This window comes from Saccoglossus kowalevskii, chromosome 7 (genome assembly GCF_978046115.1).
Source record: "Saccoglossus kowalevskii chromosome 7, keSacKowa6.1, whole genome shotgun sequence".
In the NCBI taxonomy this organism is placed as follows: Eukaryota; Metazoa; Hemichordata; class Enteropneusta; family Harrimaniidae; genus Saccoglossus; species Saccoglossus kowalevskii.
The window spans coordinates 36,162,888-36,307,066 of record NC_140647.1 but is presented as its reverse complement, the minus strand read 5'-3'; the positions used below and the strand labels follow the sequence as shown (position 1 = coordinate 36,307,066).

At 36.8% G+C, this 144,179-nt stretch overlaps 4 protein-coding genes and 1 long non-coding RNA gene across 8 annotated transcripts in view; 3 read left to right on the top strand and 2 right to left on the bottom strand.

Moving 5' to 3' along the window:
• Positions 1-2,254, bottom strand: part of LOC102805895 (progestin and adipoQ receptor family member 4-like) — a 3,518-nt gene extending 1,264 nt beyond the window's left edge. The window contains exons 1-2 of one of the 2 annotated variants that reach the window (XM_085501756.1): positions 1,935-2,254; positions 818-918 (exon numbers count right to left, since the gene is read on the bottom strand). In XM_085501756.1, the coding sequence (XP_085357882.1) occupies positions 818-899 (82 nt within the window). In that variant the 5' untranslated portion in view covers positions 900-918; positions 1,935-2,254. Of the gene's footprint in view, positions 1-817; positions 1,024-1,934 lie in introns of those variants that run through there. The other variant, XM_006817064.3, reaches the window with a different exon arrangement.
• A 25,560-nt stretch (positions 2,255-27,814) lies between these two features.
• On the top strand, positions 27,815-83,149 carry LOC144352788 (peroxisomal carnitine O-octanoyltransferase-like). 3 transcript variants are annotated; one of them, XM_085501529.1, is made up of 16 exons: positions 27,815-27,891; positions 31,515-31,656; positions 33,240-33,364; positions 35,403-35,581; positions 46,805-46,935; positions 57,863-57,974; positions 59,397-59,490; positions 59,705-59,818; positions 62,116-62,217; positions 67,719-67,802; positions 70,882-70,989; positions 71,926-72,053; positions 72,629-72,752; positions 74,263-74,435; positions 76,942-77,061; positions 80,238-83,149. In XM_085501529.1, the coding sequence occupies exons 2-16, from the start codon at positions 31,548-31,550 to the stop codon at positions 80,356-80,358; spliced, it is 1,824 nt and encodes a 607-aa protein (XP_085357655.1). In that variant the 5' UTR covers positions 27,815-27,891; positions 31,515-31,547; the 3' UTR covers positions 80,359-83,149. The 3 variants fall into 3 exon arrangements, with proteins under 3 accessions (XP_085357655.1, XP_085357656.1, XP_085357657.1); XM_085501530.1 differs by lacking the exon at positions 27,815-27,891 and adding an exon at positions 28,226-28,298; XM_085501531.1 differs by lacking the exon at positions 27,815-27,891 and adding an exon at positions 30,796-30,828.
• Positions 41,577-43,941, top strand: LOC144352790 (uncharacterized). Its single transcript, XR_013420670.2, has 2 exons — positions 41,577-41,935; positions 43,847-43,941. It is a non-coding gene; the product is annotated as an uncharacterized LOC144352790 (long non-coding RNA).
• Positions 83,150-89,724: 6,575 nt separating the features above from the next.
• On the top strand, positions 89,725-102,477 carry LOC100366306 (ADP-ribosylation factor-like protein 5B). Its single transcript, XM_002735226.4, has 6 exons — positions 89,725-89,958; positions 92,389-92,449; positions 93,369-93,516; positions 98,846-98,929; positions 101,032-101,183; positions 101,870-102,477. The coding sequence occupies exons 1-6, from the start codon at positions 89,913-89,915 to the stop codon at positions 101,913-101,915; spliced, it is 537 nt and encodes a 178-aa protein (XP_002735272.3). The 5' UTR covers positions 89,725-89,912; the 3' UTR covers positions 101,916-102,477.
• A 5,664-nt stretch (positions 102,478-108,141) lies between these two features.
• Positions 108,142-112,838, bottom strand: LOC102805766 (dickkopf-related protein 3-like). The gene is made up of 5 exons (XM_085501926.1): positions 112,650-112,838; positions 111,219-111,221; positions 110,368-110,539; positions 109,333-109,531; positions 108,142-108,915 (listed from the first exon to the last, which is right to left on the bottom strand). Exons 1-5 carry the CDS (start codon positions 112,836-112,838, stop codon positions 108,855-108,857), a joined length of 624 nt encoding a protein of 207 aa, XP_085358052.1. The 3' UTR covers positions 108,142-108,854.
• Between the last annotated feature and the right edge of the window lie 31,341 nt (positions 112,839-144,179).

The window sequence follows — 144,179 nt, the reverse complement described above, 5'->3', positions numbered from 1 at the left end:
GCGCCAGTTTGTGTGTGACTTTATTAAAATGGTTTGGATAACCAGACGAAGCGATCCCCGTATCCTGCTTCCCATAACCAAGGAAAGTTCCCTAGTGACAACAGAAGGGAGTTTGGTAGACTGGCCCAGCCGTAGCAAATCATTATCATATAAAACAATACAACTGTTTGAGTCAGTGTGTTTCGATGTATCTGTAAAATTGTGTTGGATTTCTAAGTGCATAGATGTGTTCACTGTCACGTTTGCGATCGCCATTATTATTGAATATTGTGATTATTTTGGCTAGAAAACCCTGCGGTATTTTCCGAACGAAAGTGTACACAAATTTGATGCGCCAGTCATGCTAAAAAGGACAGAATTGAAATTTTAGTGTAGTGGTATTTAAGTTGGCTTTGGTGCTGTTCAAGTTCTGCACCACCCCCATCCCCGTTGATGTAGGTTCCAGGAGTCAATGTACTTTATATGTAAACGTTAAACGTATTTATTTGTGCAGATAATATTCATTGTGTCACAAGAGTTGCTAACCTCGAAAGAAATAACCCGATTCGTGTACAAGAATCCATGCCCCCGAAACAAATAAAGTAAACAACTTGAAAACATCTACCCCATTCACATGTTATTTCCAATAAAGAAACCGTGACACACAGACGTGTTGCTAGAAAGTTGCCAAATGTGTGATTTGTTGTATGCTAACTGCATGATTCGTAAAGGTATATGATTCCCTAAGAGTGAGTGACAGCTTGTAATCCATTGAAAATTCCAGATGTCAGCAAGCCTAGCCGTGTGGATAGGTGTGATATATATATACTAATCTTACCGAATGTATTCGCTGTCCAACTTCCGCACATGTCCAACCGTAATAGTTTCTTGTAAACAACAGCGCCACCAGCATGGCTCATAAACAAATGATAAATAACACTGCCAAACAAAAGTGATAATAATGATAAATAGTGCATAATTACAAGTGACGTCACATTCATCACATTCCATTGTAGCCTAATTGTGGGAAATATCAGGAAATACAGCAAAGGCAAACCTGCAATATAAAAATAGAAGCTTTCAAATTTGTGGTTTCGCCCCAGTGCAGGTTCGTTCCAGTCAATATTTGGAAATAACACCGTGGCAGACAGGTTCATACTATTATTTCCTTGGGATCACGTGTTAGTTTGTATACCAATGAATTCATATATGTCTTATGCATATTATTTGAATTTTCTGTGAGATAGGGTGTTATTGTGAACGAAACAGCAATCCGGCCAGCATTATTTGAATATAGTGACTCACTGTTTTATAAATAAAATAACAGTAATGTAACAGTTTGTTATGCTAAGTAGATATCCATATTGTCAGTGAGGTATATTGTAATACTACTGGTTGGGTTGTCTTTTCACTCTATTTGCCAGTGAATTTCCTTGTAAATTAATTTAATAAAACGATTTTATTTATCTTTGCCAAACAATATTCACAGATTTTACTTTGTCAGGGTAAAATGTTCCACACAAAGTAGTTCTCATTGGATGAAGACATTTCATTCTCGATTCAGACTTTTCGTAAAATCATTGTCTGTCTCGCAGTTTTAAGAGCAGCTCCCATCTATGAAATAGGAAACGAATAGTACATGCAACCGTGATACAATCGATGAACTGGGGCGAAACAGCTTTGGGACAAAACGGTACTGGAACGAAAGGGTGATGGTACGAAATAACTGAGGCAAAACGGGTTCAGACGAAACGTCGGGCACTCTCCCTAATATTACATACCACACTGTACGCACGGGTAAATGTTGCTTACGACTCATCGACCAGCACTACTATATTTATGTATAAATAGATGACATCACACGTTGACTACACATAAATAACACTAATCTACGTACAGATAGGTCAGAACAGGTCATATAAGGTGCGTACCAAGCAAACACATTGAATACTCACCATGTGTATATACATTAACCAATTCATTGTGAAGGTAACGCAACCAATAATGTTCGTTAACGGCCTGTATCCAGTCAATATAAAACGGTCGTATAAACGTACACGTTGACACATTATCTATGTATTCTAACGTTTATCCCGATATTCTGCTGAATTATAGAAGCACGGAGGTAAACATGTGTTACTTTGATGGTTTAAGATAGTTGTAGCAGTTGTGTTTGTGATGGTGATGACGGTCAGTCAGCTTCGAGACGCCAGTAGTTATTCGTCAACGAGCGCAGATCACACCTGTAAACACCTTGGCAGGGCGTTTTTGTTTTTTGGTTACGAGTTTAGACATGCGCCGAACGTTAAAAACGAGGTGCACTATTATATACGTCGCTGATGGCGGCATTGTCACTTTGGCGGTTCGTTCACGGTCTTGTTATAGTGCTAAGTATACCCAGCTTTAGGATATCCAATGAGTGAAGTATAACAATACAGATACTAGTAGTTGATTTTCACGAATATGTGTGGATAAACCAAAACTATTTGCTGCTACGTATAAAACAAATTCGTCCACCGCGTCCTACTCGTGTTTTAATTCATTTAGAGGGCGGTGGTCATGTAATATCATGTCAACAAACAATGTAGTAGTATTTTACACGAGTTGTATACGTCGCTGTGAGTCCCATATAGAACAGGACGCGACACGACGACCACCTCCCTTTAACAGCGTTTTATAGCTGTGCTTATATCTCTTTCCGCGCACCGTAGTGGTGTTTCAAAGTTTTCAGGCAAGAAGGCAGTGGTTTTATAGGTTCTGAATGAATTTTTCATTTAACCTCTTCAGAGGGGATGCAAGGGGTATTTTCGTAAGCTGTAATCAATTGTTTTTATTTTCATAATAATGTAATTTAAATAAATAAAAAAACGCAAATCCGTAGACATGGGCAAGGTGTTAAATGTAATCAGCTTGTTTATTCGTCCGTAATTTTTACAAAGATATTATTTTTTTAAGCGTGTAAAGCATTTCTCAAATTAAATGTAGTAATTTGTACGCAATTTCAAATTTTGATTCTTAAACTCAAATTATCAAAAATATTATAAAAATGTAATTATTATCTGTAAAGTGTAAAAAAAAAATACTTTTTACTGTAAATGGTGTAATCATTTTATTTACGTAAAATGCCGTTTTTATTACCTGTAACCTGTACCAGCTACCCCCTTGCCCCCTCTCTTCAGTGTATACCCAAACTTGTGCTTCTTATACCTTGTTTTCCGTTTGAGCATGGAGGTAACAACTTGTCTGGTCCCCTCCCCCAATTTCAACGCTGAGGGCGGTAAGAAAATATTTTCTTAACCGCCCTCAGCGTTGAAATTGGCTGGTTCCCGCCTCAAGTGTCATGGCGTACCAAGCCACAAGAATGATATATAGAAGATAATATTTGGTAATCGTAGTCCTAAGTAACTATTAAAAATAGCTAGACGTTTCGAGCAATGGCTCTTTATCGATAGCATAGAAGAAAATGTTAAAAGGTACAGGTAGAACATAGGAACGTAAGAACGCGCATGAACCATAAATTAGAATCACAAAAAAATCCACAATAGAACAAATAACGCGCCTTAGGTAGTGAGCTCAACAAATGAGTTGAACTGTTTGTTAATACCATGGGGTTCTTTAGTTGCAAGGCGGATTATAGTTTCCTCCTCGACACGCCTGAGCTGATTTTCGTTACCATTGACAACACATACACCAGAAATAGACATATCTGTAATATTATGTCCACTAGAATTAAAATGAAGTGAAACTGGATAATAACGATTTTTCTGTCTAGTTTGCCGTAGATGTTCAGCAAACCGATCACCCAATCGACGAACTGTAGAACCAATATAAAGTTTCCCGCATTTAATACATGAAATGCAATATACAACATTCATGGTGATACAACTGAACGGATATTTGACCTCAACATCTCCCTTGGGACCAAATATACGATTAGAGTCTGTAATAAAAGGACAAGTATTACACCTAGGACGATTACACGGGACAGAACCATATTTCTCAGGGTCTCCCCTTTCACCCGTATGCACCAATAACCTCCTTAAATTTGTGTCACGGCGCCAGGCAGTAGTAGGCATTAGTGGAAACGTAGAACTTGTCTCCTCGCTGGTCTGTAAAATGTGAAAATGTTTGTACATTATGTTTTTAATCCTGACATTTAAAGGATGATACGTAAGTGCCAAAAGTACACGATCCTGATTGCCACGGGAAACCGTAGATCCAATACAATCCGTTCTTGACATTGACATAACCTTGGCCAATGCTTTCCCAGTGACATTACGAGGATAACCCCGTTTTTTGAAATAGTCACATAAATTCCTCGCCTGGTTACGAAAATCAGTATCATCGCTGCAAATACGACGTACCCAGAGTAACTATGAGTAAGGTATGGAGTCCTTCATTCTAGTAGGATGTGATGATTCATACTGTAAATAACAATGTGAATCAGTAGGTTTTGTGTAAATTGATGTAGAAATCCGATCACCATCTACCTTAGTAGAAATATCGAGAAATGGTAGTGTTATTTCTGATATCTCATATGTGTATTGTATGGCGGGATTAAAGTTGTTAACAAAGTCAATGAACTTTAATAACTCATCCCGACTGCTTGACACGGCACCAAAGCCATCATCAATGTACCTGACATAAAATTCAGGTTTAGTGCCTTGAAAGGACGAAAAAATCAACTCCTCTTGATATGACATGAATAAACATGCATAGCTCGGACCAAAACAACTGCCCATAGCTACACTTCGTTTCTGTATATAATGTTTACTATTAAAAGAAAAACAATTCCCGTTAAAAACCAATTCCGCTAGGCGCACCAACACAAACGTAGGAGGATCCTTAACTGCCCTTTTATTCAGAAAATGCTGTAAAGCCAGCAGTCCATCAGTGTGCGGGATAGATGTATAAAGTGATTTTACATCCATAGAAAATAAAAATCTGGGTTTATCCGGCGTGCATTATTAGTATCCTGAACATACGTAGGCTGTGACGCAACAATTATTTATAAGCCACAAGAAGGCGGGAACTAGTAACGAATCCGGCATTCCAATTGGTCCATCACTTTCTCGTTGCTTGTTCTATTCCCCTTGGTTACCTGACGTCAGCGCTTACGCTCGTGGCCGTTCAGAGGTTTCTTTTTACTTTTGAAAGTTGGGCGAATAAAAAACTGTTTCTTTTGTTATAAATTTGCACAAAAACAGCGAGGAATGTCTCAAATATGTATGTCTAAGCAGGCAGTATGTACGACCATGGCTTTATTGCATTGTTATAGACACGCTACGCAGCGAACTCCGCACAGTTCGATACGCGTTACTTATCATCACTGCTAGAACTCATTTGCATATTCGAATATGTTCGAACTACAAGACCCTGTCGGTTAACGAAGTTATGCGTATGTCACTTGGTTACTTTAATCACGCCCCGACTCCGAATAAAATGTTCAGTTAATAGATTAAAATATACATGACTTGCGTTAGAATAGTACAATCCTTTCCTACATGTCAAAGCATTAGTTTCACAATAAATGGCTAACTTTATAAACTTACTAAAACATGTGTGTTCATGGCTGTTAGACGCGCAAAATCGAACCCGTTCAAGCCAGAAATAGTATTGAAATATTCACCAGAATACAAGATAAACGGAAATGTTAGGAAACCCCTTTAAGTGAAATTAGTCTTTAATATTTCTTTCCCAACTATATTCGTTAACAGGATGTTTTTTCTCCCCAGTTTTAGTGTATCACGTGCGCCATTTCACTACAGTAACATTACCTTGCAAAACATAGTCCGCGATAAAATGGTTCGTATTTACATTTTTACTTAAGTCTGACATTAATAAATAGTTCGGATGTCACGTACGTTTTTTTCCCCCACTTTTTGTAGTACGTTTTCAGATGTAACAGCTACAGGAAAATGGCCGTGCGTAGTGAGGTGATTGACTACAAAATTGAAGGCTGCCTGTGGCAGAGGCACTATTGCGTAAAGCGCAAAGGCCTCTGGGAAGGAGATTGGGGTCTGTGCTGTTAAACTCAAAACGGGGCAATGTCCATTTTGCCATTGGATTTCGATCACTGATTGTTTGGGCAATCGACAATACAATTAGGCATATTAGTATCCCTAACTAAAGGTTTATCTATGAAAAAATTTAAAAGAAGCTAATTTCAACTGATTTTGGTAGGTATGGGTATGCACAACTACCAAAAAAAAAGAAGGAGAGATAAGGGTTGGGGAAACTTTTTTATCGGAGGTCAAAGTTCATTGACCTTTGCCCAAATAGCTATGATTCTTGTATGAGTCATATTTCATCACCAGAATGTGGTATATAGATAAAATTGGTGTTAAAATGTGCAGAATTAAAAAAAGGAAGAAGACTTAAAATAGAAGTCAACTTTTTGGATCAAATCTTAACCTCTAAAAATTAGGTCAAAGGTCAAAAAAGTTAATTTTTCCATATAAAATGGCATATAATTGATATTTCAACTACATAATGTGGTATATAGATGATATTGATGTTAAAATGTGCAGAATTAAAAAGGGAATACAATAATAAATAAAAATAAAATAAAAAGAATAAAAACAAACAACTTTGGACTAAGTCTTGACCTTAGAAAATGAGGTCAAAGGTCAAAAATACTCATTCTATCGTGCACATGCTATATTCGTAATTTTTTTTTGATTTTTTTATAAATGACCAACAATCCTCAAAATATTTAAGATGTTAATTTTGACTTATTGAGGCGGTAAGGGGTTATTATTTATCACAATGGTAGGACCTAAGTTACAACATGTTGTAAATTGATGATCATACATGGTGTCAAAACGCACAGAATCAACGGGTCAAACTAAATTTGACAATGACTTTTATACCAAGTCTTGACCACCAAATACAAGGTCAAAATGATGCTGATAATAACTTGAAACTTACAGTAACTATCGCCAACACAAAATAAATGAATGATTATAGTGCTTCCTCTTCATCGCTGTCAATTAGTTCTTCTGCATCTGTGCTATCTGTTCCATTGTTGCAATGTCCACAGCACACTCCACATGCAGATACACATGACATGCCAGCTTTCATGCAGCTGCATCTCATGGTTTGACATTGCCTTTCGCCTTCCTTGCAGCTGCAGCAGATTCCTTTGAGAAGGTTGTCTGGCTCAATACCACCAGAGATCATCTTTGGTTTGAGTTTTCTGTTGGAATCTAATTCCCATCCTCTTCCTTTGGGTTCAAGAATAGAGGTGTTCAGATGCTTCCATATCACAACTTGAAGATGAACACGCAGGGAACGTTGAGCGGTTGCACTTTCCGTTGGTGGTAGATGGTCAGGATCGATTTTTCCCTTGGCTGCTTGCTTCTTGAACTTAAGATAGCGATACTTTTCGAGAGGAGTTTCCCCACAGCCATATGTGATCTGCATTGCTTTTAATCCGGTTGTTCGAATTTTGGAGACGGGTGAAGTGTTACTTGTGAATGTTGTGATGACACTGGCAGGAAATTTGCATTTGTAGAGAGCACATTTGGTATGTCCATGAATGCATGAAACTGTGTCGTTTCCGGACCAGCCATACTTGAAGAAGAACTCCTCATGGTCACCGATGTCTATGGTAGAGATGTTGTAAAGACCACCAAAGTCTGCTTGAAGATACAAGTTAGTACAGTCGATAGGTCTATGATAGCAGAGCAAAATCAAAATATCAGTGTCGTGGGCGACAACAACAATTGGGGAATTAACACCTACGACCAAATCCATTGCAGATCTAACAATCAGTGTGTCACCATCATCCTTTGCTTGGCGTACAGTGATATGCTGTCTTGCCATCTCTGTAGATATCATCGTGATTAAGGCTCCTTTGTTCTTCTCATTTGCCAGGAATACTTCTCTATCACATGACACAGTCCGGAGAAACCTTCTTTCCAGCCATCTGGGGTATATGCTCATGGTCTTTTGTTGATGATTCCTCCCCATAGCCATCAAACACGACAGTAGCATTCTTGAATTTGTTGTCAACATACCTGACATAAGAATGAACTATAGCCTTGATAGTTGCTCCGCTGGCCAATTTTACGTGATGAAGAAGCCATCCTCTATCAACCACATGCTCCTTGCTGTTTACGTTGAGTTTTGTAGCTTTCTCTTTTAGCATCTTGCCAAATTCATGTTTTTTTGGTTTCCTCATCATGCGGTCCATTGTGAAGAGAGATGTTGGGACAGGGGTCAACTCAAATTTGAATATGTCTTCTATACCTTCATTCCTCTCTGCCATGATGATCAATCTATTGAAGAGTAGTGTCTTCTCGATGTAGATTTTCTTGTCCCCTACCTTTACTTTCTTCTGGAGGTCAGCTAGATTTTTGCATTTCTTCGATGTCTTCATGATTGTAACAGGTGACTCATCATCAAGATCCTTCTGCATTTCATATCCTATTCTCACTGCATCATCACAATTGACAACTGACTTGTTGATGGTTATTATCCCATTAGACAGTGAAGCAATGGTGTTGACATCATTTACCTGAAATGAAAAATCACTTTAGATGATAAGAAAATATTTCAAAAATTGTTACTCAAATGTGGACTGTGGAATGTTTTATCTGACACTATAAGTAGATAATACAGATCTATACTAACCTCTATGAATGAGTTGTGAGCTGAAAACCACACAGATATCATCTTGACGCACTGGCTGTCTTTTTCTATACGCTTTGCTCCAATGTCTTTGTGAGTCCTCTTACTCCATTTACCACCAATCAGATCTTCCATCAGGTCGCTTAGAAGCTTTAGATGTGAAAATGTTCCAGCCCATATTTTCACAGAGTTTTCGTTACGCATTCTTCCGCGTGTCAAACTTCCATTTGACTTGGCTTTCCTCGTAAGTGTTTCTTCAATTGTCTGGTCAGAAAATTGTCCTGAAAATTGTTCATTGCTGTAAGGTGTTGTATGATTACCCTCCATGAATGATTCATACACCTGCAAATAACACAAATAGATCTTTAGAATGATAACAAGCAACAATCAATGAAAAAAGACGGATAATGATTTTACTTGTAAAAAGATTGATTGAAGTTTGTTTATGCTAACCTCAGGATAATCTCCTGGAAGTCTGAGCACCTCTTGTAGGTACATGCGTCCAAATTTGGCGTACTGACCATGTCCAGCGGTGGCAAATATACCAATCATCTTAGAAACAGCATTTAGATGTCCGTGCCAATCGTGGAGTCTTTCTGCTAAGATGAAATCTTGTGCTGTTCTTACAAGTTTGTGGTACAAACCCATAGCTTTGCCATTCTTGATGTTTTGTGCAAGTCTTTGAGTGTCTCATCAAGACTTTCTTTGTCACTTCCACCCATCATGTGTTTGACCAGCGCTGCATCTGTCAAGAAGTGTGCTCTCAGTGCCTTTGAGTATGCTGCACCTTTCAGGATGTACTTGACAGTGGTAGGTCCATAGATGACTTCCATGGCTTCTGCCAAACCACTGCCATCCACGATGTAGCCGATGCAGCCAAGGTAACTCTTAAGGAAATGAAATCCTCCCAGCCTCACAACAACTGCCAACTTTTGCTCCTTAACAATTTGAGATGCCTTAATGAATAGAGGAAAATCAAATGTTATTATTGCTGGAGATTTGTACGTTCCCTTGATAGCTCTCATGATGGTGGTGTATACTGTCTTCATGTCATTAAGATTCGCATTGATGATTGGCAGAAACTCGATTGAGGATTTCAGTGCTAGTCCATTGTAGGTCCATTGCATGAAACCCATGAAGTTGGGATGAACGGTTCTTCCCTCTATCCATCCATTGTACCATGGCGTGAAAACCCAGATGGCCACCCAATGTGATAAGATCGTGATCCATGTTGTCGCCAATGTGTTGTTCGACCTGCTTCTCAAGGACTGCCATTGTTGCTGCATTTGTAGTATTAGTATAGTCAATATACGTGTACTTGTACTCCACTGTCTCTTTTTGACTTTCACAAATGCCAAGCCTGAGCATGACATCAATCAGCTTATCTGAACCAAACTTGTGATCAAGGTACAAACTCATGCCAAGCTGGAAAGGCATCTTAGACGATCTTGGGCGCTGTGAAGATATAATATTCTGCCCCGCAACATTTCGCCTAACAGATGAATGAGGCATTAAGGATGTCAACATCAGTTCAAGAGGTTCTGGTAGTTCATACAATGATGTCATTTCTTTAAGCGATGGGAAGTCTTCTTTGCTGAAATTGAGACACTTGATGTCATTGATAATGAGTGAAGCTGCAGTTTTGATGATGGCTCTTTTCTTCGCCTTTTCATCATCAGTTTGCATTTCATGGTAGTCGCGGATGATGCATGCTGTACAGCTTCTAAAGCAGACAACATTCTTCCTGCACTTTTGGTTAGTTATGAATATACTATCACTATAGTATCTCTCAAGTGCTTCTTTCAAGTATCTCTCATGGTACACTGGAGTGTCATCGCCTGCTATCATCTTCATCTGGTCATATAATTGGCTTACTGTATACACTCCACTCTCCATTTCACTGTCAAGCCATCCGCACAGCTGGTAGAAGGCATTTTCCTTGCAAGCATCTACAGGTATGCCTGGTTTCTAAAGAATAAACAAAATGTTCAAGTGTTTTGTTTATTTGTCGTGAATTTTTAGGAATCAACAATCTGCATAATTATTCAATACTTTAAATAAAAGATGAATTTAATAGAGAAGGAAAAGAGAGACGTTATTTATAAATAATAAGCCTTGACAAAATGGTTAAATGCATCTTTGTAAATATGAAGATTTGAATAAATTTCATACACTGTGACATACTTTACAATTCAAACGGATCTTTAAAAGCATATGTCTACTGTATAAATATAAACTTACATTACAGCGACCTGGAACGTTGTTAAGGGTGCAGTAGCATTTATTATGATAAACAGCTTCTTCTGCTATAAGATCTGCCATGCCTTCCAAGCGTCCTTTCACAGCCATTCCCAGACTATCATTTCTTTCAATTGCGATTCTCAAAAGGGATTGCTTTAGTGTGATAGTTGATGCTCGATGTATGGTCCGCTGTCTATCAGGATGTCTTTCATCAAAATGGATGTCCTCGTTGCATATGAAACATCTTTCACTGTACGGAAATCGAGTTGAACCCTGGCCTGGAAAATATTATTAGGACAAAGTTAGCCGCCATCACACGTAAATGACCCTATGCCCTACTAGTACTAACATTCAAAATTGAAATAAAATAGTTTTAAAATTAATTTGGCTTCGGGTCTTAATTAAATTTATATGAATCAAGTACAAAGAATAAATATATATATAACTTACCATGATCTCTGCCATCATTTACAGATTGTGAAACTTTTTGTCGTTTATTTCGTGGTGCATGCTCTTGCTCCTCAACATCTGGCTCCTTTTGAATGAAAAGTGTTCGGCATCTATGATGGACTTTCATAGGAATGTTCCTGGTCCATTTTGTTGTCAATCGCTTTAACAATGAAGGGTCATCAATACGTCTACACTGTTTAATGAGGTTCTCATATCCCTTTGTGTACAACCGTTGTAGCTTTCCTGCTTCTGAAGAGTCCTCACTACATATTTCACAAATTTCCATGTTGGTAATTTGTTATACAGGGTTTTTCGTTTTACTTGTTAATTAGAGACAACATCACTTTCTCTAACATAGATTCATACATGTCCGAGAATTCCTACAAAGTGCGTCAAACTATAGAATAACTCCTGCCTAGTATGGGCCACTGTAAGAATCACCATATAAATATTTTAAATGTGTTCTACTTTCAATGTAATGTTGTGGATTTTGATATCAAGTCAAAACAATGCTTAACATACACTGTATGTTGTTCCTGAGATGGACATGGTTGAAGACATTTGATCCCTTAGTGACTATGAGATCTATTCACTCTCCTTCCAGTTCAAATAATAATGTTCATTTTTATACCAAGACCATACTAGGTCATACACATACCATGTGTGTTGATGAGGTATGATTAATAAGTATGGCCTAGTGTTTTAGACTGGGTCAATAACATAAGACCTCCCCTACAAATGGAAATTTAGAAACCCTTTTCCTTTTTGTATGCTATATTGACACCAAATTTAAAATCTCATTTTCATGCATAATTCCACGCATTCTGACAACTAAAGCTAAACTAAAATATGATTAATATGCCATTTTATGTGATAAAAATGACAATTTTTGACCTTTGATCTCATTTTTGGAGGTCGCAATTTGATGCAAAGAGTTAATTTTTATTTAAGTCTTCTTCCTTTTTTAATTCTGCGCATTTTGACACCAATTTTACCTATATACCATATTCTGTGATAAAATATGATTCATACAAAAATCATAGCTATTTTGGCAAAAGTCAATGACCTTTGACCTCCGATAAAAAAAATTCCCCAGCCCCTATCTCCCCTTCTTTTTTTTGGTAGTTGTCCGGACCCATACCTTATAAAATCATTTGAAATTAGCTTCTTTTAAATTTTTTCACAGATTGGCTCAATATATGGCTAATTTAGGGTTTTCCTAAGAAACCAATATTCAAAAGAATATGGCATTTTAACTCTTTTGTGATTTTTCTGGCTGGGCTGATTTGGCTCAAACTTGGCAGAAAAGTCACACTTTCACTCTAGTTAGGTTGAAAACAAATTTTGTTCCATCGTTTCCAAAATAACAAAAAAATATTGTTTTTTTCTCAAATTTCTCAGCAATAGAGGAAAGCAGATATTCATTTCCTAAGAAACCAATAAACAAAAGAATATGCAATAACTGTGACACAAATTCAATTGAAGAACATTTTCTATTGAATTGTAGTCTAGGCTTTGAGGCCGGAAATTTAGACTCATGCTCTACCCATTGTAATAGCAAATGGAAACCACTTTTTCTTGTGTAAAATCTTATGAACTTTTCAGATTTGGAAATCTCCAGATCCGATTTTGCCCTGAAAGTGGTCAAATTGCACGGTTTCCATGACAACCTTATATTTCCTAATAAATATCAGATATCCACATAGATAGTAATATAAAGAGTCATTTTTTCATCCAAAACTACTTTGTTATATATCAAATTAAAGGTATTTACATGTACAATACAGATAGTGAATCAAAATTGACATTGATGCTGTTGGTTTTTAAATATTTTGAATGTAACGATTAAAATATGAATTTGTAATGTGTGTTTTTTTTAAACATTATGTTTCTGAGCCCGGAAAACAATATACAAATATAATAAACCACTACATTGTGTATCATATATCAAAAAAGAACCTTATATGCTCTAGATTGTAAATGTAAATCAAATTCAGAGTTAATAATATGAAAATTTTAATCATAAAACACGACTCTTCTTTAATGACGGTAACAACCAAATAGGGCTTTCGCCTATATTAAAATCGTAGGCATCACTAAAGTGGGAAATAAAGCAGCTTGCCTATGTAACATTAAAATACTATTACTCAAATTCAATTTTCAAATTACGTCAGCAAAAATATTGAAATATTGAATAGTAATAATTGTGATAAACACAATTTTGGTATCACAATACAACATCCTTGCTTGTGGTGAAACTAAACACCAAAAATTACACATTTTTAGTTTAAGTTAACTGTATAATAAACACTGATAAACATGGCATCTGTTTATGGTACGTTTTACTCGTCAAACTCTGCATCATCTTCTTCATCTGAATCGACCTGAATCTTCAGAATTTTCACAAACACTGGTATCACAACCACACATCCTTGGTTTTTGCACTGGCATCGCCTAATGTTACATTTCTTACACGTCTTGCAGTTTACAAACTCAAGAATGGCTTTAGGGGCTGGTTCTTTAGTCATCCAAACAACTTCAAGTATGCCATCTTTTATCCTCCAACCATGGTCATCCGGGTTAGGCGGGTCAAAAAATGTAGCATCTAGTGCATTCTTCCATAGGTGTGCTTAATAATTGGCTCTTTTGATGTGAAGAATCATCGCATCTCTTGTTGGAGGAATGCACCTTTGGTCAACATTTCATATCTGACTTTATTGAGAGCTTACTATCAGAGAGCTGGTATCCATACAAACGACAAATTGCAGACTCACAGGCTGTGTTTACTTCATCATTAACCATAAGTGAATCACCTAACCTCTTCATGGCATCTCTGAAACATTAATTGGTTTCCAGTAATTTGAAGAAGGATTTTTTGCCTTTGCCAGTAAACCCGCTTGTGCTGTCACATCCAGAGAAAAGCATGACAAAGCATCACACATTTCAGAGCCTAAGTGGCGTTGTATTGTCAAAATATCAACAAACTTCCATTGCTTCTTGTTTGTCTGCCGTTGAACCAAGATGGGTGAGTTTATCTCTTTCTGAAAGTAGATAGCCAGAACCATTACATCAGTGTCCAAGGATCTTATGATAACTGAAGAACATGTTGAAACACTGGCAGCCTCCTCTGCTTTACAGAACAAACTTGGAACAAGCCTGTGACATCTTGCACCATGGCGCATGAATATAGTTGTGTCCCGTAGTAAATGAGCATATTTTCCACTTTTGTCAGCAGACCATTCCCTCAGCAAAAATTCAGGCAGGTCCTGTTTGTTTGAGCTGGTAGACAGGAAGTTTTTCCAGTCCAGTGGAGTCTTCTGTGTCCCACTGGTGACTTTAACCCTGCGTCCTGGTAATTTAGACCTGCTCTGTCTCCCTGTGTCTTTGATGGATATATCTGGATAATTATCTATAACAGAGTCGATTCTGGCAGGTTGAGGAAATACAATTCTGCATATGCTAGACATGATCGACTCTGCTACATCACTGAATGTCTTTGGCTTCCATTTAGTTGCTTCTGTGTGTGGCAGATTTGTTGCTGGAAAAGGTTAGAGAATTTGAATGTTTGCAAAGACATCAACAATTAGAACTGCATCAGCAGGGTCATGCTGAATTGATTGAACATTCTTTTCTAATTCAGGCAAAAGCTTGGCCTTGTCTGTTTTGAATAGAGTCCCATATGGTGTGGCAATGGCCCATGGAATAGGTCCTAGCTCATGTGAGTATACTTCATACAAATCAAGGTTCCGACCCTGGGCAATCGCAACCAGCTTGCAGAAGAATGTTCTGTCTGCCTTTACAATTAAATCTCGACCGCCAATTTCACAGATGTCTTTGTTGTCTCACTTGAGAATGTTTTTAACTTGAGTTCGGTGATAGGATCAAAGAATGGCACATCATTGGTCATAATTCGTTTTTGTATGAATTCTCTCCATATGAAAGTGCAAAAAATAAGTCATTAACTGTGTTTGCAGTAGGCTTAAGCCCAGTGGATATAGATGTCAATTCTTGTGATTGCATAAAGGTGTCAAACATGTTTTCAACTGTACTCTGAACACTATTTATATCACTCTCATCTTCTTTGACTCTTTGAGTTCTACTTTCCTTGTGTGTCCAAGATGATTCATCACATCCGATATCAGCGAGTTTTCTTATGTTCTCAGTTATTTGTGATCTGTCCACTGTTGTATCAATCCACTGGCTAACAGCTTCAGGGTTTGTGCTCTTCCCAACAATACCCCCTGGAATTTTACTTCTTTTGTTGATAGTCTCTTCAATACTTTGATCCTCGGGGATTTTACCAAATGGATTCATCTTAGACATCTCCACGGCAAAGTGTCCATTCAGGAGTTGTGCATGGATTCGTGGATGAGTTTGTTCAAGTACTTATTACTGCAGTAGTAATATGCGCCATATCTAGCATAATTGGTCTGGTTATAGGCGAAGAACCTGGGCAATTCACTGAAGCAATTCAGATGAAGTTCCCAATCACCTTCTCTGCATGCATGAATGAATGTCAGCAGAAGTTCCACCATCTCTAGAAAGCTTGTCCACAGTTTAAACATTGGCCCTCTGTCTGACACCCTGAAATCTTGAAAGATTTTGAATAGTTTATTCACTCATTACCATTGAAATTCTCCCTCATAAGCAGTACATTCTCATAGATGAATTCAATATCTATATCAAGGTGTTGCATCGTGTCCAGATGTTCACCAAACTGTTTCCATTGTAATCGTGCCATTGCCTCGTATACAAGTTTCAATGTACGTACTGCTTTATTATAATGATGGCCAGTTGCAACACTATTGAGGGATCCAGATGCAATGATGTTTGTCACAATATCAACTAACCCAGCATCACCAAAGCGCTTGAATATAACACTTACTAGAACTGAAATAGTATGAAAAGTGCCCAATCTACAAGACAGGTTTATGAACTCATCTGGGGAGGCCCACTTTATCTGACATGCCTTTGCATAACATGCTTGGTCAAAAACAGTGTCAACTTCAGAGAGACCAAGAGTGTAGGCAAAGTACTGAGATCGCTTGAGTGCAGTGTATAGTGCAGGGAGCTGAGTTGAATTCTCATTCACAGGTTGTAGGTAACCTATCATGGTAATGGCAGGAACTGTGCGCTTTAATGATGCGTTGAATGCACTCCACCCTGAAACAGTAAATAAATGGAACATTAGGATACACAGAAAATTGTGTAAGTTTATGTTACCCAATAAAATAAAATTTATAGTGTAGAAAAAAGACATACCTGGGATAACGTGAGTTGCTCTTTTGTCTACTTTGAATAGATTTTCTGTTGGTTGTTGTCGTAGCATCATCCATAGTAAGTCTGTCATGCCTGGATGTTTGAAATGTGATGATGATGTCTCTATGAAGTACGCAATCTCTCCTAAAATAGGTGCTGGTCCAACCTTTCCAGCTGACAAATGATATTGTAGAACCACATTCTCCATTCTAGTAATCATTTCTGGTTCTTGATCCTAATTCTACTTGCTGATGCCTGGAGGTTTTAGAGAACATAATTTAAAACTAATCCAACTCTAGTACAGTAATGTTTCACTATCTTCTCTTTCAGCTTATGCATTTGAAGGGTGGAATGATCAAGGTTTTCATTTTCTAGACATTTAATGCATTTATCCCGTAGATATGACATGTTTATTGTTTCTTTTTGCTGCAGGACGTTTTTGTCAATTATACTTGACACATATCTAAATGCCTCATTGTGTACTTGATCAGACTTGATCACTTTGTTCACCTCGTTTCTTCTCAACTATGTCCAGCTGGGTCTTGTTTGTGTAGTTGGCATAACAGAACTTGTGATACATGATTTCAATAGCTTTTAAATCTTTGCCTTGAATATCTAGCGTCACTCTACTATCATTTCTAATCTTGGCTGCTTCTTTGATATTTTTCTCAACATGGTCATGTTCACAGATTAACAATTTTTCTCTGTTCTTGTGGTCTGGTTTCCACTTGTCTTTCTTTCTACATATAACGCAAATTTCTTCTTTCCTCTTGATACCTACACCTGATTGAGAACGTCTGAGCATTTTTGGTGGTGTATCATCTTGAGACTGTTCCATTTGCTGATATGTTCGCTTCCTTGGATTTCTCAACCTACTCAAATGGTCTTTGTTTTTGTATCTTGCATAACACTCTGGGTGATATGTACCAACTGGAGTGGATTTCTCAAGCAATGATGCATATTTAGAGTAAATGTGACCCTGTCCTACTTGAGCAGCTTGTCTTAGGGTAGCCCATGATTTCTCACTAAATGCTCTTGGTTTACTTTTACAGCCTGTAACTATGTGGCATAAACACATGGATCGTGGTGATTTCGTAGCCATTCTCAATATATATTATCTGATTCACTAACACATCTATTCCATGTAATAATAACCTTACAATCAAGAAAATAAAGTAACATATAAATATCATCTTGTTACACCACATTGTATCAACCCTAAAACATACATAACAGGTAATCAACTCGCGTGAATAAATATTAACCCAGTCAGTGTTTGGCATGAAGATTCACCAACAAAATAATTGTAATATTTCGAAGATATTCTGGCTAAGTTGCATTAAAAGTACGATTTATCGATTTGGCACAAAATTGTCATAAACTGAAAGAATCGGAGCATATAGTATTTACCATAGATGTTATTCACCAACTGAGTGAGTTGAAATCTGAGAATCAACAGTCCTAGCAAGGTAATACTCTGTAGAAGTCAAATTGATGTATCCTTGTTTACAGTGACCAAACAATCAAACTGCACAAGTGCAGATGGAACTTTTTTTCCGGAGTTCCACGATGTCTGGTTATTATGGCACGATATTCACCAGCGAATACACATTTCTGTTTGGATGCCAGTGTTATAGTGTATAAAAATATCAAACACACTAGAGATAGATGTTGTGACTACAATTTGCAATTTACATGTTACAATATGTCAATTTATAATTCTACTTTCTCATTAAATTAAAATATATGCATGATATATTGAATTACTTGACATAATTTCTACACAAGCATAAGATTTTCATTCACTCTTGAAATATTCATTTTTACATTGTATCAAATTCATTAAAGCCAATGTAAATATGAAAGATTATTCTATTACGCAATGTTGTGATTCGATTATGCAAATTAAGGGGCAGGGCAGTGTCAAATTGTCAATAAATATATTATTAATATTGTTTATAACAACACACAATGAAAATTATCTCTGTTGCGAAAGAGCTATTTAAGGAGTACATAACAAGTCTCTCCATCATACATTCCATAGAGTATCATTTGTCAGTGTGTGAAGATTGATTTAAGTATTCATTTATTCCTTAAAATTTAAAATTTAAAATCTGATTTTCATAATCTCATTTCATTTTCGCAATCTGGACCATATTATTCCTTTTTGATACATGATAGTAGTTTATTAAATGTTTATATTGATTTCAGGGACCAGAAACATAATGATTTTAAACAATCATTAAAACTTTTGATTTTAACCGTCAAATTCAAAATATTTGAAAACCAACAGCACCAATGTCATTTTGGACTTGCTATTTGTATTCTACATGTAAATATCTTTAATTTGATATATAACGAAGTAGTTTTGAGTAAACTTATATTTGTTATATTAATATATATGAAGACAAATGGTACTAAATAGGAAATATTAGGTTGCCAAAGAAACTGGGCATTTTGACGACTTTTTGGGCATAATCCGCTCTGGAGACTTCCAAATCTGAAAAGTTCATAAAATTTTTCTCCAGAAAAAGTGGTTTCCATTCATTACAATGGGTAGAGCATACATCTATTTTTAAGCCCCTTTTGGAGATCATAGAGTAGACTAATATTAACAGAAGGAAGGATTTCCTTCTCATAGTGCAATAGATGGTAATACTAGTAGTGCATTATATCACAATACGCCATAATCGTGATATCGTCACCCCAGTTCTTGCTTTACTTTAATTCTCGTTTACGATGGCTTTCGCCGCCGTTCCAGTTTATTTTTTATGCTGTCGTGTATACATTCTAGATAAAATAAACAGAATTAATGATTTTTACCGACTGCGAACTACAACAAAACTAATTCATGATATTTAAATATGCAAATTAGTTACTTATTATGCACACATGTACATGTTATTATTGTACAAAGTGATTTGCTTAACGATTAGATCCAATAATTTTATTTCAATCAAATTTTCAAAGTTCAATATGAAAACCAGGCATCGTTCTGTGACCAATAAATCGGACAGCATTCTCATTATTCAAGGCAAATTTGGAGTAAGATATTTCTATTTTTAATCGACTCTTTCCTTATATATGTCAACTTTCTATTTCCACCAGTGCATTTCAGGTTTAACCAGAAGGTGCCATGAAGACAAGTTCGATATTTTGAGTATAGGTGTCTCACATTCCTCATCTCGGCTGGCATCAAACTACAGTTAAATAACGGAATATGGTTTGTTATACCGTGAACAGTAGTCTGGATTAACACATTCATGTGGTACAGCGTCGTGGTGATTGGTGTATTCCGATACATAACATGTTTGTTGTTTTGATTTATTTATTTTTGTGTAATTATTAACAACTACTTTGTCATTGACATTGATGTTTTAAACTGATCATAACAAATATTCATTTACGGACAATAAACTAAGGACAAGTCTTATTAAAATCCCGTGTACGTTAATGTCGGTGGTTTTTTCATCATTCCGGCAACGATGTATACCCGTAATACAAACGACTAAAACATCAACCTACGTATATATACCTCATATTTCAGACAGATTGCTACGATATAAAATAAACCCCACTCATCTCAATGTGATTCGTTTCTCAGCTAGGTTGAATGCATAAAACAAGTAACAATTTTAATACCATGAAATCGATCACATGACGTCCAAACGTCCCAGTTTTTTTTTTTTTATTAAGAGTACATACCATGATCATGATCTACTATATCGTAAAAAACTCATTCACATTTGTACAAATTCTGTCACGGTGATAGAAAAGTGTACTATACTTTAAAACTACACGATTTAAGTACGATATTCCCGACGTTATTCACGGCACAACTGGGCACATACTCTTGTCGACTTTTTAAAATTACAGGTACATTAATCGCATCGACACTTTAAATAATGTAATAATACTATTTCATTTCAAATTTACATAATTTATACATCTGAAATTGTTTTAATAAGCCTCACATTTCACAATAGAATGGCCATTTAGTAGACATAAAATAAACATTTACTCAAATAACGTATTGATTTCGCGGTTCCTGTATTCGTCGGTTCACTGCATAGGGGATTGTGATTGACAACGAATTCGCGAAACCGTGCGTTTTGGACGATGTTCGGATAAATGTGTATCACATGCATGCAACACGATGCAATGGTGAACTTTATGTCACCCATTGAGAGACTTTTAATACTGGACTGACCTTATGTGTTACCATTGGCAACCCGTGCATTTGAACTTGCCAATATGGACCGTATATTGTGTACGCCTATCTTATCTGTTAACCTTCAAGTTCGTGACCTTGTGAACTTCACACATCGATTTCACCCCAAAGCGTTGTATCACCTTTTTTAACTCCTCTTAAACTGGCACCATCATGCATAGAATCGTGACAGAAAAGCCTCCGGTAAGTCTCTGTTCGTCGTTGACTACAGAAATATACACTAGAATCTTTTATACCGTTTTTTTAAATTCTGCCTCCGAGACCTGTCCTGTGACTGTGAACTCACATACCGTCATAGGCTTGGCTAGAATATAAAAAATAGAATTTATTGACAATAATAATAATGGTTATTTTATGTTAATTTGGCAACAACTGCCGCAGCAGAATAGCTCAAAAATGTTTTTCCTTTCTTTTTTTTCTTCAAAATATTATATATCAATTTTGTAGTTAATTATTGGTATACACCTATTTTACATATCACCTTTGACACTCTAATCGTAAACCCACAGCTTCGTTAGTACACCTAGACAATTTAGCTACTTTGTGAACCAATTATAGTTGTTAAAGCATTTTATATTAGGGACGGATCAGTTATTATAGCCGGGCTGGGCCGGCAAATTCGGGGGGGGCTCGTTATTTCTGAAGTATCAAGAGGGGGTCAGTTTTTTTCAGACAGCATTTGAGGGGGTCTTTTTATTTATAAAATATTGCAAATTATAAGTTACAACATGCCATACTTTCTTCACAGAATTTTGCAAGTATAAACTGTTACTTTCTTTCCAGGCTGGTATTTTGTACATTGTATTTCTATAGCATTTCGAAATTATTACACTAGCAAATATTGGTATTTTAATTATAATTTATTGCGGTGCATCACAGAAACAATTTATGGCGTATGACAGCAAATGATATAACAACTTGTGAAATGGAATATTAACAATATTGCAACAATTAATGCCAACACATTAAATGTGAAAATAGCACATCACGCTCTGTTGCTGTAAGTCTGGAATGTGATTTGTAAAATAAACTAGTTATTATTTGCAATAGTGTCAATGTAAATGTTGACAAATACAGTACATGACAACACCCCTGTAAAGTATGGACGGTTATATGTCAAATAATTTATATTGACTACAGAACAATAAATTAAATAAAACAAGCCATGCATGGCACCGTGACAGTGGCCGTTAGTCATCGAATTTAAGACATATAGTTTTGTTTATAGTAATATAGCTGGAATATAACCATGTCAGGAATATGATTATGATGATTGTTTAACATTAAAATGATTGACATTTGTATCTGATCATGAAACGAGTACTTGTCCACATTGACAGATATTGCTCCGGAACTGCATTAATTAAAACAAAATCAGCCATTTTGAATACATGTATATATATGATGTACATTGTATAATAAATATATATAATTTGAACATAATCAGTCAAAGCATGTCGGAGATGGTTCTAGAAGCCCATTCATTAGAACAAAATGGCCGCCAGTCAGCCATTTTGAATCCAATCTGAAAATTAAATGACGTGCACCAGGAACTCGTAATGTCTAATGTATGTTATAAGTTTGAACGAAATCCATCTATAAATGCCAGAAATGCTTGATATTTGATGATTTTTTTAGCACAAAAATGGCCACCATTCGGCCACTTTGAATAGTATCGTCAAACCAATATATCTGTATATCTATGACATGATGTATAATAAATATTTAAAATTTGAACATAATCAGTCAAAGCAAGTTAGAGATATGGAACTAGAACCACCAGTCGGCCATTTTGAATCTTATCCGAAAAACAAAATGACGTGCATCAAGGTCCTATAATGTCCAATGTACTAGTATATACCAAGTTTGAGCAAAATCCATCTGTAAACAGCCGAGAAGTGCTTAATTTTGATGATTTTTCAGTACAAAAATGGCTGCCATTCGGCCATCTTACATAAGACCGTGGAACAAATTGATGTGCATATGTATAATGTCATGTATGATGCATATGTAAAGTTTGACTGTGATTGGTCCAGGCATTTCTAAGATACAGGTTCGGACGCACGCACGCACGGACACACGGAGGTCAAAACATAAGTCCCTATTTTCGGACTGCGTCCGGACGGGGACTAAATATAAAAAGTGCTTTGTGTAAATGTGTAAATTATACCACAATAAATAAATATTAGTGAATGGAAATAAATAGGTTGACAGATTTTAAGCTATTAATTATATGCAGTTTGCAATCACTGTCACATGACTAAAAGTATGGAGATTTACAGGAAACACAATAAAGTATGATATAAAAAAATTAGTAATATAGAATATATATATATATATAAAATAATATAAAATATAACACTCGTTGGTTTATCTTATTCTTTATTTATATTCCTATATTCCCCAGCTACTCCCTTTTTCCTCTTCGTTCATTAATCTGTATCCTATTCTAAAACATCATTTTCTTCTTTCTCACTTTGCTCTCCTTCTACTTCTCTATCCTCCTCTTCCTCTTCCTCTTCCTCCTCCTTCTCCTCCTCTTCCTCCTCCCCCTCCTCCTCCTCTTCCTCCTCCCCTCCTCTTCCTCTTCCTCCTCCCCCTTCCTTCTCCTCCTCCTCCTCCAACTCCTGCTCATCCTCCTGTATGCAGTATTGCAGTTTGAGTTCTTCACAAATGTTTACAACTTTCTGTCTGGTCAGTGAAGAGGAGGATCACAGTAAAGTGTGGTATACAGAGACAAGATCTGGGAGGCAAGCAGGCACTTGGAGACATGCACTGTTTCGCTGATTTGTTGAAACATTTATTTTTCACTCAATGACTATAGTATGCAGATAATCTACACCAACTAACTATAACTAAACGAATTAATTAACGATAGAAATGTTTTAAAAAGAATTGAAAATGGGGGGGGGTCACATTACTTTTAGTCTTTGTCCAGGGACGGTTCACCATAATTTTCATTGTGGATACGGGAGGGTTGATTTTGTTTCTACAATTACAAAAAATTGCCGGCCCAGCCCCGGCCATAAGAACTGATCGGTCCTTTAAGACAGTTTTAAATAGTTGTAAATCTGTATCGCTGGTACATTAGGTACCGATATACGATAGCTGCTAGTATATTGTAGAAAAATGATGCCAGTAAAGAAAGGGTGGTGGTAGTAGGACCGGGTGGACCGCATTATTTCAGTAATGGATTAATACTTCTTCATTTATTGCCCAAAAAGCATCGCCGAAGAGAATATTAAACTTTAAATTCATTCCACCTTTATTTGTCTACAATGATTCTGGGTGCGGATATTATAGAACAGTATTTGCCGAATGTCTGTTCCCGTATATACTGGGCAGTGTACAGATATTTTTGTTATTTATAATACTGTAGGTCTCCGGCCTCAAGGTATACTCATTGTAATTACATAACATTTTACAGAAGACAATGTCAATTTAAAGTGACTGAAAAAGAACAAGAAAATATGAGAAGAACGTGACCTGTCTGACCAAAATAATTATACTACGTTTTTTGTGGCGAGAAAAATAATTTTAGAAATATTACGCAAGATTACTGCATTTTGTAATTGTAATAGCGATATAATTTTTTCGGGTGAGGGAAATGTATAATAATAACTTGGGATGTATTTGGATCTCAACTCTTGGTAAAACGGACAGATAATGCAAAAATGGTACTCGTCCTCAATTGGTATTACATAAAATACAAACTCTTTCTGTGCGTGTAATATGGAATTTTCTGTCAGTTTCAATACGTAAACAATGGGCAGAAATTCTTAGGCGACACAATGCTTCCCTGTAACAGTCTTTTTTTTACTGTTTTAAGATAATTCTCTTGACCAAATATATATTTAAATTTTCTATAAAAACACAACTTCGGAAATAACTTGAGTCCACTTTGCCAATTTTGAATATCAATGTCCAAGCATCGCTGTTTGAAAAGCTTAACAAAGTATTCAGAGTTCCCTACCCCTTGGTTTTACCATGCCTCACCCAGACCATAAGAAAGAAGTAACATTTTTAAATTCAGGGCCCAACACTTTTTACTCTTTTCTGCTTCATGGTACTGAAACATGTAACATAAATAGACCAGTCTGTGTCGGGGTAATGATAAAATGCGAAGCCAGTACTATTAATCCTAATAAGTCTAAACGTTTTAATAGTGAACCTACCTAACTCCCCCCTTATAGCCAAATTTGGTGCATTATGATAGACTTTCAATATAAATCGACAGAATTTGTTTTGTATAATTTCAACTTGATTGCCATTGTGAAAGCCCCAGACTTCGCTAGCGTACATTAAAATTGGTAGGATTTATCATCAAAGATTGCAAACGCAATATCATCAATACCATCAAATTGCGAAAACAACGATTCTGACGCTTTTTTGGCCAAACTAGACTGGGCATAGTTCCACAGCCAAGAACTCGACAATACTATACCCAAATAATTATAATAAAAACAACTTCTAGTTTATGTCCTGTAAGCCACCATTGCTCAGTTGATTTCAATCTGCCACCACGCCTAAATACCTTTACTTTAGATTTATCAATATTAACTTTTAGTCTCCATTTATTTGCATAGAGATCCAAATTATTCAGAAGACGTTGTAAACCCATAATGGAAGAGCTAATAACTTCCTAATCGTCTGCAAATAACAAATAAAATAATTTTATAGGCGTTATATACACTCCGGCGTGGCTGTGTTGTATTGATTCGCCAAGATCATTTACAAAGAGAGAGAAAAGGAGTGGCGATAAAACACTGCCTTGTTGGACTCCGACTTCACATTTGAACAACCCAGAAATACCTACTGGGGAGCGAACACATGCCCTGATATCTTGGTACATGGACTTCAATACTTTAAATAGTTTGCCACCCATTCCCGATTTTGTTAGTTTATAAAAGAGTAAGGTGTGGTTATTCCTATCAAATGTCTTTTCAAAATCTATAAATGCGCAGTATAATTTACTTCCTAATGACAAATAATGATCAATAATGGTTGATAAAATGAATAGATTGTCAACTGATGAATAATTTTTACGGAAACCAGCCTGTTCTTCCACAATAGGATAGTGCAAGTTCACCCAATTAAGCAGACGATGATATATAATATCACTGAAAACTTTTGTCATCGATGGCAATAATGTAATACCTCTATAGTTATTAGTCCATGTATCCATTGTGGAGGGAATATACCAGTATTAAGTATTGTATTGAAAAGTTTAACTAGTAATTGTTTAAATATCATAGGAATATGCTTAAATAGTTCCGGCGATAAACCATCAATACCAGCTGTCTTATTTGCATTTAACCGACTAAGGGCATGTTCCAATTCCACAATTGTAATGGCTTGATTTAAAATCTGATAGTCAATAACTGCATTTGACTCTGGCAAAATTAATAAATTATCAAGATAGTCTTGAACTTCTTCTAAAAACATGTTGCTTTCATTCCCATAATTCAAATCTGTACTTGCAAAGAGAAAAATAAACATGCCATGCGCTTGGTTGGATTTTTGTAGATGGGCCACTTTTCTTACTATTCAATAAATTCCAAAATTCTTTTGTATTCGGATTGTTTGCAGAGATGTAAAGTTCACGTTTTTTGAGATTGTTAAATAATTTCTTTTTGTCCCTTAGCAATATACGATAATTATCTCTGTGAGTAATATAGTTTTCAAGATTAACAACAGATCTGCAATTTCGAAACTGATTTAGGGCTTTCCTGGTCTGTTGCTTCATATATTTGCAGTCATCGTCGAACCAATTATTTTTCTTATCAAACTTTCTTATAGTCTATGGCAATTTACATTTACGTTTCATGTCATCAGCCGCGTTAAATAACAAATCAGATAAAATATTAGCAGCTTCAATAGTATCGCCCATATTTGCTAAAGTGTGAAATCTTTCTACCAAGAGCTTTGCAGTTTCTCCTTTCCAAAATGTATGGAATTGATCCTGTTTTGATACATTCCAATTATATCTAGTAAAAATACTGCCCTCAATTGAGGATCGTTCTCATTTTGGGTTAGAGTTTTTTCAGTCTAAATATAATTGGTAAGTGGTCAGAATCGGGTCTAATAACTATGGAAAAATCACTACACAGTTCAAAATTGTCATAACATGTTAGGACGTAATCAATTACAGTGGCAACTGTGGATTTAATACATGTAAAATGGACTAGTCTTTTATCTTCAAATAATCCGCCATTTAGAATTCTTAAATCAAAGTTTTTACATAAATCTAGTAATAAATGGCCAAATGGATTAATTGCACGATCCTGGGAAGACCTTTTTGGTAACTCTGGTTCTGGCATATTTACTTGATCAACGAAAAAATCCCTGTTATCATGTTCAGTAAAGTCTGGTTCCGTTGCCGTTCTGGCGTTAAAGTCGCCACAACAAAAGAATTTATAATCCGGATATTTAGATATATTATTTGCCAATTCATCCTCCAAAATTTGAAAATTCATTTCATTAGAATAACTGCTAGAATACTGGGGTGAAAAATAAACAATACCAAAACAATATTTCGAATCACCAGTGCTGCAAAGAAACCAGACAATACTATCAGTCGCTTCACTGTTTAAAAATTTCACCTCATTAAAATACCCTGTTTTATATAAGATACTAATGCCACCAGAACTACGACCATAGCGCATGCGCTTGATACGAGAATTGTGATAGCTTTCATAACCATTAATTTCAAATTTGCTTTCAGGCGTGCTTCATGTTTCAGTAAGAAAAATAATGTCATATTTAGATAAGAATAGCAGAAAGTCGGGATTGGTCCATTTAGTTTTCAGACCGTTCACATTCCACACAATACATGACAAAGTAGATCAGTGAATACAATTATTAGTAACATTATTTGGGTGCATATACTGGCCTTGGTGTACAGATATTTACAAACATTATTTTTTTGTTTATGACGATCATATTCTCCACACAGAGGGCGTTTGCTCAAAAGGGTATTTACTCCTGTGAACAAACGCCCTCTGGAAAGTGATTGCTCACACTGCAATTAGAAAGTGTATTAGTGCGCGGGGTCATTGAAATTCATCGTTATTTTTGCACACTCATTGGACTCCCAGGTAGATGATATACTTTCTTCTACTTTAAGTATAATGCTGGTTTCAGCCAACATAGTCTAGTTTTTTAGCAGTGTTTATTATAACCAACTCGTTTTGAAATGGCGGACTACAGTAAGTTCACTGGATCAATTCACTGCAAAAAATAGGTCATGGTTTAACTTATAATTCTAGGGATATGTCGCTCTTCTTAACCTGTGTCAGTGTTGAACATGTCTCGTAGTTAAGTATAATAATGTAGGTAACCATAGATATCACAGTCTCGTGTATTTTTAAATTTAAACTTGCCCCTCCTATTTTGTAACAATGGTATGTGCCGGGACGTAAACAGCTCTCTGTGTTGAACTTTACATGTAAGTTGTTTAACAATATCTACACGGTAGACACAGGGACAGTAGCTGGTAAGCAGAGTAAGTTGATATTTATTTAGAAGAGAACGTTGGTGTGTCGTTTTTAAATTTGCTGCTAATAGGGTAAATAAAGTGTGCTGTCAGTGAAAAACACGACGGACTAGTGAAAACGTCCAATGTCGTGTTTGCGCGGTCCAAGTTTCACTGTACTTGCTTTATTAGTAGCACTTGCCACACGTAATTTACAGAGCTATTTTTATAGTCAAAATTTCTAAGATTTTAATGAGTCAGTTTAACAATGTGATTTTTGGTTTATTTACGCTTTTTTGGAGATGTGCTTCTAATAGAGGTTAGAGTTATTGATCAAATTGTTCAACTCAAATACCAAAACTATTCAGAATTCAGAAATCAGGGGCTCAGAAAATACTTTTTAATGTAGAATGCAACATTTACGACATATCTGTTTTGCAAAACTAGTAATTATGCTACAAATGAAATTGTAAAATTAAAGAAATGGCTCCAAAAGTAATTATATTTTTCACTCACAATAAGGTAAACTGATGGCAATCAGCTTTTTTATGAACGATGATATGTTATGCAGGGATCTGCCCATGCTGGTCGGCTAGCGACCGGCACTCAGAATATCCGACCAGGACAAAAAGTTAGCGACCAGCACTATTCTATTCGTTTATGATACACACAAGATGTCGGCCACTGGACCATCATTCTATTGTCCGCTTGTTGGTTTTAACGCACAACACAATGCAAAAAATTAACGCACAACAAAACTTTAATGAAAGAAGACACCACTGTTCATAATCAACATACACTGTGACATCGGCCTACTGTGTTTTTGTTTTCACCTCTGATTGACATTCTGTTAGTTTTAACAAACGAATAAGGCACACATCAAGATAATGGAAGGGAAGACAGGGATAAATAAACAGAAGGAAGGATTACCATTGCAAGTTTACTTGTGTGTAGGATTTGTCGAGTTGAATAATAACTTGCTCACTTCACTGGCAGCAATGCGTCCAGCTGTCGTTCGTTTAATCTGCACTTGCACTCAAGTGTAGTAAACTTCATTGATGTTTTTGGCTTCATGACTCGCTCATAAAATTAAATCATAAGCTATATTCAGTCAGCGATACAAGAAAAACGGTACTTATTATATATAATTATTATTAATTAGCGACCGGCGCTCAAATCAGGCTGGGAAGAACCCTGGTTATGCATATGAACAAGGACACTCCCCAATTTCATCAATATGCATTCACAAATAATGATCAATGGCTGTGTTAGTTATTAGCCATTAGAAGTTACGAAACAGACGTATACTGTAGGAATTTTTTTACAGATATATCAAATTCGTAACAATACAATACAATATCAGATTTATTGAATTCGGTGTGTGAAGCACACAATGGGAGCCTTTGCAAGATATCCTATGTTTTTGTATTATCAACATTGTAACAACTTCCATTTAACTTTACACCTACCAAGTGACCACCCCAACTATTTTTCATAATTTTTATTAATATTTAATTGAATTTAAGTAAAGTTTACGTAGCTTAGGGTTAGAAAAAGTGGAAGGTTTATATTAATATTAAAGCGACCCTATATAGAGTTGTGTTTTAATCCAAACATAACGCAACTATATTGGAAGTTAATCCAATCACAGTCCCTCTATCCCTGGTCTGGAAATGGTCATTGTATTAGGTATGAATTGGCCTCGTTCCCTGGCAAAGGCACGTTGCGGGTATGGGCAAAGCATTGTCACGTGATCGGTACACAGCCGGTCACTATTTTTGACATTGTCATTGCTATATGTTTTTTTACAACTTTGTTGTTTATTACGGAATTCAAGCATTTTCACACAATTTTTTAATAAGGTCATATTTTTTTTTAATCTATTTTAACAGCAGCGAGACATTTTCGCAAACAAATTTTCATACCTTTACCCAGAAATTGTTCATGTTTGATTTAGAGGTGATTGAAAAGAACTTTATTTTATTAACCCTTCTTCTCGGGGCGAAACTACTATTTGTCCTCGATTTTGACATTTTATGGTCAAAACATATCATTAAAAATTGGTGGGCTGATTTGTTATTTGTCAGACCGCATTTTATTAAATGTTAAATTGGGTGATTTTTATGGATGCTTTTACGATCGTAAATGCAAATGGCGACGTTTTGAAATGACAATGTATGCTATTCTGTGCTAAAAAAAATCATTTATGTACAAAAATTGAAGCATTGTTTCATCGAGTAAAGTCATTGGTTGTATCGCAGAAATATCGCAGGTTTTTCGATCGACCACGTTAACATGAATAACGCCATTTTGACAAGATTTGTTTAGCGATGTCAGAATGTTGGTACACAAAGTTTTTTCCCTATTAAATGAACATAATTCCTGATATTAATCTTTGCATCGCAGGAACTGGATGTTTATGAGTTGGTAGGCTGGTTTTGATGCTATCAGGGTTCAAAAAGTTTTAAAACCCCAAATTTCATAGTGCTATATTTGTTTACATGTTTTGTTTACGTTGCGGTTGCCCGAATTTGAAGTCAAAGTGAAGTCATACAATGAGGTATCGCTTTGCATGATAGTAAATTTGCCGATTTTAATCAATATTCTGATGGTATTGTAATCTGTCTCACTTCCTGGCTCCCTCAGCCCAGGTGTGAATGGTCACAACGATGGTTAGACGTGTGTGTGTGTACAAGATACGCAATTTGGCCAATTTTTGGATTTTTCATCCGATATCTCAAGTACTAATTATTACATTTCAATGAAACTTGGTACATAGTTTTGGGTTAATATCTGTGCATATATTAATTTCCTAATTTGCATAACTAGTTCTTTCTTTTTTTCTTTCTAAGCTTTTGTTTATCAAACTTTTATGTAGTAAAATTTTTTTTTTTGGCAAGGTTTTTATCAAATAAAAATGACAACTCATTCTATAACTACCGGTAAATACAATAATTTAAGGTCATGTCAAATATCCTCTTATTAAGCTTTGGCCAACCCATCTAAATTTCTATAGATTCACTAGATACAATTTAAGTATTTTTTTTTTGTTATTTCATGAAACAAAAAGTACAAGGCTTTTACAAATGACAAATAAAAACAATACAAAAATGACCACTGACAATTTAATTATAATTATATTGTATTCCTGAATAAGATTGTAATTTAATTGAGTGGCTCCATAGTTTTATGGACAACTACATAGATGTCTGCAGTAGGTTAACTATTTGTATTTGTTCCAATTAGGGCAAATCACCTTTAAGCACTTACAGATCAAGGATGGCAATGTCAGCATCCATAGTGGAAAAGACTTTCCAGAATGAAGATATTTTACCATCATTACCTGTGCCTTCATTGGAAGAGACTCTCAATAAATACTTAGATTCAGGTGATCAAATTTCACACTTGTCTTCATAATTTATTAATTATTACCGTCTAAACTTGAAAGATCCTCACTACCACCACCATGTGGCATATCTTTACATGATTTTAAAACCATGAAAGGAATTTATGGATAGTGAAGCCATGTACTAACTAACACATTTTTTTTTAAGTAGCAGCAGGGGAAATGTGATCCAGACATTTTTTTAATTTTGATTTTTTAACCAACCTATACTTCATCTGAAAACAACAGGTTATTAGTAACATGTCTGTAGTTAATTAGTCATAGCTAGAGTACAGTGTTTTAAAAAGTCAAAAGCTTTGTTGCCGCAGTCCATTAGGTAATGGAAATCTGATTTAAATTTATGATAATTACCTAAAATGTGAAATTACAATATCGCTCTAGCACAATGTGTCACACGCAACGTAATATTACCGTAATTGATATAGTACAGGTGTGATGGTTCAAATACCAAAATGGCAACAGCAACAGAGAGACTTCCCTGGAAGCGATGATAACATGCGAACACGGAGCCAACAGATGAGGTTTCAACTGGTACTGGTATTATTATACTCTGCAAACATCAAGTACAATAACGCGGTAAAACTCCACTACTCCAATAACTAGATACTTAAACTCCAATACAATTCAACGAGATCTCCGATCTGAACTCAGTGCTGAACAACTCCCCTATATATACCCCCACTGTCTATAAATAGACCATTACATCAGCATACATAATGAGTCTGGAACTTACTACAAATTCTAGAATGTTCCATTACCTTTATTGCCTTCTACAGTGTTCTATTACCTATTCAACCAGTTACTAGAAAAAAAAATCTAGAATATTCCACCCAGACACAGTACGGTTCTAGAACATTCTCAGTGACACGGAAGTGGTAAATAAGTCGTATGCGACACAATGCATGGTGTAAGAAAATAATATTCACCATATAACAGCATACCTGGATTTTTAACATGCATGTACATATCAATTCAAGTATTACATCTTGTTCACCTATATATAAGCTTTCAGATGATATACATATATAGACTAGGCTGTTTTAGTAGCATACTTAGTATAGTAACTTTTAGAGAATGTCTGAATCACAGGTCATTTTTTAAGCCATGAATATTTTTCATACAAAGTATTCATAAAACTTCTAAAAAGATTTAATGGCAATCAAAAACAATTTGAACCAATCACAATGCCTTAGTGGATGAATAGCCAATTTTGCTGCAACCTAAAAATGATTTTTTTCTTCTCTTAATAATAATAATGGTAATATAGTTTATTGCATCTTTAAAAATACAAGTTTCTAGCAGTATGTAGCAATAACATTTTATAAGAAATAAAAGTAAATAACTCTCTAGTGACTCAATAAGAATACAGTGTGTCTCATTCCTTCTATCACCATTCATTGATCATTCAAATAATAGAATAGAATAGAATAGTTTATTTAATATGGAATAATGTTAGAAATTACAAAATTTACAGCCAAAAAACTGGCAAAAAAAAACAAACTGTCACCGATATAATTTTGTTTTATTTTCTTTTTACACTTTTATTGTTTACTTTTAATTTTCAGTAAAACCTCATGTCACACAGCAAGAGTATAAGACTACTGAAGACGTGGTGAGAGCGTTTGGTGCTGGCAATGGAAAAAAACTTCATGAAAAACTATTAGAGAAAGCCAAAAATGAGAGAAATTGGGTAGGGTTGCTGTTTAAACTCATTTTGATGTGATATATTACTACTGTATGCTTGTTTTAAAATGTGGATTTATAATGTATATCTTGTATAATTTGATGATATTTTCACCTTTATGCAAATGTTGGTCTATTTGTCTCTCCGTCCACCCGTCCACCCACACACCCTCTGACATGCCTGGGCTGATTTTGTTCAAACTTTACACACACATCACACATCTTATCATACATATGTACATGCATTTGTTTTATGATTCAATTCAAGATGACCAAGTGACTGCTTTAGTGCTAAAAAATCAAATATTTCTGTCATTGTGGAACCGGATCTTTTCTATGCACGGACACATTCATTCGAACTTGGTATGTCTGTTGACCATGATGGGCTCATACCACTAATTAAAACTCCATAGATGACAATGTTAACATGAGGAGATTGCTATATGAAAATGATGAACAAAGTTGAAAACATGGCTCAAAAATGGAAAATCAACATGCCAGTAATCAATCACATGAAAAAAACTAACATGTTGGCCAGCTCAAACTCTTGCAAACCTCAAGTAAACAAGACATGCCATGCCTACTGTATTTTGATTGCACCTAGAGAAATCACTGGAAAAACACCAAGATTAGAACATCCAATTACACACAGAATAAACCCACAGGTACACAGCCACTAAGTAGTAAACAAAGACCACATGCTAGTCTTTGCCTTTGATCCAGGTGATCAAGTCCTCAAATAGGGAGCACCTGGTTTTTGCAAGGCATTTAAATTGAGGGCTACAAACGGTCATTGGTTGATTAGTGGTGTGAGACCTTAAGAGAATAATTAAGGTTTAATAAAGTTCTGTTGATCTTGTGTATGATGGAATATCATTAGACGAGTAATTTCCCATGCAAAAAAAATTCCCCAAATTTAAACCCTGAGAGTTATTTATCAAAATCTACCACTTGGTGGCGCCCTATACCCAGACAATTAGTTATTGAAATTGGCAATATACACAGTCAGAATAACACCAAGTTAAATGGGAGGCAATAAATATAAGCCTGATTCTTAAATGCAGTACTGTAAAGTATAATTTCCTCATTCACCATATACAAGTACAGACCAACATTTGGCAGATTAGTAATTTTAATTAATTTCTAAAAAATAACTATTAAAGGTAGTTTATCACTATAATTATGAAAAAAAAAATTCTATTGAATCAAAAGTCTCAATTCATCAGCTCATTATTTCCCCAATTAATAAAAAACAAACAATTCCACGGTATCTGCATTTAGGCTGGAGGCCTGTGACGGGCAACCTTGGATATATCAAAACACAACAGTGGTTTGATTTACCATGGCCACACATGGAATTTGCTCTACATAAAGAGCTTAATCAAATCTTGTGTGAAAAAAAGTAGTTCAAAAAAATAATTTTGAGATTTAGAAAAAAATAAAAATAGAATTTTACCAACGAGAAAAGTGTCTAGATATAAAAATACTCATATTACACATCTCTGATCAAATTAAATTCAAATCAACAGGATTTCTGTTTAATTGGGGGGGGGGGTACAAGCACTGCTCAATTATAAACTCAAGATGGGACTAATTAGCAAAGTAATCACAAAAAGTCTGAGAAAAGAGCAATAATTGTGAAATTGAAAGAGTTTTATTACTTGGTCAATAAACTGACATTATGCAAATCTCTTGTCAGTGACAAGATATACAACACAATTTTGAGAATGTATTTGCATATTTGAGAGTTTGACCTCATTAAACTTTGAATAGGGTAAATTCACTACGTTCAATTAGCCACAATAGACTCCGGTCAGTCAAAATGACTATTTTAAACTGTAGGCATTAATCAGCGATTCAGCCAATGACAGAAAAAGAAATCTAGGTCAGGGGAAGCCCCATGACTCATAGATTTTCCTACACATCACGAACCACTTGACCGAGGCAATGAGGGCGACGCCATCTTGCTTCATGCTCAGTTTGCAGTATATGAATTCACAATAACATACATTGTCTGAAAAAAATATAATTCTATTTGACTATAGCTTGAACATTGGTGGGAAATGCACGCCTACCTGTCATCACGAACATCTACAGCAGTTTATAACATGTGTGGACCTATGCCATCCTTTGAAGACAGATGGCCACCAGAGAATGGTACATGGCTGGAAATATGCTCTCTCACACTCCACTATACATTTGTTTTCTGGAAAATGTTAAGAGAGTAAGTAACTTCTTATGATTATTTAATATTATTATACATCTGTCACCTTAACGCTATAAGTTGGTCGATACTATGCTGTGCGTTGGTTGTTACTACCGCTGTACTGACTTCGTGCATACTTTGAGGTATCCTTGTAATAACCTCATATTATAGTGTACTAGTAATAAGACTCACTGGGCAAAATCGTTAAAATACGATTGTATACGCAGATATACATTTTGTGTATATTCACGGTATACGTTCGGTATACGCAGATATGATTATGTATACAAATCGTTGAATATACGTACATATGCGTTACGTATTTTGATGGTTTCTTTCCCCAATTCCCGGCTTAAGTGGCACGCAGCGTATACGTACGTATTTTACATACAATTTACCTTATTTTGCGAAGTCTGTATATTTACACATACGTGGAGAATACTGTGCGCGTGGCATTGTCCGGTCTTATTTGGGATCATGTGTGAGTAGCGATCGCGGCCGCCACTACTTATAATAAATAATAACCAGAACTGTCGAATCGCACGGCATCATGAATCATCATGTAGATATTGACTGACCAAGATGAGTCACAGTTTTTTCAATTGTTATATAAGTGGAAATTATACCTGTTTCTATCGAAAATACCCGTCATGTAATTGGTGTTTATTTTATATGTGACCAAACACGTGTTCTGTTTTCATGACTTCTGTGATAGAAGTCATGGAAACAGAACACGTGTTTGTATTGTATTGTCACTGCATTTAGTAACATGTTATGTATTTCATGCAATTCTAGTGAGTGTGTCTGCTATAGGCCCGATTGTACAATTGCACGCTCACTCTGTAGAAGATGGATGCCGAAGAAAATCGCGGCGTTCATATTGAATCTGTTGGTAATCATATGAGTGAAAATAGACGAGGGCAAAAAGAGTGTGAGAATAGATCCAGTTTTTACATCCCAAACTCGAACAACTAAGCAAATTCTGTCAATTCAAAATCGAATGTTAGAAATCATTGACATACATGATGATCTAATCTTGAAGTTCAAAATAAATAAGAATAGATGTTCTATGATCAAATGACATTTTATTAACACTAGTTTACTTGAATGTATACCAGATCACGTCCAATAGTATTTTTGAATACTACAACAGAAAATAACTTTTTGAATAGTCTTAATTTTGTCTATAACGTTCCAATAGGGAACATTCTGTATGTGGTCTAATATGGAACGTGTTCCGAAGACAAGAACGATTTGACATTGACATTTTGTTCATTTCGCAACAACTTTCGTTGGAAACGCAGATTTAAGACGATGCATCAAATCGTGATATTTGCTTTCTACTTTAAGAAGTGCTAGAAAGCGGCACATCGAAAGGTAATTTGAGTTAGTCACCTGCTATTGAGATTCGACTTTTGACTTTTTTTATTCCTTGTTTCTCGAGTTTTTATAAGGCAATGTTTTTGAGGAGGGTGGAAAAAAAATAAAATTAATCTTTTTTTCCTTTAGATTTGTTTGATTCTCAAAGAATTGTAAGTGAGATCATTGATCGGAGAGAAGAAATGAAATAAAATTATATTCCATGTATTACCTTGTTTCTCATCTGCATGAGACTTCGGTATTTTGATCATGATACTCCCACGAAAATGCAACTTGGGTTTGTTATGCGGTGGGCGGAAAAAAAATAGCGATAAAAATAAGTTTTTTTTAGCAATTTTTGCACTTGCACAAGTCGGCGGGCGTGAGAAATTACGCTGAAATAAAATTTTCTTTTTATTTCATTTTCGGCTCCTTTTCATTTGGTGGGTTTGCGAAACAAGGGATAATAAAAGTCTGGCCTAAAATAAGCGAAAAATAGAGTTTCTTGAAATTTGAGACATAATTGAGAAATGGCGATGTACAGGTGTACACACAATTCAAATCGCAAAATTTAGAAACTGTTGTTAAATTAAAAAATTATTCCCTGACTGAAGTCTGTCTAACATTGCTTTGATAATAACGTGACGTCTTCATTTGTCTCACTATACACTGGTGAGTTCAAACACAAGACAGGAAATAGAGTATACGCTGATTAATTGCAATATCATTCGCAAGCCTGAATAAATGCGAACAATATGAGGTGTGATTATTTTGGCGAGTTTTAAAATACTTTCCATTCGGATCATGTGGTGTTTCTATGGGCAGGCTTGTGGTCTCATACACGTCAATGTTGGCCAATCGGTTCTGACACGAATGTCATTTTGTTAAGAATAGCCACGAAGACCATACCAAGAAAGTTAAATAAATTCTCACTGAGTTACATGTAACAAAATTGGTCAAATTTGCCGTCATCGTCATATCTAGAGATCGTTTGATCACGCAGTTTCATGTCTATTCCATTTACCATCATACGCTGCGTTATTTTCAGAATACGATCTATATCACCACATACACTCGGAATACATAATAGTGAACAATACTGAAACATAGCAATTTCATTTCAAACAACTATGGATATTTCTGGCTAACACAATTATCATTGTCTTCGTTGAACTATAGACCGTTTTTGGTTTTTAGTACTTGGCAACGCATTAGAAACTGTGTAAATGTTTGTGAAAACTAGACTGACGATTCATGTTTTAGTGCATTCTTGTCACGTGACATCGATTGACAGCAGTTGATTATTCAAGCTTAGCAGCGCAAAGGTTTACCGGTTCATGTTTTTGTTGTACCGTTATTCAACAAAATCTTTTAACTTTATTTATTGTCATAAATACAACATTGAATCATTGCAGTGATATTCATAGTCACATACATCTACTGTTTACTGCAGCGAGAATTGCAATGAAATAATTCCTATTGTTTAAAAGCCTATTTTACTTGGGTCACGTCGACCCTTTTGTTATCAGGTTTCATTCATAAATGTAAATAAATATTTGTCTCTTACTATCATTTAAATACCTAAATACATTTTACTAGAAATTTCCCGAAGTATGTCCCGTTTTCCATAGTCTATGGTATACATGGGGTGCCCCAGGGATCAATATTAGGGCCTTTACTTTTTCTTCTGTACATAAATGATATTAACCACTCTACTGATGTTTTTAATTTCTGCCTCTTTGCGGATGACACAAATTTATTTAAATTCCTGCAAACAAACTCTATTGATCTTTCTAATATTAATAATGATTTTGAAACTGTTGTACAAACAAACTATATGATCCTGAAAACCCTGCAAAGAAAAGTGGAGGGACAGCTCGCAATCAATGATACGTTGATAGAGGGCGTGTCTAAAGCCACTTATCTGGGAGTAACCATTGACCCATGCCTAAATTGGAATTCTCATATTGAAAAAATTGTGAAAACCATTAGTCCCAAAGTGGGCATTATATCTCGCATTCGTCACCATGTTGCCAGATCAATTCTCATCCTACTTTACAACACACTTATTCTCCCACACTTAATGTACTGTATTGAAATCTGGGGAAACACATACCCAACAGTTCTGCTCTTACAAAAAAAAGTTGTGCACCTTGTCACCTTCTTGCACTTCAATGCACATTCTGCTCCTCTTTTTATCCAATTACGCATACTTGATATTCACAAACTTTGTAAATTACAAACCTGCCTATTTATCTTCGACCTTAAACACAACAGATATGCACATAGCCTCAGTAAGTATGTTAATGATTACCCATGTTGCTATCCCACAAGTTCAGTGTCTAACGGTAACTTGTCAATTCCTGTTGCTCAACTTACAGTTTCACAACATAATTTTAAATTTGCTGCAGTAAAACACTGGAATTCACTTCCAGACTCCCTCAAAAACATCAACAACAGAAACAAATTTAAATATGAAATGAAACATTATTTGCTTTGTTAAATTCCTCGATTACCTACCATTTCTCTGCAAAAAATTTTTTTTCTTTTCTTCTGCATATAAATTCTTGTACCAGTAGTTAGTTTATATTATTATTACACACAATATTTTAGTCATATTTATATCTAAATCATATAGATTACCTTTTAATTTTCGTTATGTAAATAGTAATTTTCCTTTCCTTTACTAGTAAATTGTAAATTTCTACTTGACAGGTCTGGGCCATGGACTGGACTAGTCCATAAGGACTATTTCCATGGTTCACGCCGGAATTACTACTATTGTATTTTGTTTATAAGTTCTGTTATAATGGTCATTCTTGTGCAATAAATAAATAACTAACTAAATAACATGAGAAATACACAAATGGTGCAGTAACCCGTTCAGGAACTAGTATATGTATTCAATTCAGCCACGGTGCTTCAGCTTTGTGGTAGAGTTCACAATTCTTTGCACGAACTTTTGTCCAAAATATTGAGGGCGCAATACACTGGTTAGACGTTACCATTATGGGCTGAGTTGGAAACGTCGTTTTGGATAGACACTAACAAATCAAACACTATATTTTTAGTACTTACAGAATAGTAAAATAACAAATGTCCGTATTACTGGTGGAGGTAAAACAATAATCGAACGTGATGAAACTATGAAATGTCAAATTTCACAATCGCATTAGTATTTCAGACCCCTACTAACAAAATGTTATACCCTAACGTGACTTTTAACCACTGAAGTGACGAGCGCTTTTGAAATCAGTTACGTAATTGTTGCATTAATCCAGAAAAAAATGTTCCATTTCCATCGTAGTTGTCGATTGTCGGACTTTCAGGCTGATCTCAAAAATTCCCCTGATAAGTTCAGCCCCATCTCACCACCTTCACCAAGTCGAAGTTTATTTGGAAGTTTTGATAGATCTCAAGCACCTCAGATCACCAAAATATGCGATCTTTAGTCTTTACAATCGTTTGCGCAAGGAAGTCATGCCTACATCAAAAGAGACAGAAGAAAGCTTGCTATTTTAGAAACCGAAATCAAGTCACCACGAGAGAATAATATCAACCTTTTTAGAAGTTCTGAAAATCAGCATGCCCGGATTGACCCTGAAGTATCTGTAAGTTGTATTTAACTTTCAGTCGATGTAGCGAGTCTAGCTGTGTCATTTCAGACATGCGTAGAAAAGCCATTGTTCTATTTTTCATGCTTAGTTCATACCATTTCATTGTAACTATTATAATTTGATTTTGATTTGATTTGCTATATACGCAATTTTATTTTATGTGTCAGAAAAAAACGTAAGTATGCGAAAGTCGAAAATTGATGTCCGATCTAAATAATTCACCTCTTCCCCCCAAATTACTAGTAATTCATGTTGGCCTGGTAATGCCATATGATGTTCGTTGTCCATGCTTTTGTCTGGCCCTTCATTGTTTTCAAAGGGCTCTACTCAATTTGACAAAGGGCTCGAGTCAGTCTGTTCAGCAATTAACCGATACAGGCTAGTGTAAAGTGGGTGTTAAACTTGCATACAGTCTCTTGTTTGATTTTTTATTAAATAAAATATGATAGTGTATAAATGGCGAAAGCGGTAACCCAACTTTCACGGTAACCCGGCTCCTGCCATTTACACACCTGCCATTTACACACCTGCCATTCCCAAAGAAGGAGCTATGACGCGATCCTAAAAACGTTGCCTGAACCAATCACAAACAAGAACAGACAATGAAATTTTGGATTAACACCTCTGTTTTCCCCTATGCCACGGATACTAGTAACTGTGCTATGCTGACCAAATTTCCCCCCACACTAACAAAACAATCTTTTGTCTTCTACTGACTTCCTGTTTCGGTCTGTCTTTGAGAATGATATTTTATTTTTATTGAAAGAAACACCAAAGACATAAACAAGAGACTGTATGCAAGTCTATAAAGTGGATCTGGTCATATAGCACTAACATTTCATACAAACTTGCATTTTAACAACAGTTTTATATGGCATAATATTTGGGGCTAACATTTAAATCACGGAGGTATGACCATTGCAATTAATTTTTTTTCACGTTGTGTTATTTATATTTTTTTTTTATTTTTCTTGATTATGTCAACGTTTGGTCAAGCTACACCTCGCGTGCATTTTTTATTATTGGTGATTGGCTTGCGTTTTCTTTTCAACAATTTTTTCACCCCTATAATTTCAAATATAATATATGGAAATACATGGAAAAAATAATATAGCTAAGTTACTACAATGGTTAGCACGTTTTGATTTCGAGCGGAGGGGGTAGGTTTTAATCTCATTGCCCACTGTTGGTATTATATTAAGTAAAAACTGTCACCAAACATTATAATACAACACCTGTTCCTATTCTATAATTAAACTGTTACATATTCTATTTTAGGTACTGTTATCAGAGAATGACAGCAGAGAGACTAGAGTGTTTTTAGCCAGCTTGGAAAACCAAAGAAAGAACCAAAAGTACTAGTCTAAAGAACAAATAAATATCAAGAAGGAGATGAGTAAGTGTTAATTTATAGTTTTTGACTCCCATGTGCAAAGCACATAATGGGAGTCTTTGCAGTTAGTGTGTCTGTATGGGGGGTGTGTGTGTGTGTGTGTGTGGGTGTACTTGGATTGCTATATGTTGCGAGGACAAAAATACAGATATATAGCTACTTCCGAGGACATACACACCTTCCGAGGACCTTTTTCATAGTCCTCGGAAAACATAATTTATATTAATAGTTAATTCGATTATTAATACGTTTTGCGTAGCTTAGGTTTAGTATCGGGGGAAGGTATGGTTCACGTTATATTAATATTAATATAATTATACCATACCTTACCCCGATACTAAACCTAAGCTTCGCAAACATTTCTATGTTCAGTCACGGGATATTCAACTCTTGTTTAATTAAACTTAATTAAAATGCAATTCTCCATTGTATTGCATTGTAATTGAGTTTAATTAAACTCCAATTAAAACGCAACCCTATATAGGAACGCGTTTTAATCGAGTTCATATCGCAACTATATTAAAAGTTAATCCAATGAAGTCCTCTGAACATATAGCAATACAAGTATGGGTGTGTGTGTGTGTGTGTGTGTATGTGTGTGTATGTGTGTCCGACTGTTCCACTGCTATCTCAAGAACCATACATCGGTTTTTGATGAAACTTGGTACATAGATGCTCTGAACTAATGCTAGGTTTTGATTAGTTTTTGGTGATAATCCGTGGATACTAATTACCTAATTTGCATAATGATTAGTCAATTTTCGGTTTTTCCACTGATATCTCAAGTACTAATCATCACATTTCAATGAAACTTGGTACATAGATGTCATATGACACTGCACAGACCTGATAGTTTTTATGGTAATATCAATACGTAAAATTACCTAATTTGCATAATTAATTATTTTTCAGCTTTTGATATAAGTAATGAGCATTACATTTCAATGAAACTTGGTACTTACATACTCAAGGACTATGCAGAGATTGATTGTTTCGGATAAATATTTGTGCATATTAATCACCTAATTTGCATAATTAGTTAATTTTCAGCTTTTGCATGGGCATCTCAAGTACTAATCATCGCATTTCAATGAAACTTGGTACATAGATCCTTTAAGACTATGCAGAGACCTGATTAGTTTTAGGGTAAATAATTGTGCATATTAATTACCTAATTTGCATAATTAATTTTCAGCTTTTCTACTGATATCTAAAGTACTAATCATCACATTTCAATGAATCTAGAATTATGCAGAAACCCAATTAGTTTTCGGTAAATATTTGTGCATATGAATCACCTAATTTGCATAATTAACCAATTTCCAACTTTCACACTGATATCTCAGGTACTAATCATCACATATCAATGAATGTTTGTACTTGGATGGTGTAGGACAATAGACAGACCTGGATAATTGTGGGTTAAAATCTGTACATATTAATTACCTAATTTGCATAATTAACCAATTTTAAGCTTTCAAACTGATATCTAAAGTACTAATTATTCCATTTCAATGAAACTTAGTATAAAGATGCTCTAGGACAATGTACAAACCTAATTAGTTTGGGGTAAAAATCTGTTCATATTAATTCCCTGATTAGCATAATAATTCATAATTTTTTGGTTCTAATCACATTTCAATTAAACTTGGTACATAGATTTTCTGTTACATTGCGCAGACCTCATTAGTTTTACACTCAAATTTGTTCATATTAATTTTCTGATTTGCATAATTAGTTTTCAGCTAAGTAATTTCAAATTATATTTAATGTGTCTCCAATACTCTCAGCATATGGGAGTTCTTTCTAAGCTTTCATTGATTATAATTTTGAATTTGTTTTACTCAAGCTTGTTAAAATAGCAGTAATAAATAATATAGTGTTAGTTGTAAATAACATTTCTATCATTGCTAGCTGACGGAATGCCGGGAAAAAGAAGTTAAAGCAAAGAAAAAGAGATGTGGGAGATGGAGACGAAAGTTGTGGACATTATGATGTCAGATGAGGAAGACGGCAAATAAGATCGGAAAGGAATGTTCATTGTGAGGTCTACAACCTTCAGTTCATGGCACTGAACGACACGATTTTGGATTTAGGCAACCGAGTGGCCAGGAGGCAACCAACCTGCAGGGCCACCATGTACCCGTCAAAACCCCACGTGATTGTCCTAAGTTTTGATGACCAATGTGATTTAAATGGACCTTTTTATATTTTTAGCTTATTACTGGAATTGTATTTCTTGTTTCCTTTCTTTGAATTTATAAAGTACTTAACATTAAATGCATTAATTGTTGAATTTCGTTATTTCTGTAATAGAAGTCCACTAAATTTAAACCACTTGAACTTATTTTTCACCTTCGAATAAATTGAAATTAAAACTCCATATGATTTATTTAGGTATGTCCAGGAAGATTTGTGTGTATTGTTATTACAAATAAATACTGAATCACTTGAATCACAAATGTCTGTCTTTTATTCCAACCTTTCCAATTACTCTAAAACAACTTCTCTCTATTAATTAACATGAAATTTTCTTACATGTAGTTGCAATGTGTTATCTTTGACCGGAGATGTGCTGTAAAGGTTATTTCTGATTATGAACATTTCACGTTGTGATCCTACTTGTGTTGATTTCTATTTCGTGCTAATTTCCCGAATTTCGAGTGGCCATATATTTCATAGTGAACTGCCAAAACAAGTATGCGGCGAATTTTTTTAGCTCCGCTGTTGACTTTGTCAAGTGGGGCTTATAATATGAGTGATTGTCCTTCGGCGTCCGTGTCAATTTTTTACTTTTTCGACTTCTTCTTGAAAACTACAAACCTGAATGCTTTGATACTTGGTGTGTATGAACCTTAGATTTGTTCATTTCATGATGATATCTTCAATTCTCTAATTTTGGTGAATATTTTTGACATTTTTGGTAAAAAGTGATATTTTCGATTTCTTGTTAAAAACCACAAGTCTGATTGCTTTGATAATATACATATAGGTACTACAGGTAACCTCTCTCAGATTTGTTCATTTCGTGATGATATTTTTAATTCTCTAATTTGATGAATATTTTTGTCATTTTTGGTAAAAAGTGGTATTTTGGACTTCTAGTTAAAAACCACTAGATTGCTTTGATATTATATATATAGGTACTACATGTGGTTCTAACTCAGATTTATTCATTTCATGATGATATCTTTGATTGTCTAATTTTGATGAATATTTTTGGTAAAAAGTATTATTTTTGAATTCTTGTTGAAAACAACAAGTCCGATTGCTTCAATACTATACATATTGTTCACTTTCTAAAGATATCTTCCTGTTCTTTACCGGTAATTGCAATGTGCATTGCTAACATCGGAGCTATCTCAGCTGACAGGCTGCCTCTTCTCACTTATTTCACCACTGCACACTGCTCTCTAGTGACCAAATAATTGAACCTCCAAAATTGTGTGTTCTGTCAATTATTTGAAAACAAATCATCGGCAGTTTTTGTGAAATAAGTGCACGCATCGGAAGATGTTTGTAACACATTCCTACATCTATAATACTTTCAAACATGATAACTGATAAACTTTTTACTCATTGCCACATATATCTTTACAAATAAGAGAAAAAATAATTTCAAATAGTAGTACATTTTATTTGCAAATTAAACAATTATTTGATTTAATTAATAGGTAGCCACTATATGCTCTGATACAAATATTCACATCTGACACTGTAAAATGCCATATAAATGTCTTCCTTATTTGAAAAATATATGTCATGTTAATGTAACGTCAGATGCAGTAAAGATGTAGTGTGATTGAAATAGAATCACCTCACTCAATGTAAACGACTCAGGCACAAATAAAGTTTGTTTGCATTTTGAGTTATCTCTCTCAAAATTATTACTATGCACAGAAAAAGAAGTATATGCATTGGTTGATATGATCACTGTACTGCCTTTGCATTTTTGTAATGACTTCATAATATCCATTTACGTATGGATGGATCAGGGTATTCTCGTGGGCGGAGCTAACTACCATGTATTTCTATAGGCTCTGTGCAAGCTGTTGTGGAATGCCAGTCGAAGAGCCCATGACAGCAGCACAAACTCAACTTTGAAGTAATCCTGAACAACCAAATTAATATATGTTGCACATGTTGGGGTAATCTTGTTACCCTGTTCAGGGGAGTCTCAACAACTGTTTCCAAAGTACAGTTTTCTGCTTTTGTTTTCACCGTGTTTGGTTGGTAGGCAGTGAAAATGCCTAGACGTCGGCCCCGGAGAATAGGATACTAGGCTGAGTATGATACCATGACCATGTGTGATGTATTACTCAACTATTTTGAAATATTGTGCAAGTTTTTTGTTGGAAATTTTTTTTTTATCAACTAGTTATTAGAGTTGTTTGCTAGATATTTCTCTAATGGGCTTTATTTGTAAATAGACACCAAGATCTTATTAGAAGTGAGAGTACCCCCTCCAAGATAGTGTTTCATTCTCTACCAAAAATGTTTCCACAAGACCACTAACTACATTTTCTGGTTTGGCTAAACATGTGCATAAAACTCAAAAGATCATGAGATTGTTATATTTAGATCCCAATTACATATCCTTATCTTATACAGATAAATATTGTATTATCATAATACTGTAAAGTGACTAATTTTTAACTTGGTTTAAATTTTGTTGATTTACCATTTCAGGCATATTCAGTGCATTTTAAATTCACTGTTTTATCATTTAGATAATGTGTTCTATGTTCAATTTTACATATTCACTGGGTTTTAATTTAGTGGATTTTCCAGTCAGCGAAATAAGCAAAATTAAAACCCTGTGAATAATTATTAATTCTTTACAGTAATACCATTTCTTATTTTACCATACAGGGAGAAAGTTCCAGTGGAAAAAGAAAAAGGGGCAAGTAGCTCTCTATCGATGAATCAATATCGTAATTTATTCAATACTTGCAAGGTTCCAGCAAAGGAAGTTGACAACATAGTCAGGCATTTTAAAACAGGTATGAATATCTTGCAGTGTAATAATTATCATAGCTTGTATGCATGCACACATGCACAAGCACCCCATAACCACTCAAACTATATAATTAGTGTTTTAGGTAATCCCCTCAGATTTCCATAGATTGAGTTCTAGTGAGGATTGCTTAGTTTCTTCCATGGTTTCTCTTATTCTGGTTACCTATGGGCACTGAAGCAAGGTGAGAACTATACATAGTAGTGTTCATAAATATACGGGCATGGTTTCTCTTATTCTGGTTACCTATGGGCACTGAAGCAAGGTGAGAACTATACATAGTAGTGTTCATAAATATACAAGCATGGTTTCTCTTATTCTGGTTACCTATGGGCACTGAAGCAAGGTGAGAACTATACATAGTAGTGTTCATAAATATACAGGCATGGTTTCTCTTATTCTGGTTACCTATGGGCACTGAAGCAAGGTGAGAACTATATATAGTAGTGTTCATAAATATACGGGCATGGTTTTTCTTATTCTGGTTACCTATGGGCACTGAAGCAAGGTGAGAAGCATACATAGTAGTGTTCATAAATATACAGGCATGGTTTCTCTTATTCTGGTTACCTATGGGCACTGAAGCAAGGTGAAAACTATACATAGTAGTGTTCATAAATATACGGGCATGGTTTCTCTTATTCTGGTTACCTATGGGCACTGAAGCAAGGTGAGAACTATACATAGTAGTGTTCATAAATGTGACTATTACAAAACATTTGTAATTGTATGTTAACGCACCGAAATGTGCACTCTTTGTCTCCCACTCCATTGACTTTTATCAGTCAGCTAGCTCACTTCCACCCTTGATTATGTAACTCGTATTTACTTTATAGATCACTCCCCAGTTTGTGCTATTTTAGTTAGTATCCCATGAACCATCATGTGTTTACATTTTGCCATCTTAGCCAATCACGTTAGTGCATCCACGGCGTCCCTTAGTCTTGGCTACTCTCATCTCATCATTCAGTTCCTGTTTTCATACAGTGAGCATCGTTCAAGTTTTCAGCTACAAATTTGCACTCTTTTCCCTTGTCACCACTCAACAAATTCGCCATGGGTAAAGCTGCACGAAAGAAGACTAGTACATCCAGTAACTCCGGCGCTGCTCGACGACCTGGCAGGCCACGCCGTAATATCCAGCCGCCCGCACGTTTCACGGAGCAAACCTCGACGCAAAACCAACAACAAGCCGCTGTCCAACAGATCGTCGAGCAAACAGATTCCTTGGCCGCAACATCCGAGTCATCTTTACAGAGTATGCCAAGAAACTTTACCGAGTTAACGAACATGATTCGCATGCACTCCCAGGCCGCCGTTGCCGAGTTCCAAGCCTCCGTATCCAAAGAACCAAACAGCGCTGAACCAATCGCAACTCCACCAACACGCATTCCAGTTTTCACCATTCCCGATGACCCAGCTCAAAATCAACTTTCGCCAGCATCCACCGCCGGCAACGCAACGTACAGTTTAAACACACCCGCCGATCACAATGTCAACACAGCTATTCAGCCATTTTCAGTCAACGGTACAAACGCGCATGCGCAATTCCCAACGCAACCAACAAACAATCATACAACTTCCGCTTTCCTCAACTCCGCATCGAACCAGCCTGCGTTCCAAAACAACCACAGATCTAACCTGGTAAACAACGCAAATGGGATTTTCACGAACCAAACGCCATGGCAGACATCACCGTTTAACATACCCAACCTCGCCGTACCTCCAGAGCATTACAACCTACCATTTATCGAACAAGCCACACTAAATGCAGTCAGCACCCCAGGTAAATACATTGACCTTTCCGATTTTCACCCCGACGTAACCTTGCCGAACTCTGTAACTACAAATCGTAGCTACATCTCTTTCGACCCATCAGTCCCTTCAGCCGCCTGTCTCACGACCCAATCAAAGAAAAAAGAAATCGACACTTTTGAATCATGGATTGAATGCTACCTTGCATACGCAGCCTACCGTTCATTCTACTTCCCGGAAGACGCCATTCCCTTGATGAACTATGCTAGACTTCTTGCCCCACGGGCAGCGACCTACAAGCCAGAAGCGTGGTTAACATATGATAAACAATTTCGATTGGACGCTGGTAAACACCATGGCTCATCTACCCGGTCGTGGAGCTCTCCAAATACATTCCTGGACCACAAGAATTTCCAACAAAAACCACACCTGATCGTTCCAACCTGTTTTGAGTGCAAATATAAAGGACATGTCAAATCCGAATGCCCTCAACGTAGATCATCCAACCCATATTACTGGAGCAACCAACAACAACAACAACCTAGCAACATAAACAGACAAGTATGTCGTGACTTCAACAGAAGGTCCTGCAGCAACCCATGTACCAATGGCCGCCAACACTCATGCTCTGTCTGTCACGCACCCGACCATGGTGTCCACACCCACCAGCAGCAACCCTCCAACTCAACTCGAAATTTTTTTCGTGGCCAACAATTCAACCAGCCCAAGCCATTTCGTCCAAACGACGCTACCAACCGAAATAGTTTCAACACTGCAAACGTCAACTCCAATCAAGCTTAACGAACTAGCACTAGCCCTGCACGACCACCCAGACAAACCATTTGTGGCATCCATACTCCTAGACATTTCGCGTGGTGTAGACCTGGGCTTCACAGGCAATCGCTCTGCCAGACAAACTCCAAATGCCAAGTCTTCACTCAAACACAAAGACATTGTCTCAAAAGCCGTAATGAAAGAGGTCAAACTGGGGCACACTATTGGTCCATTCTCCGAGCCACCCTTTCTAAACTTCGTCACTAACTCCCTCGGGATCAGGCCAAAGAAGACAGGTGGTCACCGACTCATAATGGACTTGTCCCAACCAACGAACAATAGTGTAAACGACTTCATACCAAAGGAAAACTATACTTTGGTCTATGCTCGCATTGACGATGCCATCGCCATGATCAACAAACATGGGCCCGGTTCGCTTCTTGCGAAAGTAGACATCCAACATGCGTTCAGACTGTGTCCTGTGCGAAAACAAGACTGGCATCTACTCGGGTTTAAGTGGGACGGCCATTACTACTTCGACCGCGTCCTTCCATTTGGTCTGCGGTCTGCACCTTTCCTATTCAATAGGATCGCCACAGCACTTGAATGGGTAGTCAGACACCAAGCCAAAACAAGTGACATCATACACTATCTCGACGACTTCCTGGCCGTCGGCCCACCCAATCATCAATCCTGTCAACGAAGCAAAGACATAATTCTAAACACCTGCTCCACACTAGGCATTCCCGTTGCTGCCAACAAGGTCGAAGGTCCATCATCCATTATTACCTTCCTCGGCGTCGAATTGGACACAGTCGACATGGTCATCCGCCTACCAGCCGACAAACTTGAAAACATCTTATCTGCTATTCCACTGTGGGCTAACAGATATCACTGCTCTAAACGTGAACTCCTATCACTAATTGGAACTCTGAGCTTTGCATGTAAATGCGTTCCTGCGGGAAGGCTGTTTCTAAGACGAATGATAGACCTCGCCACCACTGCTTCATCAATCAACCAAATTATAGTCCTTTCCAATGACTTTCGCCTAGATCTCCAATGGTGGTGGGAGTTTCTTCCAAACTGGAATGGCTCCGCCCGCATTCTCGCAACATCATGGTGTCTGACCCCAAATATGAATCTCTACACAGACGCTTCATCTGTCATTGCCTGTGGGGCCTTCTACAACAAGCAATGGTTCACCCTGCCTTGGTCACCGGACAAATGTTCCATCAACCCTCCCCTCTCAATTGAATGGAAGGAACTTTTCCCTATCCTAATTTCATGTCTAATTTGGGGCCACCTTTGGCACGGGCAAAAAATCATGTTTCACTGTGACAATGAGGCAATCGTCAACATTTGGAAAAAAGGCTCTTCAAGATGTCAACGCATCATGTCGCTTGTGCGTGCCATCTTCTTCACCGCAGCTAATGGCAACTTCCACGTCATGATAGCACATATTCGTGGTACTAACAATTCAATTGCTGACTCTTTGTCTCGTTTGCAGATGAAACGGTTTCGCCAACTGGTGCCAGACGCAGCAACAGAACCAGTAACACTGCCAGACCTCGACAGCTACTATCCACAACAGTAACTAGACTTGAGCAACAAGCCCACCAATTCATGCTCCATCGCCTCTCGGCAGCAACACGGCGCACCTATTCATCAGGTCAGTCCAGATACCGTCTCTTCTGCCAACAACACAGGCTAACGCCCGTACCCGTGACACCGAGGCTTGCCACTCTATTCGTCACACGTCTCGCCATGGAGGGTCTAGTCTACAAGTCAATCAAAGTCTACCTTGCCGCTATTGTCAGCCTCAACGCCGAAACTGGACACACTGAGGACATTGCATCTAACAACATGCTGCGCCATGTACTACAAGGTATCAAACGCGATCACGGTGACCCCATTCGCCCAAGATTGCCAATCACAATGACACTAATGCGTAAAATCAAGAATGCTCTCAGGTCGCACCCTGCGATTCATGTCAATGACAAACTAATGCTGTGGTCTGCTTTCACCTTAGCTTTTTTCGGGTTTTTACGAGTTAGTGAGTTCACCGCCACATCAGCTTCAATATTTGACATCGATGGTACCCTTCTCGGCTCAGACGTACAGCTCACAGACGATCTTATCGTCACCATTAAAGCTTCTAAAACAGACCCGTTTCGCCGTGGCCAAGTCGTCACCATTGCACCTACGCAGTCATCTATTTGTGCGGTTCGCGCATTCCGCAACTACAACCCGGCAGCCCTCAACGCACCAGCGTTCTGCTTCACGAACGGCAAATTCCTTACGCGTCAAGCTGTAACATATCACCTTCGCGACCTACTCCTTCGTGCAGAAGTTCCAAATGTGTCTAATTATGCCAGTCACAGCTTTCGCAGTGGTGCAGCAACAACAGCTGCCGAGGCCAACCTCCCCGACTGGCTGATAAAAGTCCTAGGACGATGGCGTAGTGACGCATATCAGCTGTACATTACCACACCAACTGACATTATTCGTAAAGTACCAGCAACGCTTGCTCAACATCGCTGAACATTGCTAGAACTTAACATCTCACCAATTTTGCAACTGGCAAGCAGAACACTTGTGCTTATACACACACATGCCTCGATCTCGTCATTTATTATCTGCAGGTGCTTTACATAACCATCGCATTCATATGTATTCGATTCATTTTACTCGTATTTTCTAATTTTGTAATCTTGTAATTTTTAGATACTATTCGATCTTTCGTAGTTTTAGTTCGCATTTGATTCTAGTTTGCTTTGATTTATTCATTTACTCGAATGTTTGTGTACACCAACTTAGCCTAAAAGAAAACTGTAAACTATGCTTCCAGTGCATGCACGTGCATCCATTGCAGGCTTATGCCTACTACATCATGCTCCTTGGCATGCCACTGCATCTAATTTGGGGGGATTGTCACACAGGGAATCCATACTCTGTTTGGGCAACACGTCGCACTTGCCCCGAGATGAGTTGAAAGTTACAACTCGCCGCGGGACATAGGCCTCAATGACGCCTACACACAGAGTACCCTTAGGTGGCGCCCTCACTCAAGTACCACGTCGTCCTTGCCATGATGTTGGTCAAAGGCGACCAATATCATGGAATAGACGGCTAAGACGCTTGTACGCTGAGGCTCTCGATCCCCCTACTTTTTCTCGCATATCAGTCTCTTGTGTCATTTCTAGTGCGTTAATGTGACTATTACAAAACATTTGTAATTGTATGTTAACGCACCGAAATGTGCACTCTTTGTCTCCCACTCCATTGACTTTTATCAGTCAGCTAGCTCACTTCCACCCTTGATTATGTAACTCGTATTTACTTTATAGATCACTCCCCAGTTTGTGCTATTTTAGTTAGTATCCCATGAACCATCATGTGTTTACATTTTGCCATCTTAGCCAATCACGTTAGTGCATCCACGGCGTCCCTTAGTCTTGGCTACTCTCATCTCATCATTCAGTTCCTGTTTTCATACAGTGAGCATCGTTCAAGTTACCTCCCACCCTCCCATCATTACAGTCTCCTTCTTTATTTTGTTTTTTTTCCTCTGTACTTTTTTCATGTTTTGGTTATTTATCAATAAATACAGCTAGGGGGGGGGATTGTCACACAGGGAATCCATACTCTGTTTGGGCAACACGTCGCACTTGCCCCGAGATGAGTTGAAAGTTACAACTCGCCGCGGGACATAGGCCTCAATGACGCCTACACACAGAGTACCCTTAGGTGGCGCCCTCACTCAAGTACCACGTCGTCCTTGCCATGATGTTGGTCAAAGGCGACCAATATCATGGAATAGACGGCTAAGACGCTTGTACGCTGAGGCTCTCGATCCCCCTACTTTTTCTCGCATATCAGTCTCTTGTGTCATTTCTAGTGCGTTAATATACGGGCATGGTTTCTCTTATTCTGGTTACCTATGGGCACTGAAGCAAGGTGAGAACTATACATAGTAGTGTTCATAAATATACGGGCATGGTTTCTCTTATTCTGGTTACCTATGGGCACTGAAGCAAGGTGAGAACTATACATAGTAGTGTTCATAAATATACGGGCATGGTTTCTCTTATTCTGGTTACCTATGGGCACTGAAGCAAGGTGAGAACTATACATAGTAGTGTTCATAAATATACGGGCATGGTTTCTTTTATTCTGGTTACCTATGGGCACTGAAGCAAGGGGAGAACTATACATAGTAGTGTTCATAAATATACAGGCATGGTTTCTCTTATTCTGGTTACCTATGGGCACTGAAGCAAGGCGAGAACTATACATAGTAGTGTTCATAAATATACGGGCATGGTTTCTCTTATTCTGGTTACCTATGGGCACTGAAGCAAGGTGAGAAATATACATAGTAGTGTTCATAAATATACAGGCATGGTTTCTCTTATTCTGGTTACCTATGGGCACTGAAGCAAGGTGAGAACTATACATAGTAGTGTTCATAAATATACGGGCATGGTTTCTCTTATTCTGGTTACCTATTGGCACTGAAGCAAGGTGAGAACTATACATGGTAGTGTTCATAAATATACGGGCATGGTTTCTCTTATTCTGGTTACCTATGGGCACTGAAGCAAGGTGAGAACTATACATAGTAGTGTTCATAAATATACGGGCATGGTTTCTCTTATTCTGGTTACCTATTGGCACTGAAGCAAGGTGAGAACTATACATAGTAGTGTTCATAAATATACGGGCATGGTTTCTCTTATTCTGGTTACCTATGGGCACTGAAGCAAGGTGAGAACTATACATAGTAGTGTTCATAAATATACGGGCATGGTTTCTCTTATTCTGGTTACCTATGGGCACTGAAGCAAGGCGAGAACTATACATAGTAGTGTTCATAAATATACGGGCATGGTTTCTCTTATTCTGGTTACCTATGGGCACTGAAGCAAGGTGAGAACTATACATAGTAGTGTTCATAAATATACGGGCATGGTTTCTCTTATTCTGGTCACCTATGGGCACTGAAGCAAGGTGAGAAGCATACATAGTAGTGTTCATAAATATACAGGCATGGTTTCTCTTATTCTGGTTACCTATGGGCACTGAAGCAAGGTGAGAACTATACATAGTAGTGTTCATAAATATACGGGCATGGTTTCTCTTATTCTGGTTACCTATGGGCACTGAAGCAAGGTGAGAACTATACATAGTAGTGTTCATAAATATACAGGCATGGTTTCTCTTATTCTGGTTACCTATGGGCACTGAAGCAAGGTGAGAACTATACATAGTAGTGTTCATAAATATACGGGCATGGTTTCTCTTATTCTGGTTACCTATGGGCACTGAAGCAAGGTGAGAACTATACATAGTAGTGTTCATAAATATACGGGCATGGTTTCTCTTATTCTGGTTACCTATGGGCACTGAAGCAAGGTGAGAACTATACATAGTAGTGTTCATAAATATACGGGCATGGTTTCTCTTATTCTGGTTACCTATGGGCACTGAAGCAAGGTGAGAACTATACATAGTAGTGTTCATAAATATACGGGCATGGTTTCTCTTATTCTGGTTACCTATGGGCACTGAAGCAAGGTGAGAACTATACATAGTAGTGTTCATAAATATACAGGCATGGTTTCTCTTATTCTGGTTACCTATGGGCACTGAAGCAAGGTGAGAACTATACATAGTAGTGTTCATAAATATACGGGCATGGTTTCTCCTATTCTGGTTACCTATGGGCACTGAAAAAGGTGAGAACTATACATAGTAGTGTTCATAAATATACGGGCATGGTTTTTCTTATTCTGGTTACCTATGGGCACTGAAGCAAGGTGAGAACTATACATAGTAGTGTTCATAAATATACGGGCATGGTTTTTCTTATTCTGGTTACCTATGGGCACTGAAGCAAGGCGAGAACTATACATAGTAGTGTTCATAAATATACGGGCATGGTTTCTCTTATTCTGGTTACCTATGGGCACTGAACCAAGGCGAGAACTATACATAGTAGTGTTCATAAATATACGGGCATGGTTTCTCTTATTCTGGTTACCTATGGGCACTGAAGCAAGGTGAGAACTATACATAGTAGTGTTCATAAATATACATGCATGGTTTCTCTTATTCTGGTTACCTATGGGCACTGAAGCAAGGCGAGAACTATACATAGTAGTGTTCATAAATATACGGGCATGGTTTTTCTTATTCTCGTTACCTACGGGCACTGAAGCAAGGCGAGAACTATACATAGTAGTGTTCATAAATATACGGGCATGGTTTCTCTTATTCTGGTTACCTATGGGCACTGAAGCAAGGTGAGAACTATACATAGTAGTGTTCATAAATATACGGGCATGGTTTCTCTTATTCTGGTTACCTATGGGCGCTGAAGCAAGGTGAGAACTATACATAGTAGTGTTCATAAATATACGGGCATGGTTTCTCTTATTCTGGTTACCTATGGGCACTGAAGCAAGGTGAGAACTATACATAGTAGTGTTCATAAATATACGGGCATGGTTTCTCTTATTCTGGTTACCTATGGGCACTGAAGCAAGGTGAGAACTATACATAGTAGTGTTCATAAATATACAGGCATGGTTTCTCTTATTCTGGTTACCTATGGGCACTGAAGCAAGGTGAGAACTATACATAGTAGTGTTCATAAATATACGGGCATGGTTTCTCTTATTCTGGTTACCTATGGGCACTGAAGCAAGGTGAGAACTATACATAGTAGTGTTCATAAATATACGGGCATGGTTTCTCTTATTCTGGTTACCTATGGGCACTGAACCAAGGCGAGAACTATACATAGTAGTGTTCATAAATATACGGGCATGGTTTCTCTTATTCTGGTTACCTATGGGCACTGAAGCAAGGTGAGAACTATACATAGTAGTGTTCATAAATATACGGGCATGGTTTCTCTTATTCTGGTTACCTATGGGCACTGAAGCAAGGTGAGAACTATACATAAAATTATTTCATAAATCTTGTTCATTTGGGAGAGAACCGAAAGAATCTGTTGTAGCACTGGACACTTCCACTGAAGGTCTGTCACTTTGGATTATTCATATTCCAGTCTTGTTTTCCTTTGTAATTATCTTTTTTTTTTATTTCCTAACATAAATGTTCGTAGCTCCATTTTTAGCTCCGCTGTCGACTTTGTTGAGCGGAGCTTATCATATGAGTGATTGTCCGTCGGCGTCGTCGTCGTCGTTCGTCCGTCGTCCGTGTCAATGTTTTACTTTTTCGACTTCTTCTTGAAAACTACAAGCCTGAATGCTTTGATACTTGGTGTACATGTACCTTGGGTAGACCTCTCTTAGGTTTGTTCATTTCATGTTGATATCTTCAATTCTCTAATTTTGGTGAATATTTTTGTCATTTTTGGTAGAAAGTGATATTTTCGACTTCTTGTTAAAAACCAAGAGTTCAATTGCATTGATATTACATATATAGATACTACATGTAGACCTTTCTCAGATTTGTTCATTTCGTGATGATATCTTCAATTCTCTAATTTTGGTGAGTATTTTTGTCATTTTTGGTAAAAAGTGATATTTTCGACTTCTTGTTAAAAACTGTAAGTCCGATTGCTTTGATATTATATATATAGGTACTACATGTGGACCTCTCTCAGATTTGTTCATTTTGTGATGATAGCTTCAATTCTCTAATTTTGGTGAATATTTTTGTAATTTTTGGTAAAAAGTGATATTTTCGACTTCTTGTTAAAAACCAAAAGTTCATTTGCTTTGATATTACATATATAGATACTACATGTAGACCTTTCTCAGATTTGTTCATTTCCTGATGATATCTTCAATTCTCTAATTTTGGTGAATATTTTTGTCATTTTTGGTAGAAAGTGATATTTTCGACTTCTTGTTAAAAACTGCAAGTCCGATTGCTTTGATACTATACATATTGTTCATTTTCTAATGATGTCTTCTGTTCTTTAATTGAAATGTGCATTGCTAACAGCGGAGCTATCTCAGCCGACAGGCTGCTTGTTTATTTTAGACTTAGACACGTACAACGTTCTAGCTATAGTAAACAGTGAGTATTATATGAGATAAAACTTAATTTCTGACCGCACGGTATTTTGCGACCGGAAAACAACCGCATTTATATGGTTTTAGTGATACGGTTTGGGGTTACAACGGGTATTAATTATTCTTAAATTCTGAACGACTCTTCAGATCTATACCACTTTGTATCGTTCGTGGACGCAACTTCATCTGTTTCCAGTATTAAATAAATGAGTAATCCTTTTATTTTCCCAATCCATTATTTTTATTCATGGTCTTGACAATAAGTGTGAATTCATATCTATAACATTTTACTTTTTCATGTTATTACACTAAAAAACTTTATTATTCTTTCAGAATCAGAAGGTTCATGTCCCCATCATATTGTTATAATGAGAAATGGACGTTTCTATACTTTCAGTATTCTTGATGATAATGGAAAAGTTATCTCTGCTCCTGAAATACAAAGGTAAATCTTTTGTACAGAAAAACACCTTTCAGGATAGGAAGTTCCTTATATGAAGATTGAAGGACAAATTAGCTCACATGTTTCTTATATGAAGGGCTAATTAGCTCACATGTTCCTTATATGAAGGGCTAATTAGCTCACGAGTTCCTTATATGAAGGGTTAATTAGCTCACATGTTCCTTATATGAAGGGCTAATTAGCTCACATGTTCCTTATATGAAGGGCTAATTAGCTCACATGTTCCTTATATGAAGGGCTAATTAGCTCACATGTTCCTTATATGGAGGGCTAATTAGCTCACATGTTCCTTATATGAAGGGTTAATTAGCTCACATGTTCCTTATATGAAGGGTTAATTAGCTCACATGTTCCTTATATGAAGGGTTAATTAGTTCACATGTTCCTTATATGAAGGGTTAATTAGCTCACATGTTCCTTATATGAAGGGCTAATTAGCTCACATGTTCCTTATATGGAGGGCTAATTAGCTCACATGTTCCTTATATGAAGGGTTAATTAGTTCACATGTTCCTTATATGAAGGGTTAATTAGCTCACATGTTCCTTATATGAAGGGTTAATTAGTTCACATGTTCCTTATATGAAGGGTTAATTAGCTCACATGTTCCTTATATGAAGGGCTAATTAGCTCACATGTTCCTTATATGGAGGGCTAATTAGCTCACATGTTCCTTATATGAAGGGCTAATTAGCTCACATGTTCCTTATATGAAGGGTTAATTAGCTCACATGTTCCTTATATGAAGGGCTAATTAGCTCACATGTTCCTTATATGGAGGGCTAATTAGCTCACATGTTCCTTATATGAAGGGCTAATTAGCTCACATGTTCCTTATATGAAGGGCTAATTAGCTCACTTTTTCTTTATATGAAGAGTTAATTAGTTCACATCTTCCTTAAAAGGGCCAACTTAGCTCACATGTTTCTTATATGAAGGGCTAAATTAGTTCACATGTTCCTTAGAAGGGCTGACTTAACTCACTTTTTTTCTTTATATGAAGGCTAATTAGCTCACATGTTCCTTATATGAAGGGCCAACTTAGCTCGCATGTTCCTTATATGAAGGGCTAATTAGCTCACAAATGTTCCTTAGAAGGGCCAACTTAGCTCACATGTGCTTTATATGAAGGGCTAAATTAGTTCACATGTTCCTTAGAAGGGCTAATTTGCTCACATGTTACTTATATGAAGTTTTAATTAGCTCACATGTCCCTTATATGAAGGGCTAAATTACATTGTAGCTCATATGTTCCTTATGTGAAGGGCTAACTTAGCTCATGTGTTCCTTATGTGAAGGGCTAACTTAGCTCATGTGTTTCTTGTATAAATTGCTGACATTGCATTTTAAAAGAAAATGGTTAATCTCCCTAAGATAGTCACTGTTTATAATTGTTTATTTCAGGCAGTTAGAATATGTGAAGAGTGCTTGTGACAGTCAACCTAGTATACCAAGTGTGGGAATGCTAACTGCTTTGAACAGAACATCCTGGGCAGAGGTTAGTTCTAACAAATATTTAATTCTAAGACCCTATATGATGATGTTGTTGGCTGGTAAGTGCATTAAGAAATATTAATAATAGTTGCCGTGCCAAGTCTGTGTGTGTTTCCATCTATTTAAGAGTATCACAGATAAATTGCAACGTTTAGAGGAGAAAATATTGAGGAACTTTTCAAAATGAAATGTACTGAATTATTCTGTTATTTTTACAGATGAGGGATTATTTAATAACACTTGATTCCAGGAATAGAATGATATTAGAAGTAATAGAAAGTAGTGTAATGATGTTGAGTTTGGAAGATGTATCAGCAAAATCTGTCCAACAGGCAAGTCTGAACATTTCAACACTACACCATTCATTAGGCAAGTCTGAACATTTCAACACTACACTATTCATTAGGCGAGTCTGAACATTTCAACACTACACTATTCATTAGGCAAGTCTGAACATTTTGACACTTCACTATTCATTAGGCAAGTCTGGAAAAAATCAACACTATACTATTCATTAGGCAAGTCTGGACATTTCAACACTACACTATTCATTAGACAAGTCTGGACATTTCAACACTACACTATTCATTAGGCAAATCTGAACAAATCAACACTACTCTATTCCTTAGGCAAGTCTGAACATTTCAACACTACACTATTCATTAGGCAAGTTTGAACATTTCAACACTACACTATTCATTAGGCAAGTTTGAACATTTCAACACTACACTATTCATTAGGAAAGTCTGAACATTTTGACACTACACTATTCATTAGGCAAGTCTGAGCATTTCAACACTACACTATTCATTAGGCAAGTCTGAATAAATCAATGCATACATGTACACTCACAAAAATACCCCAAAATAAGAGAATTTAGTATATAGCCTTTTTCTTTGTCTTAATAATGCATTTTTTTCAGCCTGTGTAACTGCATGTTGAAATCCTAATGAGATTTAAAGTTCAGTTCACAACTGACGGTTTTGCAATGTTAGGGGTTGTTGAACACTAAATACAGCTATCCCAGCCAGCAATCGATTCATCAATTTTCATGAGTGATGTAACTGGCATTTCCATCTATTTGTTTCTATTCCTACTATCCTAAAACGTTCAAGTGAATGTTGTCAAATTTGCGAGTGTGCGTATTTTCGTTGTTGACTTTGTCGAGCGGAGCTTATCATATGAGTGATTGTCCAACGGCATCCGCCTTAGTCGTCTGTGTCAACTTTTTACTTTTCGATTTTTTTTCACAATTCTCATTGCTTTGATACTTGGTGTATATGTACCTTGGGCAGACCTCTCTTAGATTTGTTCATTTCGTGATAATTCTCTAATTCAAATGAATATTTTTGTCTTGTTTGGTAAAAAGTGATATTTTCGACTTCTTGTTGAAAACCGGCAAGTCTAAATGCTTTGATGTTATAATTATAGGTATTACAGGTAGACTTCTCTCAGATTTGTTCATTTTGTGATGATAACTTCAATTATCTAATTTTGATGAATATTTTTGTAATTTTTGGTAAAAAGCGATATTTTCGAATTCTTGTTGAAAACAGCAAATTTGATTGCTTTGATACTATACATATTCTTCATTTTTTCAATGATATCTGCAGTTCTTTAATTGAAATGTGCATTGCTAACAGCAGAGCTATCTCAGTCGACGGCTGCTTGTTTGATAATATCATTAATTCAGTCCAGTGGTTATTTATTAGAGACACTCAGGAAACCAAAATTGATGATATAAATCACTCTGGCGACAAAACTCGGCGATAATAGCCAAGGGGGTGAGGAACTGAATTTCAAAAACATATTTTATTAATAGGGTATATATATTTTAAATAATACTGTGTAACTCATCGATATCTTGATCATTTTGACATTAACACAGTGTCATCAGGCAGTGTGTTACTGTAGAATACTTTATTTTCGCTTGGAATTAATTTTTGCTGAAGGAATGATTCAGTGAAAATAAAATCCAGCAAATATACCTTTTTTTCTATATTTTACATTCAACTCGTCAAAAATCAGTGAAAATAAACACCCAAAATGTTTTTTTCAGCGAAGATTAATTCCAGCTAAAATAAAGTATTCCACAGTGAGACAATTGGTTTCTTGGGGCATATACACATTATGCAAAAGTACTGTCATATTACTTGTAACATTACCATTTTGCAAGTATATCAAAAATTGTACTTATTTTCTGTATAAAAAAAAACAAGTTATCTCAACTGGAGTTAGTTTCTATTGTTTTTCTAAATATCTTTGAAATGTATTTTTGTTGTAACATTTTGTTAATTTTGGGGGATTTTCTGATAATTTCTTCATTGATTTTGAACCAAATAAAAATAATTTTCCATTGGCAACTGATCTTTATCAAAATTTTGAGAAAAAATGAAAAAAAAAATACTAGTTTATTTTGTGAAAGGTGAAAAAGAAATTCCGTTGAAGTTTTATTTTTATCTATTTTTATTAAATTAACATAAACTGAACAATTTTCCATTGGCTGCAGGTCTTGATGAAAGTGTTGGAAAATAATGAAAAAAAAAATTATGCTGGTTAGTTTTGTGAAACAAAAAACAACAAAAGTTGACTTTGACATTCATTTTTGATGTGTATTTTCAATTTACAGGTTTGTTATCAAGGTATGTGTGGTAATGGACATGCTCGCTGGTTTGACAAATGTTATACACTGCAAAGTTACCAGGATGGAACTCTTTCAACAAATTGTGATGTAAGTAACTAATAATGTGTGAAGTACGGTACATGGAACATTTATATGACCTACCAGTTATGATATGATCTACCAGTTATGATATGATGGCGGTTATCCCCTGACTCATTTTTGGAGCTCGTTAATAGCCTTCTAGATGGTCACTATTTTTGGTTACCATGGAGATTAAATTTAGTGAATGGCGATTAAATACCTAGGTTGCTATTTGATGATCTAAAAAAATCTGTTTTGTGACACTTTTTGTAACATAGGAATGTTGCTATACAGCACTGCTACCCATAATTCAACATTTTGCACTTCGTGTGCATTCTGTTATTCATTATGTGTAACAACAAACATTAATCTGAGTGTGAACCATCCAGGTTGCAGCAGAGTGATGCAATTGAAAGTGAACCTCATCCAGTTTATGAATCAGTGTTGAGCATGTTTCACTGCATCAGATGTTGAAAATGAAATATAGATATCTGAATTTTTACATAGTTGGTTTTCTGTTGGTTTTATTAAGTACAGTATTAAGGATGCTGTACACGTTTTTGGTATTGATTTTCTAAACTTATATTTTCATATAAAATATTTACTGAACCACACAAAGCTATATATTGATGGAAAGCCTATTTCACACTGATTATGAAATCGACAAGATAGTGTGTGTATGGACGTGTAAAGTCACGTGATCTCTGTGTAAACACAGAAAGCCCAGCGCTGCTTGAGAGGGAACATATCGAAGAGTGTCTGTGCAAAAAATTAGTATAATGCGTCCACTAAAACTCTAGATCAAAGGCATGCAGTTGCCGTGAATCGCTGTTTTGTTTCACCGAGAAAACGGCAAAAACAACTTAGCAGCAACGTATTGTCGGCTAACTCAAAATCCGTTTGTCCCATGGATCAAAACAAACTCATAACGAATAGTCATGGTATCTGTCTGTCATAATCACGCAGATGTGTGGATATGCGTGGTCGCAATTGGTTATAAAGTACGAAATTATACTGCCGAATCCAATAGGAAACACTGCTTCACAGCGTGACAAAGCCGCGCCAAAATGACATCATGATTTACATATTCATTAATACATTGTGGGAGGAGACACTCCTTTTCTGGAAGACTCATTACTATACATTGCCCTCCATGGAAGGTCATTCTCTTGCTCAGCTGCTGAACCAATAACCATGGCTGAACGCACCACCAGAGTCAACTACATGTAGTTTTCTTTCCAAGATTTTTGTTTTACTGCGCGAGATGTCTCGACGAAGATCTGTATTATCTGATTTGAATGGCAATGAGGGGGAGAGAAGTCACAGCAAGTGCTGAACTGAATCGGGAGATGCGATCGCTTAGGTTTAAAGTTGTCTGTCGATCGGGCGGTGAATTTTCAGTTTGTTTGCTCCGTTATTATTTTGTTGATTTGTAATATAACCTGTTCGCCATAAATCGTGTTTTCCGTTTTTTAGTTCCCAAAACTGTTGACAAAATTAGTGTGATGACTCTTTTTCTATCTTCAATGCGTAATACATAGTACCGAAACAACTGCTGGCGGGGGACTACTGCTGGTATCTTACATTCAGTTCACTTTCTATATCATGTATAACAAATCTAACTTCATTGAATCCGTCAAATTATTTATTGAGAATGTGAAGATAAAGAAAAATAAAACAAGGATGCTCACACACACGCTTTTACAGCTGCTTGTCTTGGGCTTTACGTGTAGCCATGGTGTAGCCAAGTCCGGGCCCAAGTGTTTCACTTCCGACTCATTGTGGTCGGAGTCCATGACAGGTAATTTGGTCACGAAGTCTGCCATGTGCTCAAATTTTCTACCTTCTGTTTATACCTCCATGGTCTGATCAGTTAAATCGTGGAAGGTACCTTCCATGATTAAATTTTCATAATAATCGCTTTACATACTGTCGACGTTCTTCTCCAAATTTCCTTGCATTCGTTTTCTTTCGTCACTGTCATAGTCGACCCCAAGACGGTTTCATAGTCGACTGCTTGAAGAGCAAGAAATTCAACGAAATTAAATTTATGGACGATCATACCTCGGACTACTAATACTTGTATTACTAGTCTGAGCTTGTACTGAATGCAAGAGACTGTTTATATTTGCTATGGGTGGTGACTATTATGCAAATTATCTGTCTATTATGTCTTTGGCTGATTAATTAAAACATAGCTTTCAAAACAATGACATGTGCTTTTGTTTTTAATTAACAAAAATTGCATTTTACACCCTATAAAAACATCTAATTCACTTTTTTTCCTACTGAGTGTTTGCTCCTTGTAGTCCAGCATTGAAAAATACAAAAAAGTAGAATTTTACAGCATCCTTAAGGTAGCGAGAAGGGTTTGATGATGTTTCTGAATAAAGCATTCGCTGTCTGTTGTCTCATTCAGAACTGTAATTTAGCGTGAATGATTCAAAAGCAAATAGAGGAACAAGTTCTCACAAACTGGGCAGTCCTTGTTCACATAATTATTGCGCGGCAACAAAAATGGCGAACCTAGTAAAATTACTAAATCGGTTACGACTTTTTAGCTCTGCTGTTGACTTTGTCGAGCGGAGCTTATCATATAAGTGATTGTCCGGTGTTGTCCATCATCCCTTGTTGTATATATCAACTTTTTACTTTTTCGACTTCTTCTTGAAAACTACAATTCTTATTGCTTTGATACTTGATGTATATGTATCTTTGGCAGACCTCTCAGATTTGTTCATTTCGTAATGATCTCTTCAATTTTCTAAATTTGATGAATATTTTTGTCATTTTTGGTAAAAAGTGATATTTTCAACTTCTTGTTGAAAACCGCAAGTCTGATTGTTTTGATAATTAACATATAGGTACCTCAGGTAGACGTCTCTCAGGTTTGTTCATTTTCTAATAATATCTTCAGTTCTTTCATTGAAATGTGCATTGCTAACAGTGGAGCTATTTCAGCCGAGAGACTGCTTGTTCATAGATAGCACAACGAGTACCAAGACTATTGTCACGAGGTCACAGGGTCAAATATTAACCAAAATACCAAATAGTATGCAATACTTTTACTACCTCGTGTATGGGTTCTTAACCAATATAAAATTACACAAATCATGTAACACAAGTATAATTTAGTATAATTAGTATAACACAAGTATAATTTAGGTTCCAGTAGAGTTCAATATAACTATATGCACATACATGCAGCAATAATACACACCGACCAATCTTACACATACGACACTACACATGAATTACGTGAAACCATAGTGTTTTTTTTTATATATATTTTTTGTGCCAGGCGACAGTTCTGGACATTGAGTATCACTGTTGTCTCTCCTGATATTTTTTTGTATGTGCAAATTGCAAGTGCTAGTGCTGACACATAGTGCATTTTGCCACAGAAGTCATATTCATGTTTGGGACTACATGGCAGGGCTGTGTGGCCATCTCTCTGTCAAGTGGCATTTTTTAATGCGCTATCCTGGCGTCAACCAGGCTCGGTCAAACACAAGCACCTGCGGACCTTAACCAAGGGTCCCCCAAAGTCGCATTCGTTAGTGAATGAATCTCGGCCAGTGGAATTGGCCTTCCCATTGAGTCTGTGGCACACTCACCCAGGGTAGAGGTCGACCCTTTGATGTTCAGCCTGAGGTAGGATTTGAACTTGGGTCTACCGATCATGAGTCTGATGCGACAACCACTATGCTACCAGTGATCGGTTCATAGTTTATTAGGTACACAAAACATATGCTTGCTACAGTTCTCACCGTCGGTATCGCCCGCCCTTGCAGAGGTTCAGCACTACACGCGGCCCTCACCATGCACCAACACAACTATGTTATTGATAAGAGGTGGGGGTTATGGAATTTCACACTGTAGACACCACAGCAAAGTCGGCAATGACCCTACGACCAGGGGAGGAACTGCGTACCCTACTAGTCACGTATATCAGTGCCATGCACTCCTAAAATGTTACATAAATAAACTGGCCAGGAAAATAACAATTCTAGAAATTAACAAGATAATATAATAACTTAAAGCCCAAAACTAACTAGTGTGTGTGTAGGAAAGTTCGATACCTGACGTTTCCCAACGTGCGTCGAACAGTGTCAGTCGGCAGCGTCGCCCGGTGAATTATAAGAAGCCAGCGACGGTAATTAGCCACTTGAACTCTCCCCTCTCATCCACGGCACCAAGGCTTCTATCCCAGTTAGACTTCAGACTGATGTTCAACGCCGGGTTTGACTATGGTAGTATGTGGTGGTACTGCTCGCCGCTTCCAGGGTCGTACAAAGTGTAGATTGTTGGTCAAGATCTCCAGCAGCAACAACCGAGCACCACGCTGTCTCAGTTCTTTAAATACCCTGCCATAACATGGCTAATTGTGTCGATCGCTAATTGGTCCGCGACACCTGTTCATTCATCACACGGATACTCGTCCAGCATTGTCCAAGTGCGACCTCGAGGTCACATAATAGGTACTTTCTGTACGTGTAGTGACGAGTGCGGCTATCTACTGGGCTATAAAACCTACTTCTGGGCTGTTATCAATTTATACTAGAACAATGAATTAATAAATACAAAATTACATAATAACAAGTGTGTTCTTTTAATAATACAGTTTCTGATATGATTCAAACACCTTGTTACAACTATGTTCATTACTTTGAACTCCAAACAAGGTGTGTAACGAGTCAAACTCTTTTATTGAAATTATTTTGTAAGAGAAAAAAAATAAAGCTGTGCGAATGGATTGAAACCACTGCTGAGGATAGAAAACTAAAACCACAGTGTAAACGGAAAATTAGATGGGCACACGCTCTCAGCACAAAACGATGGCTTGACAGAGTTCCTGTACTCTCTTCCTCATCTGTATCGGTGTTGTCATCAGTTAAGTAGTTGAAAATCTTTCCCATGGATGTGGATAATTGAACCTCGTTATCCCTTTTGGACCACTCATGAGGTTGGTAATAAAATGACCCTGTGTCACTGAGTCACTCGTCTTCATTTTCTTTCTTTTCCTCATCATTGCGTTAGTAAAATGATATGTTAGATAAATGCATTGTTTGCTATGAGAAGTTTATCAATGGTTATATCAGAATGGTCAACAAGGGAGTATACGATGTTATCATTAAACCAGCCCAAAAATATCCAGCGACTTTCCGAAATCAATCAAGGTCTAAAGTAACTGTTTACAGTTTTATAATTTTTTGAAAAATCAAGAAAACAAATTAAAATTTCCCTTCTTGCTAGCTTAAAAACATTAGTACCAGTAATACCTGAGCAGAGCATTATAATACCTAGCATTGTTGAATGGCATTCTATTTGGATATTTTCTTGTAATAAAGGACTCCACGCTTCCCATTAGTGTGTGACAATAGGGCTCAGACAGAGATGATTGCTTAAATAATGCATCTTGCCTGTTATTGCACACATCCCTGTCTTTGCCCTGTTGTCATGCAATAATTTATTCTCCCATTGTATTTCTAATGATGTAATCTAATTACATTATACATGATTTTTAGCATGCTGTAATGGATGGTATGGCAGTAATAGGATTGAACTATTTTGTAGAAATGCAAATAGAATCATCTGGAGGAAAGTGGCAGGTAAGTTGTTATGGCAACAAGGATGAAGCAACTGATGAATGCATGAATTGAATGTATATAAAGGAATTGTATGCCTATGATCAAAGTTAGAATGTTATTAGACTCATTAAAGCAACATTTCATATTTCAAACACATAAAACAGCATCTGCTGGAAGCCTTCATGGATAGCCAAAATAAATTGGGAAACAATGGCATTATCAGGCGATGCCTGTTGTGGACTGGTTTAGTGGGACAGGGCTTAGTGGGATGGGCCATGTTAGTGAGACAAGGCTTTGTGGTACATGGCCTAGTGGCCTGGGCTTTGTGGTACATGGTCTAGTGGCCTGGGCTTTGTGGTACATGGCCTAGTGGCCTGGGCTTTGTGGTACATGGCCTAGTGGCCTGGGCTTTGTGGTACATGGCCTAGTGGCCTGGGCTTTGTGGTACATGGCCTAGTGGCCCGGGCTTTGTGGTACATGGCCTAGTGGCCCGGGCTTTGTGGTACATGGCCTATTGGACAGGGCTTTGTGGTACATGGCCTAGTGGACAGGGCTTTGTGGGACATGGCCTAGTGGACAGGGCTTTGTGGGACATGTCCTAGTGGACAGGGCTTTGTGGGACATGTCCTAGTGGACCGGGATTTGTGGGACATGGCCTAGTGGACCGGGCTTTGTGGGACATGTCCTAGTGGACAGGGCTTTGTGGGACATGCCCTAGTGGACAGGGCTTTGTGGTACATGGCCTAGTGGCCTGGGCTTTGTGGTACATGGCCTAGTGGCCTGGGCTTTGTGCTACATGGCCTAGTGGCCCGGGCTTTGTGGTACATGGCCTAGTGGCCCGGGCTTTGTGGTACATGGCCTAGTGGCCCGGGCTTTGTGGTACATGGTCTAGTGGCCCGGGCTTTGTGGTACATGGCCTATTGGACAGGGCTTTGTGGTACATGGCCTAGTGGACAGGGCTTTGTGGGACATGGCCTAGTGGCCTGGGCTTTGTGGTACATGGCCTAGTGGCCTGGGCTTTGTGCTACATGGCCTAGTGGCCCGGGCTTTGTGGTACATGGCCTAGTGGCCCGGGCTTTGTGGTACATGGCCTAGTGGCCCGGGCTTTGTGGTACATGGTCTAGTGGCCCGGGCTTTGTGGTACATGGCCTATTGGACAGGGCTTTGTGGTACATGGCCTAGTGGACAGGGCTTTGTGGGACATGGCCTAGTGGACAGGGCTTTGTGGGACATGTCCTAGTGGACAGGGCTTTGTGGGACATGTCCTAGTGGACAGGGCTTTGTGGGACATGTCCTAGTGGACCGGGCTTTGTGGCACATGGCCTAGTGGACCGGGCTTTGTGGGACATGTCCTAGTGGACCGGGCTTTGTGGGACATGTCCTAGTGGACAGGGCTTTGTGGGACATGTCCTAGTGGACAGGGCTTTGTGGGACATGTCCTAGTGGACAGGGCTTTGTGGGACATGTCCTAGTGGACAGGGCTTTGTGGGACATGTCCTAGTGGACAGGGCTTTGTGGGACATGTCCTAGTGGACAGGGCTTTGTGGGACATGGCCTAGTCGACAGGGCTTTGTGGGACATGTCCTAGTGGACAGGGCTTTGTGGGACATGTCCTAGTGGACAGGGCTTTGTGGGACGTACATGGCCTAGTCGACAGGGCTTTGTGGGACATGTCCTAGTGGACAGGGCTTTGTGGGACAATATGGCCTAGTCGACAGGGCTTTGTGGGACATGGCCTAGTCGACAGGGCTTTGTGGGACATGTCCTAGTGGACAGGGCTTTGTGGGACATGTCCTAGTGGACTGGGCTTTGTGGGACATGGCCTAGTGGACAGGGCTTTGTGGGACATGTCCTAGTGAACAGGGCTTTGTGGGACATGCCCTAGTGGACAGGGCTTTGTGGTACATGGCCTAGTGGCCTGGGCTTTGTGGTACATGGCCTAGTGGCCTGGGCTTTGTGGTACATGGCCTAGTGGCCTGGGCTTTGTGGTACATGGCCTAGTGGCCCGGGCTTTGTGGTACATGGCCTAGTGGCCCGGGCTTTGTGGTACATGGTCTAGTGGCCCGGGCTTTGTGGTACATGGCCTATTGGACAGGGCTTTGTGGTACACGGCCTAGTGGACAGGGCTTTGTGGGACATGGCCTAGTGGACAGGGCTTTGTGGGACATGTCCTAGTGGACAGGGCTTTGTGGGACATGTCCTAGTGGACAGGGCTTTGTGGGACATGTCCTAGTGGACAGGGCTTTGTGGGACATGTCCTAGTGGACCGGGCTTTGTGGCACATGGCCTAGTGGACCGGGCTTTGTGGTACATGGCCTAGTGGCCCGGGCTTTGTGGTACATGGTCTAGTGGCCCGGGCTTTGTGGTACATGGCCTATTGGACAGGGCTTTGTGGTACACGGCCTAGTGGACAGGGCTTTGTGGGACATGGCCTAGTGGACAGGGCTTTGTGGGACATGTCCTAGTGGACAGGGCTTTGTGGGACATGTCCTAGTGGACAGGGCTTTGTGGGACATGTCCTAGTGGACAGGGCTTTGTGGGACATGTCCTAGTGGACCGGGCTTTGTGGCACATGTCCTAGTGGACAGGGCTTTGTGGGACATGTCCTAGTGGACCGGGCTTTGTGGCACATGGCCTAGTGGACCGGGCTTTGTGGCACATGGCCTAGTGGACCGGGCTTTGTGGGACATGTCCTAGTGGACAGGGCTTTGTGGGACATGGCCTAGTCGACAGGGCTTTGTGGGACATGGCCTAGTCGACAGGGCTTTGTGGGACATGTCCTAGTGGACAGGGCTTTGTGGGACATGTCCTAGTGGACAGGGCTTTGTGGGACATGGCCTAGTGGACAGGGCTTTGTGGGACATGTCCTAGTGGACAGGGCTTTGTGGGACATGTCCTAGTGGACAGGGCTTTGTGGGACATGGCCTAGTGGACCGGGCTTTGTGTGCCATGGCCTAGTGGACCGGGCTTTGTGTGCCATGGCCTAGTGGACCGGGCTTGTGGGCTGGGCTGGGCCAGGTTATTGAGATATGGTTTTAAGTGGGACAGGGATATTTGTAGGACATTTTGAAATTGAAATAATTGTTACCTATTCATACAGGGATCTACAAATATTGGACACTTGCCTGTACCACAGGAATTGAAGTTTAATATTGACAATAAAGTGCTTGCTATGATACAAGAAGCTGCAAAGTTTTATAGAATGAATGTAAGTTGTTGTCATGATGGAATAGTGATCAGAACACCCACAAACTAAATCATACTTGTTCAGTTAGTTTTCTTAGTTAGGCTTAGTATAACAACAGTCAGTCAAAACAGACATTTTTGGCTTGTGCTTTTGAGGACATATACATCACCTGTGTCTGTAGTTATTGTGATGGAAATGAATGATATGAGTATAATATAATAAAATAGAACAGTTTTGTGGTGTCATAACATGTTAATAAGATGCTACAGGAGAAATATTCACTAGATCTAACTCTATTCAGTGTTTTGGGAAATAATACAAATTTGAATATTAACTGGGTTTGTGTGAATATAGTTATCAGTGAAATATGTGAAAATATTACCGGTAAGCTCTATACTGTATATCATTACAGACTTGCATTGAATGCAGATAAAATCCCTGCTGCATATAGCTTGATATGCTAAACCTGTATTATCGTAAATATATAGTCAACATTTTTGAAGATGCCATTTTATACTAATAATTCAAGTAATATTTATCCAGTCTTTTCAAAATTGAATATATTACATATGACCATTTTAGCAGCTTTAGTTTTTGATATTTATTTTTAAATCATACCATTGAATAGAAATACACATTTATGACCGTGGACACAACATGTTCATGAAAGTATATGCGCTACTTGTAGTGAATATATCTTTGCATAATTAACCATTTCAAATCTTAGCCAAATCTTTTGAGTAAAACAGAAAATTGACTGAAATTTTGTCTGTTGGCTTCAAGATTAGGGTTCAAGAATAAAGTGGAGACAAATTTTGGGGAAAAAGTCTGGTGGTAGAAAGGTTAATGCTGATTTTTACAATAGATTGAATATTTATACCAATATTGTTGTCATTATGATAACTAATATGACACAAGATGGATTAATATTGCATGTATATCTATTACAAAATGTAGGCAGACAATGTGGACATTGTATACAGATGGGTTGATTTTGATAGAAGTATTTTGAAGGCAAAGAAGATTCATTCTGATGCATTTATACAGTTATCTATACAACTTGCATATTATATGACCTATCATAGGTTAGTATACATTAATGATATTCTTACTTTAAGTGTATAATGTAAAAGATATGTATGCATGTAAAATATAATCATGTTTTTGAAAAGAATCAAGTAGCAACTTTCTGTGAAATGATTAATTACATTTACATCATAAGATCATTTTTTGAGCTTTATCAACACTAGCTTTTGCATGAAGTTGTAGGAAATGTTTGAAAATTCACTCAGAATTTACCTTAATCTAAATTTCTTTGGGTCACCAGATCGTTTGGGAATTTACATGCATTGTAACGCTATTCAAAAATGTTAGCGACTGATTAAATTCAGCCAAACTATTTGAGAACATTCAGACATGCTGAAAATCTGTGAAAAATAAACATTTGGTAATATTTTCTGCAATTCACACAAATTCAGACCTTTTATATACTCATCTAGACACCAATACTGCTTTATGAAAGTACCTCAGAGTGTAATTTAATAAATTGTTTTTACATTCTCATTGTGGCGTTACCAACATATTGACCAATCACAGTGCAGTCATTACGTGGTTTATTGTATAATATTGTTATTTCTTTAATGCTCATTGCAACCTGCAGACCTGCACCTACTTACGAGACAGCAACAACACGTCAGTTTTATCACGGTAGAACAGAGACTGTCAGATCATGTACAGTTGAGGCAATACAATGGTGTAAGTGTATGCTGGATGAGACTACCACTGTAAGTATTATATTTAATAGGCATTATGCATGACCTCATAAAGGTCACACATCCTGGTACTTTGCATGTTCTTTAAGGTCATACTTCCTGGTACTTTGCATGACATAGTCCTCTAAAGGTCGCACATCCTGGTTCTTTGTATGACCCTATAAAGTTCAAACATCCTGGTTCTTTGTATGACCCTATAAAGTTCACACATCCTGGTTCTTTGTATGACCCTATAAAGTTCACACATCCTGGTTCTTTATATGACCATATAAAGTTCACACATCCTGGTTCTTTGCATGACCCTGTAAAGGTCACACATCCTGGTACTTTGCATGACCCTGTAAAGGTCACACATCTGTGGTACTTTGCGTGACCCTATAAAGGTCACTTATTCTGGTTCTTTGCGTGACCTAGTCATCTAAAGATAACATTCTACAATAGGTTTTCACATTTACATAAGTTGCAACTAGAAATATAAACATCAACTGCATAACTAATAATCGAGTAACATCCATTCTACTTATGTATTCAATTTCATTATTGATATACTGGATGAAGTCATCATAGGACATTTGTTGCACGCAGCTTTCAGTTTAATATATCATGGTTTTATTTAGTGATTATATAGATCGGCGTTATACGGATATTTCCATAGTAGGAATAATGCACTTTGATCAACATTTCTGCCATGATCATTCGGTCAGCTGGTTCTGTAAAATAACTCTAACTAATGTGCCACCACTTTATGCACTCACTGAAATAACATGTGACGCAAATTGAAGTAGGAAACTTAAGTTGAGAGCCTCGATCGTTTATTGGAGGAGAAATTCAAAACTAATGTACCGCCACTTTTATGTGCGGAGCTTCCTTCTGGTGCGCTTCAAATTGCAGACATGCTGTCTGCATTATTTGTAACAACTTCTGTAAATGTGAAAACAAAGTATGTAACCAATTGTAGCAAGTTATCAACATCTAGCACTACTTCGGCGTCAAATCAGTGCCTGGAATTGCTGTAAATGTATATTATTGACATGAATTCTGATATTGTGAAAAACATTTCAAAAAATTGACGGATAATTAGTGAGTATCCAGGGTGACAATAGATTTCCATTATATGCAATAGTAGATTATCTCCCATAATGCATTGCATGTATGTGATGCAGTATGCTCAATGTGTTGCAGAGATCCTAGGATCGATGAATCTATGTATGCATACACAGTATCTGAACAGATGGAAAATTAATTGTTGTTATTATTAATGTATATATTTCAGCTGGGTATTACTTGGACTAAAAGTTGGCAAAAAAAGCCCCTTTAAACCAATTGATGGCAACTGTCTGAATTTAAAACAATTTTGACATTTGAAATATTGTCATTCAACATATTTTATGAACTCATTACACATAATATCATTTTCAATTCATTCAACTCCCCCCCCCCCCCCCCCCAATCCTGTTTTGAGTTTTCAGGTAATGTTTTTCATTACAGTATTTGCTTATCACTATTGTTTCCATGACTACAGTCTCACCAAAGAATGCAGCTATTCAATAAAGCGCTGAGAAAACATAAACAACTTATGAAAGAGGCTAAAAATAACCATGGATGTGATCGGCATTTATTGGGCCTTCAGATTTTGGCCATGGAATCTGGTCTTCCTATCCCACAAATATTTCAAGATCCGTCTTATGTTAAAAGGTAAACTATGTGTACTTGTATCATAATGAAAATGGCATAATAATAAAGATAAAGCAATCAGCTGCTTTGCCCCATACATGGTAATTTACATAAAAGGGTCCTTGTATGCTCAGTCCTATAACCCAACCTCCCCTATTTTTTACTGCCTGACCCTAAAATTTTTTTTTGGCCATATATTAGAGATTTGATGTGATTTTATAGAAATTCAAAACTGGCTGATGTAAACAACTTCTTGAAACATGATTAATGGCAATCATATCTACCTGCTCTATTTTTGAAAAGCATCTTCACCACAACATTTATTTATTTAGCCTCATTAAAGGCTCTACCTGCTATAGTTGATTTGTATGTTTGCAAACACACACCCCCCCACACATTGTCAACTGTTTCAATAGTTGTTAACCTTTTCACCACCAGATATTCTCACCCAAAATTTTTCTGTAGTTTTTTCTCAATATTTTTCAATCTTTCTGGAAATGAACCCTAATTGTGGAGCCAACAGACAAAATTTGAGTTAATTTTCAGTTTTTACTCAAAAATTTGGCTACTTTTGACCAAATCTTCATAATAAAAGTGCAGACTATTTTTTGAATTCATGATGAAAAGAGTGGTGGTGAAAAGGTTAAAAAAAAACTCTATCTCCTCATCAGCTTCAGATGTTGCACCTTGAAAAAAACTGCAGTCCCAGCCAAAGTGCAAGATTTGAGTTATAATAGCAGTTTACAGAAGGGGGGGGTAAGGGGATAGCTGGTACAGGTTATAGAAAATAAAATTACGCCATTTAATGTGGAAAATACTTTATACGCCTACAAAGAATAAGATCTTTATACAAATTACAGATGAATACATTATTATGAAAATAAAAACAATTGATTATAGCTTACGGAAATACCCCTTGCTGACCCTCTTTACATGTTATGTACAGTCTACATAAAGATACAAAACACTAACGGGAATAAAGATATGTACAGAAAAATGATCACTTGACCAACTGTGGTCTAAGTATAAAGAGAAAAGCTTGTGAGATGGTAGTCTCTCTATTGCCTTCAATATTTGTTAGATGTTTTCATTTTGTGTTGAGAATGTCTGTCAAAGAATAGTTTGTTTTATATAATAATGAAAAAAGCTGACAATGCGATGACATATGTTCAGTTATGTAGTGGTGTACCTTGCTTAGACTTCTGTATGTCTAATTGTCATTTGTATGATTTGATCAAGAGCCCCAGATACTTCAAATTTGAATTAAAAATGTGGCGTATATCAGAGCATGATGCCCTCTATGGCCACACATGTTGTCTGTGCATGAGTTTGCCGTAGAGGGCGTCATCACATATTTAATCAGTTTTTGACTCAATGGAAATCTTTGTGGATAGTGCATCTGTGTGCAGTACCAATGTTGTGACAACTTCAATTTAACTTTACACTGACTTGTGACAACAGGAACTACATTGTGACCTAAACCGAAGCTTCGCAAACATTTCTATGTTACGTAACAAGATATTCAACAAGATATTCAATTCTACATTGAACTGCATTGTAATTAAGTTTAATTAAACAACAATTAAAACGCAACCTTATATAGGAAGTTCATATCTCAACTATATTAAAAATTAATTCAACTACCTGTATATTAAAAGTAAGTCCAATGTGTGTCATTGCATATTAATTAACCAAATTTTAAGCATTTTCACTTGTTTCTCATGTACATGTACTATTAAACTGATTTCAATAAAACTTGGTACATAGATTCTGTGGAATAATGCGCAGACCAGATTTAAGTATTTTTACCTGTTTCTCATGCACTATCAAACAGATTACATTGAAACTTAGTACATAGATGTTTTGGGATAATGCACAGTACTGATTAGTTTTGGTTGAAATGCTGTCCATATTAATTACCTAATTTGCATATTAATTAGCCAGTTTTAAGCATTTTCACTTTTTCTCAAGTACCATCAATAAAACTTGATACATAGATGCTTTAGGATAATGCACAGTTTCTATCAGTTTTTGGATAAAGTTCATGCATATTAACGTGTGCTTACTGTAAAAATAAGACATTTTGCATTCAATAAGTACAATGCTTTATGTGTAATGAAGATGTGCTTCTAATATAGTAAATACAGTACTCCTCAAATGCCTTCAGCACACAGGAGTTCTTTCTAAGAATTCTTTGATTAACTGCTGCATTTACTCACTACATTGGTAGATCCAAAAAACAAACACGTTTGCTTGTCAGATACTCAGATTGAGTCTACATGGTGTCTAATGCATTTATTAAAATCCAGAGTCAAAAATTGATTTAGTTACTATTACATCTGAATACAATAATGCTATTTGAAAAGACAGTCTGTCTTCTTCAGAATATGTAAATGTTTAAATATAACAACTTGTATTTCTTGCATTGTAGTGAAATCACCCTCAACAAATCAAATACTTCAAATACTTGAAGTATATATTTCTAGTATTTATGACGCATCTAATTTAAATTATGTCTTGCTTTCAGCGGTGGGAATGGTAACTACATTTTATCTACCAGTTTTACTGGCTACACGACCGAGCTTGGATTTGTTCCACCAATGTGTCAAAATGGTTATGGGGTATTTTATTGTATACCTCAACAACAGTAAGTTTTTTTCTGCAATATTTATTGAGACTCCATCAGGATGAGGTGTCTTAGAATTTGGCTTTCTCAGATTTTTTTTGGTAACAAAAGATATTTCAATTTCTTTCTACTTTAATGATTACCAGTATAAGTATTGACATTGTGTGGTTACAACTGGTTTGGTTTGGTCATTTTGTGACAGTTCCTGCTCTTTTTTTTTTGGTCTTGGAAACTTGATTATTTTTAAATAGTAATCATGTGACATGTTGCATAGCGAATATTTTTGGTAAAAAAAATGCTATTCTCGACCTCTTCTTGAAAACTACTAGCTTTTTATGTAGGTGACGTTGGTTGACCTCCACGAGATTTGTGACAAGATGAAAACAATTGTAATTGCCATGGCAACAACCAACATAGATGGTTGTGATAGAAACATTGTTGGAACCCTAATAACCATGGCTAATCACAGTCCCTCCAGGACTGTGGGCTAATGGTTAATATCTCATCAGACAGAACAATATCAACTTAGTTTTGAGGAAGACACTCTACAAAGACGGCAGAGCTATTTAGACACCTGTAAGATGTTTAGCACGCATATAGTGTGAACATTTTTTTAGTCCCCGTTCAGGCGAAGCCTGAAAGGGGAGTACTAGATTTACTTTTTTTCTCATTTTCAAGTTATCTCTCACATTTTCTCAGGGACTGTGCAGCAGATGTCAATGAAACTTGGCAGGTTGATGAACAAGTCTGTGTTACATATGCACGTAAATTTTTTTTCCAGATCTGAAAATCCTAAGTCGGTCTTTTTCAAGATTTTCATGCAAAATTACCTCTCTCTACTACACTGACAGAGCAACTGAGCATGCTCAGAATAATTGATTCTGTTAAATTCAGATTCATGAATTCCTGATTTCTGATTCACAAGTTTTACCTAATGTATTCAAACCTAACTAAAGGAAAAAAAAAACTCAGTTTGCACTATACATTAAAAATACAGAGCTGTCACTAAGAAACCAAAAACACTGAGACTAAGAATTTGTGTTAAACAGAAAATATTCACAAAAAGTAAGAAGATACAGCATGCCTTATAATCATGAATTTAAAATTATTATTACATATTATGCACTATTTAAATTTTTTATTTCGAAAAACATAATTTTTTGTTTCAGAACTGAAAATCTTTAATGGGTCTATTTCAAGATTTTCATCAAAAATTACCTCTCCCTACTGCACAGACAGAGCAATTGAGCATGCTCAGAATAAATAATTAGCTTAGATTGTAATGCTATTGTCTTTGCAGTTAGTGTGTCTGTATGTGTGTGTGTGTGTGTGTGTGTGTGTGTGTGTGTGTGTGTGTGTGTGTGTGTGTGTGTGTGTGTGTGTGTGTGTGTGTGTTCGTCTGTTCCACTGCTATCTCAAGAACCATACATCTGTTTTTGATGAAACTTGGTGCATAGATGCTCTGGGCCAATGCGCAGATTTGATTAGGTTTTGGTAAAAATCCATGTATATTAATTACCTAATTTGCATGATAATTAGCTGTTTTTAGTTGTTCCATGACTGTTCCACGAATATCTAAAGAACCACTCATTGGATTTTGATGAAACTTGGCACATAGATGCTCTGAACTTATGCGCAGATTTGATTAGTTTTGGGTAAAAATTTGTGCAATATTAATTACCTAATTTGCATAATGATTAATCAATTTTTGGCTTTTCCACTGATATCTCAAGTACTAATCATCACATTTCAAAAAAACTTGGTACATAAATATCATAGGACACTGCACAGACTTGATAGTTTTTAGTGTAATATCAGTACATATTAATTACCTAATTTGCATAATTAATTAATTTTCAGCTTTTGATATTACAAGTAGGAATCATTTCAATGAAACTTGGTACATAGATGTCATAGGACACTGCACAGACCTGATAGTTTTTAGGGTAATATCAGTACATATTAATTATCTAATTTGCATAGTTAATTAATTTTCAGCTTTCGATATTTCAAGTAATAATCATCACATTTCAATGAAATTTGGTACATAGTTTCTTAAGGACTGTGCAGAGACCTGATTAATGTTGGGGTAAATATGTATGCATATTAATCACCTTATTAGCATAATTAGTTAATTTTCAGCTTTTTGTCTGATAACTCAAGTATTGATCATCATATTTCAATGAGACTTGCTACATAGATCCCCTAGGACTATGCAGAGACCTGATTAGTTTTAGGGTAAATAATTGTGGATTACCTAATTCCCATAATTAGTTATTTTTTTCCATGAATGTTCCACTGATATATAAAGAACCACTAATTGGATTTTAATGAAACTTTTAAAGAGTATTCATCATCACATTTCAATGAACCTAGGACTATGCAGAGACCCAATAATAATAATAATTCATAGTTTTTTTGTTCTAATCACATTTCAATGAAACTTGGTACATAGATATTACATTACACAGGCCTTATTAGTTTTACACTCAAATCTGTTCATATCAGTTACCTGATTTACATAATTAGTTTTCAGCTATTCCATCAATATCTCAAGTACAAGTAATTTTGAATTAATTTTTAATGTTTCTTCAATACTCTCAGCACACGGGAGTTCTTTCTTAGCTTTCTTTGACCTGGTCATGACCTTGATCTGAATCAGTGACAGATGGGAATTATAGTGGTGATACTGAAACAAACCCAGGTCCTGGTAATATACAAAGACCTGAATTAACAAGGAAGTTAAGTTGTTATTAAAGATACATCAAGGTTTACTCAGATTTTTGAATGCAGTTTCTTGAGCATTTATGAGACATAGTTTAGTTGCACTTGTGTACTTTGAGATTTTGGACTCCGGTCAATGAAAGTTTTCAGTTATCAGATTAAGGGAAATCACTTTATGATGAGTTGTACCCACATAGAGTACATATTAATTCAATTGTTTGCAGATGTTCCATGTATTATTTTAGCATGAGTATTTTATAATTAAATAACGGGGACTGTGACATTCATGTCTTGTTTCTTTACAGACTGTTTACACACATGCTCTCAGTATTATTACATGGATTATGACAGAAATAACAAACAAATACTGCTCATGGCGCTCAAAGATGAAAACTACTTCAATCATACACCCTAAAAATATATTTCACTTATTGACAAAATATTGAACTGATGTTTGTTTTTTTCCATATTAGAGTTCGGATAATTGTAACTTCCTGGAAGTCTGACAGAGAAACTGATAGTGAACGGTTTGAGAAGACCTGGGAGAACTGCTTGAATCAGATGTTTTCTATTGTTATCAATTCTAAATTATGATGAGCATAAACCTGAACTTGGTATACACTGTAGTCCTTTTTGGGAGCTGCTAAGTAACAATCATTTCTATTGGCTGAACTTCCAAGTAACAACCGTTTCTATTGGCTGAACTTCTCAGTAACAACCTAATAATCTATCAAAATTATGATATCCAGACAGGTATCCTGTTTGAGGAATATTCTTTGGGTAATGATTTTATTCTCGTAAAATTTAAAACATTATTAATTTTCTTGGCTTTGGAATGATTTTCTAAAAGTTGTTCAAAATGATTTATTCATTCTTCATTCACTAATGAACATATTGTAATTAAGATTTTTGTTGATTCTGTAGACTGATTGTTCTTTTTTATGTTTAACATTGAGTTTGTAGATTTTAAGACAAATATTTTAAATTTGTGTTTTCTGCAGTTGTTTACTTTTGAATGTTACAGCTGTCTGTTATTTTGTGGTGCTCATTTCTGTTTTTCAATGCAAACCTGTTATTTAAAGTCTGTAATTTTCTTAAACCATTTGAACACTATATTTACCTCTCATTACAATGTTGATACACCCATTTTGTGCATAATCAATGGAATTCTTTATATTACCTTGTGTGTATGTCTGTATGTACACTGTATGTATTCCACTAGTATCCGCTGGTCAGATTTGGGGTTAAAATCCATGCATATTATTACCTAATAATTGGAACATAGATGCTCTAGAACAATGCACAGACCTTCTCCGTTTTCGGTTAAAATCTTTTCATATTAATTACCTAATTTGCATAATCATCTCATTTTATTGAAATTGGGTACATATATGTTCTGGGTTAATCCACAGACATGATTTGTTTAATGTTGAAAAACATGCATATTGTAATCAATTATTATTAGCTAATTTGATATCTCAAAGAAGTACTCTGGAATAAATTAGACTGCAAACCACAGATCTACATTCAAATTTATTGTAGGTATTGATTTCTTGTTGTGCTTCTCAAATAGCATAGCAATATTAGTCACAAGCTTCTTGGCTAATCTTAAATTTTAAAACAATTTTAACATGTCTCAGATATTAAGAGTACATGGAAGTTCTTTTTGTGAATCTTAAATTTCTTTTGTTAATTTTGAACAAAGTAGATAATTTTAAGATTTAAAATTTTTGACAAAAATGGAAGAAATATTAAGCAGGATTAATTTTGTGAAAGGTGGTGAAAGTCTACACAGAGGATAGAATATTGAAAGACAATTCATAGAAACATTGTTTAAAGGATGTGAGGTTGTCATGCCATGCATGTGTTATTTTATTTTATTTATTTTCCCAAAGCACTCTACCAATGCTTAGAGTTGGTTCATACATCATTCCTGAAATTAAACTATTTGAACTTGGTACACATACAATCATAGTCGCCACCTTTGTAATTCTATAGAAATTATAAAAATTATCCTAAATGTTTGATAGAATTCTGTGTTTTGCTTAATAGATAAAAAAAAATGATACAAGACACATTCGGGGTAGTTGCAGATATTCATAATCATCCTAACAATGTTTTAGACATTCCACCTGATTGAGTTTAGAATAACTGAAATGTTTTGTGTATGTTGTGACAATTAAGAAATACATTTACATCAAGCAATGACAATGCAAATACAAGTCTGCTTCATGGTTCTCCACATCTACATTTTTAGGTACAGAGAAGCTGGAGTTAATATATTATTGTACAATGATCTGTGATCAGAATCTATCTGGTTAATAATATATTATTGTACAATGATCTGTGATCAGAATCTATCTGGTTAATAATATATTATTGTACAATGATCTGTGATCAGAATCTATCTGGTTAATAATATATTATTGCACAATGATCTGTGATCAGAATCTATCTGGTTAATAATATATTATTGCACAATGATCTGTGATCAGAATCTATCCGGTTAATAATATATTATTGCACAATGATTAGTGATCAGGATCTATCTGGTTAATAATCTATTAATATATGCACATGGATCTGTGATCAGGATCTATCTGGTTAATAATATATTATCAACTAATCATTAAATAAATAAAAATTGTACACACAAAAATGATATTAATTTATACTTTAATAATTATACAATTTTCTGTTCATTGACCAAGGTTTGAAGTTCAACCTAATATCACACATTTCCTTGATTGCTGACACATACTTATTGATGAATTATACTTCTAAATTTTAATATAATATACAATTTCTAATGTTGCATTATGATAAGTGTGTTAGATAAATAATACTAGATTTGAAAAACTGACTTTTATATTGGGTGACAGCTTATGATTAACTGAACAATTGGCTTTTCAAACTTGCTGGCATCAATCAACTAGTGGTCACGTCCTCTTCACACATATCTATATTGCAGATAAATGAAATGATTTAATTTTAATAAAATACTGGGATTGAAATTAATTATGATCCCCTGGATAGATGGCAATCAACTGACATTGTCAAGTCTAGAATACTAGTAAGTGTTTTATTCAAATTCCAAGCTGGTAGGTTGAAATTGGTACACACAATCAATTCTTTTGATATATTGTATTGTGTTAATGTCACAGTGTTACATGTATTATGCTTGCATTTCTAATACAAATACAGTAATGGTATTTTAACTCGCGTTTTGTTCATTTTGGTGAATTTACTGCTGGACATTTTGATATAATTTTTGCTTACCCCAACCAAAAAAAAAAAATGTGTACACTTTTCTGTTGTCTATTGTACTACTGTCAGTTTTGTTACAAACAATAAAGATTTTATCTCCATGTTGAATTATCTAAAATGTAGGTTCTAATATATTTATATTTACAGTTTTAGTGAGTTACTAAATTGTCTTCAATTAACTCTCAAAAAATACTTCCTCATATCTTGTAGTGAGCATTTATTTTTGACAATAATTTTAAATAAAAAAAAATAATGCTGATCTGACAGATATCAAGTGAAAGAATTGACCATGTGTGGAGTGGAAGCAATGAAATAAAATGTGAATACCTTATGTTTCCATACACCAAAACAGCAACAGCTAAGTTGCCGACTTGTTTGCTAAGCACGCTTGCAGACCGTTACATAATTAGAACAAGTTAGGGCAATCCAACCTGAACACGAGTCGTCAAAATAATAGTGGAGATCTCAAACAACACATTTGAATTTAAATCAGTGCTACTGCTTTTCAATATATTTTATTTAATCTTGCACATTTTTGTTTAATAAATGCCAAAGTTATGTATTTAAACAGTACATGTATGTAATGTCTGGACACTGGCGATAGTGTGTCTGGTGCGTGTCATTTGAGTGAAACATACGCTTGTAAAAGTGGTTTGAACTAACCAGATCTAATCATGTACTGATTTCCAGGCATGCATAACAAACCAATCAGTAACTTAGCTAGCAATGTTGATGTTTCGGTGTTTGGAACAATATGGCAGTGACAGTAGTCGTGCCACTCTAATACAAGCACATATAAACAAAAAATTGCATGTGTTGTATAGTGAATCATTAAAATATGACGTATTATCCCCATGGAAACACACCTATAATGTACATAGTGCATGTGTTGTATACTGAATCATTAAAATATGACGTATTATCCCCATGGAAACACACCTATAATGTATATAGTGCATGTGCTTCTAATAAAAAATATTACAGTTTACATAAGAGTGTTCCTTCACTTGTACATTTAGGTTAAATATATACACTTCTATATATTATTATTTATTTCAGACAGAGTCCATATAAAGTAAATTACAGAACAAAAAGAGAAAATGAAATAGAGTTACTGTTTATAATAAAAAAAAAACAGACATTAGGTTTTTGCTACAAAATCAAAAAATCAAATTATTCCAGTACCACACCAACTGAGTTCCAAGGTATGTCACTACTATATATTACAGAGACAATGCCATTTGATGTATAAATGTGTTCAGTAAATAAAGATACTAGCTTTCTATTAAGACAAGGGAATGTTTGTACTCTATTAACAACACACATTGTACTGACACTACAATCATGTGGATATCCAAAAAAATTCCTGAAAGCATTGTTATAGGAAACCCTCATGGCATTAAGCGTAGACTTTCAAAAACAACACCATAATTGACAGCAATAAAAACTAGAACAGTGAATTTTGAAAAGCAATTGCTTAACCTCAGTGCTACAGTTCACAAATTTTCGCAACAAGAGATTAGCACGAACACAAAACAAACGTCTCTGGTGATCAATGTCAATATTGTCTTTAAGATCGTAAGTAATTTTGTGACCGAGGTAGTTAAACAATTCAACAAATTCTAATTTATGACTACATAGATAAACCGGTGGTATATTACTCAGTTTATGACGACTTGGAAAATACATACACTTTGTTTTCTTAGTGTTATAAATAATATCATGATCGTTAGCATATAGCTCACACGTATGCATAAGTTTGCGCAAACTTTTGATAGAGGGCGCAATGAGGCACATGTCGTCTGCATAGCTTAAATTATTTACAGTTTTAACACCAACCTGACAACCACATACAAGCTTATTTAATTCACGACCTAAGTCATCTACATAAAGGTTGAACAGGGCCGGAGACATAATACCTCCTTGACGAACTCCGTTAGTGACCTCAAAGAAACGTGACAGGTTGTTTCCCCATCTAACACAGTAATGTTGGTGACGATACCAGTTCACTAACAGCCGAGTAATATAGGGGGGGGGGGGATTTTACGGTGCACAAGTTTTTTTTAAATAATGTCCAATGGTTTACTCTATCGAAGGCCTTGGAAGCATCAAGAAAACACACAAACATATTACTTCCCATGGTGTTGTAATGACGAATTATTTCTTTGAGAACAAGAATACACAAATCAGTTGAGTGTTTCTTCTTAAAACCAAATTGGTTGTCTATAGTTTCAATGTAGGATTCACACCTCACCAGCAGTACGTGTTCCAAGACTTTCGACAACACTGATGTTATTGCTATTGGACGATACTTGTCCGGGCTGGTGACGTCACCGTTCTTGCTCTTAATTATTGGCACTAAAATTACCTCTGTCATATGTTGCGGAGTAGTTCCATGTATTAAAATCCCTGTAATACACATGGACAAGTGTACACTCAGTGTAGGGCTGGCGTATTTCAAATTCTCGGCACAGATCCCGTCGGTACCGCCCGATTTCTCAGAAGGAAGTTTCTTTAATATGTCGTTTATTTCCGAGCTAAATACATGTATAATATCCTCATCCAGATTATTAAGATGGTCCAGCACTTCAGTTTTATGTTTATCAGACTTAACAGAGTTCAGTATACATTCAAAGTGGTCAGCCCACATATTTACAATATCGGATTCACCTGTCACACTACCAACCGTGGATGGGAGGAATGTGGCATGTTGGGTCGTGATTTCTTTCCAAAAAGAACGTTCATCTTTATTTAGCAGGTGATACGCAAGTTTGTTAGCAATTATTTGTGACTGTGATCTTTTAAAATTACGCAGTGCGTGTTTAAACTTCGCCCTCGATGACGTCATCATTTGAAAAATATAACCCTGCCTCGGTTTTCCTGCGGCACGCCACACCGAAAAACAGTCACGGGCCAAGGTGTGAGCATCCTTAACAATATCGTTCCATCCTGGTACTGGTTTAAAACACTTATAGGAGTTCGTATGTCTAAAAGTGATGTTCGTAGCTTTTTTAAGTGAATTTACAATGTCATCATAATACGCATGTATCATAGTATGGTGATCTCGATTTTGACAGTTAATATCAGTACATGCCAATGCATCGACGGGAATATTAAGCCTTCGCATACAAAGTTCGCTATTATGGGTATATTGCTGTATTTTATCAGCGGTTATTTTTGACCAGCTGACACGCGTATTTCTATTAATACCATAGTTATTATTAGTTGTGGTTGTAACCATGTTCATAGCCCGACAGGTAATCGACATGGGCATATGATCGGACGCAACATAGTCGTAACATATATTAATGTCTGTAATTGACCGATACGCGCTTAAAGTAGAAATACAATGATCTAACCAAGAGGTAGTCTTATGTGCTTCACTCAGGTACGTAAAATTAATATCAGAGTTGCCGAGAAATTCAAGATCAGAAATCAGTAACTCTTCCTCGTTACAAAGCTCGCGTAGCTCATTACAATAACGTGAATACGACCGCGGATCTGTATTCCAGTCCCCTATCACAAAGACGTTCGGAGTATCGACCTCCTGGATAATGGCATTTATTTTACCAAGATAGTCAACATACTCGTCTTGGTTCTCAACACTATTAGTCGGGAGGTACACACACAAGATAAACAGTTTGCTATCCTCTCCAAAAGTAATTTCTGCGCCAAGAAGTCTGGGGTCGTTCAGTGGCTTAATCTTTAGCGAACTTCCTATTGTTTTACTCCAAAGAATAGCTGTCCCTCCGAAGGGACGTCCCAAGGGGATGTCAGTACTAGTGTCGACAGCAGAAACGCCATATGCATGGAAGTCATTGTGAATAGTAGATAAAAATTCAAGATCATCCTTGACGAGCCAGTGTTCTTGTAAAAGACAATTGTCGTGCTTATCGCAGAGTTCGGTGACAATCGGTCTACTATTTTTGACCGATCTACAGTTATAAGTTACAATTTTAAAATCTGACATAAGAAAGTTATTCACGACGCGGATAATACTTGCGTACTAAAACTCTTTCGGGCCAAGCACTTGCGTTCACGATTGGCTGATATATAAGTGAATATATACACGGTATACACTTAAACACTTTTACATAGTAAATTGTATTTTGTTTTCAATGACTTGGGAACAGTTCATATTAACATAATGTAATTCAGCCTTTTTGCTATGTAAATGTTAGTTTTTGTGAGATTAAATTTAAAAAAATGAAAAAAACATGCTCAGTGTATGATTTATATTAGGTTCAATTTATTCATTTGCATATGTCTCATGACTTGAAAATTTATTTATTTCAATTCATATTATTTTATTAATATGCACACATAATGGTATATGCTAAGTACCCAATACGTGAAAACATTTGTTAAAAAACAAATTATAACACAATTGTTTCGACACCTTAGTGAAACTTTTTCATGAACTATCATTGCTATTGACACAACAAACCAGTTTCAATATTTTTTTATAAATATTTATAAATTTCAATGACAGTTGAATTGTACACTAGAATAGTGATGGAAAGTACAAATCTAGAGTGCAAATTAGTGGAGCAAAGTGTGAAACTACGGTGTAAAGTAGTGTGAAAGTGGAGTGCAATGTAGTGAAGTAGTGGTGCAAAGTACGAAACAAGAAAGCATGGTAGAGAATTAGTAGTGAAAAGTGCAAAACTACAGTGCAAAGTTGTAGAATAGTGGTGCAAATTGCGTAACTAGAGTGTAAAGGATGAAAATAGAGAGGAAAGAAGTGGAATAGTGATGCGAAACCAGAACAAATTAGTGGAACAGTGGTGCAAAGTGTTTGTGCAAAGTGTGAAACAAGAGAGCAATGTAGTGAAATAGTGGCGAAAAGTGCGAAACTGCAGTGCAAAGCGGTAGAATAGTAGTGCAAAATGCGTAACTATAGTGCAAAGTGTGAAACTACGGTGTAAAGTAGTAGAATAGTAGTGTGAAAGTGGAGTGCAATGTAGTGAAGTAGTGGTGCAAAGTACGAAACAAGAAAGCAAGGTAGAGAATTAGTAGTGAAAAGTGCAAAACTACAGTGCAAAGTGGTAGAATAGTGGTGCAAAATGCGTAACTAGAGCGCAAAGTGTGAAACTAACCAGCCAATCAAAGAATGTGTGTGCAATGATGTCTTACGAAAATGTTCTAATATTATTCTATGAGCCAATAAAAATCCCAATTCAGTTTGCGTTGTGTAATTTATTAATATTTAAAAAAATATGGGAATTGGTTTGTTGTGTTGATAGTATACATGCATGTACTGAAATCATCCGCTACGTGATGGCACAGACGTATGTGGTAGCAGTTAGTGCCCTGTATCACTAGTAAATAGTGTAAACAGCCTAATGTAAATAACTTTATTTTTGCTGAAGGGACGATTCAGTGAAAATAAAATCCAGCGAATATACCATTTTTTCTATATTTTACATTCAACACGTCAAAAATCAGTGAAAATAAACTTTACACAAAATTAGTAAAACGTCTTCTCAGTGAAAATTAATTGCAGCTAAAATAAAGTATATCTTACTGTAACTCAATAATGCAAACACAATATATTAAACTAATCAGTGGCTCCATGTTAAAATGGTTTAGTGATCGGTAGGATAATTTAGTGAGTATACTGAATTAGGTGAAAAGAATGTCTTTTTTAGTGCATTGGAGGTATCCTTGCCTCAGGATCCCTGCGTAAATGGTTTCAGGGGCGACATTATTTACATAAGGACTTGACGCCACGCAAAAAAAAATCGCTTTCACAGACATTTACAAATATCGAGTGCTAGCAACTCATTACTGTTCATATTAATACTTAGTTTTATACTAGTTTAAAAAAAAACATTGTTGTCGTTTTGTTGCTGTAAACCAAAAGAAATGTGTATTTCTAAGGATGCAATAAAGTATATTATAACATATTTGTTACGTTTTTCGGGCTTATTATATCCTGGCGTATAATCACTGTTACTAATGAAATACAGTGTATTTGCGTGCATGTTGATGAGAAATGCGAAACACAATTGCAAAAATTCCTTCTCTGTAACCCGTATAGTGTAAGCTGTCCAGCACAATACCGACTGTATCCATACGATAACCGACTACCGTATACGTCTAAACAGTTTTGGATTTTGCACCTCTAGCTGTTGACGCTTAGACAACTAGTTTCATAATTGTAATAGTAGTTTATAAATAAATAAACGCTGCTCGGACTGATAAATATGATATATTGAAGATAATATTTGGTAATCGTAGTCCTAGATAACTATTAAATATAGCTAGACGTTTCGAGCAATGGCTCTTTATCGATAAAGAGCCATTGCTCGAAACGTCTAGCTATTTTTAATAGTTATCTAGGACTACGATTACCAAATATTATCTTCAATATATCATAGTTTCATAATTTACGTATATGAGGCTATAGACTGAAACGTTAAAAGCAACGATATGCGGATATCCCTTCCATATATAGCAACAGTTTCCGGGTGACGTCATCTTTTTCCGAAGTTCCCCTGCAATAAAGTTACTTCTGCATGGATAATACAATTTCAATACGTCATCAGAAAATTCCTTGAATGACCACGCCCCCTCTATTGTTACACAGCTGACATGTCTCATGTTCGACACGAGGTGGCGATCACGACGCGATAAATTTCCCACAAGGCCACGTTGTGCGCACGCGCAGACTATGAGCTCGCTTCCTGTCGGATTTCTAGGGGAGACCCGAAGACATGAATGTACCATTTCACACCAACATTTCTTCCGTTTGCACATCATATTTTTATCCGGTAGTTGACCAGTCAAACGCCTTAATGGTCCAGCTTCCTCACCGCAAGTTCTTATAGAGATACCTTTATTTTTATACAATTTTATTAGATATATCGTTATGTGCAATGGGTATACTCTTAGCCAAACTATGGAGTCTATTCTCAAACGAAGGTAATCACCATTTTCAATTTATTTTGAACTCTTGATACATTTGAGGTTAATATCGATAATGTCACGTTTGGGGGATTGCTGTTGTGACGTTTTCTTTGGGTGTTTGAACGATGGGTTTGGTAGAGCGCGGACATCTGACTGGAAGACGTTTGACATCTGACTTGAGAGTCGACCGGCAACAAAGAAACAATGAAAAATGGTTTGAAAACAACACGTTGTTTTGGATGACCGTCACTACCTACCCAGTGTGTACATCCTGCGACTGACGTCACTTCGAACGTGAATTAAGAGAATTTTGGTATACTTTCTATTATTATTTTGTTAATATCGACAACACGTCAACTTATTTGTCGTTAAAAGAAAACAACCACGTCACTTCACTTGTTTATCGACGTGACCTTGTACTTTGTAGCAATGACGTAATTTACTCGAATTTAAAACTCTTTTAAAATCTTTTTTGTCAAAACATTGATTACCCTGACATCTTAATGAATTATTACGGCTGACATCTTAATGAATTATTTAAAATTGTAAATGATTCCAAATATTGTTATTAAATTACGCATGTGTTTGTACGGGTTCTTTGTGTTTACTAAAGCGGTATGCTCAAGTTTAAAGTGTTTTCTTTAAACTGTGGGGATACCCACACATGTTTGATGGCGTCCATTTCATACGTGGGTAACAATTTAAATCTGTCAAACTAGGTACAGTGTGCACAGCCGGTGAATTCCATTCTGGCTTCCCTTTTATGTCGGCCATTGGCTGCTTTCACACTGTATTCTACGTCACTGCTCTTGTGAATGGCTGTTCTTATGCTAATGTTGTTTGCTTTGGTTTAAATGCCTACACATTGGTATATATTGTCTTCTATAATATATATAATTTTTGTCTGTCATTTTAGGAAAAATATGTGTTATTCAACATGTTGATAAATTACTAGAACAGTTCTCTGATCTTTGATATACTATTGTGTTGACTTGCAAGTTTAAATGCAAACTCAAATCACATCCAAAGAGATCTCAAAGAAAATACTGCAATTGCCTGTCACTGTATTCACCATTGTTATATATCTATATTAACTCTGGAATTATGTGATAATATTAAATGTAGTATCATTGTTAATTGCAATAATTTTGCTTTTGTTCATAGAGCTTTAAAAAAAAGCTCCATCATGGCCGGCATTTTCAGCAGTCTGTATTTTGCTAGATTTGAATACTGTGTTCAGTATAAATATAAATTTGTTTTACCTCTAAGATGAAGATGTAAAATTAATTTCTCGGTACTTTACATTTTAACAATGTCATTGTCATCATTTTATTTTGACTTGTCGTAACAGCTATCAATTCAATACCTAGTTTAATCATACTGAAATACTAGTATTCAGTTATTGAATATTATTTCTATTTTGCATAACAAATTATTAATATCAAGGCTGAGTGTTTTTTTTGTTAAGACCACACTATCAAGTTTAAGATGTACTAGCAGCAACAGTTACTTAATACTGTCTGGTGATCACAGATTTATTTATATTTACATCAACATCAAAAAATAAGAATGGTGAAATGTGAAAACAAGGATATTTTATCTCTACATGTATGCCTAACACCATCACACATACTATATCAACTGTGTTTAATCTCTCCCACAGAAGACCAGCAATTTATGTGACCTTACTGTGCTAGTGCTCCCTACATCTCATCTGTGAACCCAGATTAGCAAACCTTTTATGAATATTATACATTGGTGATGACCAGTTTTTTGTAGTCTCTTATGCATGTAGCAACTACCAAAGTTTTTGTAATATAAAACAATTATTATGCAAGTTTTGGATTTAATAATTTAAACAGTAATAATTGCTGTTGACTGACCTTGTGTTCTGTTTTTATTTATATTTATATTTACGGTACATGTACTGTGTTTAAAATAAGCAGGTCATTATTGTCTGTAAATTGAAAGATTTGATGTCCTAGGGGAAATTATTAAATATCCACTGCATTCTTGCAACTTGTACGATGTTGATTTTCCAATCCAATCCATGTTTTGTTTAAATCAAATGAACATAATTTCCCCTCACCTAAAGTATTTTTAGGAAAAAATGTGCAGATTTATTTTGTCAAATATGACAAGTTGTTCAAAGGGTTACAATAGTAGTGTATGCTAATTATAAATTATGGCAGTTATTTCCGACTTTCAATGATCTATGTTAATTAGATTGAACTGAATACATGTGTATGGTGATTTGCATAAAATGCAAATCTGCAATGGCTATTGCATTGGCTAAAAAATGCAATTATGCATGTGTTTATTTGTACACTGGTACTTCAGTTTAATTATGTATGGTTAACCGATATGTATCAGCAACTATAATAATTGAATACTGAGCTTATTTGTAACAAGTACTTAAACTCAATATTGATTTTTCTCTTGCAGAACATAAAGTAATTATAGTAGGACTAGACAATGCAGGAAAAACAACTATATTATATCAATTGTGAGTATATGTATATATATATATATATATATATAACTGTCATAACAATCATCAAATCAGAGCAGACGCCTGATCTTATTTCCATTTCTACAAAACTCAGTTAACATCAAATCTATCAAATATAAACGTGCAGGATAACATTTTACAATTTGATGAGTTTTATATCTATCCAACACGGATCTTTTCAGCCTTAAGCTTGTTGTTTAAATCCCAATCCTGATTATAAAAGGAGTCTACTTTTAGCAATTAAACCAATCACAAAATTAATGGTTAAAATTGATCCAGAAAACCTTTTTTTGTGTTTTTTCTTGCCGTTAGATCAAAATATTATTTTTCAGCCACACTGAACATTATAGCACTGTTGTCAAATTCCCAATGAGAACTCATGTATGCATGTTGAGTTTGCAATTTTGATTACCTTTTCCCAGTCATTGCAATGCAAGAAAAATGTGTACATACTCTACGTATGTACTCTATTGAGTGTAGATTATGTAATCAAATTTGTTGTAGAATGCATTAGCCAATACTTCTATTGAGGAGTATTATTTTCTGCCCATGGCTCTTCCCTCAGTCATTTACCATGGCTTTCCTCTTGTATGCTCTAGTTTGAAGATTATTTGAAAGTCATGTACACTGTGTCAATAATGGATTGTTAATTCTGATTGCTTTTTACTGTAAAATACTTATATTTTAGCTGGAATTAATATTTGGTAAAAAAAATGTTTGGGTGTTTTGTATGCAATTTATCATAAATAAAGTATTTTACAGTATTTACTCTCAAATGTACCTTTTGTTGCATGATCAATGTCTGGCTTTCACATACACATACAATGAACCATGACAATGTTGACCTTTGACTTGCTAATAATTGTAGGATAACATGTCTCTGCGCTATTGACCTATTTATTTTTCTTCTCAGTTTAATGAGTGAGGTTGTACATACTTCACCGACCATAGGAAGTAATGTGGAAGAAGTCCAATGGAAAAATATTCACTTTTTAATGTGGGACATTGGTGGTCAAGAAACTCTTAGATCAGCCTGGCCTACGTATTATACTAATACTGATGTAAGTTATCTTTGCTCTCAATGGTTACTATATTTGGTCTGTTACAGCAATACGACATACAAATCAAAATGTGTACAAGACCTTGCCAAAATACTGGCATTTTTGCAGATTTATTCAATTTGTCAACAAAGAACACTTCACAGTGGAAAAAGAAAGATTAGCCACACTTTTTCTAAATTGTAATAATATTTATTACCTCAGTATTTTGGATAAGATGGCTTCCACTTTTTGCATCTAAAAAATTGCAAGATTCAAGTTCACCAACTGGATTTATGATTCTTTTTACAATCAGTTCTATTTGAATTTGTCTTTACATGTTGTATATAATTCCATGATATTTTCTCTTTGGTTGACATCAGTAGATTTTTGTGTCAATTCTAACCACAGGTTAGAATTAATGCTAAGAGAAAAAAAAGGGAAATATCATAGGATTATATATTTATCACAAAAGTGAACAGACAGTGTGGAAAGTCCTATTGCTGAAATAGTACAGAGTACAAATATGTCACAGTCCCCTTGTATAATAATACTTTTCCTGTATCATCAAAGATGAAAGGGAAATGTATATTAAGGGGGAAATGTTTGTCATTGTCAATAATTGTTAATGTGTGCAAAATAACTTTACTAATTCTATTTCAAACTTGGTCACCTTATTCATCAATATAAAGTGAAGTCTTCCCTGAGTATGAACGACAGATGTCCTGTGTGAAAATATCATGCACAAATTGAGAAAGTAGTAGTCAAAATCTGATAAAACATTTTGACTATTTCTACTTGACTGATCACTGGTGATACATTCAAAGGTCACTGATCTCAGTGGAAATGTGCATTGTTGTCTGTGTTCAATGAAGCAAATCATTTGTCTTGTAATAATATCCTTGGTAATGTATCTTCCAAATCCCATGGAAATACTAGACTTCATACACTTCCATGGTTTGTTGCTAGGGATCTCTCTAAGCTTCCTCCGATTGATTTTAATCATGTTTATGTTTCTGGAATGGTACGCGATTTGAAATTCTTGCGGCAAGAAATAATTTATCAATTGTGCCTTGAGTGTGGCTAATTTAGAACGCAATGTGTGTGAGCTTCGTAGCGATATCGCCAATATTAAAGCTAAAGTTGTGTCAGATGACACATGTTCAAGCACTGTACCTAAATCACATAATATGTCATTGTCTGAAGATAATGGATGTGTATCTCACAAAGTTTCGCCTGAAAAAGAGATGGCAGCTGACCCCGGGTATTGCTGATGGTTTGATTAATAATGTATTGATTGGGGAAACGCACCCCAGTATTAAGTCGTATGCAAATTTTGTTATAACACCTCCAACAGGTGAGAATGTTAAGCAAACTCGATTGCGTAGTAAATCACTAAATACGATTTCTCAACCGACTATCTTTGAGTCGCAACCTAGTGGTCCTACTCGACAGCCAATCAAATTATCTGGTTTACCGGATGAATATGGATTTACCACTGTTACTAGGAGACGTAAAAAGAAACCCCCGGTGTTTACAATTGGTGAAGGTAATTGTAATTTTGATCTACACGTCGTTATTTGATCTCAGCTGCCTGCTAAGATATTTGTTACGAGACTTGCACCGGATACTACAAAATCTTCAATTGTGAAGCATATTAAAAAAACTGTGAATATTGACGCTAAATGTGAGAAACTTAGAAGTAAATTTGATACCTATGCTTCTTTTGTAATTATGATTCCACGTGACACTGTCATCTGTAATGCAGCCCACATCGTTGTCTGTGGGTGTTCTTGTTCTCTAACAATATCATCTTTTAACAGTCGTGGAATTAAATCGTCCGTAAATGACGCGCGATATTTGTGCAATCGTTGTGACATTTGTCTCATTCAGGAGCACTGATTGTGTACCTCTGAACTTGGAATATTATCGCGTATACATCCAGATTTTAATTCGTGTGGGGAGTCTGCTATGGACTAATTTAACAATCTTAGAGTTGGGTGTCTGTTTGGTGGTATCAGTATTTTGTTGAGGAAGAGTCTAGCCTAGTGGTGTCTTATGAAGCGTTTTGATGATCCTCTGGTTCTTGGCATCTCTATTGAGTATAACAATAATACGTCTATTTTAATTATTTGTATTTACATGCCCACAGTGAATCCCATGGCACTACTTCGTGGTTGGATCATTGCGTATCCACAATAAATGCACAAGACTGTAATTTGTCAATAAATATTCTCATGATGTCATCTCTGGTAAAATTGTGACACATCATTGTATTGAAGATTTTTCTAAGTTTTGGAAAGAAGTAAACTCTGATAAAGTAAACAAATTCATTTCTTGTTGTGTAGATCAATCTACTGAAGTGGATATTGCTGATATGTGGAAAGACCATTTCTCTAGTATTCTAAATTCTGTAAAAAATTGCAAATCTCTTGATTCAGTTGAGGCCAGTTTAGGTAATATTATGTTTCACCCATCCATGATTATTCAAGTAGCTGAGGTAAAAGAATGCATTATGTGATTATCGGGACGGAAGACGGTTGGGACTGACAATATTTCTCACGAACACCTAAAATATGCCAGTGGTAGTTTATATGTACTTTTGTCGTTGTGCTTGACAGGTTTGGTTGTTCATGGTTATTTGCCAAATGAACTGTTAGATACTATCATTGTCCCAATTATAAAAGATCGCTCGAGCGATATCACTTCCCGTGACAATTATCGTCCGATTGCTGTTGCTACCTCTATGTCAAAGTTGTTAGAATTAATACTTCTGAAACGGTTAGAGGATTTTATAACTACTGTAAAATCTGTATTAGAAGCTGCGGCTTCTATTAAAATGGTACAATACAACAGAGAGGATATGGCTTTATTAGAGCATCTACACATATAAGAAATAATGAATTTTTGATTCTCAACTTTTCAAAAAAAATGGGTGCGACTTATAATAGGGATGCAGCTTCTAATACAGATTTTACGATACTACTGATTTTCAATTTGGTTTCAAGTCTAACCATTCCACTGACATGTGTGTCTATGCTGTTAAGGAAATTATTGATTTTTATAAATCTCACAATAGTCCTGTGTTTTTATGTTTCATGGATGCCTTTGATCGTGTTAATCACTGGCCCTTTTTTTAAAAAGCTTATTGAACGTCATAATCTATTATTTATTGTAAGACTTTCGATGTACCGTATTACCCCGGGCACGCGCCCCTCCCTGGGCAAGCGCCCACCCCCCTGTTTTCACAAAAGTTGCATGTTGGGAACATCCTCGGTTAAAGGCCCAGGGTGATTTTTAGCCAAGAACGGGGTCAACAATAAAGTTTTATTTGTCAAAACCAAACACGTTTGATTTATTTAAATAGTGTGTTTGTTACGGTAGTTCTCTTTTTGGAGTGTGTGGTGGCCCTGAAAAGGGCAGTTTTGTTGTGTTTTTACGTAAAAACTCATTGGAACTTAACGACGTAAGTTCCACGCAACATGTGGTGCACACGTTCTGCTTTCACGATGAATCCAATATTGCAGTATAGATGGGTGTTAGCGTTAATAAGGCTTTCAAGGATAATCTATGTCGGGAGTGGGTACAGTACAAAAGACAAGCGAACAGCGAAGAACAACCTGAAGCAACCGACAAGACAAGACGTCCTCGATTGGGTTAATCGTTCTTGGGCAGCAGTTTCGACCGATGTCGTCATCAAATCGTTCCTTGTGACAGCGATTGCAAACAACCCTGATGGATCACAAGATGATATGATATCAGAAAAAATAATCCATGAATCAGACACCGACTTACAGAATGAAGCAGTTGGTTTACTGTTTGATGATGATGGCGACGACGATGATGATTTGGACTTCAAGGGATTCAACATCGATGAGGATGGCAACGAGCTATAATTAATGCAATAAACTTATAGACACTACCGTAAACCATTATCATTTGAATTCATGTTTATTTACAAGTCTCCGCTCAATCATTTACATTTTCGATAATCCTTTACTGTTATTTTTGTAATTTTGTCATGTGTGTGGGTGCCTGAATAAATCATGTTAATGAGGTCGACCAGAGTGTATTTTCAGTCTTTTTGTATCGCCATTTGGATATGTTTATGTATTCATAATAGTTTGTAAACATTTCACATCAGTAATAAAAGATTTGTTTCATAACCCTGTCTGCTATTCTTCAGTAATTACGATGTGATGTATCAATATGTGCATGAACAAAATTATGCTAATGAGGTCATCGCCATCTTGGATTACAAGCGGTAGTTTTTCCCGGCCGTTGCGACTTGCACTGATCACGGTTACTAAAAAAGTAACCGTGCATTGATTACAATACTAGTACTTACCATACTTTGTAGCCAATTTCAGTGAGTAATACAACTTAATTCGCTGACATACCGGGGTAAAGCAAGTTTTATTCTTGAAATTCGACCCTGTGTCTTGGTGTTCCCAGTGTGGCATTAAACGAGTTCCCAATGTTTATCTTAATGGCAAGCCACTAAAATTTGTTAGTCAGTATTGTTATTTAGGATATCATTTTACCCAGGACGGAAAAGACAGTATTTGTATGAGAAAACACATGCGTGGATTGTTTGCTCGAGCCAAATTTTTTTTACGTAGATTTAGTAAATGTTCTCTTCCTGTAGTTATTGTTCAAATTTGTATTGTAGTTACCTATGGTCAGATTTTACTGTGGCAGATTTTAATCGTATTTGTGTTGCGTATAACAACGTTCTTTTAATAGTAGTATCACAGAGACTTTCGCCAGACTACATGTTGATGATTTTCAGGTTAAATGTGCTACAGTTTTTCACAACGTATTTTGTTGAGTAAGAACTGTTTTAATCAATTTATTATCTAGTGATACTTTTTTTAAATTACGTATATGGCATATTTGTTTATATTTTTCTTTTCTTACTTTTTATATATGGGCTTGTCCTGAAATAAAAAATAATAAAAGATAATAATAAATTAATAAATACATGTATTCATATTGAAACAAACTATGATAAAGGGAATAATATTATATAACAAAGGGCATGGTCAAATTCAGACAACTCGTTCAATAAAAAAAATGGTTCTACAGTATAGTGACATCAAACTGATGTTGTGTCCTTTATTATGTCACTCTGTGAAGATGCACTTTATGTACATAATGTATAAAACGCATTAATTATACACGAATTGATAAACAAAATTCAGTAAATTAGATTCATGTACAAGTCAAATTAGAATATGAAATGATGAATAAAATAGGAAAATAATGATCACTTACAGTTACTGCCCATCCTTGATCCTAATGATTCTGATGTGATGTGCCTGTAATTTATTTGTATTTGTTTTCATTTCAGTTTGTAATTCTTGTAATTGATAGTACAGATAGAGAAAGACTTCATATAACAAAAGCTGAACTTTATAAAATGTTAGCACACGAGGTGAGTACAGCAAAGGTGGTGTATTGTGCATGGAAGAGAGAGAGAGAGAGAGAGAGAGAGATGGATGGATGGATGCATGTCTCTATGCTTGTATGTAGGGATTAGTTTGTAAGGATGGATAGATGGATGAACTTGAGACAGATTGAATGGTAAATGAGTAAAACAAATCATGTAGGGTATTGACCATAAACAAATCGACCGGCTTTAAATACCTCTTATCAAGTTATGGACAAATACAGATAGTTTTTCCATCATCTTGTATACAGTCATGAATTGAATATAGATGTATGTACCTACAATGTATGATTATGAGTTAGTGATCATGTGTGGAGATTTTATCCACAAAAAGTCAAGATAGACAAACCAGAACACACCACCGCCTTGTGACATAAATGGTTGGTGATTTTTTTTTTTTTGAGTCAAAAATGAAAAATAGAAATTTGAGTGAATCTATTTAGACTTCAATAGAGCACATTAGTGTCACGCATTGCATAGTAACATTCCTTGTTTGGTTCGTCAAGTTTTGGGGAAAAGTATGATAGTAAAAGTAAAAGAATCTAGGTGGCATCTGATGCCATTTATGTACAAATAAAATTGTTTTTGTTTTACAATTACAATACGTTTACCAAACCTTTTTAAGGGAAAGTATCTTTTATGAATCACCTTTTCACTTCCTGATTGTATCATTTGGAAATCTCCTTGCAATCAGTGTTGTGTCAAAATGGTTTAGAGGGCACACTGCACCATTACCATTAAACCAGGAGTATCTTCTGATCAGGTCACCTGACATATCGTGGAACCTTGTCGTCCTTATTCAAATTACAACTGTTGATGAGCCCTGCATTGCAGATCATGATGATGCCTGTGAACAGTTGATTTTGTGGGTGGTGCTTCTCTGTACAACTTTACAATTTAATTTCAAATTAAACTCTTCCATGTTTCGAGGGAGATTGATAACATTGGAATTAACTGATTGTTTCTTTAATAGAAGACATTTCTCTGTACCTTCATCTTCAATCTCTGGCTTCACTGTTGCTAACTCGGCACATGTTACTTCAGGAACAACTGCATGTCCTGCTTGCTCAACAGCTTGTTGTACTTGAGAGGGGTCAACAGGGCCATCCACGTTTGCATTTATAGTGACAACGATCTGTTCATCTGAACCTTCACCGGATTGAATAATGGTGATCACCTGTGTGTTTTGGGACTCTTGTTCCACAGCATCTTCCCCAGCCATAGCCACTTGCACAGAACCTACATCCTGATTACCTTCTTCTTGAACATGCTGTTCTATTGCTGGAGGTGAATTTTTTGCAGATGCATTGGCTGCAGAGTTTGTCACCTTCTCTTGCTAAGCTGCAGCTGCTGCGTCACCACCAGCTGCAGAACCTCTCCCAACGTTCCAGTAGTGGCATCTGTAGCTCCTCCTTGCTAGGTGCATGTGATGGCACCTTCTGCTTGCTGTTCTGTTAACTCTTTAGAGAAATTCTGTGATAGTTCTCTAAAACACTGATAGATATTACAGATGCTAAACTGTCACTGGCTACAGATGAAGCAGCTGCCTTCTGTGGTAGCTTCTGTCTGAGGTTGGTTGGTCTTCATGATTTACAAATCTTATGACCCACAATATTGATAGAAAGCTCAGGGCACCGTACTTCTAGAAATCCAAAGCGATGGTAATGGTTTTCATGATCAGTTTATTTTGTCACCAATTGTAAGTTTGTGATGTGTGCACAGCTGTTCTGCTTTATTAGAAGTGCATCTCCAATATAAGTGTACATAATTAAACCAAAAATGTGTTATATACTGAATATGCGGATCATGTATATGTACAGGTGTTCAGTTACCTTTAATACAGAAATGACAATGGACACACCATGATGTATTTTAGTAAACTACATGTTGCTCTCCATCACAAATCTCATCAAGCTTATTTAGTAAAGTGAACATGCATCCACACAGCTCATTGATCTGGCAATCATTCTTTTAAATTCAAGATGTTGCTACTCAAAAAGTCTCGGAAATGGTTCATTCTAGGTTTATCATTATTTTTCTGTCAATATTGTGGAAAATTTTTATATTTATATTTTTACCAACTACAGGATTTAAAACATGCAGCAGTACTTGTGTATGCCAATAAACAAGACATTAAAGGTTCCATGTCTGCCACAGAAATCTCACAACAATTAAACTTAACATCAATAAAAGACCACGGTTGGCACATTCAGGCATGCTGTGCTCTTACTGGTGAGGGGTAAGTTATCGTTTTACTCTCTAATGTGATTTATTGTGTGATAGATTATACCACTATATATGTACAATAGTTTTGGGTTTTAAACCTTAACAAAAAAATACAAACATAAGTAATTTCTGTTGCTGGATATATTCTTGTGCTTTTTGTGAACAAATATATTGCTCATATTTGCGTTATTCGTAGCACACACTTTTGTGAATGACAGTAGTGTCATTATGGTCATATCGAGTCGCGTTTCAATGACTTTATGGCATACAAATAAATATAATTCTCATTTTATCTTCTCTAATATAGAGACACAAAACAAGAGTGCAAAATTGACCCTTTCAATAATCATTATTTTTCCACCAACAAATTTGTATGCTATATTTTGCATATCTTTATGCATTTTATTAATAATATGAACCAAATTGACCTACCCTGTAATTTCCTATTAGCTACAGATTTTGATTAAAATTATGTAAAAAATATGTGGGTTTTATTGAAAGGTGACAAAAGTTGAATTTACTGTTCAGTAATACAAATTTTGTCCATAGCTACTCAATATTTTGTTTCCTCAAAGATTTGTGTTGACATTTTACTTGGCTGTTAAGTCCCGTTTGGTTTATGCATGACATCTTTATATTTACGTTTCTGACTTAATACTCGTGTCCCCTTCTTTTAATCACAATATCCTTTCTTCTTAGGTTGTATCAGGGTTTAGAATGGATCACAGCTCAAATAAAAAGGTGATGACAGGAACCAATTCAATGAACATCCAGCCTTTTATTTATACATCTCATTACATACCTCTCCTCCTTCATAAATGGTATATTCCGCCATGTAATTTATTTTTAAGGAAACTTGACCGTCTATTATACATTAACTTCTAGCGTCTAAATTAGATTATTTAATTTGATCATTTTATTTTTGATCATTATTCTCGTCTTGTAGTCATATTTTTAAATAATTTTAAGTGATGTTACAGTTTATTTTTCATTAATTGCTATTTAAAAAAACACAACAATAATTGTTGCCCAAGGGCAGTATTTTATCTTGTGTGTAGTTTTGATAACTAGGTGATATGCACTGTTTTTTTCCTCTGTAAAAATCATGTTGTTTAGGTGTCATGCTATGGAAAAATTGAGCAACATGGGGTGCCTTGATCAATCAATAGAGCATTTTAAGGTTTCTGGTGTGTGTAATAGTCTGCCAGACGACGTAAACAACTTGTAGGCTTATTTGAAGCTGGTTCGTGACGTGCTAGATTACTGTCTTGCACATAATAAGAAATAAATGAGCCCAACCAATGCAACATTTTCATGGTTTCATGGCATTTGAAATATATTAATCCACTCACACACATGAACATCTTTCACTGTCAGAAACTATTGTAACTGCCATTTCCTGGCATGGTTCAATTTTTAAAAATGTATTATTTATTTATAGTGTTTCAGCACATTTTTTCCTAATTTGAAAGAGGGCGTCTACACAGTTTTCGGTGAGCAAGTCTGAAGTAGATTTTATACTCGTTGTCTAGACTTAAACACTACTATATTATATTTAACACTATACTGTAACATGCAGAGTAGATACAGTATGTAATTAAATAACAAAATTGAAAACAAATTCTAGTGAACAGGGTTTTCGAAAGCTTATGTGGAATGATATTTTTACACTAGTCTGCATCTCCCTTGAAAAGATTAGCATTGTCTATAAAAGTATTTGTATATAAATCATTAATTTTTCTGTATTAAATGCACAGACAAATCTACACATGGTTTGGTGTTTTATGTTTAATTTTAGATAACTAAATGTGATTTTGATGGGTTAACAGTTCAGACGTCATTACAGTACATTTTGAAATCAAGAACTGGCAGTGTTGCTTAAGCTTAAGCAGTCTGTTATACGTATGTAATATTCAAAGCTGAAATAATCTAACATGTGTAACCCCTTGGCTGACTATAGCAGATTGTAGTCTGTCTAATCCTTTGCTTGACCTTTCAAGAACTCCATTGGTCTCCTAATACTGTAAGATTCTTGTTTAATCTTGTTATGCAAGGACTCATCCCATTGGTTGCTCAATGTAAGTCAGCCAATCAAAATGCCTGTTGAATGCATGCACGTTTGTAATGTAAGAATCTTTTAAATTGAGTATCTGTATATTTTAACTTTTCATCATATAGAATTGCCATACTTGGTCTCCTGTGCAAGCACAGAAAGAATACCCTCTAATTTGAGCCATTTTGGTTTAAAAACAGATATTACAAACATTTCTTCTCATTTTACTGATCTCAAGATTATTTTTTTAAATTTGTTTTCCCTTTTACCAAAAAAAATGTCCAAGATCCTGAATAGTGTTTCGTTTTCTTCATCGTCATGTCAACTGTTTTAAATATAGTTACATCAGGAGAACAGTAATGTGTTCATGGGAAAGAACAATATGAATTCTCGCCCCCAACGAGATCTCGCCAGGCACTTTGTGTGCAATGTTTATTTATGACTGGAAACCTGACTATTACAAATTGTTTTATGCAAGTAAAGTACAACCACTATTATTCTTTGTTTCTTGCTTGTCAGAGATTACGAAGATGAGTACTTTATACTTGAATTGTGTAGTTCATGGACATCTTTTTTTTCTACTATGGGTTTTATCATAGTGAATAAAATGGTAATACAGTCAAGTTTATACTTTGTGTTCTCATCAGTCTTTTCCACCGTTAAGCATCCACTTCACTTTCACTGTTGTGAAATAGTTTAGTATGTGTTCTGTCTGTTAAACCTTTCCAGTAACAGATAATTTTTGTCACCATTCACAAAATTAATACTGCATAATTTTTCTATTTTTCAAACATTTCGATCAAGACCTGTAGGTAATATCAAATTGTGTCTGTTTAGTCAAAATTAGGCCAAAAAAATATTGAAAAATAAAGATGTGCAAAATATTGCAACAAAATCTTTGCGGGAACAAATTATTGCACTTGAAAGGCCAACCTGAAACTGATGATTTCCTTGATTTATTAGATTGAAAAATTCTGCCATGAAAGATTTGATTTTACTATATGGCTGTCAAACTACATCTGACCAAATGACTATGCAAATCACATCCAGGTAGCTCTCATCTGTTGGAGCTGTTAACCAATTAGAGCGTTCCTTACTAGAGTGGTTGGTTACTGATCATACAATGTGATTCAAATTGGGCAGATTATAATTTGATTGATTCTGGATTTATCAAAATATTTCAAGTGAAGCACATCCAAGTATATCTTTCAATAAGAATTGGAGAAATTATTGTTTTCAAAGATTTTTACTTCACCTTTCTTTCCCAGCTTATCAGTGATTATACTTCAGGTTATAAAATTGATTTGTAGAACTCATTGGTCAAGTGTGTTTTGACCCCACTCTCCTTGATATTCTCTTTACAGGGTACATTGCATAAAGACATTGTTAATGAATCGTATTACTTTTAATGTTGTAAAGACTTAGTGATTAACTATCATTGTCTCTAAAATGATTTGACAGAAAATTCATACAAGTAGAGTATCTGATTGGGCTTAAATTGTATTGTTGCTAAGGACACGTTAGTCATTCACGCAACACCCTTTGAGGAATGTGTGGCAGTATAAAGTTAACGTGTTGAGCTTTATCAGTTACTGTGTAGTTCTTCATTCTCACTTGGAATTCATGTTTGCGCAAGGGATGAACCAGTGAAAATACCTTTTTTCGTATATCAAAATTCAGAAAAAAATAAGCTTTATACAAAACAGCTTAAATTAATATTTTACAGTACTGTAAAATACTTTATTTTTGCTGAAAAGGCTTTTTGGGTGTTATGTATGAAATTTATTTTCACTGATTTTTGGCGAGTTGAATTTGAAATGAAAAAAGGTATATTCACTGGATTTTATTTTCACTGAAACAGCCCTTCAGCGAATATTAATTCCAAGCGGGAATGAAGTAATTTACAGTATTCCGTGGCTGCAAGTCCTAATGAACCATTACTATATAACATACGACTGCTTCAAAATATTTTAATCAATTTTTGTGTAATTCTTTATAATAACAATCGTGTTAGTAACTAATTGTATTGCAGTGATGAGGCAGTATACTAGTATCTTGTCTCTCTTTTGAAATAAATCTTTGACATATCTGAATTTGAAACTACTGTAAATGCTTCATTTTTATAACTGACAAATGTTCACTACACTATGGTAGTTTTGTAAATCTGGGATAATTGCAGCTGAGTTGGAGCACATGTACAAGGCAGAATTTGATTGGTTGAAATAAACAGTCAACTGATTGGTCTGAGTGTTGGGGTTGAGTAGCCAATCATGTACAATCTTCTAAGTAGCTTTGCATTGACTTGAAAATTATCACTGTGAACGCACTCGTATAGACCAACTGAAGTGTTGGTGAATTAGCTTTTTACTTTTTTTTTTTTTCACTCTGTTCAGTGATTCCTCATGAGAAGTGCACAGGAAAATTATCACTGTAAACACTCTCAAATCATTAAATGTACACTGACTAAAGTGCTAATGAATTTGCATTTTTTTGTTCAGTGATTCCTGATGAGGAAGTGTACAGGACTTGACTGTATATTCTATGTCTCTGACAACAACAAGCTTGTATGCATGTTAGCTCACCATGTATTATCATGTTCATCAGAACATGTACCAGTAACCATAAATAATTTGAATCTTGAATGGTGGTGGTTGCAACCCATGTTCAAATTTCATGTATACAGTGTCAGTTGTTGCTTATGTCGTTATGGGTCCCATATCGAACTGGACACAGCACGGCAACCGCCGCCCTTTATGTGAACCGTAAAAATGTATGATTATTATAATGTAAAATAAACTTTTTCTTGCTTTAAACTCGTATTGTTGCAATTTTTATTGGAACCTGTGGAGTAATATGTGCCATATACCAATTGTTATGTTTCCTGCACAGCACATAAGGTGTGTTTACTTGTGTTGACACTACCAGGGGGGGATTTCCAAGTAAACGTTGAAGTTTGCATGCTTCCTAGGTTAAAGGTTGACTGACATAGATTATGCTCAGATTATGAAGAATTTATTTTACATGCGTTGTACGTTGTTATGACCCCATACCAAACACGGTGCGGTACGACAACCACTGCTTTGGTCTCGTTTCATTTGTATCGTCAGACGACCGCGGATCGAAACGGTATATTAGTACCAACGCAGTGAAGACGTCCCAGCCACTTATTACAGAAAGATTCGTCACTAGAGGGCGCTACATAACCTAAATCGCATACCCTATATATTGTAGCAAATCATATACCCTAGGTCTGGCCTATGAGTGAAGAAAATGGACGAGTCGACGATATATTCTATGTGTCCCTGTTATGGAAAAGATATTGAAAGAATGGAGCATTTTATTTTGAACTGTGTCACTTTTTCCAATCAGAGAGAATATTCGATGAATGAAATCGCACACACCTAGCTTACTGAGAACGAATGAACAGAACACATGGAAGGAAGTTTCCGTAGCGGGCAATGACTTCCGGGGACGCCAGTCAGGATTACAATGTTTAATTTTGTAGAAAAATAGATAACATCTTTTAGTGATTATTCATTCATACGGTAGAGCCAAAGAAGTCATATAATGTAATATTAAGTATCTGTAAAACCAGTTTTCTTCTTACTTTGTGTTTATTTAGTTAGTTATTTATGTTTACTTAGTTGTGCTTAGTTATAATATTTTTTTATTTTATTAGCCTTTGGAGCGGCAAACAAAGAGAAGAACAACCAAATCATACATATTTGAAAAAGGAAAGAAGAAAAATCACATTAAATTCAAACTTTCTTTTCTATACTTATACAATTGAGTAATAAATACTCTAACTTCCTAGTTGTAATATTTGTTTTACTGTTTCTAGATGATTTGTTCTTATGTGTAACTGTATTGGTGAGCCTCTAATACACGTAAAGGGAATGATGGTACGTACACTTTCAAAAATTATGTCAAACGCTTAGTACAAATTGTAATACATTTTTTTTAACAAGTTTTAGTTTTTAAACGGGCACTGTACCGTACATATACACGTGATAAATAACTACATGTTTGATCTAGAAACAAGTTATATAAAACCACCGTTGGCCATACCTCATTTATACAGCTCTCCGACTTTTTCAGATGAATAAAACATGATTGCTAACGAATCTCCTGGTTGTATTTCCAACATCGTAACGCACAGCCGGACCCAATCACGCGCATACAAAATTGGCGTCGGGAAATGCTCATTGTTTTATTGTCTACAACCATGTAACTATGGTTTAACTTTAAACTTTTTCTGTATTTTTCAATACAGCTATTTTTAGACAATTCCACAGAACACAATGCTGGCACTTCGTCATTTACGATATGTGCATTTGTTCACGTTGTGTCACAGCACACAATTAGAGATATTGCATGATATATCCATCACAGGAACCAATTGTAAAAGCATTCTAATACTGACAAAATGATCATTTACTACAATACAGTCAATATATCCGGGAGTACTGAGTGCGTTCATTCACGAGTAAGCTTCTACCTTCTACACATAATATCAAAGGTAGGTCACATACACAGACTTGACACAGAGGGCGTTATTTTCACAACTATCGCGACTAACTGAAAGCTCGAGGTCAATCACCTCGGTGCTGATCAACTTGGCGCGCCTGCGCAATTTACTGATTGGTGAGGACGGAATTCTGCATTTATGCTGAATATTGTTATTACATTAGAGTTCCCGTAATACAATACACAGGGCAGTCACATGAATGTAAAATAAGGCTGTTATAGAAGTCGTACATTTTATACCGTCTATGTGTCTATTTTCAGTGGGCCATTGTACCCGAACATACGGAATTATTTTCGTGTGAGAATATTTCTTTGTATAATTTTGTTCAAGCCCATTGATTGGGCCGTAGATTTTATTAATATTGTATAATAATAACCATGGATACGGCGGTTCTCGTGACCATTCACAGATCATAGTATTGTTTTATTTGGGAAGCTCACCACTTCAATATAATTTATGCAAAGTAAACATGATAATGTAATATTCTCACAAATTATGTTTTACATTATGTGGTATACCGGGCTTTCCTATAACAATTATAATTAACTTTAATTGTACAATAATTCCCGCCAACAAATGCGAAGGTGTCTGTTACAGTTCGCCCATTAAATGTAAACAAGAATTATTGCATCTCGTTTTTTTAAATATTATTACAAAAAATAAGAAAACATAAGTGTCAGATGAAGAAAAAATGTCGTCTGCGTGGTAAATAATGTTGTTTGCAGAAAAACATAATCCATCGTCTGCAACAGAATAAGAATATCTGCGCGAAAAAACACGCAGTTGTCCAGCAACAAAAATTGCGTAGAAGTAAAAATAACTGTACATATCGTAAAAAAATCTATATATCTTAAGCTATTATTTTCACTATACTCTACATATTAATTATAACTTTAGCATATTATTTACATATCATATACAAGTTTTTGCATGCTTATGTGCAAAAATGAAGGAAGGCTAAAATATTAACAAAAATTACAATATTTTGCAAAACTTTCTGGCAGTCTATGGCTGGAAATTCTCGTCAGTAGATTTCCAACGAATAAATAAATAAAATGTTCTCATATAGTGTGGTGGACACTGTGGATGTATCTCTTCTTCGCTCATGTGAACACTTGGCAGTGCATTTGATCGAAGTCTGTCCAGAACCTCCATTCTAACTCACTGCAAAATACAAGTAGTAAGGCATTGTTAGCATCAATGAACAACAATTACGTATAGAATTAAAAGCGCCCTGACAATCGCAATCGCGTCGTATTCGATGAACCCTCTGCTGTGACGAATACATGCGTGCGATAAACACGGATTTACACGAAATTCGAACGGACGTTGCCCGATAATTCGACTGTTGTACACTTTGCGACATATAGTGATAACCATCGGACCATAGTGGTCTGACAAAAAACACATATACAATGTCTAACAGAATTTCATTTCAGTATTGAATCATTCACACATTTGTCTTGCTCATTGTAGTATACCGGGAAAAAATCATTTGACAGATTTTGTCGGCTTTCCCTAATAACAAATAACGCCTTTAGTGCTTTCCTAATGTCTGAGTATAGCGTACAATATACTTACTCTGTATTTTCTATAGGCGCCCTCCTACACACCAGTGTGTCCTCACATGGACATATGGTATTGATTGTGTATTCCATACCACCTTCCGGTACGTAACACTTGGAACCAACTTTAAGCTTAGCTTTGCATATGGATTCCCCATGTTGCTTCGCGCAACACATATTGTCTTCGCAGTCTCGGTCGTTCTTGCATCTTGCACCTATAAAAAAAAGTTATTAGTTTATTATTAAGTACAGATGAAAAGTGCCTTACTGCAATTCAACGAAATGTTTCAACAGGCAGGGGGGGGGGGGGGGGTAAGCAGCTTGAATTTGTTCGAAAGCAATCTGAAAATGCGGGGGCAAACTGATAACTAATGTCTATCAACGCCGTCGTTATTTATCGTATTTCGACTGGCTAAGTCATGACAAGGTGTTAAATTTCCAGAGTTGGCGTCCATGTACATGTATAGTGTGAAACATAACAGAACGAGGAAGGTATAAACTTTTGTCTGTCTTTAGCAGTGCAATTTGACTACCCCGGTAAATATCGTGAACCACGGCTCTGGAGAATGTTGGAATTAATGATAACAAAGACGAAAACGTCCTTCAAGCTCAATCTTCAACCAAGCCGTAGCTATTCAGTTTTTAGATTATGCCAGTAGAAACGACGATGAAAATGAACCATCTATCAGGACTGTTTAGAAACAGCTGCAAGGACTTGCCTCCTTAACCACACGCGTGGACAGAAAAGTAAGTCCGATCGAACAAAAGCCAAGTGTTCAGTACTTGTCAAAATATTTTGACACCTCGGCAAAGGGTAATGGGTGGGTTGTTGTAAGAGGACACAATAGCGGATAACAAGGAAGAAATAACATTGCTGTCACAGCGTGAGCTGTGGGACAGGTTCGTTCACTGTCACGGAATTTAGTTGAAAGGATATATTACGATTCAGTCGGGTACAGTAAAGCACCACAAGTCCAACAGATAGGTACTCCCAACTTTTGATTAGTTCAGCCCACCTTATTTACATAAGTAGAGAGTAAGATATACTTACCAAGACTACGCGACTTTAATGCTTTGACGCATTTTCCAAACATGCAATCGAATCCTTTTTGACAATGACCATCTCTTCTGCAGGGCTGTGACTCCAACTTGTGAGAACGACAATTACCATAATGTTTATCACAGTAGCGACCGCGACCACATGTCTTGTCATTCATACATGGCTGAAACGCAGAACAGACAACACAAATTAGATAATCCGCAACGCAATAGTCTATTTTTTAAAATACACTGATGAAATAAAACTGCCCACGCATTTCGCTGATCTTCGTTAATCTAGTTCTATTCTCATGGTTTATCAGTTTACGGGTATTTGCGAATACGATTGCGTGAGAGGGCCGAAAATTGAGTCTGTGAACAGGGAGAATTTGTCAATCAACAAATTAGAGGTGGAATTTAGCTGCAAATTGAGGCTGTCAGTGATTTATTTAATGAGGTGAGCTCGAGGTTAAATTGTTGGGGTCTGGGTTTTGTATCAAATTTACTCGTGTTTATATACATCACTATTAATCCCATTTAGGCGGCTAATGAGATTCGGTCATTGAATAACGGCTTTCATTTTCCTCGTGTCCTATTCAGGTGATTGACTTCCTTGAGTAAACATGTCTGTTATATTTGGGAGAGTCTGTAAGCCCGTGTAATTGGAGTAGACTACACAGTACAGGACTCTCAATATACGATGTGTATCAGCGTTCAACCCCACAACAATCATGCCTTCTCGACGGGAATCGAATTATAGTATTTGTTTTCATTTATTATTTTTTCTTCTTCTAATTATGTAACTTAGCCGCTAGTAATGATCATGGTTAATTGGATGATCAGTGTATGAATTAAGCCCGGAACTGGCTATAATTGTTGCTGACTGCACAAAATTAACTAGAAGACGATGGCGTCAAATTGCAACTCGTCGGAGCGTACAAAGTTAAAATTCCAATTCACAGTTTAACTCCACGGGAATACTATTAGAAACATTTTCTAGTTCACGAGGTTTGACCTGTCTCTGTGCGGGATTCCATGCTCAGTACAGCGTCGACGCAAAAGGATCCTTGTTTTAAGACGTGTACGAGTTGTATACGTTATGTAGGTGGTCTGTCTGCAGTGTTTTGTCGACAGGGGGACGCACTGATAGCAGTCGTACGACTGCTAGTTGTTTAGCTGAACGAGTCATTGACTAATTGGTTCAGTAATTATTTATATATCGCAGGTATACATTTACATTTTTTTTATACTAGTATATTATCAGAAGTGTTGGGTCTTTTTCTATGGGCTAGTCTAAATCTAGTGTATAAGAATAAACATACTGATTATAAATTTGCATATTATATCTTGATGATGAGAAGTTGTATCATACCGCGACTTTCGTATTCGATTTGTTGACTCTGAAATTTATGTTCTGAGACATCGAGGCATTGCTACTATTACATACGCCAGTGGGTTCGGGCATGTCCACCGTTGACTTCAAAATGCCATACTCACACGGACTATTGATTGACATGCACTGCCTCGTGCCTAAACAAGGTTACTGTTACCAATTCCTCTTTTCACAATTCGGAGGTACGTCTTTGGAAACTTGTTGGATTATAACTAAAGCTTATTGAAAAGAAGGCTATACAAATAGGATTCACAATAGAATGAGTGTTGGTCTTACTCCCAGGGGTTCTAGTGTACTGCGAATACAATTGAAATGAGGTTGCAAGAATTTAGAGTCTATCTCACCCCATTCACTTGCCTGGGCGACTTTTGATTAAATTAGAAATAATGTACATGTTTTTCATGACTGAGTACCTATCTTCACTGTTGACAGCAAAATCAGGGGTATTCCGTGCTTCGTGGTAACTGACTCAGAGTGCGTAATACAGTAATGCTACATTAACAATTAAAATAGTTTCGCTCTACGACGTCCACTATGCAGCTTAACTAAATGGGAATTGTCAATGTTTTCGACAGACACGACGATTTTTCAAAGTTTAGATTTCATGGTTGTGCACGTGTAAAATATTTCAAAAGTCGGTTTAAAAAGGGAAACAGTCACTAAAATAGAAAGTTTTAAATAAGAACGCAGCCGCGCGATTGAAGTTATTCACACTGAGCGGAGTTCAAAATCTGGGAGGAGCACTGATTAGTGCACACATACACTCTTTAACATTAGCCATCCACACGTAAAGAAATATGTGAATAGCGCTTGTTGGAGTCGACATCTGATTGTACGCCACTCCAAATCAATAATCATACACGTGTATTTAAAACGAACAAAAAATAATACACAAGACTCACCTCATAGTCTATGGTGCCATTAAAATCAGGATTCAGAACTCGATGTATATTTCTGGGGTGGTTTTTCATGTCTGGATGTTCGTCCGATTGTGGTTGATATGGACTACTCCACATCCAGCTCCATATATAGGCATCGGCTGCTCCAACTACCATCAACATCAAAATGGGTACGATATATCCACATGCCATGATGTTACACGAGAAAGAAATACGAGTTTATAGAAAGGTAAAATGTAAGTCCTCGGGCACAGAGTGGTGGTTCTTACTCGACTGAGCTGTTGAGACTGAGAGCCTTCAGAGTGTTTTGGCTGCAACCCAATACAACAATAGACTTGATGAAGATTGGCAGAAGTGACAGGTGAGTGTCAGCTCCTCGACCAATCAGATAACGAGTTAGGCAATAAGATGTCAATCAACTTGATCATTAGTGGACGATTGTTGTGCTATGCAATTAATGGGGCGGGAATCACATTAATTCGATGATTAATCACTCAAAATGTGTGTCCCAATTTCGAGTATATAAAAATAGTCTCACATTGTGTAAAAAGGGGATAGACTAAACAGGGTTGCGTTCAAGGACATTCTTGGTCCTATTCATTTTTGTTATTGAAAGTTTCGACAACACTGCCACGAAAAAGTACACATAATCGCATCTTTTGTTGGAATTCACAGTTTTATTAGTTGCCCTCCTCTTCCAACCCCCCATTCACACCACCAAGTAAAACAAGCAGTCGTACAATGGCTGCTCATTAGAGCGCGAACGACCCTCGTATTACAACATTGTTACCGTACAAAAACAGTTGTATTGACTCCTTGCTAGACGATCACGGCATAGGGTTATTGTACATTCGCTGACTGACTACACGATGTCGACGAGGCTAGTCAAGACGGCTGGTACCTCACAATCAAATCTGCGTCAGACTCGAGGGACAGACATATGTACTGACGACCACTAATTCTATAAGAGACAATGCATAAACTGCTATGACGTCCTACTTATCGCATTTTGTAATTAGGGGAACAATAATTGTACAAATTAGTTACAACATAGCAACATCGCGCCCGGTGCAAAGTGGCTAAACTAAATAAACACAACGATAATTTATAATCGTCGAAATTGTAATAACTTCAATACTATAATTATTATTCTGACTAGAATCATTCGGGTGGAGGTGTTTTGGTTTGCCGTGCGCGTAATGTTATTGTAGCCAGCTACCAATAGGTCAATGTCACGGTTTCAGTGATCACGGACTCATCCGCTCTCACGAACAGAGAATACCATTTCCTCGAGGGAGTGGAGCACGGAAAAACCAAACCGAGAATCAGAGACGTCACTGATAGGGAAAATGCATGAAAGGCCAGTGCGGAAGCCCGCTGAACTAAAAAACACAAATGTTAGGGACCGACTCCGATTTCCAAATCTTGGGACTCAGAGGCATAATAACAGTATTAAAAATGACAGCCTAAATTACCCATGATCATGATGATTCATGATGATGATGACAGTCTGTAGACGAATTCTTGGAAAGTGCTTTATTTCCAGTGTCTCTCACTTTGAATTCAATTGCTTCTGTATATTCAATTTTAACTCATTTAGACACAAAGTAGACATGTATTATAAAGTTATACTTGATGTAAACCATGAATATTGCCATGTTACTCATTGTATGCTGATGACATATTACAACCAGGCAACCAGTATCCAATAATAGGAGTCAGCCATTAACAACTCTAGATGCGATCATGGCAGTAAAAAACTTTGCAAAATATGTGTTGCCTTCACTTAGTTTTGAAGTTATTCATGTAGTGTTTGACATACTAAAATGACATTAAAAACATCGTATGAAATTGGCACAAGTCCTAGTATATATACAAACAGCGCCGTATGCAACCAGAATACGGACACTTGGCACACAGTATAATCTCAAAAAGACATCAATGCTCTCATAACGGAGGGTGGTGGACGCGTTCAAGCGGAAATTGTTTGCTTACGTCTTCACCCACCCCATGTTAAGCCTGTGTTATTTACACACACTATTGTTTACTAGATACCCTTTATAAAGCTAGCAAGATTAAGCGGATTAACTCTCAACCTTGTCACATCATGGATTGTCTTATCAATGAAGCGAGGCCACGACTCTCCCACGGATGCATTAAAAAACAACAACAAACGTGTACACTCGGGGCTTGGGGTGGGGTTATGCATCAGTCAGGCTGCTCCAAGCCCGGAACGTTGTGGAGACAGTACAAAAATGACACACAATGACACGCCCGGGGATTGAAAAACAAGTACATGTATGGGTGTTACATGGTCGGGGTTCGTTCGCGGAAAAAAAACAAACCCAATCTTGTTTCTAGTATGCAATGTGTTTACAAAACTATTGCCCCTCTATGCCAGGCAAAATTAAAATTACATGTCGGCAACACTCTGTCATGATTATGGAAAAGTACCGGGTTTGGGGTAGTTTACAATTGAGTGGTTTATCGCGTCGATGTATAATTTCTCGGCTAATAAAACCAAAATTGCAAACTATATCAGTTAATAAGTGGAAACATTGTGACAAAAAATGCACTGACTGGGAATGTTATAATGCCCAGCGTAACTAGACGCATATTGTTAAAAACAACCCAGGAAGAAACATCTCATTAGTTTTCTGCTAATATACTTTTTGTCCATGCGAACTCTATCTTACCTGAAAGAAAATTTCGAAGCACTCATTATTTGTCTATTGTCCCGTCCGACCCAGTATATCCTAAATCTGAACGGGAATTGCCAAGTGTCCATATTGCCCGACCCGACTTAGTACATCCTAACTAAACCTGAACGGAGATTGGTCTGTCCTGGTATATATTCTAATTAAATCTGAACGGGGATTGGTCTGTCCTAGTATATATCCTAACTAAATCTGAACGGGGATTGGTCTGTCCTAGTACATATCCTAACTAAATCTGAACCGGGATTGGTCTGTCCTAGTATATATCCTAACTAAATCTGAACGGGGTCTGTCCTAGTATATATTCTAACTAAATCTGAACGGGGATTGGTCTGTCCTAGTATATATCCTAACTAAATCTAAACGGGGATTGGTCTGTCCTAGTATATATCCTAACTAAATCTGAACGGCGATTGGTCAGTCCTAGTATATATCCTAACTAAATCTGAACGGGGATTGGTCTGTCCTAGTATATATCCTAACTAAATCTGAACGGGGATTGATCTGTCCTAGTATATATCCTAACTAAATCTGAACGGGGTCTGTCCTAGTATATATCCTAACTAAATCTGAACCGGGATTGGCCTGTCCTAGTATATATCCTAACTAAATCTGAACGGGGTCTGTCCTGGTATATATCCTAACTAAATCTGAACCGGGATTGGCCTGTCCTAGTATATATCCTAACTAAATCTGAACGGGGTCTGTCCTAGTAGATATTCTAAGTAAATCTAAACGGGGATTGGTCTGTCCTAGTATATATCCTAACTAAATCTGAACGGAGATTGGTCTGTCCTAGTATATATCCTAACTAAATCTGAACGGGGATTGGTCTGTCCTAGTATATATCCTAACTAAATCTGAACCGGGATTGGTCTGTCCTAGTATATATCCTAACTAAATCTGAACGGGGTCTGTCCTAGTATATATCCTAACTAAATCTGAACCGGGATTGGTCTGTCCTAGTATATATCCTAACTAAATCTGAACGGGGTCTGTCCTAGTATATATTCTAAGTAAATCTGAACGGGGATTGGTCTGTCCTAGTATATATCCTAACTAAATCTGAACGGAGATTGGTCTGTCCTAGTATATATCCTAACTAAATCTGAACGGGGATTGGTCTGTCCTAGTATATATCCTAACTAAATCTGAACCGGGATTGGTCTGTCCTAGTATATATCCTAACTAAATCTGAACGGGGTCTGTCCTAGTATATATCCTAACTAAATCTGAACCGGGATTGGTCTGTCCTAGTATATATCCTAACTAAATCTGAACGGGGATTGGTCTGTCCTAGTATATATCCTAACTAAATCTGAACGGGGATTGATCTGTCCTAGTATATATCCTAACTAAATCTGAACCGGGATTGGTCTGTCCTAGTATATATCCTAACTAAATCTGAACGGGGATTGATCTGTCCTAGTATATATCCTAACTAAATCTGAACGGGGTCTGTCCTAGTATATATCCTAACTAAATCTGAACGGGGATTGGTCTGTCCTAGTATATATCCTAACTAAATCTGAACGGGGATTGGTCTGTCCTGGTATATATCCTAACTAAATCTGAACGGAGATTGGTCTGTCCTAGTATATATCCTAACTAAATCTGAACCGGGATTGGTCTGTCCTAGTATATATCCTAACTAAATCTGAACGGGGATTGATCTGTCCTAGTATATATCCTAACTAAATCTGAACGGGGTCTGTCCTAGTATATATCCTAACTAAATCTGAACGGGGATTGGTCTATCCAAGTATATAACCTAACTAAATCTGAACGGGGATTGGTCTGTCCTAGTATATATCCTAACTAAATCTGAACGGAGATTGGTCTGTCCTAGTATATATCCTAACTAAATCTGAACGGAGATTGGTCTGTCCTGGTATATATCCTAACTAAATCTGAACGAGGATTGGTCTGACCTAGTATATATCCTAACTAAATCTGAACGGGGATTGGTCTGTCCTAGTATATATCCTAACTAAATCTGAACCGGGATTGGCCTGTCCTAGTATATATCCTAACTAAATCTGAACGGGGTCTGTCCTGGTATATATCCTAACTAAATCTGAACCGGGATTGGTCTGTCCTAGTATATATCCTAACTAAATCTGAACGGGGTCTGTCCTAGTATATATTCTAAGTAAATCTGAACGGGGATTGGTCTGTCCTAGTATATATCCTAACTAAATCTGAACGGAGATTGGTCTGTCCTAGTATATATCCTAACTAAATCTGAACGGGGATTGGTCTGTCCTAGTATATATCCTAACTAAATCTGAACGGGGATTGATCTGTCCTAGTATATATCCTAACTAAATCTGAACCGGGATTGGTCTGTCCTAGTATATATCCTAACTAAATCTGAACGGGGATTGATCTGTCCTAGTATATATCCTAACTAAATCTGAACGGGGTCTGTCCTAGTATATATCCTAACTAAATCTGAACGGGGATTGGTCTGTCCTAGTATATATCCTAACTAAATCTGAACGGGGATTGGTCTGTCCTGGTATATATCCTAACTAAATCTGAACGGAGATTGGTCTGTCCTAGTATATATCCTAACTAAATCTGAACGGGGATTGGTCTGTCCTGGTATATATCCTAACTAAATCTGAACGGAGATTGGTCTGTCCTAGTATATATCCTAACTAAATCTGAACGGAGATTGGTCTGTCCTAGTATATATCCTAACTAAATCTGAACGGAGATTGGTCTGTCCTAGTATATATCCTAACTAAATCTGAACCGGGATTGGTCTGTCCTAGTATATATCCTAACTAAATCTGAACGGGGATTGATCTGTCCTAGTATATATCCTAACTAAATCTGAACGGGGTCTGTCCTAGTATATATCCTAACTAAATCTGAACGGGGATTGGTCTATCCAAGTATATAACCTAACTAAATCTGAACGGGGATTGGTCTGTCCTAGTATATATCCTAACTAAATCTGAACGGAGATTGGTCTGTCCTAGTATATATCCTAACTAAATCTGAACGGAGATTGGTCTGTCCTGGTATATATCCTAACTAAATCTGAACGAGGATTGGTCTGTCCTAGTATATATCCTAACTAAATCTGAACGGGGATTGGTCTGTCCTAGTATATATCCTAACTAAATCTGAACGGGGATTGGTCTGTCCTAGTATATATCCTAACTAAATCTGAACGGGGATTGGTCTGTCCTAGTATATATTCTAACTAAATCTGAACGGGGATTGGTCTGTCCTAGTATATATCCTAACTAAATCTGAACGGGGATTGGTCTGTCCTAGTATATATCCTAACTAAATCTGAACGGGGATTGGTCTGTCCTAGTATATATCCTAACTAAATCTGAACGGAGATTGGTCTGTCCTAGTATATATTCGAACTAAATCAGAACGGGGATTGGTCTGTCCTAGTATATATCCTAACTAAATCCGAACGGGGGTTGGTCTGTCCTAGTATATATTCTAACTAAATCTGAACGGAGATTGGTCTGTCCTAGTATATATCCTAACTAAATCTGAACGGGGTCTGTCCTAGTATATATCCTAACTAAATCTGAACGGGGATTGGTCTGTCCTAGTATATATCCTAACTAAATCTGAACGGGGTCTGTCCTAGTATATATCCTAACTAAATCTGAACGGGGATTGGTCTGTCCTAGTATATATCCTAACTAAATCTGAACGGGGATTGGTCTGTCCTAGTATATATTCTAATTAAATCTGAACGGGGATTGGTCTGTCCTAGTATATATCCTAACTAAATCTGAACGGGGATTGGTCTGTCCTGGTATATATCCTAACTAAATCTGAATGGAGATTGGTCTGTCCTAGTATATATCCTAACTAAATCTGAACGGGGATTGGTCTGTCCTGGTATATATCCTAACTAAATCTGAATGGAGATTGGTCTGTCCTAGTATATATTCTAACTAAATCTGAACGGAGATTGGTCTGTCCTGGTATATATCCTAACTAAATCTGAACGGGGATTGGTCTGTCCTAGTATATATTCTAAATAAATCTGAACGGGAATTGGTCTGTCCTAGTATATATCCTAACTAAATCTGAACGGGGATTGGTGTGTCCTAGTATATATCCTAACTAAATCCGAACGGGGATTGGTCTGTCCTAGTATATATCCTAACTAAATCTGAACTGGGATTGGTCTGTCCTAGTATATATTCTAACTAAATCTGAATGGAGATTGGTCTGTCCTAGTATATATTCTAACTAAATCTGAACGGGGATTGGTCTGTCCTAGTATATATCGTAACTAAATCTGAACGGGGATTGGTCTGTCCTAGTATATATCCTAACTAAATCTGAACGGGGATTGGTCTGTCCTAGTATATATCCTAACTAAATCTGAACCGGGATTGGTCTGTCCAAGTATATATCCTAACTAAATCTGAAAGGGGATTGGTCTGTCCTAGTATATATCCTAACTAAATCTGAACGGGGATTGGTCTGTCCTAGTATATATCCTAACTAAATCTGAACGGGGATTGGTCTGTCCTAGTATATATCCTAACTAAATCTGAACGGGGATTGGTCTGTCCTAGTATATATCCTAACTAAATCTGAACCGGGATTGGTCTGTCCAAGTATATATCCTAACTAAATCTGAACGGGGATTGTTCTGTCCTAGTATATATCCTAACTAAATCTGAACGGGGATTGGTCTGTCCTAGTATATATCCTAACTAAATCTGAACGGGGATTGATCTGTCCTAGTATATATCCTAACTAAATCTGAACGGGGTCTGTCCTAGTATATATCCTAACTAAATCTGAACGGGGATTGGTCTGTCCTAGTATATATCCTAACTAAATCTGAACGGGGATTGGTCTGTCCTGGTATATATCCTAACTAAATCTGAACGGGGATTGGTCTGTCCTGGTATATATCCTAACTAAATCTGAACGGAGATTGGTCTGTCCTAGTATATATCCTAACTAAATCTGAACGGAGATTGGTCTGTCCTAGTATATATCCTAACTAAATCTGAACGGAGATTGGTCTGTCCTAGTATATATCCTAACTAAATCTGAACCGGGATTGGTCTGTCCTAGTATATATCCTAACTAAATCTGAACGGGGATTGATCTGTCCTAGTATATATCCTAACTAAATCTGAACGGGGTCTGTCCTAGTATATATCCTAACTAAATCTGAACGGGGATTGGTCTGTCCAAGTATATATCCTAACTAAATCTGAACGGGGTCTGTCCTAGTATATATCCTAACTAAATCTGAACGGGGATTGATCTGTCCTAGTATATATCCTAACTAAATCTGAACGGGGTCTGTCCTAGTATATATCCTAACTAAATCTGAACGGGGATTGGTCTGTCCAAGTATATAACCTAACTAAATCTGAACGGGGATTTGTCTGTCCTAGTATATATCCTAACTAAATCTGAACGGAGATTGGTCTGTCCTAGTATATATCCTAACTAAATCTGAACGGAGATTGGTCTGTCCTGGTATATATCCTAACTAAATCTGAACGGGGATTGGTCTGTCCTAGTATATATCCTAACTAAATCTGAACGGGGATTGGTCTGTCCTAGTATATATCCTAACTAAATCTGAACGGGGATTGGTCTGTCCTAGTATATATTCTAACTAAATCTGAACGGGGATTGGTCTGTCCTAGTATATATCCTAACTAAATCTGAACCGGGATTGGTCTGTCCTAGTATATATCCTAACTAAATCTGAACGGGGTCTGTCCTAGTATATATTCTAAGTAAATCTGAACGGGGATTGGTCTGTCCTAGTATATATCCTAACTAAATCTGAACGGAGATTGGTCTGTCCTAGTATATATCCTAACTAAATCTGAACGGGGATTGGTCTGTCCTAGTATATATCCTAACTAAATCTGAACCGGGATTGGTCTGTCCTAGTATATATCCTAACTAAATCTGAACGGGGTCTGTCCTAGTATATATCCTAACTAAATCTGAACCGGGATTGGTCTGTCCTAGTATATATCCTAACTAAATCTGAACGGGGATTGGTCTGTCCTAGTATATATCCTAACTAAATCTGAACGGGGATTGATCTGTCCTAGTATATATCCTAACTAAATCTGAACCGGGATTGGTCTGTCCTAGTATATATCCTAACTAAATCTGAACGGGGATTGATCTGTCCTAGTATATATCCTAACTAAATCTGAACGGGGTCTGTCCTAGTATATATCCTAACTAAATCTGAACGGGGATTGGTCTGTCCTAGTATATATCCTAACTAAATCTGAACGGGGATTGGTCTGTCCTGGTATATATCCTAACTAAATCTGAACGGAGATTGGTCTGTCCTAGTATATATCCTAACTAAATCTGAACCGGGATTGGTCTGTCCTAGTATATATCCTAACTAAATCTGAACGGGGATTGATCTGTCCTAGTATATATCCTAACTAAATCTGAACGGGGTCTGTCCTAGTATATATCCTAACTAAATCTGAACGGGGATTGGTCTATCCAAGTATATAACCTAACTAAATCTGAACGGGGATTGGTCTGTCCTAGTATATATCCTAACTAAATCTGAACGGAGATTGGTCTGTCCTAGTATATATCCTAACTAAATCTGAACGGAGATTGGTCTGTCCTGGTATATATCCTAACTAAATCTGAACGAGGATTGGTCTGACCTAGTATATATCCTAACTAAATCTGAACGGGGATTGGTCTGTCCTAGTATATATCCTAACTAAATCTGAACCGGGATTGGCCTGTCCTAGTATATATCCTAACTAAATCTGAACGGGGTCTGTCCTGGTATATATCCTAACTAAATCTGAACCGGGATTGGTCTGTCCTAGTATATATCCTAACTAAATCTGAACGGGGTCTGTCCTAGTATATATTCTAAGTAAATCTGAACGGGGATTGGTCTGTCCTAGTATATATCCTAAGTAAATCTGAACGGAGATTGGTCTGTCCTAGTATATATCCTAACTAAATCTGAACGGGGATTGGTCTGTCCTAGTATATATCCTAACTAAATCTGAACGGGGATTGATCTGTCCTAGTATATATCCTAACTAAATCTGAACCGGGATTGGTCTGTCCTAGTATATATCCTAACTAAATCTGAACGGGGATTGATCTGTCCTAGTATATATCCTAACTAAATCTGAACGGGGTCTGTCCTAGTATATATCCTAACTAAATCTGAACGGGGATTGGTCTGTCCTAGTATATATCCTAACTAAATCTGAACGGGGATTGGTCTGTCCTGGTATATATCCTAACTAAATCTGAACGGAGATTGGTCTGTCCTAGTATATATCCTAACTAAATCTGAACGGGGATTGGTCTGTCCTGGTATATATCCTAACTAAATCTGAACGGAGATTGGTCTGTCCTAGTATATATCCTAACTAAATCTGAACGGAGATTGGTCTGTCCTAGTATATATCCTAACTAAATCTGAACGGAGATTGGTCTGTCCTAGTATATATCCTAACTAAATCTGAACCGGGATTGGTCTGTCCTAGTATATATCCTAACTAAATCTGAACGGGGATTGATCTGTCCTAGTATATATCCTAACTAAATCTGAACGGGGTCTGTCCTAGTATATATCCTAACTAAATCTGAACGGGGATTGGTCTATCCAAGTATATAACCTAACTAAATCTGAACGGGGATTGGTCTGTCCTAGTATATATCCTAACTAAATCTGAACGGAGATTGGTCTGTCCTAGTATATATCCTAACTAAATCTGAACGGAGATTGGTCTGTCCTGGTATATATCCTAACTAAATCTGAACGAGGATTGGTCTGTCCTAGTATATATCCTAACTAAATCTGAACGGGGATTGGTCTGTCCTAGTATATATCCTAACTAAATCTGAACGGGGATTGGTCTGTCCTAGTATATATCCTAACTAAATCTGAACGGGGATTGGTCTGTCCTAGTATATATTCTAACTAAATCTGAACGGGGATTGGTCTGTCCTAGTATATATCCTAACTAAATCTGAACGGGGATTGGTCTGTCCTAGTATATATCCTAACTAAATCTGAACGGGGATTGGTCTGTCCTAGTATATATCCTAACTAAATCTGAACGGAGATTGGTCTGTCCTAGTATATATTCGAACTAAATCAGAACGGGGATTGGTCTGTCCTAGTATATATCCTAACTAAATCCGAACGGGGGTTGGTCTGTCCTAGTATATATTCTAACTAAATCTGAACGGAGATTGGTCTGTCCTAGTATATATCCTAACTAAATCTGAACGGGGTCTGTCCTAGTATATATCCTAACTAAATCTGAACGGGGATTGGTCTGTCCTAGTATATATCCTAACTAAATCTGAACGGGGTCTGTCCTAGTATATATCCTAACTAAATCTGAACGGGGATTGGTCTGTCCTAGTATATATCCTAACTAAATCTGAACGGGGATTGGTCTGTCCTAGTATATATTCTAACTAAATCTGAACGGGGATTGGTCTGTCCTAGTATATATCCTAACTAAATCTGAACGGGGATTGGTCTGTCCTGGTATATATCCTAACTAAATCTGAATGGAGATTGGTCTGTCCTAGTATATATCCTAACTAAATCTGAACGGGGATTGGTCTGTCCTGGTATATATCCTAACTAAATCTGAATGGAGATTGGTCTGTCCTAGTATATATTCTAACTAAATCTGAACGGAGATTGGTCTGTCCTGGTATATATCCTAACTAAATCTGAACGGGGATTGGTCTGTCCTAGTATATATTCTAAATAAATCTGAACGGGAATTGGTCTGTCCTAGTATATATCCTAACTAAATCTGAACGGGGATTGGTGTGTCCTAGTATATATCCTAACTAAATCCGAACGGGGATTGGTCTGTCCTAGTATATATCCTAACTAAATCTGAACTGGGATTGGTCTGTCCTAGTATATATTCTAACTAAATCTGAATGGAGATTGGTCTGTCCTAGTATATATTCTAACTAAATCTGAACGGGGATTGGTCTGTCCTAGTATATATCGTAACTAAATCTGAACGGGGATTGGTCTGTCCTAGTATATATCCTAACTAAATCTGAACGGGGATTGGTCTGTCCTAGTATATATCCTAACTAAATCTGAACCGGGATTGGTCTGTCCAAGTATATATCCTAACTAAATCTGAAAGGGGATTGGTCTGTCCTAGTATATATCCTAACTAAATCTGAACGGGGATTGGTCTGTCCTAGTATATATCCTAACTAAATCTGAACGGGGATTGGTCTGTCCTAGTATATATCCTAACTAAATCTGAACGGGGATTGGTCTGTCCTAGTATATATCCTAACTAAATCTGAACCGGGATTGGTCTGTCCAAGTATATATCCTAACTAAATCTGAACGGGGATTGTTCTGTCCTAGTATATATCCTAACTAAATCTGAACGGGGATTGGTCTGTCCTAGTATATATCCTAACTAAATCTGAACGGGGATTGATCTGTCCTAGTATATATCCTAACTAAATCTGAACGGGGTCTGTCCTAGTATATATCCTAACTAAATCTGAACGGGGATTGGTCTGTCCTAGTATATATCCTAACTAAATCTGAACGGGGATTGGTCTGTCCTGGTATATATCCTAACTAAATCTGAACGGGGATTGGTCTGTCCTGGTATATATCCTAACTAAATCTGAACGGAGATTGGTCTGTCCTAGTATATATCCTAACTAAATCTGAACGGAGATTGGTCTGTCCTAGTATATATCCTAACTAAATCTGAACGGAGATTGGTCTGTCCTAGTATATATCCTAACTAAATCTGAACCGGGATTGGTCTGTCCTAGTATATATCCTAACTAAATCTGAACGGGGATTGATCTGTCCTAGTATATATCCTAACTAAATCTGAACGGGGTCTGTCCTAGTATATATCCTAACTAAATCTGAACGGGGATTGGTCTGTCCAAGTATATATCCTAACTAAATCTGAACGGGGTCTGTCCTAGTATATATCCTAACTAAATCTGAACGGGGATTGATCTGTCCTAGTATATATCCTAACTAAATCTGAACGGGGTCTGTCCTAGTATATATCCTAACTAAATCTGAACGGGGATTGGTCTGTCCAAGTATATAACCTAACTAAATCTGAACGGGGATTTGTCTGTCCTAGTATATATCCTAACTAAATCTGAACGGAGATTGGTCTGTCCTAGTATATATCCTAACTAAATCTGAACGGAGATTGGTCTGTCCTGGTATATATCCTAACTAAATCTGAACGGGGATTGGTCTGTCCTAGTATATATCCTAACTAAATCTGAACGGGGATTGGTCTGTCCTAGTATATATCCTAACTAAATCTGAACGGGGATTGGTCTGTCCTAGTATATATTCTAACTAAATCTGAACGGGGATTGGTCTGTCCTAGTATATATCCTAACTAAATCTGAGCTGGGATTGGTCTGTCCTGGTATATATCCTAACTAAATCTGAATGGAAATTGGTCTGTCCTAGTATATATCCTAACTAAATCTGAACGGGGATTGGTCTGTCCTGGTATATATCCTAACTAAATCTGAATGGAGATTGGTCTGTCCTAGTATATATTCTAACTAAATCTGAACGGAGATTGGTCTCTCCTGGTATATATCCTAACTAAATCTGAACGGGGATTGGTCTGTCCTAGTATATATTCTAAATAAATCTGAACGGAAATTGGTCTGTCCTAGTATATATCCTAACTAAATCTGAACGGGGATTGGTCTGTCCTAGTATATATCCTAACTAAATCCGAACGGGGATTGGTCTGTCCTAGTATATATCCTAACTAAATCTGAACTGGGATTGGTCTGTCCTAGTATATATTCTAACTAAATCTGAATGGAGATTGGTCTGTCCTAGTATATATTCTAACTAAATCTGAACGGGGATTGGTCTGTCCTAGTATATATCGTAACTAAATCTGAACGGGGATTGGTCTGTCCTAGTATATATCCTAACTAAATCTGAACGGGGATTGGTCTGTCCTAGTATATATCCTAACTAAATCTGAACCGGGATTGGTCTGTCCAAGTATATATCCTAACTAAATCTGAAAGGGGATTGGTCTGTCCTAGTATATATCCTAACTAAATCTGAACGGGGATTGGTCTGTCCTAGTATATATCCTAACTAAATCTGAACGGGGATTGGTCTGTCCTAGTATATATCCTAACTAAATCTGAACGGGGATTGGTCTGTCCTAGTATATATCCTAACTAAATCTGAACCGGGATTGGTCTGTCCAAGTATATATCCTAACTAAATCTGAACGGGGATTGGTCTGTCCTAGTATACATCCTAACTAAATCTGAACGGCGATTGATCTGTCCTAGTATATATCCTAACTAAATCTGAACGGGGTCTGTCCTAGTATATATCCTAACTAAATCTGAACGGGGATTGGTCTGTCCTAGTATATATCCTAACTAAATCTGAACGGGGATTGGTCTGTCCTGGTATATATCCTAACTAAATCTGAACGGAGATTGGTCTGTCCTAGTATATATCCTAACTAAATCTGAACGGGGATTGGTCTGTCCTGGTATATATCCTAACTAAATCTGAACGGAGATTGGTCTGTCCTAGTATATATCCTAACTAAATCTGAACGGAGATTGGTCTGTCCTAGTATATATCCTAACTAAATCTGAACGGAGATTGGTCTGTCCTAGTATATATCCTAACTAAATCTGAACCGGGATTGGTCTGTCCTAGTATATATCCTAACTAAATCTGAACGGGGATTGATCTGTCCTAGTATATATCCTAACTAAATCTGAACGGGGTCTGTCCTAGTATATATCCTAACTAAATCTGAACGGGGATTGGTCTGTCCAAGTATATAACCTAACTAAATCTGAAGGGGGATTGGTCTGTCCTAGTATATATCCTAACTAAATCTGAACGGAGATTGGTCTGTCCTAGTATATATCCTAACTAAATCTGAACGGAGATTGGTCTGTCCTGGTATATATCCTAACTAAATCCGAACGAGGATTGGTCTGTCCTAGTATATATCCTAACTAAATCTGAACGGGGATTGGTCTGTCCTAGTATATATCCTAACTAAATCTGAACGGGGATTGGTCTGTCCTGGTATATATCCTAACTAAATCTGAACGGAGATTGGTCTGTCCTAGTATATATCCTAACTAAATCTGAACGGGGATTGGTCTGTCCTGGTATATATCCTAACTAAATCTGAACGGAGATTGGTCTGTCCTAGTATATATCCTAACTAAATCTGAACGGAGATTGGTCTGTCCAAGTATATATCCTAACTAAATCTGAACGGAGATTGGTCTGTCCTAGTATATATCCTAACTAAATCTGAACCGGGATTGGTCTGTCCTAGTATATATCCTAACTAAATCTGAACGGGAATTGATCTGTCCTAGTATATATCCTAACTAAATCTGAACGGGGTCTGTCCTAGTATATATCCTAACTAAATCTGAACGGGGATTGGTCTGTCCAAGTATATAACCTAACTAAATCTGAACGGGGATTGGTCTGTCCTAGTATATATCCTAACTAAATCTGAACGGAGATTGGTCTGTCCTAGTATATATCCTAACTAAATCTGAACGGGGATTGGTCTGTCCTAGTATATATCCTAACTAAATCCGAACGGGGATTGGTCTGTCCTAGTATATATCCTAACTAAATCTGAACAGGGATTGGTCTGTCCTAGTATATATTCTAACTAAATCTGAATGGAGATTGGTCTGTCCTAGTATATATTCTAACTAAATCTGAACGGGGATTGGTCTGTCCTAGTATATATCGTAACTAAATCTGAACGGGGATTGGTCTGTCCTAGTATATATCCTAACTAAATCTGAACGGGGATTGGTCTGTCCTAGTATATATCCTAACTAAATCTGAACCGGGATTGGTCTGTCCAAGTATATATCCTAACTAAATCTGAAAGGGGATTGGTCTGTCCTAGTATATATCCTAACTAAATCTGAACGGGGATTGGTCTGTCCTAGTATATATCCTAACTAAATCTGAACGGGGATTGGTCTGTCCTAGTATATATCCTAACTAAATCTGAACGGGGATTGGTCTGTCCTAGTATATATCCTAACTAAATCTGAACCGGGATTGGTCTGTCCAAGTATATATCCTAACTAAATCTGAACGGGGATTGTTCTGTCCTAGTATATATCCTAACTAAATCTGAACGGGGATTGGTCTGTCCTAGTATATATCCTAACTAAATCTGAACGGGGATTGATCTGTCCTAGTATATATCCTAACTAAATCTGAACGGGGTCTGTCCTAGTATATATCCTAACTAAATCTGAACGGGGATTGGTCTGTCCTAGTATATATCCTAACTAAATCTGAACGGGGATTGGTCTGTCCTGGTATATATCCTAACTAAATCTGAACGGAGATTGGTCTGTCCTAGTATATATCCTAACTAAATCTGAACGGGGATTGGTCTGTCCTGGTATATATCCTAACTAAATCTGAACGGAGATTGGTCTGTCCTAGTATATATCCTAACTAAATCTGAACGGAGATTGGTCTGTCCTAGTATATATCCTAACTAAATCTGAACGGAGATTGGTCTGTCCTAGTATATATCCTAACTAAATCTGAACCGGGATTGGTCTGTCCTAGTATATATCCTAACTAAATCTGAACGGGGATTGATCTGTCCTAGTATATATCCTAACTAAATCTGAACGGGGTCTGTCCTAGTATATATCCTAACTAAATCTGAACGGGGATTGGTCTGTCCAAGTATATAACCTAACTAAATCTGAACGGGGATTGGTCTGTCCTAGTATATATCCTAACTAAATCTGAACGGAGATTGGTCTGTCCTAGTATATATCCTAACTAAATCTGAACGGAGATTGGTCTGTCCTGGTATATATCCTAACTAAATCTGAACGAGGATTGGTCTGTCCTAGTATATATCCTAACTAAATCTGAACGGGGATTGGTCTGTCCTAGTATATATCCTAACTAAATCTGAACGGGGATTGGTCTGTCCTGGTATATATCCTAACTAAATCTGAACGGAGATTGGTCTGTCCTAGTATATATCCTAACTAAATCTGAACGGGGATTGGTCTGTCCTGGTATATATCCTAACTAAATCTGAACGGAGATTGGTCTGTCCTAGTATATATCCTAACTAAATCTGAACGGAGATTGGTCTGTCCAAGTATATATCCTAACTAAATCTGAACGGAGATTGGTCTGTCCTAGTATATATCCTAACTAAATCTGAACCGGGATTGGTCTGTCCTAGTATATATCCTAACTAAATCTGAACGGGGATTGATCTGTCCTAGTATATATCCTAACTAAATCTGAACGGGGTCTGTCCTAGTATATATCCTAACTAAATCTGAACGGGGATTGGTCTGTCCAAGTATATAACCTAACTAAATCTGAACGGGGATTGGTCTGTCCTAGTATATATCCTAACTAAATCTGAACGGAGATTGGTCTGTCCTAGTATATATCCTAACTAAATCTGAACGGAGATTGGTCTGTCCTGGTATATATCCTAACTAAATCTGAACGAGGATTGGTCTGTCCTAGTATATATCCTAACTAAATCTGAACGGGGATTGGTCTGTCCTAGTATATATCCTAACTAAATCTGAACGGGGATTGGTCTGTCCTAGTATATATCCTAACTAAATCTGAACGGGGATTGGTCTGTCCTAGTATATATTCTAACTAAATCTGAACGGGGATTGGTCTGTCCTAGTATATATCCTAACTAAATCTGAACGGGGATTGGTCTGTCCTAGTATATATCCTAACTAAATCTGAACGGGGATTGGTCTGTCCTAGTATATATCCTAACTAAATCTGAACGGAGATTGGTCTGTCCTAGTATATATTCGAACTAAATCAGAACGGGGATTGGTCTGTCCTAGTATATATCCTAACTGAATCCGAACGGGGGTTGGTCTGTCCTAGTATATATTCTAACTAAATCTGAACGGAGATTGGTCTGTCCTAGTATATATCCTAACTAAATCTGAACGGGGTCTGTCCTAGTATATATCCTAACTAAATCTGAACGGGGATTGGTCTGTCCTAGTATATATCCTAACTAAATCTGAACGGGGTCTGTCCTAGTATATATCCTAACTAAATCTGAACGGGGATTGGTCTGTCCTAGTATATATCCTAACTAAATCTGAACGGGGATTGGTCTGTCCTAGTATATATTCTAACTAAATCTGAACGGGGATTGGTCTGTCCTAGTATATATCCTAACTAAATCTGAACGGGGATTGGTCTGTCCTGGTATATATCCTAACTAAATCTGAATGGAGATTGGTCTGTCCTAGTATATATCCTAACTAAATCTGAACGGGGATTGGTCTGTCCTGGTATATATCCTAACTAAATCTGAATGGAGATTGGTCTGTCCTGGTATATATTCTAACTAAATCTGAACGGAGATTGGTCTGTCCTGGTATATATCCTAACTAAATCTGAACGGGGATTGGTCTGTCCTAGTATATATTCTAAATAAATCTGAACGGGAATTGGTCTGTCCTAGTATATATCCTAACTAAATCTGAACGGGGATTGGTCTGTCCTAGTATATATCCTAACTAAATCCGAACGGGGATTGGTCTGTCCTAGTACATATCCTAACTAAATCTGAACGGGGATTGGTCTGTCCTAGTATATATTCTAACTAAATCTGAATGGAGATTGGTCTGTCCTAGTATATATTCTAACTAAATCTGAACGGGGATTGGTCTGTCCTAGTATATATCCTAACTAAATCTGAACGGGGATTGGTCTGTCCTAGTATATATCCTAACTAAATCTGAACCGGGATTGGTCTGTCCAAGTATATATCCTAACTAAATCTGAAAGGGGATTGGTCTGTCCTAGTATATATCCTAACTAAATCTGAACGGGGATTGGTCTGTCCTAGTATATATCCTAACTAAATCTGAACGGGGATTGATCTGTCCTAGTATATATCCTAACTAAATCTGAACGGGGATTGGTCTGTCCTAGTATATATCCTAACTAAATCTGAACCGGGATTGGTCTGTCCAAGTATATATCCTAACTAAATCTGAACGGGGATTGGTCTGTCCTAGTATATATCCTAACTAAATCTGAACGGGGATTGGTCTGTCCTAGTATATATTCTAACTAAATCTGAACGGGGATTGGTCTGTCCTAGTATATATCCTAACTATATCTGAACGGGGATTGGTCTGTCCTAGTATATATCCTAACTAAATCCGAACGGGGATTGGTCTGTCCTAGTATATATTCTAACTAAATCTGAGCGGGGATTGGTCTATCCTAGTATATATTCTAACTAAATCTGAACGGGGATTGGTCTGTCCTAGTATATATTCTAACTAAATCTGAACGGGGATTGGTCTGTCCTAGTATATATTCTAACTAAATCTGAACGGGGATTGGTCTGTCCTAATATATATTCTAACTAAATCTGAACGCGGATTGGTCTGTCCTAGTATATATTCTAACTAAATCTGAACGGGGATTGGTCTGTCCTAGTATATATCCTAACTAAATCTGAACGGGGATTGGTCTGTCCTAGTATATATTCTAACTAAATCTGAACGGGGATTGGTCTGTCCTAGTATATATCCTAACTAAATATGAACGGGGATTGGTCTGTCCAAAGTATATATCCTAACTGAATCTGAACGGGGGTTGGTCTGTCCTAGTATATATTCTAACTAAATCTGAACGGGGATTGGTCTGTCCTGGTATATATACTAACTAAATCTGAACGGCGATTGGTCTATCCTAGTATATATCCTAACTAAATCTGAACGGGGATTGGTCTGTCCGAGTATATATTCTAACTAAATCAGAACGGCGATTGGTCTGTCGAAGTATATATCCTAACTAAATCTGAACGAGGATTGGTTTGTCCTAGTATATATCCTAACTAAATCTAAACGGGGATTGGCCTGTCCTAGTATATATCCTAACTAAATCTGAATGGAGATTGGTCTGTCCTAGTATACATCCTAACTAAATCTGAACGGGGGTTGGTCTGTCCTAGTATATATTCTAACTAAATCTGAACGCGGATTGTTCTGTCCTAGTATATATTCTAACTAAATCTGAACGGGGATTGGTCTGTCCTAGTATATATCCTAACTAAATCTGAATGGAGATTGGTCTGTCCTAGTATATATCCTAACTAAATCTGAACGGGGGTTGGTCTGTCCTAGTATATATTCTAACTAAATCTGAACGCGGATTGGTCTGTCCTAGTATATATCCTAACTAAATCCGAACGGGGATTGGTCTGTCCTAGTATATATTCTAACTAAATCTGAAAGGGGATTGGTCTATCCTAGTATATATTCTAACTAAATCTGAACGGGAATTGGTCTGTCCTAGTATATATTCTAACTAAATCTGAACGGGGATTTGTCAGTCCTAGTATATATCCTAACTAAATCTGAACGGGGATTGGTCTGTCCTAGTATATATCCTAACTAAATCTGAACGGGGTCTGTCCTAGTATATATCCTAACTAAATCTGAACGGAGATTGGTCTGTCCTGGTATATATTCAAATTAAATCTGAACGGGGATTGGTCTGTCCTAGTATATATTCTAACTAAATCTGAACGGGGATTGGTCTGTCCTAGTATATATCCTAACTAAATCTGAATGGAGATTGGTCTGTCCTAGTATATATCCTAACTAAATCTGAACGGGGATTGGTCTGTGCTAGTATATATCCTAACTAAATCTGAACGGGGATTGGTCTGTCCTAGTATATATCCTAACTAAATCTGAACGGGGATTGGTCTGTCCTAGTATATATTCTAACTAAATCTGAACGGGGTCTGTCCTAGTATATATGCTAACTAAACCTGCACGGAGATTGGTCTGTCCTGGTATATATTCTAACTAAATCTGAACGGGGATTGGTCTGTCCAAGTATATATCCTAACTAAATCTGAACGGGGATTGGTCTGTCCTAGTATATATCCTAACTAAATCTGAACGGGGATTGGTCTGTCCTAGTGTATATCCTAACTAAATCCGAACGGGGATTGGTCTGTCCTAGTATATATCCTAACTAAATCTGAACGGGGGTTGGTCTGTCCTAGTATATATTCTAACTAAATCTGAACGCGGATTGGTCTGTCCTAGTATATATCCTAACTAAATCCGAACGGGGATTGGTCTGTCCTAGTATATATTCTAACTAAATCTGAAAGGGGATTGGTCTATCCTAGTATATATTCTAACTAAATCTGAACGGGAATTGGTCTGTCCTGGTATATATTCTAACTAAATCTGAACGGGGATTTGTCAGTCCTAGTATATATCCTAACTAAATCTGAACGGGGATTGGTCTGTCCTAGTATATATCCTAACTAAATCTGAACGGGGTCTGTCCTAGTATATATCCTAACTAAATCTGAACGGAGATTGGTCTGTCCTGGTATATATTCAAACTAAATCTGAACGGGGATTGTCTGTCCTAGTATATATTCTAACTAAATCTGAACGGGGATTGGTCTGTCCTAGTATATATCCTAACTAAATCTGAATGGAGATTGGTCTGTCCTAGTATATATCCTAACTAAATCTGAACGGGGATTGGTCTGTGCTAGTATATATCCTAACTAAATCTGAACGGGGATTGGTCTGTCCTAGTATATATCCTAACTAAATCTGAACGGGGATTGGTCTGTCCTAGTATATATTCTAACTAAATCTGAACGGGGTCTGTCCTAGTATATATGCTAACTAAACCTGCACGGAGATTGGTCTGTCCTGGTATATATTCTAACTAAATCTGAACGGGGATTGGTCTGTCCAAGTATATATCCTAACTAAATCTGAACGGGGATTGGTCTGTCCTAGTATATATCCTAACTAAATCTGAACGGGGATTGGTCTGTCCTAGTGTATATCCTAACTAAATCCGAACGGGGATTGGTCTGTCCTAGTATATATCCTAACTAAATCTGAACGGGGATTGGTCTGTCCTAGTATATATTCTAACTAAATCTGAACGGGGATTGGTCTGTCCTAGTATATATCCTAACTAAATCTGAACGGGGATTGGTCTGTCCTAGTGTATATCCTAACTAAATCCGAACGGGGATTGGTCTGTCCTAGTATATATCCTAACTAAATCTGAACGGGGATTGGTCTGTCCTAGTATATATTCGAACTAAATCTGAACGGGGATTGGTCTGTCCTAGTATATATCCTAACTAAATCTGAACCGGGATTGGCCTGTCCTAGTATATATCCTAACTAAATCTGAACGGGGATTGGTCTGTCCTAGTATATATTCTAACTAAATCTGAACGGAGATTGGTCTGTCCTAGTATATATCCTAACTAAATCTGAACGGGGATTGGTCTGTCCTAGTATATATCCTAACTAAATCGGAACCGGGATTGGTCTGTCCTAGTATATATCCTAACTAAATCTGAACCGGGATTGGCCTGTCCTAGTATATATCCTAACTAAATCTGAACGGGGATTGGTCTGTCCTAGTATATATCCTAACTAAATCTGAATGGAGATTGGTCTGTCCTGGTATATATCCTAACTAAATCTGAACGGGGATTGGTCTGTCCTAGTATATATCCTAACTAAATCTGAACGGAGATTGGTCTGTCCTAGTATATATCCTAACTAAATCTGAATGGAGATTGGTCTGTCCTAGTATATATCCTAACTAAATCTGAACGGAGATTGGTCTGTCCTAGTATATATCCTAACTAAATCTGAACGGAGATTGGTCTGTCCTAGTATATATTCGAACTAAATCTGAACGGGGATTGGTCTGTCCTAGTATATATCCTAACTAAATCTGAACGGGGATTGGTCTGTCCTAGTATATATCCTAACTAAATCGGAACCGCGATTGGTCTGTCCTAGTATATATTCGAACTAAATCTGAACGGGGGTTGGTCTGTCCTAGTATATATTCGAACTAAATCTGAACGGAGATTGGTCTGTCCTAGTATATATCCTAACTAAATCTGAACGGGGATTGGTCTGTCCTAGTATATATCCTAACTAAATCGGAACCGGGATTGGTCAGTCCTAGTATATATCCTAACTAAATCTGAACGGGGATTGGTCTGTCCTAGTATATATCCTAACTAAATCTGAACGGGGATTGGTCTGTCCTAGTATATATTCTAACTAAATCTGAACGGAGATTGGTTTGTCCTAGTATATATCCTAACTAAATCTGAATGGAGATTGGTCTGTCCTGGTATATATCCTAACTAAATCTGAACGGGGATTGGTCTGTCCTAGTATATATCCTAACTAAATCTGAATGGAGATTGGTCTGTCCTAGTATATATCCTAACTAAATCTGAACGGAGATTGGTCTGTCCTAGTATATATCCTAACTAAATCTGAATGGAGATTGGTCTGTCCTAGTATATATCCTAACTAAATCTGAACGGGGATTGGTCTGTCCTAGTATATATCCTAACTAAATCTGAACGGGGATTGGTCTGTCCTAGTATATATCCTAACTAAATCTGAACGGAGATTGGTCTGTCCTAGTATATATTCTAACTAAATCTGAACGGAGATTGGTCTGTCCTGGTATATATTCTAACTAAATCTGAACGGGGATTGGTCTGTCCTAGTATATATTCGAACTAAATCTGAACGGAGATTGGTCTGTCCTAGTATATATCCTAACTAAATCTGAACGGGGATTGGTCTGTCCTAGTATATATCCTAACTAAATCTGAACGGAGATTGGTCTGTCCTAGTATATATCCTAACTAAATCTGAACGGAGATTGGTCTGTCCTAGTATATATCCTAACTAAATCTGAACGGGGATTGGTCTGTCCTAGTATATATCCTAACTAAATCTGAACGGGGATTGATCTGTCCTAGTGCATATCCTAACTAAATCTGAACGAGGATTGGTCTGTCCTAGTATATATCCTAACTAAATCTGAACGGAGATTGGTCTGTCCTGGTGTATATCCTAACTAAATCTGAACGGGGATTGGTCTGTCCTAGTATATATCCTAACTAAATCTGAACGGGGATTGGTCTGTCCTAGTATATATCCTAACTAAATCTGAACGGGGATTGGTCTGTCCTAGTATATATCCTAACTAAATATGAACGGGGATTGGTCTGTCCTAGTATATATCCTAACTAAATCTGAACGGGGATTGGTCTGTCCTAGTATATATTCTAACTAAATCTGAACGGGGATTGGTCTGTCCTAGTATATATCCTAACTAAATCTGAACGGAGATTGGTCTGTCCTAGTATATATCCTAACTAAATCTGAATGGAGATTGGTCTGTCCTGGTATATATCCTAACTAAATCTGAACGGGGATTGGTCTGTCCTAGTATATATCCTAACTAAATCTGAATGGAGATTGGTCTGTCCTGGTATATATCCTAACTAAATCTGAACGGGGATTGGTCTGTCCTAGTATATATCATAACTAAATCTGAACGGGGATTGGTCTGTCCTAGTATATATCCTAACTAAATCTGAACAGGGATTGGTCTGTCCTAGTATATATCTTAACTAAATCTGAACGGGGATTGGTCTGTCCTAGTATATATCCTAACTAAATCTGAACGGGGATTGGTCTGTCCTAGTATATATTCTAACTAAATCTGAACGGGGATTGGTCTGTCCTAGTATATATTCTAACTAAATCTGAACCGGGATTGGTCTGTCCTAGTATATATTCTAACTAAATCTGAACGGGGATTGGTCTGTCCTAGTATATATCCTAACTAAATCTGAACGGGGATTGGTCTGTCCTAGTATATATTCTAACTAAATCTGAACGGGGATTGGTCTGTCCTAGTATATATTCTAACTAAATCTGAACGGGGATTGGTCTGTCCTAGTATATATCCTAACTAAATCTGAACGGGGATTGGTCTGTCCTAGTATATATCCTAACTAAATCTGAACGGGGATTGGTCTGTCCTAGTATATATTCTAACTAAATCTGAACGGGGATTGGTCTGTCCTAGTATATATCCTAACTAAATCTGAACGGGGATTGGTCTGTCCTAGTATATATTCTAACTAAATCTGAACGGGGATTGGTCTGTCCTAGTATATATTCTAACTAAATCTGAACCGGGATTGGTCTGTCCTAGTATATATTCTAACTAAATCTGAACGGGGATTGGTCTGTCCTAGTATATATCCTAACTGAATCTGAACGGGGATTGGTCTGTCCTAGTATATATTCTAACTAAATCTGAACCGGGATTGGTCTGTCCTAGTATATATTCTAACTAAATCTGAACGGGGATTGGTCTGTCCTAGTATATATCCTAACTAAATCTGAACGGGGATTGGTCTGTCCTAGTATATATCCTAACTAAATCTGAACGGGGATTGGTCTGTCCTAGTATATATTCTAACTAAATCTGAACGGGGATTGGTCTGTCCTAGTATATATCCTAACAAAATCTGAACGGGGATTGGTCTGTCCTAGTATATATTCTAACTAAATCTGAACGGGGATTGGTCCGTCCTAGTATATATCCTAACTAAATCTGAACGGGGATTGGTCTGTCCTAGTATATATTCTAACTAAATCTGAACCGGGATTGGTCTGTCCTAGTATATATTCTAACTAAATCTGAACGCAGATTGGTCTGTCCTAGTATATATTCTAACTAAATCTGAACGGGGATTGGTCTGTCCTAGTATATATTCTAACTAAATCTGAACGGGGATTGGTCTGTCCTAGTATATATCCTAACTAAATCTGAACGGGGATTGGTCTGTCGTAGTATATATTCTAACTAAATCTGAACGGGGATTGGTCTGTCCTAGTATATATCCTAACTAAATCTGAACGGGGATTGGTCTGTCCTAGTATATATTCTAACTAAATCTGAACGGGGATTGGTCTGTCCTAGTATATATCCTAACTAAATCTGAACGGGGATTTGTCTGTCCTAGTATATATTCTAACTAAATCTGAACCGGGATTGGTCTGTCCTAGTATATATCCTAACTAAATCTGAACGGAGATTGGTCTGTCCTAGTATATATCCTAACTAAATCTGAACGGAGATTGGTCTGTCCTAGTATATATCCTAACTAAATCTGAACGGGGATTGGTCTGTCCTAGTATATATCCTAACTAAATCTGAACGGGGATTGATCTGTCCTAGTGCATATCCTAACTAAATCTGAACGAGGATTGGTCTGTCCTAGTATATATCCTAACTAAATCTGAACGGAGATTGGTCTGTCCTGGTGTATATCCTAACTAAATCTGAACGGGGATTGGTCTGTCCTAGTATATATCCTAACTAAATCTGAACGGGGATTGGTCTGTCCTAGTATATATCCTAACTAAATCTGAACGGGGATTGGTCTGTCCTAGTATATATCCTAACTAAATCCGAACGGGGATTGGTCTGTCCTAGTATATATCCTAACTAAATCTGAACAGGGATTGGTCTGTCCTAGTATATATCTTAACTAAATCTGAACGGGGATTGGTCTGTCCTAGTATATATCCTAACTAAATCTGAACGGGGATTGGTCTGTCCTAGTATATATCCTAACTAAATCTGAACGGGGATTGGTCTGTCGTAGTATATATTCTAACTAAATCTGAACGGGGATTGGTCTGTCCTAGTATATATCCTAACTAAATCTGAACGGGGATTGGTCTGTCCTAGTATATATTCTAACTAAATCTGAACGGGGATTGGTCTGTCCTAGTATATATCCTAACTAAATCTGAACGGGGATTGGTCTGTCCTAGTATATATTCTAACTAAATCTGAACCGGGATTGGTCTGTCCTAGTATATATCCTAACTAAATCTGAACGGAGATTGGTCTGTCCTAGTATATATCCTAACTAAATCTGAACGGAGATTGGTCTGTCCTAGTATATATCCTAACTAAATCTGAACGGGGATTGGTCTGTCCTAGTATATATCCTAACTAAATCTGAACGGGGATTGATCTGTCCTAGTGCATATCCTAACTAAATCTGAACGAGGATTGGTCTGTCCTAGTATATATCCTAACTAAATCTGAACGGAGATTGGTCTGTCCTGGTGTATATCCTAACTAAATCTGAACGGGGATTGGTCTGTCCTAGTATATATCCTAACTAAATCTGAACGGGGATTGGTCTGTCCTAGTATATATCCTAACTAAATCTGAACGGGGATTGGTCTGTCCTAGTATATATCCTAACTAAATATGAACGGGGATTGGTCTGTCCTAGTATATATCCTAACTAAATCTGAACGGGGATTGGTCTGTCCTAGTATATATTCTAACTAAATCTGAACGGGGATTGGTCTGTCCTAGTATATATCCTAACTAAATCTGAACGGAGATTGGTCTGTCCTAGTATATATCCTAACTAAATCTGAATGGAGATTGGTCTGTCCTGGTATATATCCTAACTAAATCTGAACGGGGATTGGTCTGTCCTAGTATATATCCTAACTAAATCTGAATGGAGATTGGTCTGTCCTGGTATATATCCTAACTAAATCTGAACGGGGATTGGTCTGTCCTAGTATATATCATAACTAAATCTGAACGGGGATTGGTCTGTCCTAGTATATATCCTAACTAAATCTGAACAGGGATTGGTCTGTCCTAGTATATATCTTAACTAAATCTGAACGGGGATTGGTCTGTCCTAGTATATATCCTAACTAAATCTGAACGGGGATTGGTCTGTCCTAGTATATATTCTAACTAAATCTGAACGGGGATTGGTCTGTCCTAGTATATATTCTAACTAAATCTGAACCGGGATTGGTCTGTCCTAGTATATATTCTAACTAAATCTGAACGGGGATTGGTCTGTCCTAGTATATATCCTAACTAAATCTGAACGGGGATTGGTCTGTCCTAGTATATATTCTAACTAAATCTGAACGGGGATTGGTCTGTCCTAGTATATATTCTAACTAAATCTGAACGGGGATTGGTCTGTCCTAGTATATATCCTAACTAAATCTGAACGGGGATTGGTCTGTCCTAGTATATATCCTAACTAAATCTGAACGGGGATTGGTCTGTCGTAGTATATATTCTAACTAAATCTGAACGGGGATTGGTCTGTCCTAGTATATATCCTAACTAAATCTGAACGGGGATTGGTCTGTCCTAGTATATATTCTAACTAAATCTGAACGGGAATTGGTCTGTCCTAGTATATATTCTAACTAAATCTGAACCGGGATTGGTCTGTCCTAGTATATATTCTAACTAAATGTGTACGGGGATTGGTCTGTCCTAGTATATATCCTAACTGAATCTGAACGGGGATTGGTCTGTCCTAGTATATATTCTAACTAAATCTGAACCGGGATTGGTCTGTCCTAGTATATATTCTAACTAAATCTGAACGGGGATTGGTCTGTCCTAGTATATATCCTAACTAAATCTGAACGGGGATTGGTCTGTCCTAGTATATATCCTAACTAAATCTGAACGGGGATTGGTCTGTCCTAGTATATATTCTAACTAAATCTGAACGGGGATTGGTCTGTCCTAGTATATATCCTAACTAAATCTGAACGGGGATTGGTCTGTCCTAGTATATATTCTAACTAAATCTGAACGGGGATTGGTCCGTCCTAGTATATATCCTAACTAAATCTGAACGGGGATTGGTCTGTCCTAGTATATATTCTAACTAAATCTGAACCGGGTTTGGTCTGTCCTAGTATATATTCTAACTAAATCTGAACGGGGATTGGTCTGTCCTAGTATATATTCTAACTAAATCTGAACGGGGATTGGTCTGTCCTAGTATATATTCTAACTAAATCTGAACGGGGATTGGTCTGTCCTAGTATATATCCTAACTGAATCTGAACGGAGATTGGTCTGTCCTAGTATATATTCTAACTAAATCTGAACGGGGATTGGTCTGTCCTAGTATATATCCTAACTAAATCTGAACGGGGATTGGTCTGTCCTAGTATATATCCTAACTAAATCTGAACGGGGATTGATCTGTCCTAGTGCATATCCTAACTAAATCTGAACGAGGATTGGTCTGTCCTAGTATATATCCTAACTAAATCTGAACGGAGATTGGTCTGTCCTGGTGTATATCCTAACTAAATCTGAACGGGGATTGGTCTGTCCTAGTATATATCCTAACTAAATCTGAACGGGCATTGGTCTGTCCTAGTATATATCCTAACTAAATCTGAACGGGGATTGGTCTGTCCTAGTATATATCCTAACTAAATCCGAACGGGGATTGGTCTGTCCTAGTATATATCCTAACTAAATCTGAACAGGGATTGGTCTGTCCTAGTATATATCTTAACTAAATCTGAACGGGGATTGGTCTGTCCTAGTATATATCCTAACTAAATCTGAACGGGGATTGGTCTGTCCTAGTATATATCCTAACTAAATCTGAACGGGGATTGGTCTGTCGTAGTATATATTCTAACTAAATCTGAACGGGGATTGGTCTGTCCTAGTATATATCCTAACTAAATCTGAACGGGGATTGGTCTGTCCTAGTATATATTCTAACTAAATCTGAACGGGGATTGGTCTGTCCTAGTATATATCCTAACTAAATCTGAACGGGGATTGGTCTGTCCTAGTATATATTCTAACTAAATCTGAACCGGGATTGGTCTGTCCTAGTATATATTCTAACTAAATCTGAACGGGGATTGGTCTGTCCTAGTATATATTCTAACTAAATCTGAACGGGGATTGGTCTGTCCTAGTATATATTCTAACTAAATCTGAACGGGGATTGGTCTGTCCTAGTATATATCCTAACTGAATCTGAACGGAGATTGGTCTGTCCTAGTATATATTCTAACTAAATCTGAACGGGGATTGGTCTGTCCTAGTATATATCCTAACTAAATCTGAACGGGGATTGATCTGTCCTAGTGCATATCCTAACTAAATCTGAACGAGGATTGGTCTGTCCTAGTATATATCCTAACTAAATCTGAACGGGGATTGGTCTGTCCTAGTATATATCCTAACTAAATCTGAACGGGGATTGATCTGTCCTAGTGCATATCCTAACTAAATCTGAACGAGGATTGGTCTGTCCTAGTATATATCCTAACTAAATCTGAACGGAGATTGGTCTGTCCTGGTGTATATCCTAACTAAATCTGAACGGGGATTGGTCTGTCCTAGTATATATCCTAACTAAATCTGAACGGGGATTGGTCTGTCCTAGTATATATCCTAACTAAATCTGAACGGGGATTGGTCTGTCCTAGTATATATCCTAACTAAATCCGAACGGGGATTGGTCTGTCCTAGTATATATCCTAACTAAATCTGAACGGAGATTGGTCTGTCCTAGTATATATCCTAACTAAATCGGAACCGGGATTGGTCTGTCCAAGTATATATCCTAACTAAATCTGAACGGGGATTGGTCTGTCCTAGTATATATCTTAACTAAATCTGAACGGGGATTGGTCTGTCCTAGTATATATCCTAACTAAATCTGAACGGGGATTGGTCTGTCCTAGTATATATCCTAACTAAATCTGAACGGGGATTGGTCTGTCCTAGTATATATCTTAACTAAATCTGAACGGGGATTGGTCTGTCCTAGTATATATCCTAACTAAATCTGAACGGGGATTGGTCTGTCCTAGTATGTATCCTAACTAAATCTGAACGGAGATTGGTCTGTCCTAGTATATATCCTAACTAAATCTGAATGTAGATTGGTCTGTCCTAGTATATATTCTAACTAAATCTGAACGGGGATTGGTCTGTCCTAGTATATATCCTAACTAAATCTGAACGGGGATTGGTCTGTCCTAGTATATATCCTAACTAAATCTGAACGGGGATTGGTCTGTCCTAGTATATATCCTAACTAAATCTGAATGGAGATTGGTCTGTCTTGGTATATATCCTAACTAAATCTGAACGGGGATTGGTCTGTCCTAGTATATATCCTAACTAAATCTGAACGGGGATTGGTCTGTCCTAGTATATATCCTTACTAAATCTGAACGGGGATTGGTCTGTCCTAGTATATATTCAAACTGAATCTGAACGGAGATTGGTCTGTCCTAGTATATATCCTAACTAAATCTGAACGGGGATTGGTCTGTCCTGGTATATATTCTAACTAAATCCGAACGGGGATTGGTCTGTCCTAGTATATATCCTAACTAAATCTGAACTGGGATTGGTCTGTCCTAGTATATATTCTAACTAAATCTGAACGGGGATTGGTCTGTTCTAGTATATATTCTAACTAAATCTGAACGGGGATTGGTCTGTCCTAGTATATATTCTAACTAAATCTGAACGGGGATTGGTCTGTCCTAGTATATATCCTAACTAAATCCGAACGGGGATTGGTCTGTCCTAGTATATATTCTAACTAAATTTGAACGGGGATTGGTCTGTCCTGGTATATATTCTAACTAAATCTGAACGGCGATTGGTCTATCCTAGTATATATCCTAACTAAATCTGAACGGGGATTGGTCTGTCCGAGTATATATTCGAACTAAATCTGAACGGGGATTGGTCTGTCCTAGTATATATCCTAACTAAATCTGAATGGAGATTGGTCTGTCCTAGTATATATCCTAACTAAATCTGAACGGGGGTTGGTCTGTCCTAGTATATATTCTAACTAAATCTGAACGCGGATTGGTCTGTGTTGGTATATATCCTAACTAAATCCGAACGGGGATTGGTCTGTCCTAGTATATATTCTAACTAAATCTGAACGGGGATTGGTCTGTCGTAGTATATATTCTAGCT

Bases quoted from the DNA above. Each gene is read 5' to 3' on its own strand.
- LOC144352788 (XM_085501529.1), top strand. From the start codon at position 31,548: ATGGCAATGTCAGCATCCATAGTGGAAAAGACTTTCCAGAATGAAGAT. The intron at 33,365-35,402 runs GTAGGGTTGCTG...ATTTGACTATAG, and splicing joins CCAAAAATGAGAGAAATTGG to CTTGAACATTGGTGGGAAAT. The intron at 62,218-67,718 runs GTAAGTAACTAA...CATGATTTTTAG, and splicing joins CTCTTTCAACAAATTGTGAT to CATGCTGTAATGGATGGTAT.
- LOC100366306 (XM_002735226.4), top strand. From the start codon at position 89,913: ATGGGTATACTCTTAGCCAAACTATGGAGTCTATTCTCAAACGAAG. The intron at 92,450-93,368 runs GTGAGTATATGT...TTTTCTTCTCAG, and splicing joins ACAACTATATTATATCAATT to TTTAATGAGTGAGGTTGTAC. The intron at 101,184-101,869 runs GTAAGTTATCGT...CTTTCTTCTTAG, and splicing joins TGTGCTCTTACTGGTGAGGG to GTTGTATCAGGGTTTAGAAT.
- LOC102805766 (XM_085501926.1), bottom strand. From the start codon at position 112,838: ATGGCATGTGGATATATCGTACCCATTTTGATGTTGATGGTAGTTGGA. The intron at 109,532-110,367 runs GTAAGTATATCT...TTTTTTTTATAG, and splicing joins ATTAAAGTCGCGTAGTCTTG to GTGCAAGATGCAAGAACGAC. The intron at 108,916-109,332 runs GTAAGTATATTG...TGTATTTTGCAG, and splicing joins GCGCCTATAGAAAATACAGA to TGAGTTAGAATGGAGGTTCT.